Source organism: Corylus avellana, chromosome 7 (genome assembly GCF_965113065.1).
Source record: "Corylus avellana chromosome 7, dhCorAvel1.hap1.2, whole genome shotgun sequence".
Lineage (NCBI taxonomy): Eukaryota > Viridiplantae > Streptophyta > Magnoliopsida > Fagales > Betulaceae > Corylus > Corylus avellana.
The window spans coordinates 25,714,033-25,835,048 of NC_142496.1; the positions used below are offsets into that span (position 1 = coordinate 25,714,033).

Genomic DNA, 121,016 nt, shown 5'->3' on the forward strand with positions numbered 1-121,016 from the left:
CATTTATTGGAATGATCGGCACTTGTTTGCATTTTCTTAGTCTTTAAGATTGGTCTACTGATGTTTACATGAGTAGACCAATCTTAAAGACTAATCATTTATTGGATTAGCCTTAATCTTAGTCGTTAAAATTGGTCCACAAATGTTCACATTTTCTTCACATTAGTGGGCCACTCCTTGACATTTATAGGCTTCACATATTTTTCAACATAAAAAGCATGGTGATATAATGAGAAAGGTAGTTTGTTTTCTCAATCGGGTCTAGCTTAAAATAACAGCATGTATGTTTTAGTGTAAGCAACGGTTAAGATTGAATCTCAAAGTTGACTTACTTTTATAAGCTTTTAATATAAGAGAGAGAAAATGAGAAAAGATTTTGAAAGATTTAATCTTGACCGTTGCTTTAATAACAGCATGTAAGCTAGATCCTTCTCGGTCTACCATAGTGTTCCTGTTGAAGAAATTTCAGAAGTAAACTCAACAATTGAAGTTAAAAGTCACCTTAAAACATGTGCTTCTCAAGGTTGGATGCAATTAATTAAGTGCAATCAAGTTGTTACATCTAACCGATGCAAATAAAATTTTGGTCATGATTTCAAATACAGGGAATCATGTCTATGTATTCCCATTGGCATTGTTAATGAGGGAATAGGATCCCTTTACACCGTCTTTAGAGCCATAATAATCTCAAGGAATCAAAAGCTTTTTGCAGTTGAGCAAGTGGAACATTTGGTGCACGCGTGGGAGCAGGCATAAAATCAATGATTGAGATTTAATTTCAAATTTTTTTATGTGAAAGATAAAGAATGAGGTTAAATCTGGATGGTTGAAAGTAGGTTTTATTTTTATTTATTTATTTTTTACGGCACCTAAACTAAATCTTTCATTTTATTGCTTTTTTTTAAAAAAAATCAGTCTTCATGGTTGTTTCATTTTACAATAAGCTTCTAAAGCATAAATGATAAATAACTCTTTATTCTAAACTCTTGTTTGAAATTTTGACCGAAAGTGTTGTGTAATCATCCCAAAATTCTTGGAACTGAAAACGGATTGGAGAGTATCCCAGTTCATGACTAAGATTTCTTCTCATAAATTCTAAGGCCACAAATTGGACACTTGTCTTACTAATAAAAATAATAATAAAATGTTATTTAAGATTTTAAAAAATAAAATAAATTAAATTAATAAAAAAATATGGGATGGCCAACCACCCCATTTTGACCAAAAGTAGAACCGTACTTTTAATTTTACTTTAATACGACATGAAACATGCTTCATAGTAACTTAATGAAGCATGCTTCATTAACCTTGCCAAAACGACATAGTATTAAATTTTTCATCCTAGTTAACGGTAATGACTAACGGAGTGACCAAATTATAACTGGTTGGTAGTTTGGGGTGCTACTTTATCACTTTTTGAACATTATAGGTTAAAACGAAAATGGGTAGTAATTTAAGGGGCTAAATTATATTTTTCCTAAAAATATTATATAATTTATATATGTGTTGTAGTTTTTTCAATGCTTAAGATTTAATTTGAAAATTTTTATGTGAAAGAGAAAGAATGAGGTTAAATCTGGATGGTTGGTTTTTTTTTTCAAAAAAAAAATTTATTATTTTTTTTAAAATCAGTCTTCATGGTTGTTTTATTTTACAATAAGCTTCTAAAGCACAAATGAGGAACAACTCTTTATTCTAAACTCTCGTTTGAAATTTTGATAGAAAGTGTTGTGTAATCACTCCATAATTTTCAGAAATCTTATGGCTACAAATGAAACACTTGTCAAACTAATAAAAAAAATAATAAAATATTATTTAAGATTTAAAAAATAAAAAAACAAATTAATACAAAAAAAAAAAAGGGGTGGCTATCCTGGCCATAGAGAGTGGCTGGCCACTTGCATTTAACTAGGGAGTGGCTTGACCAGGGGTGGCCCTATCCCTATGACCTATAGCCGAACCAACCCCATCTTGCAAAAGGAAGGTGGCCGAGCTACGCCCAAGGGCCAACCCATTAATTTTTTTTTTTTTTTTTTTTTTTGACTTGGCCCTTGGGGTAGCCAAACCATCCTCCAAGCCCAAAGGAGGTGTACGAGTCACCCCAAGGCTCTTGGGGGTGGTTTGGCCACCCCCTTTTGCAAGATGGGGGTGGCTGAACCACCCCCTATGGGAGTGGTTCGGCCACCCCTAACTAGCCATTAAGCCACCCCCTAACTAAAATGTGGGTGGCCGGTGGCTAAGATGGGTGCTAGCCACCTTTTTTAAAAAAAATAAAAAATAATGATAATATTTTATTATTATTTTTATTAGTGAGACACGGTCCAATTTGTTGCACTAGAATTTTTAAGAAAAAATTCTAACCATAAATTGGCTACCCCTCCGACCAATTTGGGATAATCCCACTACATACTAGAATTTATTATTATATTTTTTTGACATACAAGGGGAGAGAAATGGATAAGGAAATCCTCCGCTTTATGAAATGTGATTATAAATTAATTGAACTACCATTTTAAAAACCTTTTTATATTTTGTTAGTACAGTGGACGTATCGCATTATTATTCTGGCAAATTTTGGTCAAAAATTTAAATGAAATCTTAAAGTGGGGAGTTAAAATTAACCGCACCAACTTGATTTTACATTTTTTTTTTTGTTTTCCTTAAAATAAAAAACTACCCATAGCCATAGGTTTTCAATCTTCATCACTTTACGTCACGCTGACCCTCCATTCGTCACAAGGCGTGGTCCACAAAAATGGATAGATAGAGTCCACCAATTGGGCCATTTTCATTGTTCAATGCATAATTATTAAAAACATTGCCAGTCAAAATTCTAAAAGTTCCCTTTTTGATCCCCATTTCCATATTATGATTCACGAGTCATGAGTCACGGCCAACTTGCATTGTCTTGTTTAACAAAATTAAAGGCTTTGGTGGGGCTCCAGTAAAGTTAGCTGCTGGGACGAGAGTGACACGGCAAACTGTTGGAATTTAATGGCGGTCTTTCCTAGAAAAAGATAAAGGGTGGCCAATTTGACGTCTTTTGATGGTAAAAGAGTAAACAATTTTGCTTCCTCTTTCATTCATTGGTTCATGTCTAACTGCGAGCAATTAAGAAAATACCATATAAATAAACTATACAGTACAGTAATATATAATATATGATTCTTTCATACTACACTACAGGAAGCGGCTACAGCAAGCCAAAAGAAGATACCTTTGAGTTTTGCCTTTATTGACTGCCCAGTCCAATCCTGTTGGTATCTTCATCAACTTCGGGATACGCCAAATCCATCTCACTAGAGCATGCTACTTCCCAACGTCTCTCTCTCATCCTCTTTTAACAGCCAAGATTTTTCAGATGAGACCGAAAATTACTGCCCCAGCTGTAGCCTGCAGGCTGCAATTCTTTTTCTAGCTCCTTCATTGGGGCTGTCTGCATATATATCATATATGGATTATCCTAAAGTTTGAATTTTTATATATATATATAGATATAGGAGTCCTTTTGTTGAAGGGCAGCCCAAGATTCACGTGCCTTTTGCAACAGATCTTTTCTTTTTGGATAAAGTACAACGAAATTTGAATTTGTTACAGGAAAAAAGATAACACACTTTTCCGGAAACATTCCTTTGGTGTGATATATTTTTATAGAGGGACCATGACATTCTGTGGGGAATGGATAAAGGGGGTGGGTTTTCTGTGAGGATCTTGTGATTTCCTGAGATGGGTAGGGGTTGGTTTGTTGGGATTTTGGTTGTGTGGTTGTTGGGTATTGGTGTGCAAGGTTACCCGGTCGAGGATCTGGTCGTGAGGCTGCCTGGACAGCCTACGGTCCAGTTCAGGCAGTATGCTGGGTATGTTGATGTGGATGTCAAGGCTGGGAGGAGCTTGTTTTACTATTTTGTCGAGGCAGACAAAGAAGCTGACAAGAAGCCCCTCTCCCTCTGGCTCAATGGAGGTTGGTTGGTTCCCACTTCCCATGTTTCTTCGTTGTACCTGCTGAATGCTGATCATATGTGAAAAAGTGGGAATCTTTTTTTTTTTTTTTCAAAAGCATTTTCACGATGTGATGTTATTTAGCTGCATTTTAGTTTTTGTGAGGACGGTTCTGTCTAGAGTCTAGTTTGATTTGGTTCCTTCTACTTTGTTTCTTTTCATAAAACTTGGAGATGTTATTTCATTGTACTTCTTTCTGGATCTTTTGCTTACTTTCTCTTCCTATGTGGAAAGTTGTTTCTCTCTCTCTTTTCCTTTTCAAGTGTTCATTTTGTTCTTCCCTGTGCAATTGTTTTATTTTGTTTTTTTGGCGTTTTGAGGTAATTATAGTGCTGTTCTTTTCATCCGGGGTGCATTTTTTGCTTTATCCAAATAATTAGGTGCGTAACTTTTTGGTCTCCTGTTAGTTTAGTTTGTAGTTTCTTTGAAGTATGAAATAACGTACTGCTGAATTCTTGAGAAGGTGAATCGAAGTATTTTATATAGCTGTACAAAAAGAATAGAAAACTTGGACTCTTACAACATGCACTTTCATCTCTCCAAATACAAAAAAATAAACAATTGAAACTTGTATGAATAATAAAAAAAAAAAACTGTCTTTAGATTTAGGCATTTAGCAACTCTTGATTGTTCCTACATGCTTTATGATCTAGAGGATGACATGAAACTTTACTTCTGAATTACTGTTTCCTGTTTCTTGTGCTAGTTTTAGCAGTGAGAAGGGTGTAAATTTTATAAATACTCAACTAAATTCATGAGTTTACATAACTATCTTCCATTGGTGTGAGGCTCTTAGACACCAAACTGTTGACAAAAACTTTGTGTTTTCAGGTCCAGGTTGTTCCTCTCTTGGTGGAGGTGCCTTTACAGAGTTGGGTCCATTTTATCCTACAGGTGATGGCCGAGGCCTTCGAAGAAATTCAATGTCATGGAATAAAGGTATGCCATTGCCACATCTGATATGGAATTTTGTTTTATTTAGCTTTTTCTTCATTTTAATTTTTAGATTCTCATAATTAATAATGCATATCCCATCGAACACAATCCTATTCTTTTCATTTTGTAGCATCGAATCTCCTCTTTGTTGAGTCTCCTGCTGGAGTAGGATGGTCATACTCAAACACAAGTTCAGATTATACATGTGGAGATGCCTCCACTGGTAAAGAGAATAGCTCACACCATATTCTTTCGACTCCAGAAATGTTGGCTTCTGAAAATCTATTCCACTCTGATTTGTTTCTAATTTTTGGCAGCTAGGGATATGCATGTCTTTTTGTTGAAATGGTACGAGAAGTTTCCAGATTTCAAATCCAGAGAACTTTTTCTCACTGGAGAAAGCTATGCAGGTCTGACAAACTGTAATCAAAGTTTCATGCACGAACCGTATTATGTTCATGTGACTCGAATAGTAGAATACTACAAGATATATATATTGAGTTAAAAAAAAGAAAAGAAAGAACAGGAACCATTATTCCTGGAGCTTCTGATTGTCAGTTTGTAAAATACGTGAGCGCATGGAAAATCAATTGTTTTTGTTCTTGAAGGGACTTGAAGTCTTATTCTGCCTTGTTCAATAGTTTAACTTATTGAACCATTTCTTTATGTTTGGTAAAGTAATTGAAAAGTACGTTTTTGTATTGTGTTTTGAAAAGAGTTTTGAAGAGGTGAAAATTGAGAATTGTTTTCGGTGGGTTCACATTTGAAAAGAGTTGTCTGTGGGGTACATGGAAAATTGTTTGGTATACTTCCTAGACTTTGTGTTTTATCAAACCATTAAAATAAAAAAACCAAAAAAAAAAAATCAAGGGTGGCTGCTCAGCCACTTGTATCTTGCTGCGGTGGCCATATGACCTCCCCCTCTCCTCCGTTGAAGGTGGCTGCGCGGGCACCTCTTTATTTTGGTAATATATATTTTTTAAATGTAACAAGTCAGCTTCCATACCTAAAAAAATAAGCATGTGTTTCTCAAAATATTCCTATAGAAAAGGTGTGAAATTTTCTAAAAAGTGTTTTGTGTTTTGTACTTTGAATAGTGTTTGATTTGATAGCTTATTTTTTTTGAAAAGTGTATTTCAATGTTAAAAAGGAGAAAAGACTCTCCAAACACATTTCAATATTCCCTGTTTTTGCATTCTTTTCCCTTCATGCTTTATTTGTTATCTATGTGGTTCCTTATATGTTTAAATGTCTTTCTGTAGGGCATTACATACCACAACTGGCTATTGCTCTACTGGACCATAATGCACATTCAACTGGTTTCAAGTTCAATATCAAAGGGGTTGCTGTAAGAGAACATTAAGCATTTTAATTGATAGCTCCTGGAAATTCTTCATCACATAATTTCAATTGAAATTTTGTTTGGTATCTTGCTAGTGCTGTACAAATCATCTAATCTGTTCACCTGTTTTTCTGTGTTTAGATTGGGAATCCACTTTTAAGACTTGATCGGGATGTTCCAGCAACCTACGAATTCTTTTGGTCACATGGAATGATTTCTGATGAAATTGGCCTTGCCATCATGAATGAATGTGATTTTAATGACTATACCTTTGCAAGTCCTCACAATGTGACAGAATCATGCGACCATGCCATAAATGAAGCAAACGGCATTGTTGGTAATTACATAAACAATTATGATGTGATCCTTGATGTCTGTTATCCATCTATAGTAGAGCAAGAGCTGAGATTGCGGAAATTGGTACTTATTTATTTACTTCTTTTTCCTTTTTACAATTTTCCTGCTATTGTATCCTTTCATTGTCCAATTCTCCTATTGCAACCTTTTCTGCAGGCTACTAAGATAAGTGTTGGGGTTGATGTGTGTATGAGCCTTGAAAGACGCTTCTATTTCAATCTTCCTGAAGTTCAGAGAGCTCTTCATGCAAATCGTACCAAATTACCTTACAACTGGTCTATGTGCAGTGGGTAAGTAAAGCATGCAGTTTGCTTCATATGAAAAACTTTTGAAAATATTCCCCATAGTGTGGAAAAATCTTCTTGACATCCCAAAAGTTTTGAGAAAAGTCCCCTCTAACCCAATTGCAGTATGTCATGAGTTTTTGCAACTTGCAGACATGGTGGTATAACTGATATTTGCCCTTTTTTTCATTGATGCAGTGTTCTGAATTACAGTGATACTGATGGTAACATTGACATTCTTCCCTTGCTCAAAAGAATAATCCAAAATCATATTCCAGTTTGGGTTTTCAGGTACTTCAGAAAGAAACACCAACAGATAGGCTGATTTTAAGGTAGCACAGTTTGAGTTATGACTTAATTGCTACATCTAACATTATTGTTCAAACCATTGTAGTGGGGATCAAGATTCTGTCGTGCCGCTGCTTGGCACACGGACACTCATCCGAGAACTGGCTCATGATATGAATCTCAAGATTACAGTACCATATGCAGCTTGGTTTCACAAAGGCCAGGTACTTATGCATTGCAATATAGCAAGTTTGTACTTGTGTTTACATCTATGTTGATCACAATTTGCTGATGTATTTTGTTTATATTTTGGAATAGGTGGGTGGTTGGGCGACTGAGTATGGCAATTTGTTAACTTTTGCCACAGTAAGGGGTGCTGCACACATGGTACCCTATGCACAGCCATCAAGAGCATTGCATCTATTCAGTTCTTTTGTCCATGGCAGGAGATTGCCGAACACAACACGACCTTCAATTGATGATTAAGAAGGTTTTACCTTTCATTTACAATGTGATCACTAGTTTCAAATTGTTTCATGATTCAGAAATCTCTCACTCAAAGGCATTAAAATAGAATTGGTCTTTCAGTGGTAATAATGAAAAATAGAAACAATTGCAATTGTATTTGGAGAAAAGGATAGAATCAAAACATCATCAAGAACAGGACTTTTCTGCATTCCCTTTTTCAATGGATGGACTTCCATCCAACACATTTCATTTGCGTTGCAACTCGCATTGATGGAGATGAAAGGAACTTTAACAGTGATTGAGTTGATTCAAATTATTATCAGACAAAATTCAAAGTTCAGCTGAAATTGCATAGCACTAGATCAATTTTTATAAAATAAAAATCAGGGATGATTTCAGGTAGGCATGTTGAACAAGTTGTACTGCAGAATTCACTGGAGAAGCCAATTATGCTTACAAGGCTATTAGGCTGCTTGGATTTCTATGCTGTGGTAGTGAGAGAATTGCATACCCAGATTAGTCTGGATAAACTATTCAAATTTTAAAAATGACTTCAAAACTTCTTCAAGAATCAAGATCAATATAAAATAAGGGCTGAGAGGTGTAAATCTGAGACTTTCGCCTAGGGTTAGTTAATCATTATACTTTGAATTTTTCCTGCAGGAAACATTGCAACTGTTGTTTCCTTTTCTTTGTTTTTATTGTTTGCCCAAAAGCAAAAGATAGGCAACCTCTTGCATGTCTCAACAGACACTGCCACAATAGTAAGTAGAAAATTCGATCATGCCAAGATTCCTGCCTGAATAGTACAAAAATCCAGACAACCTAAATGTTTTGAGGAGACAATAACACACTTCCCTGGCATGAAATATTACAACCCTCAAGAGGTTATGACCCAACACAATCTAAATGCCTACTCCACATTAACAATCTAATACGAAGTATACGTGTTCTCTTACCGAGCGGTCTGTGAATGCTTTTTAGACTATGCATTTTATTTACTATTTGAAAAAAAAAAAAAATTGATGCGACATAAATATAAAAACAGTCTTGAACGTTTTGTCTTTTAAGTTATTTGTTAATAGTTTTGTTTTGAAAAGATAAATTAAAAGGGAGAAGAAAAAAGCTTTAACAAATAAAGCCGAGTTTTTTAACATAAATATCCTAATTTTAATTTTATAAATTTGAGATCCGAGTTTACAATCATTTTAAATTCGACATCTCATTCGATTTTTTTGTTAAATAAATAAAGAAAATGCTAAGAAAAATATAGTTATGTTTCTCCAATAAAAAATTGAAGAAAAAAGAAAAGACAAGAAAGGATGTTGGGTCATTCCTAGCCACCAAGCATAACTCAATTGTAGTGGCTAGGCTCTTATCGAGTTGCTGTAGTTGGGCTCTCACCGTTATGGTTGAGTGAGAGCTCAACCTCAACCACCACTACCACGGTGGTTGGATACCTAGTCACACTCACACTTATTCGGGATAAGCCAACTTCTTTTTTTTTTTTTTTTTTAGGAGAGCATAATTGTATTTTTATATTATTAGTAGTTATTCGAAGAACAAAAAATGAAGGGAGATATTGAATTTAAAATGATTGGAAATTCCCGTCTCAAATTCACAAAATAAAAAACTAAAATCTTAATATCAAAAATATAAAAGGCACAAGAAGTGGTTTGATATTAAGATTTTTTTTTTCTTCTTCTTAATTTTACTGTGGAGACCATTTTACTCCGCCTTGTGTTTGTTGGGGTTTTGCTCAGTGTGGCGTGGTGTTTGACTCTCTTATGATGAAGCTTCTCTATAAAGGTTCCGTTTCAACATTTCTCGGTGTGTGTTCGGTGTTGTGGAGCTATTTTTCACTTTCTCGAGCTATTACTTTGTTGGTAGTTATTTTTAAGAATATTGCATTTGAAAGCAGTCTTGTATAACTGCTTTGGTTCTCTTTATAGACCAAATCATTTATTTGACATATTCCCAATAGTTCTAAGTTTTTATTCCACGGTTGTTCTAAAGATTTTGTAATAAGGGTTGCATACTCTTTGTTTTGATTTTTTTTTTTTTTTTTTTTTTTGTTGTTGTTGTTGTAATTTTCCCTTCTTCATATTGAAAAAAGAAAAGAAAAGAAAAGAAAAGAAAGAGGTTTGTAAGTAAGAAAGACCACGTCTACAAGGCTACAAGCACTACTTAACTAACTTACCCACCCGAGTCATGTCGCAAATGCCTCCGAGTCAATGCGCCTCAGACCTTCTTCCAGATCATTACCCTTCTCAATCACTCGCTCCCTTCTTCGTCACTTATACAAGTTCTCCACGAGTACAAACAAGGCCACTCAACTGGGTCGAAACCCAGAAGCCCTTCTGCCTTCCCATCTCTTGCAAGCTTGCTTACACCAATGCAAACGATTCAAAACCCACAATCTGTTCGACGAAATGCCTCGAATACGGGCTCAAGCTTCAAATACCAGCAAAATTATCCATGCCCAGAGCCTAAAGCTTGGTGTCGGCCCTGTCGGGTCAAAAGGGTCGCTAGGAACCGCTATTGCCAAGTGTGGCAATGTGGACTTTGCTGAGAAGGCGTTTAACGGGCTGGAGAAGAGGGACGTATTGGCTTGGAACTCGGTTCTTTGCTTGTACTCGAGGCGGGGGTGGTTGGAACAGATTGTGAAGTCTTTTGGGTTACTGAGGGAACGTGGGGTATTGCCAAATGAGTTCACGCATGCAATCGTTTTGTCCGCTTGTGCAAGATTGGTGGATGTTGAGTATGGCAGGCAAGTCCATTGTAGTGTTGTTAAGACGGGGCTCGAGTCAAGCTCTTTCTGTGAAGGTGCACTAATTGATATGTATGCCAAGTGCAATCGTGTGAGTGTTGCTCGGAGAATATTTGATGGGGCTGAGGATTTAGGCACAGTTTCTTGGACTGCCATGATTGCTGGTTACGTTCAAGCTGGTTTACCTGAAGAGGGGCTCAAAGTGTTTGAGGAGATGCAGAAAGTTGGCCGTGCTCCAGACCAGGTGGCCTTTGTGACTGTCATAAGTGCGTGTGTAAAAATTGGAAGGCTTGATGATGCACGTCAATTGTTTGCCAAGATGCCCAATCCGAATGTTATTGCATGGAATGTGATGATTTCTGGGCATGCCAAGGAAGGTTATGTTGCGGAAGCTTTTACATTTTTCCTAAAAATGAGGAAAGCTGGAGTAACATCCACAAGATCTACACTTGGGAGTGTTTTAAGTGCAATTGCCAGTTTGGGGGCTCTAGATTATGGTTTGTTAGTTCATGCTCAGGCAATTAAGCAGGGGTTGGATTCTAATGTCTATGTGGGCAGCTCTTTGATTAATATGTACGCCAAGTGTGAGAATCTGGATCCTGCAAAGAAAGTATTTGATGCTTTAGATGAGAAAAATGTTGTCTTGTGGAATGCGATGCTTGCAGGTTATGCACAGAATGGGTGTGCCCATAAAGTCATTGAATTATTCTCTAATATGAAAGGATCTGGCTTTCATCCTGATGACTTTACCTACACTAGCATTCTAAGTGCATGTGCTTGCTTGGAATATCTAGAAACAGGCCGCCAATTGCATTCTTTTATTATCAAGAACAGACTGTCATCAAATTTATTTGTGGGTAATGCATTGGTTGATATGTATGCTAAATCAGGGGATCTGAAAGAGGCGAGGAAGCAGTTTGAGCTCATAAGCAATCAAGACAATGTCTCTTGGAATGCAATTATTGTGGGGTATGTGCAGGAAGAGAAAGAGGATGAGGCTTTCTACATGTTCCGAAGAATGAATTTGTGTGGACTCGTCCCTGATGAGGTGTCCCTGGCCAGTATACTCAGTGCTTGTGCAAGTGTTCAAGCACTTGACCAAGGAAAACAAGTCCATTGTCTTTCTGTTAAATCTGGTCTGGAAACAAGTGTTTATGCTGCGAGCTCCCTTATTGACATGTATGTGAAGTGTGGGGTGATTGGGGCTGCATGCAAAGTTTTCTCTTGCATGCCTGAGCGAAGCGTGGTCTCCATGAATGCTATGATTGCTGGGTATGCTCAAAATAATTTAGAGGAAGCAATAGATTTGTTTTGCAAGATGCAGGCTACAGGAATGAATCCAACTGAAATCACTTTGGTAAGCCTTTTAGATGCGTGTAATGGACCACTTATGCTAACACTAGGAGTCCAAATCCACTGCGTTACAGTAAAGCGGGGCCTTTTGAATCGTGGTGACTTCTTGCGTGTCTCCCTGTTGGGCATGTACTTGAAATCCAAAAGAAAAGCAGATGTGGATATTCTTTTCTCAGAGTTTCCAAATCCAAAAAGCATAGTGTTATGGACTGCTGTCATTTCAGGACTTACTCAAAATGATTGCAGTGAGGAGGCTTTGCAGTTATATCGAGAAATGCGGAGCGAGAATGCCCTACCAGACCAGGCTACTTTTGCTAGTGTCCTTCGTGTTTGTGCTGTCTTATCTTCTTTGATAGATGGTAGGGAGATCCATTCCCTCATCTTCCACACTGGTTTTGACTTAGATGAGTTAACATGTAGCGCCCTTGTAGATATGTATGCTAAATGTGGGGACGTAAAAAGCTCTGTTCAAGTTTTTGAAGAAATGGGTTGTAAAAATGATGTTATTTCTTGGAACTCTATGATAGTGGGGTTAGCAAAAAATGGTTATGCCGAATATGCACTTAAGATATTTAATGAGATGAAGCAAACGTGTGTTATGCCTGATGATGTCACATTCCTTGGTGTTCTCACTGCATGTAGTCATGCAGGGAGAGTATCTGAAGGCCGTCAGATCTTTGACACTATGGTCAATTATTATGGCATCCAGCCCAGAGTAGATCATTGTGCCTGCATGGTTGATCTTTTTGGCCGATGGGGTTTCCTTAAAGAAGCGGAGGAATTCATTGACAAACTAAAATGTAAACCTGATGCTATGATTTGGGCCACCTTACTTGGTGCTTGCAGATTACATGGAGATCACATAAGGGGGCAGCGGGCGGCTGAGGAACTCATTGAGTTAGATCCGCAAAATTCTTCATCCTATGTGCTACTTTCTAATTTATATGCTGCATCAGGAAACTGGGATGGAGTTAATTTTTTGAGGAGGGCAATGAAAGAAAAAGGAGTTAGAAAAGTGCCTGGATGTAGCTGGATTGAAGTGGGACAAAAGAAGAACTTATTTGTTGCCGGGGATACGTCTCATACCAGTGCGGATGAAATCCATGCAACTCTGAAGGATTTGACTGCACTAATGAAAGAATATGGTTATGTTGCTGAGACTGATTCTTTTTTGCATGACGAAGAGTGCTAAAGGCGCTCTTATGTCTATTCTTGCTCTAGCAAACATTGAAAATCCTTTCTGTGCATGCCACAGAGGATAAAGTTGGCTAGACCAATGTTTCATTAGTGCAGTCAAATCCTGAATGGCCATTTGGCTAAGAGCAGGATGAATAAGTTGGCTTGACCAATGTTTTTGGAGGTCTAGATCTGCATAAAGCCTTCATTTCTGATTCTCTGTGTGGGGACTCTGTCACTCAAGCATTTCCAGCGTCCTATCAATTTGGGGAAGTAGAAGTGTCTTGACGGCTCAAATTGATCCATCCAGACTACAGAGTATCAGGACTCAATATTAAATTACAGTGTCTCACCCATGGGCCCGGAAAAAGTGCACACATTTTGAGATGACTATCAAGGAAAGTCAGATTGGATTAAGCTTCTCTGACATGCTCAAAGAAGCACCATAAGTTACATTTTTAATTCTTTTCATGATTGGAATTTTTTGACAAATTTTCCCTGTCTCTGTGGATAGTAAATTCTATTGATAGTTAAGTGCTAAAATATGAAGAAGCTTGATCTGAAACTTTGATGAAAGCTACCTGAGTGATGAGGATGATAGAGAAATTGTTGTAGTTAATATTTTTGTAATTTGACTAAACCCTTATTCGTAAAGCTAAGGATGAAGAACAATCATGCATAAATGATAAAATTATGGAAGTTCAGATTGCTCTCAGAGTTACATAATACTTTCTTATGTATAAAATTAGCATTTAGAAACTTGTGAGAGGATTCATGGTAATGTTCTACTGTTATCTCTTTTCTATTTGCTTCAAGTAATTCATTTAATAATATAATTGTATGGTCATTGTAAGTAAAGAAGATAGAAGAGCTCACTTATGCTGTTATCACTTTCTTTTTGCTTAGATTTTGATTCCTTCTTTTTGTCATAGGAATCATCAACTAGTTCTTGATTTATTTTGAAAAGCTTTATTGCTGAAACAATGAGACTCTTATTCTTTTTGTTCCAGAGAGAGTACCATGCCTAGATTTTGAGTAAAAGGTTCTAGATTTCAACCCCTGATGTCTTATTTGGAGAGATAATGAGTGTATGTTGTGTGCAGACGGCTGGTCGGTACAATCATAAAAGAAAGAAAAGATACCTCTATGTATGGTTAATGAAACTAGAAAAGGAAGGAAATAACTCTTGTAATTCTGAAGTAGAATTCAGACAGAGGAAGAAAAGAAAAGAAAAGAGTTGGCGTATAAGAAGCTTTTGATGGTTCTAAAGCTATTTTTTCCTGGGACCTGTAAATAGCTGATTTTATGAGGGTTTCATTAAGGTTTTTAATGTTTTGTTATGGTGTAAAAACAATTAATTTAACCTGCTTTCGGTTTATTAAATGTTTCTTAACCTTTAATTGTACATAAAACTCAACCACTTTGACTTATATTCCAGTTTAGTAAATGTAATTAATGTTAATCACATTTTTCATTTCTATTAAATGTAACGGGCTTTTGATTACGGAAAAGGATCCTCTTCAGTCCAAAAGGACTGGAGAGGCCTCTAGTTAATGGCCAGGATAGCCTTAGGAGAATCTTAGGGTCATCCTCATGCCACGTGTCCCACCTATTAAAATATTATTTTTTTTTATTTTAAAAATAAATAAAAAGTAAAATTATATATATATATATATATATATATATATATATATATATATATATTCAGTTTTTTTATAAGGCCCTTGCGGGTGGTCCGGCCAACCCCAATGGCCTTATAAAAAAACAGAAAAAAAAAAAAGAAAAAAAAGATATTATCATATTATTTTAGTTTTTATTTATTTTTAAAATTAAAAAAATATATATATTTTAATAAGTGGGACACGTGGCATGAGGATGGCCCTTGGATTCTCCTAGGGCCATCTTGGCCATTAACTGGAGGCCTCTTCAGTCCAAAAGGACTGGAGAGGATCTAGATTCTCTGATTACACACTTTTTCAGTTAATTATAATCAATGTCTTCTAACCGACCCACAAGTATTACAATTAAGAGATTGCATGTGACCTATATAGCTAATTTTATGAGGGTTTCATTTACGTTTTTAATGTTTTCTTATGGTGTATTTAATGCATAAAAGGATACCAGAACTGTAGCAAAAATTGAATCTAATCGATCACTTAATGTGCAAAGGGAAAAAAAAAAAACCAATCTCTTTGATTCTCCAATTACTATTCTTGACCTTTAATTGTAAAATTTAACTTACTTTTAGTTTATTATATGTTTTTTGAGGTTTAATTGTACATAAAACTCATCCAATATGAGTTTATTTCAGTTTATCAAATGTAATTAATGTGAACAAAAATGTAACTTGCTATTTTTTCGGTTTATAATCAATGTCTGTCTTGTAACACCTGCAGGTATTACAACCCATTGATGTATATATATATGTTTGCTCAACCAGCTCCCTACTTCACCACGGTTTTTAAGCCTCTTCCCACTAATTGCTGGAACTTATATAAAACTTGTGTTTATATTTGAATTTATGTGCTTAACTTTAAATCTTTCGTTTTGGATTAATATTGTTGACAATTGCATGCTCTTGTTTGTGGGTTGTTAAAACCATGGAGAAGATGAGTAAGTTGATGTTCAATGGGCCTATTGCATGTGCCTCATTGACATACTTTCTTTTAGCCATGGCATTGGGATATTTGTGTTTGTTTCACAGTTTTCGCCCGGGCATTCATATTTCTGAGATTCCCAAGTACTCTGACGGGTCTAATGGCACATGCAATGTCTTTGAAGGAAGTTGGATGTATGATGAAAGTTACCCTTTATACGATTCCTCAAAATGTCCATTTGCAGAACGTGGATGGAATTGCTGGGCTAATGGGAGGAAAGATAAAGGCTATGCAAAATACAGGTGGAAGCCCAACAACTGTGACCTTCCAAGGTTCAACGCACTTGCAATGCTTGAAATGTTTCGTGGGAAAAGAATTGTTTTTGTGGGTGATTCGTTGGGCAGAGCACAGTGGGAGTCTTTTGTTTGTTTGCTCATGACAGGAGTGGAGGATAAGAAGAGTGTGTATGAAGTGAATGGAAATAAGATCACCAAAACCATCAGGTTTTTAGGCGTGCGGTTCAGTTCCTTCAATCTTAGTGTTGACTTTTATCGATCGGTTTTCCTGGTGCAGCATGGCTCTGTGCCAAGCCATTCACCCGACTGGGTGAGGAAAACTCTTAGACTCGATGAGTTGGATGATATTAGCAACGAGTGGGTTGATTCTGATATTCTCATATTTAATTCAGGCGGCTGGTGGACAGAGAGTAGGTTATTTCGTGAAATGTAAGTCCTTCATTCAAACATCTTTGCCTAGCAAGATTATCTTTTTTTCAGCCCTGTTTCTGGATCTCCATTAAGCTTTTCAATATTGCAGGGGCTGCTTTTTTCAGGTGGGTGATACATTGGATGTCGGGATGCCAGTCACAACAGGCTACAGAAAAGCATTAGACACATGGGCATCTTGGGCTGAGACTGCAATCAACACATCGAGGACAAGAGTGTTCGTCAAGACTTTTGAAGGCGGCCATTGGAGGTGTCTAGCTAGCTAGCTTATTATCCTTCTGTTTATGCTTATTCATCATGATTATCATATCATATTCAATATTCATATAATACAAATGTAAGTGATATATTCTTGTATTAATTTGAGCCATTATGCAGTGGTGAAAATGGGAGTTCTTGCAAAGTGACTCAACGCCCTTCGCTAGACACCAATGGCAGAGACAGAAACGAGGTTTCAGACATCATGATCCAAGTTGTTGGGAAAATGAAAATTCCTGTGACAATTCTGCATGTTACCTCAATGTCTGCATTCCGCAGTGATGGACATGTGGGCAGGTGGAGTGACAATCCATCTGTACCTGATTGTAGCCATTGGTGTCTACCTGGTGTACCTGAAACATGGAATCAACTTCTCTTCTCATTTCTCCTAACCTAGATTGGGCCTCCCTTTCATATTTTTGTGCACAAAGAGGTGTTATTTATCATCATATTATCAATCGAGTTGTGCCTACATCATCAGACAATTAAATTTATTTGTCAAATTTTGTTACTTAATTTTTTTTCGTCAATGTTCTGTCACGCACGTGACGACCATGTCACATAAATTTGTAAAAAAATTATAATAAAAATCATATTCTGCGAGCATTTTCCTTATCAATTTACCTTCATGATCTTAAAGGCATGTAAATATAATTACCACTTTTGTTATTAGCATCTCTAGCAAAGGTCGTTATTTTAGCTATTGAAAATACTATTTTTTTAATTGCAGCTATTAGTTTTTCATCGGTCAAAACGGTTTGGTTTTGGCTTTTATCGGTTATTAACCGATAATTTTCGGTTAAATGATTTATTAACTGATAGCAAATCAATAAGAAATTTAACCGAAATTATCGGTTAAACGGTTCGGCTAAACCGGTTAATCGGTTTAACCGTGGGCTTTATATTGATTTATTTTGTTGGGCCAAAAATGAGTTTTTTTGACTTTTGAGAGCCCAAATACTTTTGTTGGGCTAAAATAACTTATTAAAAATGAGTTGTTTTATGGTCCAAATACTTTTTGTTCGGACCCAAATATTTGTTTTTTGAGCTAAAAATTGATGCTTTTTTATATTGATCCACTACAACTTTTATTTATTTATTTATTTTATATATATTATAAAATACATTTTTCCAAAACAAATTGACAAGTTAACATAATGAATGCTAATTAGACTAACAAAACTAGTTAATGAAAAATGCTTTCACCAAAGGCAAATAAATCTCATCTAATGCCATCACTAAAAAAAAATCAAGCCTACCCAAACTCAAATTAAGATAAGGTTACATAGGTATATAAATAATTCTAAAACTACGTCGTTTTGGCATCCCTACTTAACGGTTTATATCGGTTAACCAATATGAAATTTCTAACCGAACCGAACCAAACCGATAAGCATATCGGTATAAAAAATTTAGTTACGGTTAATATCGATTCAGTCGAAACCAGTACATGGCCAATAATCGATAACCGGTTAATCTGCCCACACCTACTCATTATACACTCCAACAAAATATTTATTTTAACTTTAGTAATGTTTTTATTTTCATCGAGGGAGAGGGAGAGAGAAAAAAGAATAAAAAAATCTTACAGATTGCTATTAATATAAAAGTCAACCGTAGCAAATTTTAGAAAAACTTTTATTTTATAGTGTATGCGGAAGCTCGGAAGAGAGTAATAAAAGCTAAATTTTAACAAAATTTATATTTTAAAGTGACCGGAGGAGATAATATGATATAACCAATACTAAAAGTAGATGATAAAATTAAATAAATCTCCCGTAGCCAGTAGAATTCGCATAGCATGTTCAATCTCACAGAGGCCGACCACATCTGATTACACCCATCTTTCTGCTTTCTAGAATACCACCGACAAAACAAGTGCTCAACTTGAAGTGAACAGCTACACGTTTTAGTAAACTTTTTATTTCAGTTAGTTAAGAAATCAATGTCTGGTTGAAGGGTTGAAGCAAGATCGTTGCATAAGCCATTGTCAGAAGACTCTTTACGAAATGACCAAAACGTCCTCAACCTATACCTCCTCGCTCATCCAGCTACCCCCCTACGCCTTCAATCTGCACATCACAGTTTCCCTTCGGTTTCTAGTTGCCGAAACTGTAAGATTTCTGTATACTTTTGAGCATTTTATGGTTGTTCCAGATTCTCTGCTTCATGGGTCCTCTGGTGCTTAAGATTTTGTCTTGATTTGATCTTTTTCTGGATAAGTAGGCAGTTAAGTAGGCATTTTGAATTAATGGGGATGTATTTTGATGTGGGTTTGCTTCATTTTTGTAGTTGATTAATGTTGAAAACTTGAGTACTTTGTGCGGGTTGTTCAAAAGATGGTGATGATCAGTGAGTTCGATTGGGCCACATTTGACCATTTCCGGCCTTTCTGCACATGGGTTTTCTGTTTTCGTGAGAGAATGGCAAAGGTTCATTGTAAAATCTTGGTATTTCTATCATTGGATGGACTTGTGGCCATGATCTCATTGATATCCTTCCTTTCAGCCATGGCATTTGGATATATGTATTTATTTCCCACTCATAGCCCAGTCATTCGTAGTTATGGAATTCCTGAGTCCAATGTATCTAATGGTAGATCAAGATGCGATGTTTTTAAAGGAAGGTGGATCCATGATGAAAGTTATCCTTTATATGATTCCTCTAGATGCCCATTTGCAGAACGTGGATTTAATTGCTTGGCTAATGGGCGGAAAGATAGTGATTATACAAAATGGAGGTGGAAGCCGCAGAAGTGCGATATTCCAAGGTTCAGTGCAGGTGCGATTCTGGAGAAGCTTCGTGGGAAAAGAGTCGTTTTTGTAGGTGATTCATTGGGTAGAACACAGTGGGAGTCTTTGATATGTTTGCTTATGACAGGGGTGGAGGATAAGAGGAGTGTATATGAAGTCAATGGGCATAAGATCACTAAACAGATTATGTTTTTAGGTGTACGTTTTAGTTCTTTCAATCTTAGTATTGACTTTTATCGATCAGTTTTCCTGGTACAGCCTGGTCCGGTGCCAAGGCATGCACCGAAGAGGGTGAAGTCAACGCTGAGACTTGATAAGTTGGATGCTCTTAGCAAAGAGTGGATTAATTCTGATGTTCTGATCTTTAATTCAGGACACTGGTGGACAAGGACTAAGCTCTTTGAAATGTAAGTTTCCTAATCCCCTCAGCATTGCTGCCATGAATGATGTTTGTTGAATTACTTGCTAAAAAATATATTGAATTATGACTTTGGTATGCAATCTGATACCAGCAAACTATTAAGCTTCTTATTGCCATCTCAGGAACATGGCAATTCAGCTGCAAAAGAAATGTATCTATGCACGATCTCTTTTGCCATTCTGTGTCTTTTCTGACTACTGTTTTGCTTGACATATAAATTACTTATCTTATTGTTTCTGTAAGTCGTTCATTTTCCTTTTATCTAAAACTTTCCACTTATTTATTTCAGTCGGGGCTATTTGAGTATATTTTTGTTGGGTATTCATTTTATAGGTTTAATGTGTGTATACAAAGAGAGGTTGGGACTTGGTTTTAGGCCTATCTGAAGAAATAGTTCTTGAGATTGGATGGGAAAGGTGCAGGGTGGGAGTGAATTGGAATTGTATTCCTGTAAATAGAGTGATTCTTCATTTTGAATTTAGGCACAACATGAAACCCAATAACATATTTAGACATCTTACAACATCGTCATTATAGGCAGAATAGAAGATTTGCAAGAGCTATTATAGTAAAATTCCAATAGTTTTAAAACTGTGTATTGTGTTGGTGGTAACAAGAGAAAGAACAGGATGTGTTTGTGGTGATTCTGCATAGAGCAACCTCGAAGTATGAAAAGTTTTAGAGGAGGAAATCTTAAAAGGGAGTAAGATATATCTGACTTGGATTTAGCATAAATTTCTTTTGGAAAACAAGCTTATTTTCATAGGGGGCAGTTATTTAAAATATTACTCTAAATATATACTTATCAAAAAAAATTTATTATGCAGAGAATACCCGTGTCTTCAATCTTGGTAATGAAAGTTAGACTCTGTAATAGCCAATAGCCTCTAGTTCAAATGATGTTTCCTCTCCCTATAAGAGTGGAGATGCGGTCCTGAGTTCAAAACTCACGAGTGTTTGTAACTTATCAATGAAAAAAAAGAAAAAAAATAGAAAAAAGAAGAAAAAGAAGTTGGTATTTGTTTCTACTATCTTCTGTATTTCTTTCCTTGCCAACCTGTATATCTGAATATGATATATTATATGCCCCTTGGATTTTTGGAATGATTTTTCTTTGTCAACAATCAACATGGATCTCTATTAAGCTTTTCATAAATTTGTACTTACGGAATTTTCAGCTTTTGCTTTTGCAGTTAAGATTGTGCTTTTAATAATTGCATATGCAGAATGATCCTAATATGTTTCCAAACAGGGGCTGCTATTTTCAGGTAGGTAATTCGCTGAAGCTTGGAATGCCAGTCTCTAAAGCCTTTGGGAGAGCATTAGACACTTGGGCATCTTGGGTAGAGACTATGATCAACAGAAATAGAACAAGTGTATTCTTCCGGACTTTCGAATCATCCCATTGGAGGTGTGTTGTCTAGTTAGTCATTGTGTTTGCTGCCATTTTATGCTCATATTTTTCTTCTTCTTTTTTTGTAGCCAACGTGTTAATAGCTTTTTCAGGTTAACTAAATAATAGGTGAATTTTCAGTTAGATATAGATTTGATGGATCTATTACTTTGCTTTAGTCTTTAACTCAATGTTATAACAGGTTTCTCATACCCATTAACCTTTAAATCTCTCTTTCTTTCTTTTTTTAAACTGGTAAAATGCTGCTTATTGTGGTTTAGATAATCAAAAATTTAAGTAATTAGTTTATAGTGGAACAGAGTTTATCCATATAAGAAAGCTAGCAACTCTATGGTCTTTCCTCCAAGTATGGGGGGTTCGAATGGCTATTGTTTGTGCTTGAAAGGTTATGAAACAAGTCGAATCCCAATCCCTTTACTAAATATGCCTCCATGAAACTTGAGACATGGATGCACATATCCGCACCAGCAGATGGTTTTTCAAAGTGACTTAGTGCCCCCTTACCAGAACTAGGTGAAGGGACTCATGCATAGAACAATATGGCTGGGAGGAATGAATTATGAATGGCTTATGGTGTGGCATGGTGTGAGTTGAGTATGTCCTAGATACCACAAGCACTCTTGAAGGAGGCCCTCCAGAAACCGGTTGCAAGATCTTGTGCCAAATTAATCCATAACCAACAGAAACAATTACAACAGTGATGCATTTATTTATGCACACGTCGACACACATCTTTACATGGACAATTATAGGTGGAGCAAGAGGGATTGGGGGGAGGGGGGGGGTGTCATATTTTACAGTAATTAGGGCTCTAAATGAATAGAGCTGTTTATGAACAGCTCAAGCTTGGCTCGTTAAGCTCGTGTGCGTGTGTATATATTATTAACAATATAGCATACATTACTTATCAAAAAAAAAAATTAACAATATAGCATACATATGTCATTACTAACATCTATTCTAAATGAATAGAGCTATTTATGAACAGCTCAAGCTTGGCTCGTTAAGCTCGTGTGCGTTTGTATATATTATTAACATTATAGCATACATATGTCAATACTAACATCTATTGACATATATATTTGGGTATTTGTATTAGAAATTTGATGGCGTAGGATTAACTTAGTAAAAGGAATTTGGAATATAACTCGAGCTTGAGCTTGGCTTGTTTAATTAAATGAGTCAAGTTAAAGTCGAGCTCAAACTTGATTGATTTCTGTCGAGTTGAGTTTGAACATGTTCTTAAAGTTTGATTCAAGCTTGAACTCATATATCTTTTTCGAGCCGAATTTGAATAGCCAATACTTGGTCTGTAGTGCAAACTTTTTCCTTTTGATTTGCCCTTCTTTCATCTGGCCCATAAAAAAAAAGCCATCTGGTATAATTACTGTGGATCAGGGTCACTTTACCGATAGGTATAGTGCTCTACTTTTTCAAGCAGAGGAAGAGGAGGCTACTACAGAAAACGAGGCAACTAAGAATTTTGCGTAACGATACAGTTTTGGCTATTTCTACTGCCTTAGTTTAACAATTTCCAAAAACTAAAAAAGCAGAAAAAAGGTTTGCTCAACTGGGGTGCTAGTTTGAAATTGGATACTTTTGTTTATATATATATATATATATATATATAGCTTATTATCTTGAATAGCTTTCAAGGCTTCTTAAGCTGCGAATGAGTACTAATCCCACTTGTATCTTTCCAGAAATTCTGGACTGATAAAAATGTTTTTTTTTTTTATCTTTGCCAGTGGTCGAAACTGGAATATATATATATATATATATATATATATATATATAGCTTATTCTCTTGAATAGCTTTCAAGGCTTCTTAAGCTGCGAATGAGTACCAATCCCACTTGTTTCTTTCCAGAAATTCTAGACAGATAAAAATGTTTTTTTTTTTTTTTCTAATCTTTGCCAGTGGTCGAAACTGGAATATATATATATATAGCTTATTCTCTTGAATAGCTTTCAAGGCTTCTTAAGCTGCGAATGAGTACTAATCCCACTTGTATCTTTCCAGAAATTCTGGACTGATAAAAATGTTTTTTTTTTGGTATCTTTGCCAGTGGTCGAAACCGGAATTCTTGCAAAGTGAGTAAACGCCCATCATTGACATCTCATGGGAGGGACCGAAGCCTATTTTCTGACATGATAATCAAGGTTGTGAAGAAAATGACCACTCGTGTAACAGTTCTGCATGTTACACCAATGGGGGCATTCCGGAGCGACGCGCATTTGGGTATTTGGAGTGACCATCCGTCTGTGCCTGATTGTAGCCATTGGTGTCTACCTGGTGTGCCTGATACATGGAATGAAATTATTTTCTCATATCTCCTGTCCAACAATGGGGTATCCTTCACTGAACAATAGAAGTTGTGCTGACTTTCTTGTTCTTTACCCATTTGCTAGAGAACCAAAGCGAGTTTGGGATGGTGGTTGCTAAATATCTGTGCTTTAGTCCCGCTCATATAAGGGAAGGAGAAGGACCCAAGGATTACCGATTGAACCAAAAAAATAGAGGGAAAAAAGCAGAGTTTGAGATGAACTGCAAATTGCATGTCAGTAGACAGTAGCTATGGCTGCTAGAAATTAAATTTGTATAATAACACGTATTTGTGAAGATCTGAAGCATTATTTTCAAATGAAAGCTTCCATATATTTGTAAAGGTATCTAGCCCGTTGGTTTGATAATTAATTTTACCATGACCAAAAAAAAAAAAAAGTTTTGTTCTAGTTGCTTGTCAATGTGACAATGTCTCTTTCTTTCCTTTTTTAGGCCTAATTACAATACCTTATTGATTTCTTTACAACTAAGACTGATCAAGAACTTCATATTGATTAGGGGAAGAAGTAACACTTGATTTTGGTACTTTTCAATGTCTAATTAGTGGATTTGTGATTATACTTGTATAAAGAAGGAAGAGTGAACATAAAAGATAAAATAGAAATAAATCAAAAATTCCTTTGGGTTTTTTATATTCTCCAATATTGTGAATATGACTAGCAGTGGGAAGGTAGGATTGCGGCTCAGTTGCTTCCTTTCTCATCTGTAGTGGAAAGGACTCCTCTTTCTCCTTTTCTGATGGATTTTTGTAGTTTAAAAATAAATAAATTCATAGGTACTCTTGTTTAATGCGCCATCATTTCACTAAATGACTGTAACATGTAATCCAACCTAATTTTCTTCTTTGTTATCGTGTAATTAAAGGAATTCATTCCAATAATCTCAAGGCCATTGTAATGTGGTACAGATTCATTTATATATTTATAAACTAATATATTTTGAATTTTATTTTAATTTTCTTTCTAAACAGTAAACAGAGTTGGAATAAAGAAATGAGTTCCCATTTGGGTTTTGCTCCCAAATTGGCTGAAACACAGGTTAAACCACTATATTTATGGATTATGGTCCGTTTGTTTCGTCTTACAGCTAATATTGATATTATAGGGTTACCGGATCCCTATCAAATCTCAGTATCTTGCGCCTAAGAAACAAGTTTCAGAGAAAAAAATAAAGAAACTTTGAGAAGTGTTTTCCAATGCAAACAAACCATCCCAAATCTTAGAATGGCAGTCAAGTCACTAAAAACTTGCAATCCATTATCACAGAAATATGAAACCAAATACTCCCTACAAATAGGCTCTCGATGCTACCCCTTTCTCCACAACTCAATCTATCAACTTCATATTATCTGCATTGACATCAAGATGGTCTCTCCCCAGTCCAATGACTTCAACTTCCCATACTTCCCTCCACCACCCCACACTTTCCAACCACCACCTCCCCATCCTTTTCACCCACCACCTCCGGCCGCAAAGCCGCCCAGACCCTCAAAATCACCGCCACCGCCAACCCCATCTCACCATTTTCCTCCACCTCCGGCCGCAAAGCCACCCAGTCCCTCAAAATCACCACCACCGCCAACCCCATCTCACCATTTTCCTCCACCTCCTCCCCATGTGCGCCCTCCGCCGCCTCATGTACTCCCTCCGCCGCCTGCACCATCACCGAACAACAATCCCACAGTAATAGTCATTGTGTTCATATCATTCGGAGGTCTTTTCTTCCTTGCATTCCTTGCAGCTGCTGTCTTCTGCTTCATTAAGAGGAGAAAGAAGAAGGAAGTTCAAGAAACCGACATGATTCACTTCGACGAACACAGGAAGGTGAACGAGATAATCGTACCAGGGCCCCATGGACCTCAGGCTGTGATATTGTCAGTTGAGGATGATGTGCATATTGATGAAGTGATTAGGAAGGATGAGAAGTTTGGTGAAGGCTTGCATGCCAATTCTGCAGAGGGCAAACCTGGCACATCTTCTTCAGGTTTTGATCATCACCACCTTGAACACAAGGCTTGATCACGAGTCATGATCAAATATTACTTGGACAATATCCCTCATCATTCTAAGGATTGCAAATAATTATGTAAAAAGCTCGTGATTATTCATTTTTTTTCTTCTTGCTTTTAATAATAAAAGTTGCAGCCCTGCAGCAATTGAAAAAGTAAGACTAGCAACTAAACAGTCTTACATCTGTATAAATAATGATATAGTAAAAGGGAAAAATGATATGTACACAATTGTCTCCCTCTCTCCCTTAGTCTCCAATTTCCATCTACAAGAGGCTACAAGGTGAAAGCTCTTCACTTGTTTCTGCAAAACAGAAAATTAGAGCTTTCACTTTTATGCTTTTATATTACATGTTGATGTTGTCACATGAAATCCGAAGGGTGAAATTGATGTCCAGTATTGATGTTGAAATTTGATGAATTTGATACGAGAATAATGGATTTGGCACAAGTCAAGTCTTTTGTACTCTCTAATAAGAAGATGACACATCAACGTAAAATACCAAACATAATAATAAATTCAAAAGTACTGGACTTTTCTTCTACTCATCCTCAAAAAAACCCCATATTTTTCTTCTATTATATATATATCTTTGTTGCACCCAACAAAGACTGGTGCGACCCAAATTCGCGTTGACTAACCTGACAAAATCTCAACGACCCTTATTATGTGTAAGATATATGGTCTCTTATATATATGGTGAAAGTTAATTGGGACGCTGCTATTGATCAAAAAAACGATTGTGTGGGGCTGGGATTAGTAGCAAGGGACGAGCATGGAAAATTTCTGGTTGCATGTGGTATAAATCAACGGATTACAGTGGACCCGGCAAGGGCTGAAGCACTAGCTGCCCTTCATGCAGTGATTTTTGCAAAAGAGCTTGGATTCTCAAATGTTATTTTTGAAGGAGACGCTCTAACAATTGTGAAGGCAATAAATTCTACCGGATCATGTGTGAGCAGCTATGGTCATTTTGTGGAAGATGTAAAACGGTATATGTGCGAGCTCGCAACGTCAAAGTTCATTCATGTTGTTAGGGGAGCAAATTCTGCTGCCCATAGCTTAGCAAAAGAGGCTTGTATCCATGTCACTGATAAATATTGGTGGCATTCTATTCCATCATGTATTGGTGGTATTATTAGGAAGGAGGAAATTTTTCCCCTTTCTTGATTTGCTCGGGTTTTGAGCTTGAATAAGATTTCCAAAATTTCTCAAAATAGTTAAACGCTGTAAAATACCATTATACCATTATGATTATATTTTCATAATCAAGACAAAATTTTCTTTAAGCGATAAATGTCATTTAATACAATTGAATTTTTCAAAAATTAATATTTAAAAATCCAGAAATGAGGTGTACCAAAAGAAATGAGGTGTCAATTAGCAAGCGAGAAACACGCCCGCCAAGTAGCGGAAAACCCACAGAATCACACACTAATATCTTCTCGCTCCACCCTCTCAAAAACCACTGCACTGCACCCCTTGTTTTCAAATCCCACTGCTTCCATTTTCCTTCCACGTTCCAACTTTTGCTCACTTTTACTCCCACTAAGTGACGGTATTGCCCTTTGCTTCCTTTGCCGTACCAACTACCCATGTCAGTATTTTCCACCCTTTTAGAGAACAAGAGACTTGGAAAGGTGAACTAAATGACTAAGGCATTAAATTCCAGGTACTAAAAATAAAATTCTCTCCGAAATGGCATATGAGCAATTACGTAAAGAAGAAAGCCCAAATTATTACTCCCCCTCCATATAAATACACTACAGAGGGCTTGTGAGTTTGACAGCCAAAATAGATCAAAACAATGCAGGCCTCACTGTGCTTCAACTTGTGCTCCCAAAGTCAGGCATGGAACCCACGTGGCCAAAGTCCGACCCTCCACCGCGTCAGGCCACCCACCACCACCACCACCACCGTCAGAATCCCACCACCAATCTCCGCCGTGGCAACACCTCTAAGGCACCAAAAGACCCACTCAATGCCACCTGAAAAGGCGGAAGTGTTCAAGTCACTGGAGGGCTGGGCCTCCCAGTGTGTCCTTCCGCTCCTGAGGCCCGTGGAACAATGCTGGCAACCCCAGAGCCTGCTGCCTGACCCCTCACTCCCATCCCAAGATTTCTTCGATCAGGTGCGGGCCCTACGCGATCGGACGGCTGACCTGCCCGACGAGTACTTTGTGGTGCTGGTCGGTGATATGATCACGGAGGAGGCGCTGCCCACGTACCAGACCATGATCAACACGCTTGATGGGGTCAGGGATGAGACCGGGGCCAGCACCAGCCCATGGGCCGTGTGGACACGGGCCTGGACTGCTGAGGAGAACAGGCACGGGGATTTGCTTAAGACGTTTTTGTACCTATCGGGTCGGGTTGATATGCTCATGATTGAGAAGACCGTCCAGTATTTGATTGGAGCGGGCATGGTGAATATATATATATATAATTGATTGAATATTTTTGCTTAAAGAAAAGTTTTTGGTATAACAGGCATTGACGTTGTGGTGTTGACAGGATCCAGGGACGGAAAACAACCCGTACTTGGGGTACGTGTACACGTCGTTCCAGGAGCGAGCCACGTTCGTGTCGCACGGCAACACGGCTCGGTTGGCGAAGGAGGGCGGGGATCCCGTGCTGGCGCGGATGTGCGGCACCATTGCATCGGACGAGAAGCGCCACGAGAACGCCTACGTCAAGATCGTGGAGAAGCTACTGGAGGTGGACCCCACGGGGGCCATGGTGTCCATAGAGGACATGATGCGCAAGAAGATCACCATGCCGGCCCACCTGATGTTCGACGGGCAGGACCCACGCCTCTTCGAGCACTTCTCGGCAGTGGCCCAGCGCCTGGGCGTGTATACGGCCCACGACTACGCCGATATTTTGGAGTTTCTGGTCGGACGCTGGGGATTGGAGAAGCTGGAGGGGTTGTCCGGCGAGGGAAACCGCGCGCAGGACTATGTGTGCGGGTTAGCGCCGAGGATTAGGCGGCTGCAAGAGCGAGCCGATGAAGTGGCAAGGAAGATGGAGCCGCGTGGCGTCAAGTTTAGCTGGATTTTCAATAAAGAGGTCAAATTGTAAAGAGGTCACTTATTAGTTAATGAAATTTCATTTTCTCCAAAAGGTGCGTCCGGATTTCGCATAATTGACGTGTCTTTACTCAAATAATTTTATTATTCGTTTTATGGGCCCATCGAATCTGTATAATGGGCACAACAAATAGGATGCAGATTAGAATGGACCTGGCTACAGGGGCTCATCAAATTTACACCCATCTTGAGTGTAGTGTATAATTTCCTAGCAGCATTATCTCGCTTTCTATGAGAATATGGCATATCAAGAAATGTGTGATACTACTCTTTCACACTTGTTTATCACACATATTTTACTTTTAAGTGATTTCTCAATCAGTGTAAAAAATGAGTGCAGTGCTCGTTCAAGAAATAAAGAAATATGGGTGTATGAAAGATAAATTCAAATATGAAATTGGATTTATAAGATGAATAAAATCAAAGCAACAAGATAAATTTCTTGCTAATTTGAGGTAAGCTGAGGCCTCCCAAATGAAACAAAATTTATCCAAGATAGAAAATCCCCAAAACCCTTCCCTTGTTTAAAGTCCTACAAAAATTCTAAACCCTACAATTCAAGCCCAAATTTGACTTAATACACAATTGTAGCCTTAAAAACCTCATGTTAAACATAATAAAATTAATACCGGTAAGAAAGAGGTGGTAATTTGGGCTTAAGAAGGGTTAATTTCTTAAAAACTTATTATTTCCAAATCACAGTCATTATTTGCTAACCAATTCGAGGCTCTTAAGAGTCTGTTTGGAATTGGGTTTGAGAAATAAAACTTTTAAGTCAAAAAGAGCTTTTGAACAAAAGCTTCATTTTTAAGTTTTTGCCAAAAGTGCTTTTTAGTCATTTTTACGCCTTTTTGGACCGTTAAAAACCCTTTTAATTTTGTTACCAAACGAGTACGTTTTTCTTCAAACAAGCTTTTTTAACATTGAGTGTTAAAAGTACTTTTAGGCCTCTCAAACGCAATCCCAAACAGGTCCTAAGTCTTTTGATGCCCGCCAAGATTAATTAGTGAAAGAAGTGAGTTGGAGTTTTTTTTTTTTTTAATAATATTTTTACAACTTATATATATATATATATATATATATATATATATATATATTATGCCATTGTAAGGATTTAGGAAGAGTTTGGGGGGGAGAATAAGGAATAAAGGAGAAAAGAGGTACCCTGAGGATACATGGACAGAAACAAGCTTCATAATCACAAAAACAACAAAATAATAAAAGAGGCAAAGGGAAACATAGGTGAAATTTCATTTATAGGTAATATAAGTCAAAGTCAACATAAACTGCTTGTTCTCTCTGCAACACTCAAAAACCACAATGCAAAACCTTATTAACTAGAAAGAAAAGCCCTCTGCCCAACACTCCACAATCTCCCTTATTAATGTCTTAAGCACCCATGGTGATAATGCAACGGATAGACTTCCCCTGCAGCATGAAATCAAAGGCTTTGTTGATCTCCGAGAAAGGGACTGAGTGAGTGATAAATTTCTCCAGTTCTAGCTCCTGCAACATCAACAGATTAGCCCTAATAATACACAATAGCTTTCCTCAAAGTAATGACATTTTTCCCAAAACAATTAAACTCTGTATAATATCCTAGAAACCTATGACTAGTCCATTCCAGTTGCTTATGAAAAAAGATGTATGTAAATGAGAATCTTTAAATCAATTAGTATGGTTATTCAACAAAGTCACCACAAAAGTTCTTAAACAGAATAAAAAGCTTACCTTGTTCATGTACTTTTCCACGACCCCAGGAATATCAGTGCGGGGCTTGTAGTTGCCAAAGAAGGTACCCTTCAGAGTCCTCTCGTTCAACAAGTTCATAGGATGAGTCTTGAATGCATCATCTTTATTTGGTACTCCAACAAGTACTGCAACACCCCAACCCTGACAAGAAGAAGCAAATTTTAGTGTCAGAGGAAAGGTCATTGGATAATTGGAACTATTTCTCTATTCTCTTATAGGAGAACAGGCAAAGAACTTTTGTGTAGTGATTACATCATGAACGCATTCAAATGCTGAGATCATGGCCTGGATGCTTCCAGTACATTCAACAGCCCGATCCACTCCTCCATCGGTCATATCAGCAAGCACCTGTCAATTGAAATTCAAATGTTAAACAGAGACAAGTTGCCAGGAATCAGAAGTTAGATATAATTGAGAAGTCAAAAGAAATGTAATTTCAAGCACCAAAACAAGTTTTTGTATGCTAGTATTGGCTTTGATTTCAGTGAAGGAGAAAACAAATTGAAAAAGAAAAGAAGCTAATGAGAAAACCCCCAGAATTCATGCTTGCCACGCCAACTAATTGATTACAGAATAGCAACGCTCATGATGTGTTGAACTAACCTGTTGAACAGGCTTGTCATGATCTTTTGGATTCACAAATTCAGTGACACCAAACTTCTTGGCTGTCAAAGGGATTAAGATACCATCGTCAATACATAAAATAGTAACTTAATAAGATTATGAAAACAAAACAAAGTATCTATCCTTAAATGTGTGTGCGCACACGCTTGCATATTGACTCACCTTCCTCGAAACGATCAGGGTTCAGATCAACACCAATGATTCTTGAAGCCCCAGCAATTCTTGCCCCTTCAGCAGCCTAAGTATCAGCACAAGAGAAAAATTAAATCATTAAAATCCTTCTGCAGTTGACAAAAGCAATAAAACATACAAACAAGAAGAAAAACTCACAGCTAGGCCAACAGCACCCAATCCAAAGACGGCTACAGACTGACCCTTTTTGGGTTTTGCAACATTCAAAGTGGCACCAAGACCTTTCAAGCAAAAAACCAAACACATCAATGGAAACTAAAAATTAGTGAGAATAAATCACTGTATCATTACTATTCTTCAAATGCAGAGAACTCCTCCGAACCTGTGGATATTCCGCAACTGAGAACACAAACTTTGTCTAATGGGGCTGCAGGGTTGATCTTCGCAAGGCAGCCGACATGGACAACAGTGTATTCACTAAATGTGGAGGTGCCAACAAAGTGGTAAATAGGCTTTCCATTTATGGTGAATCTCGTCTTGCCGTCATTAAGCATAACACCCCTGTCAGTATTAATCCTGAGGAGGTCACACATGTTGCTCTCCTCCGACTTACAGTGGCGACACTCCTTGCACTCCCCAGTGAAGACAGGGAGAACATGGTCTCCTGGTTTGAGCTCAGTTACACCCTCGCCTACACTCTCCACAATTCTAAGCCACAAAAAAGCACATAGTAAGTACTAAGACTAGTTTTTCTAAAATTCTTAGGCATTTTAGTTGTAGTCTGCAGGCAAAGGAATTCAACAACTGATCAAGTTTACTATTGGAATGCATTATATTTAACTACTCAACGACTCGTACTGAATAGAATACTCTTCAAAATTGAAGGTATACATACCCTCCAGCTTCATGACCAAATATGCGAGGAAACAATGGTGTCTGCCCCTGCAACACAAAGGAACGTTTGAGTTTGAGTTTCAACTACAAAGTGATCCAAACGTAATTGTTTTCTATTTTCCTTTTAAAACTTTTGAAAACAAGTTTTCAAAATTTCCAAAACGAAAACAGCATAAAACGTTTCCAAACGAGTATTTTCAATATCCCCTTGCCTTGGCTTCCCAGAAGTAAACATCAGTGTGGCAAAGGGAGGTGAAGAGGATCTTCACGCGGACTTCATTTGCCTGAGGTGGTGCCACCTCCACTTCTTCAATCACCAATGGCTTACCAGCCTCCCATGCTACCGCGGCTACAGGAAACGCATACCCAGTTAGGCGATTAATCGAAACAAAATACTAAAATTCCAAGAATGATACAAGGAAGAGGCATCAACTTATGTAAATCAAGAATTGAAAAAGCGAAATGCGTTTTCTAACCAAGAGCAGAGAGAGAAACATATGGAAGAGGTTTTCTAGAAGTTTCAGTGTGCAGTGTTAATAACAGAGAGATTTTTTTTTCCAATAGTAACATCTTTCAACAATCACAAAGCAAATCACAACCCAAAAACACCATATCCTCGATAATCGGAAAAAAAAAAAAAAGAAAAAAGAAAAAAGATTATTCTGAAAACGTTCAACAGAGACCAGAAACGCCTAAGTTCAATTTTTTATTTTTTATTTATTTATTTTTAAAAAAAAAAGAAAAAAAGAAAAAGAAAAAAGGAAAAAACAAGGCCATGCATCTGAAACAATCTGGATATTTACAAAATGACACCCACGAAAAGAATCAAACCAGGAAAATTCAAACACTAAACCCAGTGACAAAAAAAAAAAAAAAAAATTTCAGAAAATAAGTGACAACTGATCACCAAAACCGCCATGCAACAGTACAGAGCCAAACCCAAATTGGAAACAAAGAACCCAGTAAAACCAAGATCGTATAGCAGAAAAGATCTGATGGGGACGGCGGCTCACCTTTGCACTTAATAACCTGACCTACTGTGCTCGACATGGCTATCTCGGACGATGATGATGATGATGACGATGATCGGTTTCTTTGTCTTGATTGTGAAAGACTCGTGTCTGTGTCTGTGTCTCTCCCTGTGGTGGTATATATAGTGTCAGTGAGAGACGCAAAAGTAATCGCCAAGACTTTTCAACTTGCTAAACAAGCATATAATTAATTCCAAGTTGCAAGGTTTTTTTTTATTCAAAAACCACTGTGTGGTTTATCAGGGGCGCCTCCGGATTCAACGCCGCGTGGTAACGCTGTTTTACAAAGATTCGTTTCAAAATCCTTGATTTGGTATTATTCTTCGTATAAAAAGGAAATAATAGAGGTATACCTTAAATTTACCTTAAATTTAACTAAAAAAAATTCTGTGGAGGAGAGAACCTTAAATTGAGTCCCTGCTATGCGGCTGCCTAGCGTAGGACATATGTTAAAATAATAATAATAATAATAAATTTTATCATTTTTTTTTAATTAAATTTTTATAAATTAATATTTAATTTTTAATACTTTAAAACTTATTTTTAGATTTAAAACTAAAATTTCGGTGTAAAAGGTTAACCCTTTAGAGATTATATTACTCAAAAGAAATTTAATCATTCTAAATTTAGTGTTAATATCTCAAATTTGGTGCTAATATCTCAAATTTAGTGCTAATACTTTAAATTTAAATTTTCCTTTAATATCTCTCTTCTTCAATTTAAAAAAAAAAAAAAAATGGTCACGTCAGACTTTGACAGACGCTAGAATGACCCCAAGCTGCCAAAAATCTCAACTCCCTTAAATTAGAGAAAAAAAATAATTTAAAAATTATACTAAAATTAAATTTAAATTGTGATTGTATCAAACTTCGTTAAAAATTGACCAAACAAATACTACGTACTTAAAGCACAAGGTTTTGGTTTGGGTGGATGCGGTTTTGGTTTGGAACCAGGGGAAGAAATTCTAGAATTTATTTTTTTATTTTAATATAAGGTAATTTTTAAAATTATTATTTAATTAAAATTTAAAAAGTCACATTTTTTTAAAAAATATATAAAAATAATTTTTAACATTACTCTACCACCATCACTTTACCCAGTAAATAAATAAAACAAAAGTCAACCGTATTATCTTGTCACCTTTGTTATCAATTGACAATTATTACGATTGAGATGGTATAATAATATTTGGTTTATCACCAAACGGTCCTATCCTCATCAAAATTAAATAAACATTTCTGAACCTTCTACTACAAATTAACGAGTTTTAATTAAGAGAAACATATATTGCCGTGTATAAATAATGTGTGCATGTAGTAAAAAAAATAAAAATAAAAATAATATATGCATATTGTTTATGCAAAGCCAGTATTTTGTTAATCATTACTCCAAATTAACATTAGAATAATCAAGAGGAATAAATAATAATTAAACATTGGAATAATCTGAATCTATTTTTAGATCATACCGACAGGGGAGAACAGGACATTCGACAAGGAGAGTCAGAAATTGCAGAGGCTTGGTTGGATCAAGCAGCTGAGTTTCTTCTTTTTCCATGGAAAACAAAAAAAAAGTCAGTATATATATATATACCTTGGAAATCAGACTTTGTGGAGAGAACGGGGAAGCAAAAACGCCCGGTTTGGGTGTGAATCCTTCTTCTGTGAATTGGGTTTGGGTTTGCTAGCTCTCTTCTCCTTTGGAAACCTTGATGATGGGTTGCAGAGATTATTTGCCTTAGAGAAACTGATTCCATGGCTGCACCGTACGGTATTGGATGGGAAAAACAGCTTACTGGGTATTTCGGAGATCTTAAGATTTTTTTGTCCTGTTGAGAGAGAGAATTGATTGGTGATTAGTGATACTTTTCTTCTTTTCAAAGTGCAAAAGCAGGGTAGTGGAGGTGGGCTTACTGTGAGTGTGGCTCATTTTGGCATCTTGTCCCGTGCATAACTGCAGATATTTAAAGGAACAGGACTACAGGAGAGTGTAGCACCACAAAAGTATCCTCAAACACTGTTTTAATATCATGACTCAAATACTCAAAAGTCCTCTCGATCTGCCAAGAAGATCTTTATTTTCTATTTCTGTTTTTTTTGGGCATCCAAAACAAAAACCCAGAGTTGTCTCTTGGGTGCAGCCAGCAGTGGCGGACCAACGGCACCGTTTGGTAAACGGTTTAGCAAAGGCAAAGGTTAAAATATCACACTTTTTTATTTTTTTTAACATTTTTTTACTTTTTACATCACACCAATCATTTTTTTATTATTATTCTAATTAAAAAATTTCTACAAAACAATTTTTCTTTTTTAATACAAAATATTCTTACTTTTTCACTTAAAAAAAAAACATTCTTACTTTTTTTTCACATCAATCAATTTTACCTACAATATCGAACCAAAATTAAAACAAAATCGTTTATCAAACGAACCCTACATGTGTAGGTGGGGGGACATTATTTTTTCTTTTAATACCAAATATTCTTACTTTTTCACTTCAAAAAAAAAAAAAAAAATTCTTACTTTTTTTTCACATCAATCAATTTTACCTACAATATCAAATTAAAACTGAAACAAAATGGTTTATCAAACGAACCCTATATGTGTAGGTGGGGGACGAATGTACCCCCAAAACTTTCGAAAATTTTGCTACAGTATATATTATATATATAAGGGTCGCACGACAGAAGAACGCCCAACATACAGATGCACACTCCTCCATGTGAAATATTCATCTTCATTGGAGCTTTTTGGTAGTAGTCTTGACAAACAGCCATCAGCTTTTATATATATATATATTTCGAATCACTGAAAAATGTCCCCCCAAATTATTTTTTTTATTATTTTATCTTCAGCCCACTCTCTCTCACCAAATATTCTCCAGCAGTTGTTCCCACAAAAAAAAAAATTTATTCATTTAATCTTCAACTCTTTCTCTCTCTCACCAAAAAATTCTTCAGTATTGTTACACCAAAAATATTTTTTATTCCTTTTACCATTTATCTTTGAGGAGAAGTTACCCTGCCCTGTGTCATTCCCTCTCATTTCAGTTTCTCTCCGTCCAAACACCTCCTCCACAACTCTCAACCCATCCCTCGTTTCATAGGCCAGGCAAAACCCAAGCCTCAGGACCCTAACGTACGACTACAAAACGACATTCACGTATTTGGTGGCTTTGATCATTCGGCTCCCCATAGGGACACCATCGCAAACCCAAGAGAATCCCTTAGCTCTCTAAGTCTAACCGGAAATTTGTTCTTCCACATTCAAAATCTTGGTTCCGCCCCTGTCAATATGCCTCCTAATACACACGTTTTCTAATAACATTTCTTCTAACTTTACCTTTGTTGTTAAAAAAACATGTATATATCATGTGCAAAAGATTAAATGTCATTTTTATAGACTTAATTAGAAGAAGTTTTGGTCCTAATGGAAAACACATTAGAATGGAGAATGAAACATCCTTTGTGGAAGTTGCCACGAGTGTCCCAAGTGCTATTTAGTATTTACATAGCAGCTGCATTGCATATTGTCTACTGCTTCTTAAGGTTTTTATGCAATTGCAAGGATTTAGGAAGAGTTCGGGGAGAGAAGGGAATAAAGGAGAAAAAAGGTACCATGTGGGTACATATATAGGTGAAATTATTTTATTTATATGTAATATTGGTCATGTTGATAATGGCTCAAATTGTCAACAAGTGTGAAGATAATTGCTGAAAAATATCAATATTCAAGTTGGTGGACTCAAGTCCTATTTATCTATAAGAAGATAAAATTAGTTTTAAAAGGAGTCAAAGAACAACTTGGAATTGAATTTTTTGGAGAAAACGTGTGTGGATAAACATGTAGGCTGCAATGCTTATCTCCATCATGGTAAAGATTTTGTATTCATGAATCATGATGGTTTCGTTTTCCCAGCAACAATTGAATTAGAATTGTTTTTCCCCTTTTTTTCGTGATTAAGTCATTCAAATTAGTGAGAGCACTTTGTAACATTTACAAAATGTAGAGAGTTTTTCTTTACTGGGTATTTGAAATGGACAATTGAGTGGGATGTACAAGGGGTTAAGAACTTGGGTTTGTGATATTAAACTTGAGTGGTTCAGGCTTGTACCATTGTACTCAATATTTCTCAATAGTAAAGAAAGAGACCAGATCACGCCCCGTAAACTTAGGTATATTGCCGAACCACGTAAACTCTTTGTGTACATGTGTGATTGGTGTGTGTTCTCATATATTTTCTTTTCAAATTTGTCTTTTGCATAAAGAACTGGTGAGAAATTGGTTGCCAATAAATTATCAATTTTCCTAACAGGTCACAGCCAACATAAACAGCTGATAATGCACGACTCATAAACCAAAGTGCAACATCTTATTAAATGGGTAGAAAAGCCCTCTTTCCATCACTACACAATCTCCCAAGTGTTTTAAGCATCCATGGCCATAATGCATCGGATAGACTTCCCGTGCAGCATTAGGTCAAAGGATTTGTTGATCTCCGCAAAAGGGATTGAGTGAGTGATAAATTTCTCCACTTCCACTTCCAGCTCCTGCAACATCAACAGATTAGCACTTCCTCAGTATGTCATCTTTTTCCCCAAAACAATTTAACTCCGTATAATATCTTAGAAACCTCTTACTACTCCATTCCAGTTGCTTATGAAAAAAGGTGTAAATGAGAATAGTTAATCAATTAGTACGGTTGTTCATCGAAGTCAGCGCCAAAGTTCTTAAACAGAAACAAAAGCTTACCTTGTTCATGTACTTTTCCACGACGCAGGGAATATCAGTGCGGGGCATGAAGTTGCCAAAGAATGTACCCTTCAGAGTCCTCTCACTCAAGAAGTTAAAAGGATGAGTCTTGAATGCATCATCTTTATTTGGTACCCCAACAAGTACTGCAACACCCCAACCCTGACAAGAAGCAAATTTTATTTTCAGAGGAAACATCATTGGATAATTGGAACTATTTCTCTATTCTCTTATAAGAACAAACATTCATGAACGTCATTGGCTAAGAAATTTGTTTAGTGATTACATCGTGAACGCATTCAAATGCTGAGATCATGGCCTGGACGCTTCCAGTACATTCAACAGCCCGATCCACTCCTCCGTCGGTCATATTGGCAATCACCTGTAGATCGAAATTCAAATGTTAAATAGAGACAAGGTGTCTGGAATCAGAACTTAGATAAAATTCAGAAGTCATAACCCAGTTTAGCTTCAACAGAATAAAATGTCTAATTACATGCACCAAAACAAGTTTATGCATGCTAGTCTTGGCTTTGAGAAGACAAATTGAAAAGGAAAAGAAGCTAATGAGAAAACCCCCACAAGCATGCTTGCCATACCAACTGATTGATTACAGAATAGAAACACTCATGATGTGTTGAGCTAACCTGTTGAACAGGCTTGTCATGATCTTTTGGATTCACAAATTCAGTGACACCAAACTTCTTGGCTGTCAAAGATATTAAGAATATACCATCGTCAATACATAAAATAGCTACTTAATAAGATTATGAAAACAAAAGAGTATCTATCCTTGAATGTAACCTATATATATATATATGCTTGCATATTGACTCACCATCCTTGAAACGATCAGGGTTCAGATCAACACCAATGATTCTTGAAGCCCCAGCAATTCTTGCCCCTTCAGCTGCCTAAATATCAGCGCAAGAGAAAAATTAAATCATTACAATCCTTTGCAGTTGACAAAAGCAATAAAACATAGAAACAAGAAGAAAAACTCACAGCAAGGCCAACAGCACCCAATCCAAAGACCGCTACAGATTGGCCCTTTTTGGGTTTTGCAACATTCAAAGTGGCACCAAGACCTTCCAAGCATAAAACAAAATATATCAATGGAAACTAAAAATTAGTGGGAATACATCACTGTACGTATCATTACTATTCTTCAAATGCAGAGAACTCCTCCGAACCTGTGGATATTCCGCAACTAAGAACACAAACTTTGTCTAGTGGGGCTGCAGGGTTGATCAGCGCAAGGCAGCCGACATGGATAACAGTGTATTCACTAAATGTGGAAGTGCCAAGAAAGTGGTAAATAGGCTTTCCATTTATGGTGAATCTCGTCTTGCCGTCATTAAGCATAACACCCATGTCAGTATTAATCCTGAGGAGGTCATACAAGTTGCTCTCCTCTGACTTACAATGGTGACACTCCTTGCACTCCCCAGTGAAGATACGGAGAACATGGTCTCCTGGTTTGAGGTCAGTTACGCCCTCGCCTACACTCTCCACAATTCTAAGCCACAAAGAAGCATATAGTAAGTACTTAGACTAATTTTTCTAAAATTGTAAGGCATTTTAATTGTAGACCACAGAGAATGCATTAAATTCAATTACTCAAAGACTCGTACCGAATAGAATACTCTTCAAAGTTTAGAGGTTAGAGATAAACATATCCTCCGGCTTCATGACCAAATATGCGAGGAAACAATGGTGTCTGCCCCTGCAACAAGTAAACAAGTTTATTACATGAAGTCCACATTTGTTGAAGTATGCAACAAGTAAATGTTGTTTCAAACTCTCGCAAGCTAGCATATATAATTAATTACTTTTTTTTTTTTTCCAGACGGCGTTAATTATTCACATATTATTAAACGCCTCGTTTTGGTTGAGCTCAGCCTCAAAAATTAATTTCTGTCTCAATTTACATTTATTATTTAATGCATAGTATAGAGAATGCTATGGACCATTTTTTTTATTATCTTAAAGTTGATGTGACTTTCAAAATCACCATTGGATCAAAATTCAAGTATGATTCATCTAAAATTTAATAGTAATTTTAAAAACCATATCAACTTTATAATGATAAAAAGAGGATAAAAAGATGGTTCCTACCATTACTCTTTTGTCAATGGCAATTCCAAAAAATGCACGTTTATGTAAAAAAAAAATCATAAGAACATTTGAAAAATGGAGAGACATTATGCAGCAATGAAAGCTTTTTAGTTAGCGAAATCTCATTTTGAAGGTAACTAAAAAAAAATGGTTAACAACAAGAAATAAATAAATAATTAAACATTGTAATAATCTGAATATCCCTTTTGGAGCATTCTAATTCAACTCAACATATATATATATATATATATATATATATATATATATATATATATATATTAGCTAAAACATTATAGGGAAAACTTCACTTATTCTTCTTAAATTGTCATCATTTTTGCAATGTTCTCTATAAAGTTCAAAACCTCTCAATTTAGTGTATCGAACTTTTAATTTTTTTTCAATGTTCCTCATCCATTAGGATTTTCTGTTAAATCTCAACAAAATTCCTAACATGCCTATTTTTTAAGAAAAAATATTTTAATATTTTTTTAGTTGCAAATACCGTTAAATTTGGACCAATGCCTTAACATTTGCAATTTTTTTTTCCTAAAACAAATGGAGGTATTTTGGGAAATATTAACGGAAAAGTTAACTGAGGAGTGAGATTGCAAACAATGATTGCAAACAATTAAAAGATGAATACACTAAATTGAAAAGAATTGAACTTTAGGAAAAATATTGCAAGAGTGATGACAATTCAAAGAGATTTAAGTAAAGTTTTTAGAAAATTATATTTTTCTACTACTACACTTGTGATTGTGGTAATAATTTATAGAAGCCTCTCTTACAATGATTCCTCTATATGATCTATTAAAATAATTATTAGGGTTAGTAAGTCATTAGGGTTTTAGGGTAGTTTAGTCATTGTAATATTTTCATAATCCTATATATTAGGATGTTTGTATTAGGTTAAACATAAGCTGAAATACAACAGCCTCCTTCTCTTCTCCCTCTAAACTTATTACTACAAAATTATTAACGTGGTATCAAAGCCTTAGGGTTTAGATCATTGTTCCTTTGTTTGTAGTCTTGGTTTATTTTACTGTTTTTTGCTTTGTTTTGGTGAGTGTTCATCTGGTGGCAACACCCGCCCATGTGGGTTTAGTGCCCACACGAGCAGTGCCTTGAAAGATGTAGTCCGTGGTTGAGTATGAAAAGAAAAAAAGAAAAGAAAAAAAAGTGTGTTGTGTGCTTTCACGGTGGTTCTTGTGGTGTTTCCTACTAGTTTTTTTTTTTTTTTTTTTTTTTTTGAAGTTTCTAGTATTTTTTGTGATGTTTGGTGCCGTCTGTGGTGGTTAGTGCAAGGTAGCGGGTGTGTTGCAGTGGCCATTGAAAAAAAAAAAAAAAAAAAAGTGCGAGGTTACTGTTTTCTTTTTTAGCAGTATTCAAACTTATTACTACAAAACTTTTGACAAGATCAAAAATGGGATTGTGCTACACACTTCTCCTGAGGCTGAGGCGGGTCTTTTAACAGCATGAGATGAGCCATATATGTCGATTCCAATGCTAACCCTTTTCTGTTCGAGGCCCTCAAGTCTTATATAAAGAAAATGGTAGAACGGTTTCATTGTCTATCAAATCAAAAGAAAAAAGGCTATTGCCTGCTGGATGTCAATTTGTAAGATTTTATTCACACTAAATCCCTTATCTTCATTATCGTTTAGCACAAACAACTGAGATGTCGGTTAGGGTTGGCTCGTTGCCTAGGCCAATTAGATAGTCTTTTAACGCTTTCAATGAAAGAATAACACTATATACCACACAAATATCTTACAAATCTGATGTGACAATGGCTGATCCAAGGGCTTAGACATTGTCATATTACTTTTATAAAATATTTGTGAGATGTTTGTGTGGTATGTAATATTACGGATAGCTAATTGAATATTCAAAAAGGGTAAGGGTGCTGAATAATTTTCAGTGAGGTAAGTTTGGATGGAAGATAATTGTTATGCATTTATCTAATTAAAGCATTAGTTTGAAAAATAATAATAAATAAAGGACTTGGCCTAGCAAAGAAAAGAGGTGCCCTGTGTATACATGTGCAGAAACAAGCTTCATAATCACAAAAACAACAAAATAGTTAAAGAGGCAAGGGAAACATAGGTGAAATTATTTTATTTCTATGTAATATTGGTCAAAGCCAACATAAACAGCTGATAATGCAAAATCTTATCAAATAGATAGAAAAGCCATCTTCCCATCACTGCACAATCTCCTTAATTAGTGTCTTGAGCACCCATGGTAATAACGCACCGGAGAGACTTCCCCTGCAGCATGTAGTCAAAGGATTTGTTGATCTCCGCGAAAGGGACTGAGTGATCAGTGATAAACTTCTCCAGTTCCAGCTCCTGAAACCATCAACAGATTACCACTTCAAGTTCTCAAAGTATGGTTGTTCATCAAAGTCACCGCACAAAGTTGTTAAACAGAAACAAAATTAAGATTACCTTGTTCATGTACTTTTCCACGACGCCAGAAATATCAGTGCGGGGCTTGAAGTTGCCAAAGAAGGAACCCTTCAGAGTCCTCTCACTCAAAAAGTTAAAAGGATGAGTCTTGAATGCATCATCTAGTTTTGGTACTCCAACAAGTACTGCAACACCCCAACCCTGACAATTAAGAAGCAAATTTTAGTTTCAGCGGAAATTTCATTCGATAATTGGAACAATTTCTCTATTTTCTTATAAAGAGAACAGGCTAATTAAGAACTTTGTGTAGTGATTACATCATGAACGCATTCAAATGCTGAGATCATGGCCTCCGTCTTTCATATCAACAATCACCTGCCGATCGAAATTCAAATGTTAAACAGAGACAATTAAGAGCTTCAATGGAATGAGATGTGTAGTTTCATGCACCAAAACAAGTTTATGCACGCTAGTCTTGGCTTTGATCTCAGCAAAGGAAAAAACAAATTGAAAAAGAAAAGAAGGTAATGAGAAAACCCCCACAAGTCATTTGCCTATAAAGAAAACACTTAACATGATGTGACGAACTAACCTGTTGAACAGGCTTGTCACGATCTTTTGGATTCACAAATTCAGTGACACCAAACTTCTTGGCTGTCAAAGAGATTAAGAATACACCATCGTCAATACATAAAATAGCAACTTCTTGAATGTGTTTGTATATATATATATGCTTGCATATAGACTCACCTTCCTTGAAACGCTCAGGCTTCAGATCAACACCAATGATTCTTGAAGCCCCAGACATTCTTGCCCCTTCAGCTGCCTAAATATCAGCAAAAGAGATATATTAAATCATTACAATCCTTTGCAGTTGACAAAAGCAATAAAGCATGGAAACAAGAGTAAAAACTCACAGCAAGGCCAACAGCACCCATTCCAAAGACGGCTACAGATTGACCCTTTTTGGGTTTTGCAACTTTCAAAGTGGCACCAAGACCTTTCAAGCATAAAACCAAACACATCAATGGAAACTAAAAAATAAGTGAGAATAAATCACTGTATCATTACTGTATCTTCTTCAAATGCAGAGAACTCCTCCGAAGCTGTGGGTACTCCGCAACTAAGAAGACAAACTTTGTCTAATGGGGCTGCAGGGTTGATCTTCGCAAGGCAGCCGACATGGACAACAGTGTAATCACTAAATGTGGAGGTGCCAAGAAAGTGGTAAATAGGCTTTCCATTTATGGTGAATCTCGTCTTGCCGTCACTAAGCATAACACCCCTGTCAGTATTGTTCCTGAGGAGGTCACACATGTTGCTCCCCTCCGACTTACAATGGCGACACTCCTTGCACTCCCCAGTGAAGACAGGGAGAACATGGTCTCCTGGTTTGAGCTCACTTACGCCCTCGCCTACACTCTCCACAATTCTAAGCCACAAAAAAAGCATATATTAATTAAGTGCTAAGACTAGTTTTTCTAAAATTCTCTTCGAAGTTTAAAGGTTGGAGGTATGTATATATACCCTCCAGCTTCATGGCCAAATATGCGAGGAAACAATGGTGTCTGAGGTACGGTGCCACCTCCACTTCTTCCATCACTAATGGCTTCCCAGCCTCCCATGCCACCGCGGCTACAATTTAGCATTATTAAGTAAAAAAAATAAATAAATGGAAAGTTTAGTTTGCGTGGTGAAGGGCGTAAGTAAAAAAAAAAAAAAAAAAAAAAAGAAAAGAGGGAAGGAAAAAGAAAAGGGGAGAGAAAACTGAGAATATAGGCTGTGTTTGCCAACAGCCCGAGGCTGGCACTGTAGCTAGAATGGTACTGTTCCAGCTACAGTGCCATCTGATATGTGCAGGGGCAGTCAAAAATCGCACACAATTTTCAATAACAAAACTTAAATTATTCATATTTTTCCCACACCCCAACCAACAACCGGATAATGACAACTTAAATTATATTTTTTTTTAAAAAAAAAAGCGGAGAAACAGATCGGGGTGGCTCCTTGGCCAAAATGAGGTGGCCGAACCACCCCATGGCCAGTAAGGGGGTGGTTCGACCACCCCCAGATCGGCCAAGGGGTGGCTGGAACCACCCCGATCTTTCTCCGCCTTTTTCTTTTTGTTAATATTTTGCTTTAAAAAAAATAAAAAAATTTAATGCCCAAAACGACATTGTTTTGTGTGGGAAAAGTATGAATAATTTAAGTTTTGTTATTGAAAATTGTGTGCGGTTTTTGACTGCCCCTGCACATATTAGATGGCACTGTAGCTGGAACAGTACCGTTCCAGCTACAGTGCCGGCCCCGGGCTATACTGGGTGGCAGAAAGTTTTCCCACATTGTCTATAAAAGACGTGTTATTTTTTATGTAGGGAACAAGTGCTTTTTAAATAGAGAAGTGTTAGAGAACTAAAAAGAATTGTCCAAAATTTTTTCAAAGTTGACGTGGCAGAATTTTAAAATGAAAATTCAATGGGTGGCAAGAATTTTGCCATGTCAATTTGGAAAAAATTATGGACAATTCTCTTTACCTCTCTAACACTTTTCTTTTAAATAATGTGGGAGAAGAACGTGTTTTTTGAATAAAATTTCTTATAACTTTGTCCTTATAAACAAAAAAAAGCATATGTATGTTTTTCACGTGCATAAGACGTGAAATTTTTATAAACTATGGTGAAAGAATTTCTTCAAGGAAAACTTGGTCCAAAAAGTGGAAACCAACCCAAAAAAAAAAACAAAAAAACATATATATATCCACTAAAAAAAAAAGAAAAAAAAAAGACAGAATTAGTTGAAAAAAAAGGTCTCAATTAAATAAACATATATATGTTTGACCCATGTGACCCATATGTAGTGACGGCGGGTCACCTTTGCACTTAATAACCTGACCGGTTGTGCTCAACATGGCTATCTCGGACGATGATGATGATCGGTTTATTTGTCTTGATTTTGAATGGTGTGTGTCTGTGTTTGTGTTTGTGTCTCTATCTGTGTGGTGGTATATATGTATAGTGTCAGGTGAGACGAGGAGCGGAAGAGGTAATCGCCAAGAATTTTTAGTTGTTTTATTTTTTTATTTTTTACATGTCTATATAAGAGAGGAAGAGAAAATTTGACCTAGTGACCTCGACTTCATAGTCCCTAACCGATTGAGCTACCCTTTTAGGACAATAATTTTTAATTGTTGAACATGCATAATTAATTCCATATAAAAAGAAAAAAGAAATAATCCATGTTGACGGTTTCTTTATACAAAAATAACAAAACCACTACTTTTTACAGGGGCACCTCCGGCGGGATTCATGCTACGTGTAAACGTTGTTTTATCATATTTGGTTTCAAACTCCATTTTTGGTATTATATATTCAAGCAGTGCTAGTGACGACTGACGAGCACTATCTTCGGAATATGAAAGTAGTGATTTTCATGGTACATATATAATTTCTAATTACAACTGTAACACATGACATGGAAAATCACTATTTTTGGATGAATCTCCCAAAGAACGCTTCTCCTAAGTACTAGTGGTATTATTTGGATAGAGTTTTTGTTCTATACAAATGTCGGAGAAATTTTAGAAGGGCAGCCTTCAGGTTTACGCCGTGTGACAACGTTGTTTTCCTAGATTTAGTTTTGAACTCCATTTTTGGTATTATTCAAGCAGTACGTACGTGCTACGTACTAGCAATATTTTCGAAATTTGAAAATAGTGATTTTTCATGGTACATGTATAATTTATAATTACAATTGTAACAGGTGACATGGAAAATCACTATTTTTGAATGAATTCCCGAAATAATGTTTCTCCTAAGCATGTATAAGCTGGTATTATTCGGATAGAGTGTTTTTTTTTTCAACCTAATAATTTTAGAAGTTTATCTTCTGTCTTTTTTGTGCCTCCAAAAATGAAATTGTTTTTAAAATTATTATTTGATCGAAATTTAATAGTGATCAATCACAAACGCAATGGTGATTTTAAAAATCACATCATTTTTCGAAGAACACAAAATAAACTTCTAACATTACTCATGGTAGCACATGCTTTTTTTAATTGAGAAAAAAAAAATACCTCATTCAAAAAATATGTGCTTCTCACATTCTATTTAAAAAGCTTATGTTTATCACATGAAAAGTGACATATGGCATTTTTATAGATTAAGTTTGAGAAACTTCTTTCAGCCCAGTTTAAAGAAAAACTCTGTACTTATTATCCTATCAGCAATAAAGTTATTAGCCCCAAAGAATATTATGTAAGCGCAATGTTTTGAGGGTTTCAATAGAATGCGATTTTGGCTTGGGATTGAGGCTGACTGTCACTTTAACCAGAACATCGAACTCAATAGTATATAATTTTGTCGACTTTGTTATCTATCAATTATTAGGATGAAGTATTTCAAATATATATATATATATATATTAGGATTAAGATAGTGTAATATTTTGTTTATCACATAACATCATCAAAATTAAATAAATATTTATAAACTTCAATTTTAAAATTTTAGAATTTGGTTTATCACATAACTAATTGTTTATTACCTTTTACTACCAATTAGATCTAAAGTTAAATTTTAAAATTTTACCATATGATCCCGGTTAGAAGTTAATAAGACCAAAAATAAAATTAAAAATAAAAAGTTTAACATTTAAAACTTGCAATTGGTAACATGTATCTGTCAAATCAAATGAATAATATTAAGATTAATGGACAACCATTTTTCTTTAATTTTTTTTTAAAAAAGTTTTTTATGAAGAGAGTACAATTTAGGTTATAAATAAATAATTATATAATAAGTAAAAACAATTAGTGGCGGAATCAGGATTTTAATATTAGCTCGGTCCATCAAGCTAGCTATGATATATTTGAACACAAATTCATTCCTCTAAGTCAATTATTCTTCATTTATATATATATATATATATATATATATATATATATATATAGATTGCTCTAGGGCATCTAAATTAATCAGAAGTAATATAAGTCCAATTTGGAGGCGTGAGTGCTTGACAAATGGTCTATTTAAAGATACTTTTCAGCAAAAGAAACAAATTATTATGCTTAAGACTTCCGCCGCAAGAAAAGTTTCCCGGCTTTGAAAAAGAGATGTTTTTGTGTCCAAGAGCTTTATGCCCATGCAATCCAAATGCTTTCTTACCTTCTGGACGTATTGCCAACAAGAGAAATACAATTTTAAGCCAAAAATGTTCTCCGTTTCATGCATGAAAGCAAGAACCGCAACCGCAAGTTGAGTAAAGTTGTTCTTCGCATTCATTTCACACCAATTAACGTGACGTAAAGAAAAATCACTTAATATCTGTCATCTCAAACAGTATAAAATAATTATGAATGTGTGATGATTGCTTCAGATATTGCAAGACAAAAACAGAAGCTGAGATGACATTAATTTTCCTTTTTTCCTCTCTAGTCAAACATGCTTGGTTGCCACAACTTTACCCACCCCCAACAAGAAAATAAGGCTCCTACCTTAATCATATGTCATGATACTCCCTTTCCCTTTCGGCTACCACTAATACATGTACTAGGATAGCATGAAACGTAATGAAAACCCTAAATATCATCCTGTCACATTCTAATTTGACCCTAACTTTTTGGCTTTTGATAAATATCATTATCCAACCTAACCAAGTCAACATTCTCAAAGCGTTTACAATAACGGAAGGCTAGCCCTGTGATCAATACCGTTAATGATGATGACATGTCATATATATGTTGGCCAGATCCAACATAATGAGGCCGACCATGGACATAAATGGTCGGCTAGCTAGGACGACATCGTAGGGACATAATAGTTGTCGTTGAACTCCATGCTACTAGCTAGGGGCATTATACTTTGGATGCTCCATGCTTTATTGAAAACGCACCAACTTCTTAATCCTCTTTTTTTCTTTTTTGCTTTCTTTTCATAGGCCTAGAAAGATGTAGTAGAGGAGGGTTACAGGTAATGAAACTAGCATTCCAAAGATAACCCTGCAAAAGGAGAAGGGCATTGTGTTATATTTTCATCGATCTCTTCATTAGAAGTTAACAACAATTCCCAACCATTTGAATTTGAGACATTTCACTTTTAATAATTAGGGTTAATTGGACTGACATTGGAGTTACCGCCAACATAACATCAAGTTTGGAAAATGATAAATTTAACTGGAGAAGAGCCGACCCTTTCACTTAGAATGATAGAATTGTTAAAAAAAAAAAAAAAAAAAAAATTGTAAAATGACAATTCTGCCCTTCACTTAAAAGGAACCGGTTCCTCTCTGGTTGAATTAAACTAGAGAGATACCCTTTCCATCGAGTTTTCAGCTGCAAAGTAATCTTAATGCAGATGACACCTAAGTATATAAGTGATGCTAATTATCACATTAATTTTATATTGGCTAACGTATATAAGTGTGAGGTCACCCAAAGTATATATATAACTTTTCTTTTTTATTTTTTTTTAAGTGACGGTCAAGTTTATTCAAATTCTATACTATATATATTTATAGGAGTAATGCTACTTTTTATATTCATTTCACACTGGTTGACATGACAGATTTTAAGTAGTTTCACATGTCATTTACCTAAAAAAAAACAAACAAAAAAGACAACCACTAATAACACATCATTTCATGATCTTTGTGAGATAATTATAAGATAAAAATGTACTACATAACATCAATGCTCAAATAAAAAATAAAAATGTAGTATATTACTCACTTATCCTTCCTATATAAGTGATCTCCTAGGGCTGCATTATGTTGCGTGGGCAGGTTAAAAGTTCAGTAGATTTCTTATAAATGTGTTCATCAGGAAGGAAAAAAAAAATAGTAGGATTCTTCTGTTTTTGAATTAGTGTGTTTTTAGATGGTTTTAATTTTAATTTTTAAAAAATATTTTAATGTGACATTAAAGTAATAATTGTATTTATATTTTTAAAAGTTCTTTATATTCTTAATTGTTTGTTAATTTTTTTAGTTTAAGAAATAAAATAATAAAAAAGAGAAAGAAAAATAACCAAAATTTTAACAAACAAAGTTCAGGTTTGGTATGAATGTGAAATTAGATTTTATGAATACAAGGGAAATTCTCAAACCCTAGCACTTGGAAAATGGCAGCAGAGCCGACATGATTGACATGAGTGGGGTTTTAGTCTCATGGTCGATAGAAGAAGCATCTGAATGAATAGTTGTGCTACACAAAAAGCATCCCCTAATTTAAATCTAAAATTTCAGGATAATTGAAGTCTACCTAGAGATGCCTAATCTTAGCCCCCACATTATTTAGAAATAAATTAATATACCTTTAAATTCCTCAAGAGAGGCGGGTTTAAAAAACAAAACTCAGCCCGGGTATTAAATACCGCCTCAACCAATTTTTGAATTATTTATTTATTTTTTAAATATTAATTTAATAATTTGTTAAAACCGTCACATTAATATTATTAAATGGTTGTAGAATAAAAATATAATTTTTAATATTATTCTTATTTTGAATATAATACTCAAAATATTATTGTTTTCGTTGTGGTAGTGGATTTGTCAGTGTTATTATTGTTTTTATAGACATAAAAATGCTGCGAAATCAAAGTTAAATCTAACTTACCCTGTACTCAAAATGTCGGGGTGCAATCCATATTCCCTTGCAAAGACAAATGGTACAATCCCTTGTGGAAGAGCTGCCTGTAATTCAGCAACAGTATGGTTTAAGACCCCAAAATAAAGTTTTCCACCCATAAAATGCATATAAATATCCTTAAAATTAACATATGTTATTAAAACATGTATTTTTTATATAATTTGTTTTATTAAAAATGCATATAAAAATCACTTGCAGTAAGGACAAGAACATATGTTAATTTAATAAACTGTGTATATAAATTTGAAAGAAAGCTTTATCTCCCGATGCCAACAAAACAAAAAACACAAATGTAGATCGAAACAAGCATGAATTTTCTTTTTTCCTTTTTCCGCTTTAAATAAAAAAAGAATTAAAAAAAAAAAAAAATAGAATGCATACGTAGGATCACAGTACCTGTACAATGGCAGCATGTAGTTTTTCACCTCTTAATCCAACAGCAACCGATGCAGCTGACATTAATATGGGTCCACAAAGGAACCGGATCACCATCCCCATTGTTGCCCTTTTTGTCCCACAAGCAATAATCCGTGGCTGGAGGGCCATGAACAACCCTGCAATTAACAAAGTACGATTTTAATACTTTTCAGGCAGAACATAGAAGAAACATGTCAATTTCAAAAGTGCCATTCTTGGTCTAAAATCCATGTGACATCAACATTGTAATAATAAATGTACATTTACTACACTGCATGTGATTTGTATATACCCAGTTAGTAAAAACAGATCATGTATATATGAAAATGTCTACATGTGCATTTGTCATGTAATGTACATTAATCACATTTATGATGGTTGGGAGATAATATAAATAATATACCTAAGCTAAACATTGCCATCCCAAGACCAGCATCTGAGATTATTTTTATCGAGTATTTCACCAAACTCGGCATCCCTACATTCCATCTGCGACATCCATGAAACAACAATAATGTTATAATTAATATTCACTCAAAAAATAATTCTATTTATATAATTTTAATAATTTGACAATGAAAGATAGTACAAAAAAAAAAAAAAAAAGTAACCTACTCCTTTTTACAACAATGTTAGACCTACGACTTTTTTATAATTTGCTAACACATATCAACGTGGCTTCAATCATATGCTAATAGTGAAAGGTGTGTTAATAAAGAGCTTCCCTTTTTTTTTTTTTTGGCAAATTTCAAATCTTGGGTCTTTCCGTTCAGAACAAATTCTCTTAATTTCAAATGAAATTAAGTCATTTCATAATTAGATTAGATTTTGTAGTAGTTAATATATCTGAAGTATAAAATAATTAATTTCTTTCAATTTTACTTGAAATTGGGGTCGGGCACATGGGATGAGTATGGCGTTACAATTAAGAAACTCACTTGAACGAGATTAGAGACCACAAAAGGCCTAATACACTTGAGTATGTGTTTGGGTTGCGAGAAAGCTTCCGTCCAACCACGATGAGTATAAGCCTGAGGATGACAAAGGCATGTGGCATTTCCTGACCACCGGCGGCCTCCTCCTCCGGCATTTGAATTTTGGTGCTGTCTCTGAAGCTAATTTCTTTCCCTGAAAGATAATAAAATGATCAACCTTAAAGTTTGATGGCTATATCCACCTGGCAAGATTAGCGAGTGTTGAGACAAACAGACAACATAATTAGTGAATGAAAATATTGGGTTGGTGTTACCCTAATGGATTCTTTATAATAGGTCTACCAATTAGGCAATCATGTAGGCCCCCCCTCTATCATTACACACGTGCCTTCAGCAAATGATGGCACCTATCAAGTAAGATTCTGACTAAGCCAAATGTTTGATGAAAAACAAAAATAAAGATTACTTTTGACCACTTTGGTTGTTTTTTTTTTTTTTTTTTTTTTTTTTAATTTATACATATATAATATATATGTTTTATTTATTACGAGTGAAGCGTGGACAGTGCCACTTTATTCATTCCCTTTCATCATGTCGTGGGCACTTAATTAGGGAATAAGAAAAATAAATAAATGAAAATTATATAAATAGAGAGTGGGAAAAAGTAAAAATATTATTTTGATATTGTACAAAATTAGACCATGATTTTTGTATTTTAAGTGACAAAATAGAGTTCCCTACGTGGGAGAATGAGGTTTACTCTTGTATTCCATTCCTTTATTAATTATAATTTAAATAAATAAAGAACAATTATTTTTTTCAGAGCAAGAAAATGAGTTTTATTAATTAGACTAAAATCCTCGAAATCCTAGCCGTTTCTTTTGCCCATAGGTTTTTTTTACTAGCTAGTGAGCATTACGAGCAGGCATATATACTTGTTATACATGCACAATTTATATTATGATTTCTAATAATAAGTTAATCATTGAACTAAAATTTTCACATTAGAAGACGTTTTTAAATTAAAAACAAAAAAATAAATCTTCCAAACACATATTAACAACAAATCATTTTATGTTCTTTTCTATTTTCAAATCATATTAACAACACACACTGTCACACAGCCTTGTTTTTCAAAATAAAAGCATGAAAAAAAAATACATCCAAACAAACATTAACGAACAATTTTAGAACTATCTAAGATTTATTTTAATCTTGTGTCCTTTGTCATAACCTGAGCAAATTAAGAAGAGAGTTAACATGCCTTCTTTTCTGAGCAGTTCAAAAAACTAAAACACATATACTGATTTTTTATTTTTTTTTAATTCACCTAAACTACATCACTTTTTAGATGGTAAAAGTAAGTAAGTAAATAAACCGGCGACGGTAAAAAATGAAAAAAAAAAAAAAATGAAACGTGACAACAACAACTCTAGATAGAAATAAACATTTGTAGTGTTTTCCTTCCATAATCGTCCAAAAATGGTAGTCAATTTGTTCTTACAGGGATCGATCAGCCTCAGAGGGGAGAGGCGCTTGCTCTGTCAGACTCAGATTTATTCAGAAAACATCAAAGGCCAGTTGAGACAAAACGTGCAGTACACCCACCTGACAAAGGTTTACATGTCTGCTCGATATTTCTCTCGCATTTAAAAACGACACAACGTTTGTCCCCTCAAATACCTATAACATGTTTACAATTACGTTTGAGAAATACAAATTTTATTAATTTTTTTTTTTTTTTTAAATGCGTTTTTTACTATAATTTTTTATTTAACTCAACTTTCTAGTTATTACCCTCTCTAGCTAGCACAATTCCAAACAAAATGGGAGCAAACGACGAAGCAGAAAACAAACAAACAAACACAGTGATACACACACACGGCACCCCCACGTAACGTACTATTACGTACCTGCACCCATGACATCCTTGCACCCTTGTCTCTCTCCCTGAGCAAACTTTCCCGGCGAGTCCCACATCATCTTCACCCCTGAGAAAGCAGGAGACGGCTGCCGAAAAACCCTACCGGCCACTGGGGACCTCGACCATACAGGCGTGTTCGCCGCCGTGGTGGCCGTGGTAGTTTCCAGCTCGTTGAAGTTCGAGGCGCGTGGAGTAGGCTGGAGCGAGTAGGCGTCCGAAGACGCGTACCCAGATTGCCGAGGGCTCGCCGAGCGGTAGCCGAGGGCGAGCTCTGCGTTCCCGAATGCGATGTCATGTGGGAGTAGCGGTGGAGGGGTGTTGACGGAGAAGATTTCGGCGTTGGAGAGGTTGGAGGCTCTCGGGGTGATGATTATGGAAGGGGAGAGCGTTGAGTGATTGTCAGCGGCGGAGGACGTGGACCGTCGGATGCGCACCCTGATGGTCCGGCCGTTGGGGTCGAGCTCGGACTCGGTGCGTAGAGGATCACGTCCGTCGAGGGAGATCACGTCGTCATCGAGCTCGAACTTGGATATGGTGGCAGCGGCGGATCCTGGAAACTGCGTTTGGATTAGGAGGGTGGCGGCTCTGTATTCGAAGAGGAAGAGCAAGAGTGTGTACCTGCGGGTTTAGTTAAAATCAGACCTCTTCTTTTTCTTTTTCTTTTTTTATCAAAAACAACCAGAAAAAAAAATAAAAAATAAAAATAGAAAACCATATTTTGTGGAAAAATATAAGCACTTGATAGAGATCATCATGTCATAGTGAGAAATCACGTTTGAAGAAGAGAATTTTATCTGAACTAAAGTTAGAGCTAAATTCTGCTTTTGACGTATAGGTGGGACTGACACTAATTTGTGTGTTTTTCGAGCTTTTGCGCTTCCTTTCTACAAAAGGTGTAGCTAAGAGAGGAAGAGCAGCAAAAGGAAAAGGACCCATTGATGAAGCTTTCACAGGAATCAAGATGGTGGGAGTAACCAATAAAGGTTTATAATTAACATTATTCAAAATTTGAAAAAAGGAAAAAAGAGAAAATGTTTGCAATATACCAAATGATGCATTGAAGCACAACCAGTTGCACCATGAGGCTCTGAGTGAAATCCCCATACATGGCTTGAAGCAAAGGAATGCCCATGACAAGCGTGTTGGGCAAGGTGGCAACCGAGAAAAGAGTGATCAGCCAATCCAACCCACCTCTAAAGAAGATAGCCCACACCGACAGCGAAACAAGGACTAGAACCTTAGAAAACGTGTCGGCCAGTATGAACTTGGTGTCCATTTGGTACGGATTGTTCTGAGATATGAAGTGGAACGACAGCACCGGAACCGCGAACACGGCGACGAACCGGTTTATACCGGAGCACTGCTCCGGCGTGAATATCTTCCACCATTTCACTGAGCTGTATGCTACCAGCATTGCAAAATATAGAGGAACCATCGCACACATGACATTGTAGAAATCATTTCCACTTATCATCTCTCTTCTCTCTGATCTCTCACAGAGTTTTGTGTTTATGGAGATCAGTCATATGAAAGTGATGAGGAAGAGAATTGTCTGTGTTTATATAGGAGTTCATGGACGGAAATGCCCTTCAACCAATTGTTTTTTCACTTTGGAGTCACTTTAATTAATACCGGAAATCACGGTTGGTAAGCTTGATGATATATAATTTTGTAATATCGCTCACCAAAATAATTAAAAGAAGTTTCTTTTTAGGAAAAATTATAGTTTATTCTTTAAAGTTCACAGCATTTTTTAATTTGAACATCAAAGTTTTAATTTTTGCAATTCATCTCTCAAATTTTCAATTTTTTACAATTTGACCAATTGTATCCAAAACTTTTCATATTACCCCTAATATTTTATTTTTTATTTTTTATAAAAAAATTTTAAAAAAAATTCAGGGTGGCTACGACCATCTGGCCATTTTTGCACCCCCAAATTTTATTTTATTTTTTATTTTTATAAAAAAATAAAAATTAGAGGCAATGTGAGAATTTTGGGATAATATTGGTTAAATTGAAAAAATTTAAACTTTGTAGGGGTAGATTGCAAAAATTAAAATTTTGGTGTTCAAATTGAAAAATACTGTCAACATTAAAAAGTTAAACTATAATTTTTCCTTCTTTTTATTTTAATTTTTCAGTCTTTTTTAAGAATATTTCAATGGCCTCACTATTTTAATAATATATTTTTATTATTTCATTTAAATATTTTTTTTCAAAAATTTATTTATTATTTCTTTAACTATTAAAATAGGAGATAGAAAAAAAAAAATGTAAAAAGAGAAATTATTTTTTTATTCATTTGGTGAATTAATAGTATTCGCTCACCATTTTTTTGGGGGGGTCAAATTGGTAAGGTTGAAAATGAAGGTTCTCAGGCTCTTTTACCAAATTAACTCATTAAAATAACCAAAAAAAATATTAGTGTTCTGACAAGTTAAAATAAAAAAATATATATTTATATAAAACAATTAATGTTAATTAATTTACACGTGGCAAATAGGGGGATCCATTAATCTATGTGTATGTTCCTCTCTCGGTAGTTGGAGTGATGGGATTCAATTGGCATTTCCAAGTATATGGTTTGCTCTATCTCACAGCTGCAATAGTTGAACGTTGTGCTTGGTGCCTCACTGATCATTACGTCATTCATTACGGAACACCGTTGTGGTCCATGACGGAGGGTTAATTAGCCATGATGATGATGATTTTTTATTTATTTTTTTTCTTTTTCTCTTTATCATCTTTAATTTGCTGTGTATATATAACATTAATACTCAATCATTCCCAAAGAGGATTACTGATGGATTCCTCTTAATCAAAGAAATATTGAATACATGCATCTTGTACGTGTCAAGGAAAAAAATGGCATATTGATAAGAGTAATGCTACATGATCATCTCACTATCATCCTATTTTATCCTATTATATCCAATTTACAGGTAGATCAATCCATACTTACAAAAAAAAAAACAATCAAAGGGTTAATTAATAGTTAGTACTGTCACATAATAAGCATAGTGAAAATAGATCATGTGGAATGAGATCGAGTATACAATGTAAAAAGCATTACTCTATTAATAATCGATCAAGAGAAATGTTATATATTATTCCCTATTCCACTTTATTGTACTGGGCTAATGTGGCAATACACATCAATTCTTGGATTAATCATTGTTAAAATAAATAAATAAATAAATTACTGATAAACACAGCTACATCAGTCTAATGAAATAAGAATAAGATATATAGAGATGTAATATATAGCATTGTTAATTGATCAAACATGCATTATTATTACCCAAAAAATAATAATAATAGATAAATTAATTAAAAAAAAAAAAAAAAAAAAAAAACCCTCGACTGTGTTAAGTTCTAGCTGATATAGTCAGAAAGGACCACAAAAATGTGACCCTTGGTGTTTTGGACAATAAGAATCTTTCAGGTACATGAAATTAATTACGTACATGTATAACATTAGTAGAAACAGTATAACACAGCAAAAGAGGAAGCTAGCTAGGTTTAGTGCTCAAATATCATGGGAGATGATTAATTTAGGGTAGGAAATGAACACAAATAACACAGATCAATAAGTCGTCAGAGTATATATCACGAATCAATGAAATTGCTGCATAGTACTGCAGTAGTTGATGGACCAATAGAGTGTTAAGTTTGTTTAAGGAAGGATTCTTTCCTAAAGGGTGGAAATTCACATGAATGGCCCTTTGTCCCTAGCTATATATAACCTATTTAAAGGCTTGCATGCAGCTCTTCACAAACAGTTACAACCCATGAAATGGAATTCTCACCTTGTAAGTTGTAAGCCTCCATAAAAGTTACCGTCTTTCTATAGATATTACAGAGTGGTAATATTTGGGGGGAAAAGATTACAGGTTTTCTTGTTTAATTGAGAGAAACAGTAAAGAGGAGACACAAAGTAATGAAAGTGACAAGCCACCGGCCCATTTCCAAAGTTGTTACCATTCGAAAGAAAAGGGTTAATTTCTCTGTTGCTTAGGAGCTGGCCGGTGATCAGGAGCCAAGTAAAGAGACCCTGCTAATTCACAATGTCCCACCTACAAAAAAACCTCTTCTGCTCTCACACAATGGAGTTCAGAGATTATGACTTCTTTCCATATGGTAAGTGAGATCATTGAGAATCTAGAAAGAAAACTTCAAATCCAATGTTAATGATCGCCCAATGGCCCCATGCCTTGTTTACTTCTATGCAACAATGGGCTTTTGCTCCAACCTTTTCATATATAAAAAAAATTCTATCTTTTTTTCTTCTTTTTCTTCTTCCTTTTTGCCAAAAGTTTATTGTTTAAAGCTTCAGAAAAAAGTAAACTTGGATACACCGTAAAAGTGAGGAACAAAGGTTAACCAACCTTTTCGGTTCTCATTAAAATGGCACTTGCTTTCCATAAAGTTTGCTTACTTTAAACCTAGCTAGCTACCTCGGGATATATTGAACCTCATGATCAGCTGTGGTTATACCTAATATATTTCCCTTAAACTTTCTTTGGATACACTTTATATTTTTCAAAAGATCTGTTGTTCATTAGTTAAAAAGAAGAAGAAAAAAAAAAAAGATCTGGCCCCTCAACATGAATTTGCAGTAGGTTGAAAACCCAGTTCTTCAACAGTAGTTGCTGACGTCAAATTACAACATGATTGGGCGGACAGAAGGAAGGAGTAATGGAAGGAGAATTGGATGCTCTTACTAGAAAGAGACACAAGAGAGAGGGAGCTAGGGGCCAGTTTTACATTTGGGTAATAAAAAGTGGATGGATTTGGAATAAGAGGAAACTTCTCCCCATTTCCTGAAATATTTTTTACCCCCACCCATCCTTAATCCTTCATCGATGGGGACTTTAGGCTTTAGACAGAAGAGGGAGAGAGACTTATCATCATAGGCATTAAGGCAGCGGAAGTGCAAAGCAGATGGGACAAGAGGGAGTAGGGACCTGAGAAAGAGCCACTGTCTGCGACCATCCAACAATGTTTGTCCTCTTTCTTCTGTGTTTCATTTGATAACGATATGACATGTGGCGTGGGTGGGTCCCTTTCCCCTCCTCATTAGGTGGCAGCGCATGCCCCGTCTGCAACGGCCGGCCCAATCAGTCTCTATCTGAAACTGCTGGGCTGGGCTCCACCACAATCTTTTACTACTTCTTCTGTCCTTTGACTCTCCTGTGGATTCTGCACCTTTGCTTTGGGTCACTGTTCACAAATTACACGAGGCCCATTCAACCTTATTCTTTTATTTATTATTATTATTTATTTTTTATTTTTTGTGGCCAAGCACAAAAATATTTTCAAACTTTAATTTGGTCATTTCTTTTTTGCCAAAATATTTTTGGATATATATATAGACCGAGAGAGTCACTCTTTCTTAAAGGTATTATAGTTTTTACTACACTTTTCTTATAAAATAACGTGATAATCTATAATTGGACTGGTGTTTTTTTTTTTTTTTTTAGTGCTACGTTAGGGAATATGCACTTGAGAGCTTAGAAGTGGAAGTGTATATAACATTTCTCTCGGTAAAATGATTACTACATGTTCTTAAACTTAAAGATTAGCTCCGTTTGTTAAAAAAAAAAATCTAATAGAACATGGACAGAATGATCAATTTGATAATCGCAAAAGAAACTAAAGGAGCTAAAAGATAAATTGGAAACTTTGAAAACAATTCTAAATTATAGGGACAAATTCAATAATATTAGCCCAGCCCATAAAAGATAAAACTATAAAATTGAACACAAGCTTGGTTATTTTGGGAACACACTTCAAAAGAAGAGCTCCTTCCAATTTCTGAAAGCACTTTGCCTGAACGACCAAATTAAACAAGAGCACACAAGGCCCAAGAAGCAATAGCACAAGAAATAAGCTGGAAATGGGCCATGGCCTGCAGGCCAAGAAAAGGGAAGCCTGAAAGAATAACATTTTTCTTTGGAGCAAGAACCAGACAGCCTGGGTGGTTGGTAGAGCTGCTTGAGGAACCCATCTATGGAGTAATGGAGGAGTAAATGGGAAAGGAATAATAAACAAGCTTAGCCTTGGGTGGGTTTCATATGGTTTTGTAGTGAGAGAATTCGGGCTTTGCTCCATTGATGACTACCTCAAGAGAGGAGCAAAGAGTAAAATTTACGTCATTTTGTAAGAGTTTCTTTTATAAAATATTTTGTAAGCTTAGCATTTTTCTTTTTTATTTGTTCTTTTCTCTAAGTTTAAGGATTCAAAAAGAATGACGTTAGAGCTCTAATTGTTAATTTGGTAGTCGATGTGACATAAACGTGAACAAAAATGCTACATGCACTTCTAAGTACATACTCTTTAACATTTATTTGGAAATATGCAAGCAAAAATATCAGGGTGGTGTTGTTTTTTCTGGGGCAAATTGTCCAAAGGTGTTAATGGTTAGGTCAAAAACAAGATATCCGATGCAGCCTACAAATGCCCCAAACTATGCTAGACTGGACAATCGAATCATATAATCCGTCTCTTCAAAACAATGTATCAGAAAAACTGATTTGGGAAGGAAAAAAGAAAAAAGAAATGCAGTGGAATTGAATCAAACAAGCTGTCAATGTCATGATCAAAAGGGGGCTACATAATTATTTAGTTTATTTTCTTTTGGATGTGGATCAATTCCTGTTGGTACTCCTGTGGTGTTAACATCAACCAGAACAGGAAAGAAGCCTTTGGAAGGATTAGGAAGTGGAGTTTTTAAAGTGATCGATGCAGACAAACCACAATCAAATCGAAGAAGAAAGGAGGGGACAAAGTTCAAAAAGTTTTGGCTTTAGTCAGTTGGAGAGCTTTATGGTTTAATAGTGATTGGTTCTCAAGCCAACTTGTTAATTTTGATACCCAGGTCCCCATTAAATTGCCTAGTTTTTTTACCATCTTAAAAATAAAGCGAGTATTTTCATAACAGACTAAGCTTGATACGCCAATATGAATTGCTACCCTATATATGAATTGCCTAATTTTTTCAGTTTCTTAAAAAAATTTTTTACCCAAAGTTCCAAATCTTTCAAACAAGTTGCAATTTGGAGCTTTTGGTGAAAATTTTGTAATTACAAAATCTAGTTATTGATTGAGCAAGGAAAGAAAAAGGGGTAATTACATTTTCTTTCCAGGAACTACAACGCATTGTCACTTTGCCCCCATGAACTGACAACCCTACTGTCCGACCCCATCAAACTATCATTTTGTGCCCAAAACTCCACTTCCATCAGTTAAAGACGTTAACTAAAACGGTCAATCCGTCACTTTGCCTCATAAACTATAATGCTTTGTCCCATGAACAACAACGCATTGTCACTTTAACCATCTGAGTTAACGCATTTGACTGATAAAAGTGGAGTTTTTGACACAAAATGGTAGTTTGATGGGGTCGAACAGTAGAATTGTTAATTCATGGGGACAAAGTGACAATGCATTGTAGTTCATGACAAAAAAAAGAAAAAAAGAAAGAAAGAGGTAATTACCCCAAAGAAAAAACAAAAGGAGGGAGAAAAATGTACATTTTGGGGTCCAACCCCACTAGACGCATGCTTACGAATGAGAGTGATATTTTATCTTACGAGGACAAAATTCTTTGAAATGACAACTGTGACAAGGAACAGTACCATAGTCACCATTGATAAAGCTTCATAGTTTCACAACTCAATCAGACTTCTATCTCCTTCCTTCCTTCAATTCTCTACAACTAGGCAATATTTCCCAGCAAGAAGAAAACTCATCGACTGCCAAAACATTTTTTGATATTTTAGATTGTCGGTGAGACTAAAAAGAAAGGATGTCAAGCACTGCTGGGCAGGTCATACGTTGTAAAGGTGAAAATCACTGGGATTTTCTATTTAATTTAATGACAGTTCCTCAACATGGTTGATAAATTTAGAAAAATATGCTCGATCTCTGTTTAAATTTCCCTTCTGTTATTGGGTTGTGAAGTTTGATCAATTCTTTTCACAAAGTGATCATGAGGCCTTTTATCTTTGTGTAGCTGCTGTTGCATGGGAAGCAGAGAAGCCGCTTGTGATTGAAGAAGTGGAGGTGGCACCGCCACAAGTAGATGAAGTTCGTATAAGGATTCTCTATACCGCTCTGTGCCATACCGATGTTTTCTTCTGGGAAGCCAAGGTAGCACATTTATCATTGCTTCTCAAAAAGCAGCAACACCCACCTTAAAATAGTGAGAAAAACGATGATGTTCAAGGAAAAGAGTTTCTGATTCATGTTTGATGGATTTGTATCCTGCAGGGACAGAACCCTTTGTTTCCAAGAATCTTTGGCCATGAGGCAGGAGGGTGTGTAAATTTCTTTCAAAGTGGATTATAATTCCCTATACTTGCTTCTTGTCGATCGTTAGTATTTTCAATGGAATCATGTTTATCTTTTTATTTTCTTTCTAAAATGCATAAAAAGGATCGTGGAGAGTGTTGGTGAGGGCGTGAAGGATCTGAAACCAGGCGATCATGTCCTCCCAGTGTTCACTGGGGAATGCAAAGAATGTGCACACTGTAAATCAGAAGAAAGCAACCTGTGTGAGCTTCTGAGGATAAATACTGACAGGGGGGTGATGCTGAGTGATGGAAAATCTAGATTTTCAATCAATGGAAAACCCATTTACCATTTTCTTGGGACTTCCAGCTTCAGTGAGTACACAGTGGTTCACGTAGGCTGTGTTGTCAAGATCAATCCATTGGCTCCTCTTGACAAAGTTTGTATTCTCAGTTGTGGAATCTCCACAGGTAAGAACCATATATGAGAATTAATTCCCTATACTTGTATAGTTTTCTGTTAATAAATAATTTTATAGAACCCATTTTTTGAGTATATATTTGTTGTATAGGCCTTGGTGCCACTCTGAATGTTGCAAAACCGAAAAAAGGCTCGACAGTGGCTGTCTTTGGATTGGGAGCTGTAGGCCTTGCTGTGAGCTCATGCCCCCCCTCCCTCCCTCTCTCGAATCTTTTTAGCATTTCTTTTGCCTAAATTTTAACCATTAACACTATGGTTCTTCGTTGTGATTAGGCTGCTGAGGGGGCCAGGATTTCTGGGGCTTCAAGAATTATTGGTATTGATCTACATCCGGATAGAATTGAAGAAGGTAAGCATACAAGAAAATTCACACAGATTTTGGTTGAAAACTTTTGAAGAATACAAGTATTCTTCAATCAGGTTGGAACAAATCCCAAAACTCCAGGAATTGTTGTTGCCTGCTAATTAAACATTTGGATTAGAAGAAGAAAGCTCTTCTTATATTCGATCTTGCTAAGAAAAATTCACTTTGCTTGTACACAGCAAAAAAGTTTGGTGTGACTGAGTTTGTGAACCCAAAAGACCACAAGAAACCAATTCAAGAGGTTTGTATAAGTCCAAGGACTTTTGTTCACCATTTTCTGCCTTTTGTATTTGAAGTTGTTACAGAGCACCTGGCTTGTGAATTGGTAATTAGGTGATAGCAGAGATGACAGACGGAGGAGTGGACAGAAGCGTGGAGTGCACAGGAAATGTTGAGGCCATGATTTCTGCATTTGAATGTGTTCATGATGTATGCATGTTTTTCCTATATTTCTATTCTCTTCTGTTATATGTTGGTTTGGTCCTTTTCATGTTGAGTCGAAACTGTTACGGCAGGGTTGGGGGCTCGCCGTTATTGTGGGTGTGCCTCGCAAAGATGCTGTCTTTAAGACAAACCCCGTAAACTTTTTGAATGGGAGGACTCTCAAGGGTACCTTTTTTGGTAACTACAAGCCTCGCTCTGATCTTCCCTCGGTGGTGGAGAAATACATGAACAAGGTAATCTTCAATCTCTCAACCACTTATTTTGATTATCTCAACCAAATTGATGACCCAATTATTGTCCCAGGAACTTGAAGTGGAGAAGTTCATCACCCATCATGTCTCTTTTGCGGATATAAACAAGGCCTTTGAGTACATGCTGAATGGACAAGGCCTTCGGTGCATCATCCGTTTGGACGAATAGGAAAGCTTTCATGTTGTGCCTCTTAATAAGTGAAGCCCGATCAAGTTGCCCCCAAAATGCTCTGTTCAAGAAGTCATCCATGCAGGCTAAATCACAATTTTGCATCCCCTTTTGATCTTGGTAGCTGCTGCCAGTTCATGCATGTAAACTGTGCAAATGACCATCTCATCTGGAAAGATTTTAATACGAGGCACTAATTATCAAACTCTTGTGCTGTTTTTGTACATTGTCCTTCGTAAGGAATGTAATCATATTTTCACCTATCTCCATCTCTCCGATTCAATTCAATTATGCTATTAAGCTTGACATGCAAGAAACAAATCCAAATCCTTTAGGTTTCTTGCCATGCCTAATACTATAAAGTGATGTCTTGGACTATAATAATGGTACCCAGAAAACTCTAATCTTCTCCAATTCCACCATTCCACCTTATGCGTTTGATGAGCACTACCCAAATGAATTTGTTCAGGGTTTCTAAATAACATTGAGTTAAGTTAGAATTTTTTAAACCCTGTTAAATTAGGGTGTATCAAATCAACTCAACTACCATATAATCATTAATAACCCTTCTTCTGTGTAAATGGAGTGAAATTTCTTTGCAAATAAATAATACTCTCATCTCTGCTTTCTCTCCAAAGTGTGTGATGTCACCACCTCAATCTGTTCTTGTGCGAGTAACCACCAGTGATCCATCTCAATAACGCCTGTAGCCCTAAATCCAATTCACCCACCGTTTTAATTTTTGAATCCCTTTCTTGCATTAAATGAAACTGATATCAAAGCAAACCCAGAGGTCTGATCTCAATTAATTTTGTATGAGCTAACAGAGTTAAAAAATCCGAAATATATATATATATATATATATGAAATCAACTCAATGACATTCTCTTTTAATGGAAGGCCTGTATAGTAATAGATTCAGGTTCAATTTCATATTCTACTATATAAAATATTGTAATAAGTGTACCAAATGACATCTTTATCTACCCTACTTAGTGTACTACAATGCTAGAAGAAAGACTATGTCCTCCTTGTATCCTCCCAATCTAAAATTGATGTCTTTCAAAATTACCATTAAATTTGTAAATCATGATTATTGATTTTTGATATAATGATATTTTAAAAAGCACATTAATTTTGGGATAATACAAAAATGATACAAGTTTTTCTTCTAGCATTACTCTAGTACATGGCAGTACTTACATTAACTCATTCGGATCCATAATTCTTCCCTCCCAATTTAAAGCAAAATAACCACTCTGTTCATTTTCTATTGGGTCACAAGTCCTCAAAACTTCAATGAGAAGTTTGATGTACTAGTCCAGTATACCAAGGGTGATATCTAATATTTAAAAAAAAAAAAAAAAAATTAGCAGGCCACATCCCATCACTTCAACATATTGCAAGCGCACACAGATTTTCAGATTAATGAGTCCCTCTAAAGCTTTTTCCATATAACTAACAATGACAATACATTTTCTTTTCCTCACTACCATGTCAATCATGGTTGTGCTAATTTTGCCAAAAGAACCAAGTCCAAAATCTTAACATCAAGAGTGTCATCTACCTTTACAATTCCATCACTGCCGTCCACACCAATCAACTTGCCAGTGGCACCACGTAGCACACCTGCCATGATCTTGATCTTGTCATTTTTCCTTGGTCCCACGATCTCCATCTCATTAGGAAGGGCTGTAATTGTGTCACCATTCCCACTTGACCCAAGAACTACCCGACAGGAACCATCCTGGAAGATGTAACATCAACATTATTAACACATTATTACCCCTATTTACACTAACAAATTTCAACTTTTTGGCTACATCGATCACCAAAATCAAACGCAGAAAATTGTAAAACCCCTTGTGATGGCAATTCAGTTAACATGTTAAAAACGAAAAGTATTTAGTTTGTTCTTGAATCACACCAAAAAGTTGCTTTACCCCTGAAACCCCAAGATTGCCAGACTTCCATACGAGAAATAATTACAAGTATCTAAGAAGACATACCGGAAGCACCTCCCGAACAATTCCGACAACAGATTCCTCTCCAGACCTGCGCACATTAACCAATATGTCTGGCACGAAATATGGTCCTTCACTGTCCCCACCTGCAAAAAGTCCAATGAAAAGTTACGTGGACATTCACCAAAATAAAACTAAAAACTGTTGGCTAATTCTACTTGAGACATTTTGGAGTTCATTGGCCAAAAAGAAAGGATCAATCTTGCAGCCAACTCCTAGTACTTTGGCAGTGTTTTTCTCTAAGAATTTTATTCTGGGAGAACTTTCCTGCTTGGTAACTGTCCTTGAGAACAGTTTTTATCCTTCACAAAAATTATTTTACCAGCAAAAAGCATGTTTGACAACATCAACAGTTCTTGAGAGCAAAAAATTATTCCCAAACAGTTCTTGAGAACAAATTAGCACAGCAATAAAAACACACCACCATTTTGATGTTACTGAGAACAGAGAACAGGGATAACACAGAAATTTGAAAAAAAAAAAAAAAAAAAAAATTGCTGTAGACTAGTTTAAGTGCACAGTGTTGCACAGTATCCAGTCTGAACATGAAATCCTACCAACAGCATGCATTGGGTTTTCTGTTCATTCACAGCTGCCACCTCTCTCTCTCTCGACCAACCACATTGGCAATTGAGTAAAGCATCATGAGGCAGGCAATTCTTGGGCCACGCCACCCCTAGGGGTGGCCCCAAGAGGGATCACTACACAAGTGAGGTTTTGAACTTTCAATTTACACTGAAGTGCTTATTGTGGCTTGACTTGCCACTTGAACTCTCCGTCATTGGGGATGCAAAGGTGTTTCTTTACGTTTGGGAATGTAACAATGCAACCACTTATTTCAGAGAAATTTTACAGGTATTAATAGTAATTTATGTATATGAAGAAATAAATAAATAAAATAGCATCTTAACTAACACAAATTTTCTATTTTTTCTGCTCTGAAAATAGTTTTTAGTTAGTTTATCGAACACATCTTCAAGAAAAGAAAACCAGTTTTTGCTTTTGCTTTTTTCAAAATATATTTCCAAATGAGCCCTTAAATTGTGCTTGATTGTTTTAAGAACTTTTCAACATCTCAGAAAATATATTCCTCTAAAATAGGACAAAAATCCTTGGTTTTATTCCAGAAAACATTTTTCTAGAAGCACAAATGCATACTTTTGGTGATTGATGTGCTTTGAAATATTCAGGAAGCAAAAATGTTAGAAATGGACGGTATTAATGCTTTCATGCCTTTCTAAATGATAGTTTCCAGTAGGTGCTACCAAACCCCTCTTACCTTTTGTTACTTGGCCAACCAAAAAAAATCCAACTATCAATATGATTCTAAGCTAGCAAAGGGAAAAATCTGCAAATCATCAAACCTATAACAGGAGACATAGCATCCAGACCACCAGTTCCTGGCGTCATGGGCTGCCCTCCAGGAGTGCCAGGAAGATAGGAAACAGAATTTGGTGTCATGGGCTGTCCACCGGGAGTTGAAGGCAAGTAAGGGCTAGGAGCATTGGCTGCAACAGGGACATAAATTGCGTTACTCTAAGCAAGATTACAGCAAATCAAACACTACAATATTTCTGCACATGTGGCACTGTGTTTAAATAACGCAAAGGAGTACCATAGGCAGAACTACTATCCCTTGGCGTTCCAGCTTCACTATAATTGCCACCGGGAGTATTTGCCCAACCAGAACCAGGAGTTGGAGCTTCATAAGCACGGGAAGGAGGACTTCCTGCCTGGAGGAAAGAAAAAAGACAACATAATTACTTTCAATAAAAAGAATGAAAAAAAAAAAAAAAAAAAAAATTCTCAACAGTCGGACTGAATTTATTGACCTGATACTGTGGGCTGGTTCCCCAAGAGCCAGGGTTTCCATCTTCCCAATTATCCCTAATTTGTCAACATCACAATTTCAAAGATCAGTCATCACTCATAATACACAGTGTTCTCTTGAACGTCCAAATCTAACTAGATAAAATCATTCTTATACAGTCAAAGAAGAAAGGCAGCTTCCACCCAAAAGAAAGAAGAGAGAAAAGGGGGAGCAACAAATAATTGAGAGCCACTTATAAGTGGGGAGATTTAAGTTTATGTCATTTCTTAAGTACTTTTGGATATTTAAACCATAAAATCTTAAAAGCTCACTTGTCAATTCTAATACAAGCTCATGACGATTCAAACTTCCACCCTCAATAGAGAAAAAAAAAAAAAAAAAAGGAAAAGAACTAATGCAAATTACGATCCTAAAAACCCAAGACTCTATTCTTCAAGGTTCTTATTGCATGTTGATGCCCTCTCAACTCTCTAATTCAAAGAAGCAACTTCGTGACAAACCTTGGTGGACTCATTGGTGTATAAGGATTCCACGCTCGATCACGCATAGGTGTCCTCATGCCATCATGAATGGGTGTTGCTGCAGAAATTGGCAGAAAAAATGAATTCTTAAAAATTAAAATTAAAAAAAAGAGTTCATATGACCTTGGCCAGAAAGGGGAAAGGAAATTCAAATAGCAAACTGCATTTAATTTGTTAAAGCATAGCTGAGTTGCTAACTTGTCCATGTTTCTAGAAGAAGCAATACCACAAGACTGAAAATAACAAACCTCCAGGATCTCTCATAGGCGTCATATATGGATGAAGCGGAGTTCGAGAAGGATGCATGGGAGTCTCACTCCCAATACCATACCGAGGCGCATCACTGCTAAAACATACATATAGTTCAAATTTGTGAATTATGAAACAACTGAAGCAGTTAAAAGCAAAAATGATATTTACCGATATGGGGTAGAAACAACCACGTTATCAGAAATAGAATTGCGATCAACTGCACAAACAACAGCAGTTATAACCCGCAGGGAACTAGAGTAGCCAATAATGCAAAAGATTTTCCCAGAACAGACTTGCCTGTAACAACCTTCATCTGTGACTCTAGCTCAACACGAACTGTTGCGCCTTTAACTTCAATAACACGTCCACGATAACCTTTGTAGGGACCGAGGCGGATTTTAACTGTGGTACCAACTAAGCCATCATGCCCCCTTCCACCTCTATGCCTTCCACCAGCTGAATAGAAGTAAGAGGTTTATAACAAAACTATTTGTAGTTCAAGAATAATTTTTAGAAAGCCCAATGACCATGCAAAAGAGAGCCTTGAACATTAGAAACATACAGTCAATTGGAGGGCCTCCTCGAGAAAATCTCTTCGGAGACTGCGGAATACGAGGTGGAGTTTTAAGATTGGCAAGTCTTGAGTACGAATCACCCTAAAAATGATACAAGAGAAACAAAGAGGATGCTTTATTGATAAGTCAAAATTAAAACAAAAAAAATAGGATGCTTTCTATTCTTTTTTCTTTACTTATCAAAAAAACAAAAAAAAAAAAAACTGACCAAAAAAGTGATAGAGGAAAATAGAAGAGAATGCAATAAAAATTACTATATCTATCAACAAAAAAATAAATCTACAAATAGGAAAACAAACTACTCACATTTCTATCACCATTGGCACGCGATCCTCCCACAATAATGCAACAATGGGCTTTAGCACAAATAAAGCCTGCATGCTCAAGGTGATGGCGATCATAGATGAACAAGACTCCTCTGTATATATGTTCTACAGGGCCTTGTTTCCCCTAACATGACAGGAGTAATTAGATAAGTATTACAAACCCTACTAACAACATTAATCAAAGCTATAATATGGTCTCACCTTGCACGGACCCTCAATGATCCTCACAACGTCTTTTGCTGACACCGTGTTCTTATACCGATCTTGCACACTGATTTTCTTGTCAATCTTGCATTTGATTTCTCTCAACTTAACGAGAGCAATCTCAGGTCTGTCAGGAACTCCCTTAAGAACCTAAATAACAAAGTCATAAACATGAGCATCCTAAAGTGCGTGTTGAACATTTGAACATTCTATCAAAGATTACTCACCTGAAATGCTTCACTTTCTACTCGAATAACTACACCAAAACTCAAATTACTGCACCAAAATTAATAAACAAGTTTTAAGTGATTCCTGAACAGATGAGGACATCTACTCATGTGTAACAAGATCAATTAAATGAAAAGAAAACATTTAAATGATTCCTGAACAGATGAAAATTCTTACTCCAGTAGCACAAGATCATGAAGCTCATAATCTCCAATTCTGGTAACGCCAGAAGTTACCTCGGAGCTCTCCACGACATCATCAGCAAATACACGGATCTGAACACAAATGGATAGTTCTATTATATTTGCAAGACAGATCCAACTAAAAGGCTAATCATGAAGAAGTCCAGAATGTTGCCCTCATGGTACCTCGAAAGAGTATCACTTACATGTTCTTTGGTTGTATCAGATAATATTATGAGCACATGCTGCTCGACCTTAACAACCATACCAGTTGCACCTTCCTGTGTACCAGACACAACCTTCACATGATTCCCAGGCTCAAAGTACTTGCAAAGCTCTTTTTCATTTACAGCAAGAGTTGCCTGCACAACATACCATCCATTAAAAGGTAAAGAGATTGATAATGAGCATATATTAGCAGGCACATTTTGTACAACTTCTTTGGATGGGAAATCAGAAAAGAATTTGTAGCAATTGAGTTATTTCTTACAGGAAGGTCCTTCATTTCTGGTCTGATGTGAACATTCTCTTCCTCAACTTTCTCAACCCATCCTTTCAAGTTTTTGAGGTCTCCCTTCACAACAATTACTGCATCGCCCTTCAAAAAATGCCCTTTCTTTCTATTCGCAAATAATGTAGACAAACTGGCCATATCGCTATCTCCATTCTCACCAGGTTGCCGAAATTTTTCAAGTTCATCAAAAGTAGGTTTTATATTCTGAGAGCTAATTGATTTCATTGATACTGTTTTGTACAAGAAACCATCTTTAAACAACATGCCACCAATATTCTCAAAGTAATCGCCGGTCATTGGATCTCGTCTGCGCTCTACACGAATGTGCAGTTCTCTGAGAACATAAAGCATATCGTAATGAGCCCAATTGAACGAGATGTTATACCATAACATACATTATGTACAGACTACATTGCAACAGAAACAATAAAATCATTACCTAGCTTCATCAACATTCATAAAACGTGGAGGAGGAACAAATGCTTTCTTCTTCACAACTTCTCTACCCTCCTGTATTATAAATAAATTATCCAGTTAGTACCAGGATACATCAACAACCTAATGCAGTCCCTATAAAAACAATTAATTAATCAAAGGTTGATATTCGTACTGATCAAATGGCAAAACAATCTCAGAAAGATGTGAATTACCAATTTGTTTGCAAGAGCCTGTAAGTCAATTCTTGGAATTAATTTCACTGTAACCCTCTGCCTCACATTATCTACATCCACCACCTATGGAAAAGAAAGCTTGAAGGTCAGACAAAAGATCCAGAGAAAAATATATCATTGGGTGAAACGTTATAATCCATACCTTTGCAAGGTCCCCTTTATAAGTCCCAATCTTCATTCTGACCCAAGTGTCCCTAGAAAGGTCAATTGCTTTGCTTTCAACTGAAAGAACATCAGTCATTTCTCTAATAGGGACAAGCATTACTTTCTGTGAGAATATACTGCGTAGTCCTTTGCAAGCCTGAAGTATAAGCAAAGAAATATCACTTCAAATCTCAATCATTAAATAAATAGGTTAAACCAATTAAAGCATAATGCTATTCAGTCTCACATGTTAACACAAATTATCCATACATCAAACATAAACTACCTCCTTCACATGGGCTTCTTTGTCTGCTTCAACGTATATGTAGTTTTTAAGATGATCAAGTGCAACAGCCGACCTGATTTGTAACTCAGGTCCTTTATCAATATACTTCTGCATTAGGCAGACGACCGCTTCTCGCTCGCGACCAATCTAATGTACATAAATACAGGAATTTAATAAGCATTTTCTCCCCCAAAGAATAGGGGAACAAATAGGAAAGTAATTTTTTTTCTTTCTGAAAAACAAAAACCAAGTGCTTGTGGAAAAGACATGATCATACCGCACATTTGACCATCCATAACTTTGGATCCCTAACAGACGGCAAAAGAGCTTGCTGCTCCACATCCGTGGTCTCGTCATCAAATTCTGGCTGAGCACTCCTTGCATATCTAGCCTGAATCCTCCTCTCCAGAGCCTCAACATCTTCTTGTTCATCCTCTCGCGGCAGCAGTGGGCGACGATGAATCCTTCTACCAACATCGTCATCAGGCAGATCCGCTCCACCATCAACAATAAAATCTGCATGTTCAACTTGTTGTTCATTACTGCAAAAAAATTTTAAAAGGAAGTTTCGGGGGCCATTGCTTCCCAAGCATGTATGTAGTTCGGTCTCTTGTTATGTATCCCATTCACTGGTCTATACTAAATCCCGCATTTTATTTTAATCTTGCACTAAGTATATAGCTGCACCCACCCACCCCACCCCTACAAAAAACTACACTTATTCCCAATATAGCTCTCCTACGTTTGCTTCTTTTCATTATTACTAAACTTTATAACCCCCACCCCCCCCCCCCCCCCCAAAAAAAAAAAAAAAGGAAAGAACTGAGATTCTAGTTCCAACCCTGTACATAACACATCCACTATGAATAATATAAATGTCATTCAAATCAGAGCATTGATTTTGCTTGCCATTCATTTCACCTAAAAACAGATCATTGGGTTTTTTTTTTTTTTTTTTTTTTTAATTTAGCTGTTCATTAGTTTAGCAACTAAGTTACACTAAATATTTTGCAGTTAAGTATTGTAGTTCTCATTATTTAACAATTTATATTTTGCAGTTTAGTAGTGTAGTTCTCATTAATTAACATTTTAGTTATAAGGTATTATGGTCGTCAAATATTCAAAAATAAAGATCTTGCATGGTAGGATGCCCATGTAGCATTATGATTCTGAGAGTGCAATTGGCATTGGGATTTTAAACCAAATTGCAAAAAAATGGATCCTTTGGGATTGCCTTTTTAAAAAATACCGATTCGAAATTGTAGAAAATTTGCATTTTCTAATCGCATGCAAGGGGGTGCTTTTTTGAAAACACACAATTTTAAAGGCAAACTGGGATTTTAAAGGTCAAGCTGCAATTTTGTCAAACGCTAAACTCCAAACGGACCCTGAGTTTAAATGCATTTAGCACTATTAACAACACTAGTCTTTAGACAGAAAAAATGTTGGGGAACTTCAATTCCAGCAGGAATCCACAAACGTTAACATTAAAATAGAAGAAAATCCTAGGATATTTTGCCAAAAGAGAAAGCACAAGAAAACTAAGTTCTAGATTCCGCTGTCAAATTAGGCTATTCATACAGTTCTATATTGACAAAAAGTCATCCTCAACACCTTTGAGTTTAATACAGCAAGAAAGGTGGTTGGTGATGAATCTAAGGGCCCCTAAAAGGGTCTTATAGGTGTTAGGTTTGGGGGAATTATAAATATAAGATGCTGGAAAAGTTGGTAAGACAACATACAATTCTTGGAATCAGGGTCTTATAGGTGCTAGGTTAGGTGAGTATTGCAATCAGAAGCTTTGGTTTGAAACCACAGTAAGACGACATACCATTTTTCGAACAGTTTGGTTTTAAAACCAACAAGTTTGATTCAATAGGATCCTAGAAATGATGCTAACCTCAGACAGCCTTATCAACCTTGAATCAACTGTCTTATGTAAGAAAGTTTATCAGCCACTTGCTGGGGGTTTTGAAAGGGCTACATGTGTTTGACCGTGGGGATTATGAAAATGAGATGTTGTAAGTCCTTACCGAAGAAAAATAAGGGTTTTAAACTGCATGCAGTTTTATATATATAATTAACTGCATCTACTAGTATTTACATAAAAAAATCAAAAACTACCTGATAGATCAACTAACTTAAAGATCAGGAGAAGATATCTAGGGCTACTAGATCCTCGGGACATTGTACAAAGTGCGCCCCCCCCCCCCCCCCCCCCCCCCAAACACACACACACTAGAAATATCTAGCACTTTAAAAGTAAAAAAATACAAACTTTGGGACCAGCTTGACTAATGCACATGAACCCACATGTTAAGAACCCCAATTTGTCAAAACAGAAAATCACATAAAGACCTTTCACCCTCTTGTCCATGGCTGCATTCACATTCAGGAAGGAAAAAACAACTATAACCTCTTCATTTGTAGGAGAGGACAATTTGGTAGTCCTCAAATGGATGGAAGATGATTCCGCCCTGCTAGATGTGGTGTATCTAGAGCGACAGAAATGAGCAAAATTTTGAAGATAGTGAGAGGACAATGGTGGAATTAAAAGCCTTTGTCTTCAATACCCTATACCAATGGATGGCTGCCTATGATTTTTGTTATAAGTAATAACCGGTCTTATTAAAAGATGGATGCCTATGATGGTTTTCATATTTCTAGTTTTCATGACTTTTTTTTTAATCTTTTATCTTTTTTCTGGTTAGGTGTTTTTTTGTTATACTTCTTGTCTACTTGGGTACGCCCTTTTGTGTTTTAATGAATTTTGATTACTTATAAAAAAAAAATAAAAAAAAAACTAAAACGAAAATTGTTACTTCCTAAAATTGTGGAAGCACCTTATTCATCAAAAGGGGAAAAAAAATGCAGAAGCACCTTGATAATGTTTTACCTAACCCCAATGAAGCAACTGCTTGGGACCCAAAACATTCAAGTTCAGCATGCACGGGTGGTAAAAGCAATTATATTATAGATAAGCAGTACATTATTTCCTTCTCTTATGGAATTACAGTAGATATGCTCTTTTGAAATTTTATCGAAGTTGTTTAACATCAGTGTGAAAAGACCACTAAAACCAGAAAAAGATAGGCATCTCCATATGAAAAGAATATGTATGCATGTGTTTTTGTGCATACATATTCAATTAAAACTAAAACCTAAACTAGCATATGCAATATTCTATGCACTCTTTATATTGGCATGATTGAAATCCAGTATATGCAAACAATATTTATGTCTCAGGACTGAAACTAAACCAACTATGGAGACATTTGAAATTAGAATAGTGGTCAATCACACAATTCAATGACAACCTACAGATGTTAAGTCACCACAATTTTCCAACATAATTTGACAACCCATAGTCAGTTGATTGGCATATCAAACATTTAAAATGTAATAATACTCTATGTTTTGACCAAATTTGGGAACCTTTAAATACCTATTGTCATTGACTGGCTACATTGTTGACCACCAAGTGTTCAGAACAACATGATCAATTATAGAAGATTACGAGCTAGGAACTTGATGGTTTCCGTATGTTGCAATGGCCACATTCCTGGTGACCATTTCTTGTGCAGACCACTTCCTTAGAGCTTTACCATATATCTTGAAATTAAATTCCAACAACTATGTTCAAAGAAAAACATGAACGTGACATTTAAGAGCACCTCTCATCTAACCCCAATTTCATCCACAAAGAATCAAATTCCGAGTCACAACCTGACAAGTCCCAAATCCCAATATTTCATCAACACACGCACTCCCATTCAAGAAACTCTCCAAGATTCAGCTCCCTCAAGTCAATTAACTCATCCACCGTCATATTCCCCCAATCAATTACAATTTACCAGGAACATCCTCATCCCCAAATCAAAGAAAACCTAATCCAATTACTAAAAAACCTTGATGCTATCAATTCGAAATCCTAATTTAAAGCCAAACAACTAGAGAAAAGAGAAATTAGATATGAAACGTACCGTCCTCAGCATCCTCCTCTTCCTCATCCTCATCACTGTCCACCTGCGCCTCGATATCCAAGAACTGGGACCCGAGGCGCCTCTTAGGCCGGTGCTTCCTGCCCCCGCCTCCGCCACCGTAATCATCATCGTCGTCGTCCTCCTCTTCCTCCTCCTCGTCGTCCTCCTCCGCCAAGTCATCGATGAAGTTCGATCGCCGCCGCTTCCGGCTTGCCATTCCTCTCTCTTCCTCTTCCTCCTCCTCCTCCTCCTCTTCTTCATCGTAGGCCTGCTCCTGGTCCTCCTCGGGCTCCAGGTCCTCGTCCTCCTCGTCTCCTCGACGTCGCGGCATCGCTCTCTCTGTCCCTCGCTCACACTGTGTGGGTTCTGAGAGTGGAAACCCTAGGAAATAATAATGGTCAATAAGGGTTAAGGAGGAGTGTGAGAGTTTTTTTGATCTGTGACACAGGGTGGGCGTTTGAGAACCGCGATGATATACATTGGGGCTGGGTATATATTGGTTTTTGTGGGGGTAGTACTGGTATTTGAATTCTAGTATTCTGATTTAACCGCCTTTCAGAGTTTTTTTTTACGATGTGCGACAAAGACAAGAAGGCGGGCGGGATCACGACGGGTTTCAACGCTGTCGTTTAATCCTGTCACTATGAAACGGCAGGACGTTGCACACATATGAAATTCATATTGTTTGAAAGATAAACATTTTGATCAAGAAAGCCCATACAACCGATCAAGAAGCTACTGAGTACCCTTTTGTAATATTGAGTATTTGTTTGGCAACATTTTTAAATACTCATTTCGTTTTTCGAATACTCAACAGATTTTTAAGAAAATCTACACTAAATATAAGAAAGAGAATTAATGATAAACATACAAGAAACTAAATATATTATAATACAGAAAATATTATAAAACAAATGCATTTTGAAAGTTGTTTATTATTATTATTATTGTTTAATCAATGATTGTGGAGTAATGGTATGAACCATCTTGTTATCCTCTTTTTATCTTCTTAAAGCTGATGTAGCATTTAAAAGTACAATTAAATTTTAGATAAATCATACTTAAATGTTGATTAAATTGTAATTTTAAATCATATATTAGCTTTAAGAGAATAAAAATATAGTCCTTAACATTACTCAAGATTGTGCGGTCCAAGGCGAAGTCGGCGACCCAGGTGCAACATGGGAGGAAATTGAGGAATAGTCCCCAAACTGTTAAAATATTCCCAACAAATATTTTGTTCTTTTGTTTTTAAATATTTTCAATATATATATATATATATATATATATATATTCCCTCCAATTTTTTTTTGGTGTTTTGCCCACCTCAAACCTGAAATTAAAATTTCAGTAAACCAAAAGCACGATTTCTATTAATTGACAGACCTATCTTCCTATTAAATTGTTAAACTTCAAACCCAAATATATATATATATATTTTGTTAGAAGATACAGAAAATATATTATATTTTTTGTATATTCCATAACTAAGTTGATATTAAATATTTTTTATTTATGAGTTGATTGTAATCATATATTGAGATTGTAATCAAATCAATGAGATTTTATTACTATACTTGTATTTAGACATTACCCTATAAATATAAACTTTTGTATTGTAAACAAATAAAGTTAATAAGCACAATGTAGCCCTTAAGGGTATTTCGAGTGGTAGATGTAGATGTGTTAACACTGAACCACCCGTAAGATCCTTGTATTATTTTTTCTATATTGCTTCCGCTATTATTTCCGCATCATCAATATTTCCACACACACACACATCAACTCCGACCCTTTAATTTTGTATTGGAGTTCATAGTTCATGTCAAAAATTGCGTGTCATGTTCGGATCATGTCGAAACTTTAAATATGAATATAAAACTATATAGGTCAACTTTAACCCGACTTATTTCATTAAACGGGTTAGACTCCTCAATCCTAACCCTTTAATTTTATGTTGGTTTTGTGGGTGGTGTCAAAAATTGTCAATCATAAATTATTATCACTTTCTTTTCTTTTCTTTTCTTTTTTTAAACATTATTTATGTGAGAAAAAAAAAGGTTGAGGATGCACATAGAAAACAGCTATATATAATATCACATTTTACTCCTCTGTCCCTTCCACCTGTTATCCACTCTTCTTCTTTCTCCTAATGGGCCTACATTAACCACGCAAGTGTTAAATCTCTACCATCTTTTAGCGCAGATTTTGCTAAAGCAATGGTGAAAACGGGTAACATTGGCGTCAAGACAGGAACAAAAGGAGAGATTAGGCGAGTTTGCAGCACTGTTAATTAAGTTAATTAATCTCTCCTTTCGTTCCTTTCTTGTCGACGCCGCCAAAGCCAATGTTACCCATTTTCACTATTTCTCTAGCAAAATTTGCCTTAAATGAGGATGAAGATGTGTATTAAAGTCTAATTCTCTGCATTACCTTTATCATGTATCTATTTTTTACTTTCCAAAAATCTTTGCTTTTTTTTTTAAAGAAATTTTTTGCTTCCCACCTAAAATTTTAATTTTGCCATGTGGGTATCCGTGACTATATGTCGATTAACAAGGAACAGGATTCTCCAATCAAAAAATGGACTGGAGAATATCCAGTTTGGACATCTGTTAAAAAGATTTTGAGGCCATAAAGGGAAATGTTATGTGTTTTTTCTAGTGTTTTATTAATGTCCTCCCAACTATAATGTGTCTTTTAAAATTATTGTTAAATTTAACATTATCATTATTGACCTTTAATCTATTGGTGATTTTAAAAGTCACATCACAGTTGAGAGGACATTATGAGAACATTAGAAGAACACCTACCATTTTCTGGCCATAAATATGATATATGTCCCATTAATAAAAAAATAAAAATAAATTATAAAAAATGTTGGATTCAGCCACCCCAGACCTGGCCAAAGTCACCCCATAGCCCTTGGGGTGGCCCAAACGATTTATTTATTTAGTTTTTAGTTTGGGTTTAGGGGGTGGCCGGCCATTGGGGTTGCTCTCAAGCCAGTCCCAGCTAAAATGGGGTGGTCCGGCCACCCTCTATGGGCAAGATGGGGTGGTCAGCCACTCCTTATCATTTTATTATTATTATTATTATTTTGTTGTGGAACAAGTGTCCTTTAGGATTTTTAAGAAAAAATTTCAACCATAAATTAGATATTCTCCGATCCATAATAGACTGAAAATGATCCTATTCCGATTAAAAGCCTGCCACAATTAAAAACTAGCCAAGGAAAAATTAATGAAAAAAAAAAGATACATCATACATGGACGGGAACAACATGTTTTCCCCGCCACTGGAACTGAAGGCTATTTTGACAACTAATGGCGTGTAAAAGGACAACCGTTCACTTGAATTTCGTATGTTTTGCATGCTCTTGTTCATCATAATCATTACTATTATTTGAAGACAGTACTACTGTGAGGTTTATGGGTGACTCCAACTGGTTCAATCGCCGATTTGAACGGTTGATAATATAACATTTATTATAATTAGATCAAATAAGAACACAATATATATATATATATATATATATATATATATATAATTCTTTTAATATTTTTTAATTAATATTAAAAAATATTTTTAATATTAATTTAATTAATAATTTTTAAAATATTTTGTTAATTTAATTTAATTTAATTAATATTTTTTAAAAAACTTATTCTTTTTGGAAACGACGTCGTTCCTTGTGTCAGTTCATCCACCTTCACTCATCAGCTTCATATAGCGCGCACAAAGCCTCGCCAGTAAATTAAGAGACACCACAGGAATGGGAAGCATAGGCAACAAAGGCAGACCATTGGCGTCGCACCAGGCCCCTCTCTGCACACGCACCCATCAGATCGGATCCCTCCTCCTAGTCGTTACCACCTTCTTCATCACACGCCTCCTCGACGGCTCCTCCCCCCCCTGCCCTTACATCTCCGCCAATCTCATCCCGACACCGCAGAGCCACGTCGGTCTCACCCCCGGTGGTTCCCTCTCATGGCCCGAGCGAGGCTACGGGTCCCACCTCTCCCTCAAAATCTACGTCTACGACGAGGACGAGATCGACGGTCTCAAGCCGCTTATGTACGGCCGGGACGGCCGGATCACCGCCGAGGCTTGCTCGAAGGGCCAATGGGGCACTCAGGTAATTAGTCGAAGTGTTAATTGGCTTCTGGGTTTGGTTTAGTTGCTGAGACAAGTACACTGAGAAAATTAAATTTAATTAAATTCAAATAATTGAAACTCAGATGAGTAATTTCCTTTGGAAATGTTAATTATGTAGGTTAAAATACACAAGCTGCTTCTGAAGTCGAGGTACAGGACGAGAAAGAAAGAGGAAGCGGACCTGTTCTTTGTGCCGGCGTACGTTAAATGTGTTCGGATGATGGGTGGTCTTAATGATGAAGAGATTAACCAGACCTATGTGAAGGTAGAATCTTACACTTGCATTTCTTGTTTCGTTGCTTCTATATTTTCTATAAGCATACCTATTTTATGGTCGGTTTTGTTTTCAGGTCATAAGTCAAATGCCGTATTTCAGGCGGTCTGGAGGCCGTGATCACATTTTTGTTTTTCCGAGGTAAAATTGTTTGGTTCCAAGTTTTTTCTTTCTTTGTGAAAAGGTATGTCGTTGTAAGCTATATTGATAAAATGGTTGAATGGAAAAAGAGTCATTGTAGATTTGTTGTATATTCTGTATTTCCTTTTAGTTAGAATTACCAATTGAAGTATTTATTTCAACCCTTTTGTTGCATTTTTAATTCTTTAATTGCTTTGTTTTGTTTCTTGTTTTCATTTTCTTAGCCAGCAAGCTGGGTGAATAATGAAACTGAATCTATAAAACAATTATTATGCGGAAGAGATATATTTTTGAGTTTGCACAGATGTTTCATTTGTACTATTGAAAATATACTTTAGATTCTTTTTTCTTTTAGTGCATACAAAAAAATGATAAATATTTTAAAAATAAAGTCTGAGAGAAAAATAACCGAGTGCTGGAAAATTAGGTACTTCTCAATTTGATATCTGAAATTAATCTTGCATGGTTATATTCTAAAGGATTTTTTTCCCCTTTGCTGCTTCTTATCACTGGTGTCGGTTGAGTGGAAAATTTTTTGGAACCAGCACAATGGTAGATTTTGGTAGAGGATCTGCAAGAACTTAATATAATAGGTGGATTGTTGTTGTAATTTGCCTTGTGACTGAATGAACTCTATTCGCATGAGTGCATGATGGTTTACTTATTTATTTATCCACAGCGACTTATGTTTGTTTTTCTCTATTTGATTTTTACGTATTTGGGAAAAGTTTCCTGTAACTAATGTTAATGAGCTTGCTTTCACTCAATCGCAGTGGTATTGGAGCTCACTTATTTAGATCATGGGCAACTTTCATAAATCGTTCCATTATTTTGACCCCCGAGGTACCACGCTTACTTCCCATGTGAGATTCATTTAACATATGCATTTAGTACTTTTGAATGGTTAAAAAATACCCAAGTATTGCAAAGCATTTAGTGCTCTTGTATAGCAGCACATAAAGTGTATGTAGTATGATCCTCAAATCACAAACAACTCAGAAAAAGAGAAATGTATAAGATGGATAATAAGAGCAAAATTTTGTGCTAGAATTATTCATATGTTCTTGGTCTAGAATCAATGTTAGTGTCAATAAGAGTTATATGTTTAAAATCATGTTACTGATTTTATTTTGCCATAACTGAAATTTAAAGTTTCAGAATTTTTTTGTTAGCAAATGTCTTTCAGTTATTTCTCTATATTTTTTAAAGTTGAGTTAGCTCTGGGACTTCTGTTCGTGCTTAACCGATAGACTATGTAATCTTCAACCATCCTTTGTGCTGGACCAGGGGGGAAAAAAAGTATCCTTTGTGCTGTGTGATAGTAGACTATAGTTAAATGCCTTCTATAGATTTTTATTGCATTTTAACTGAATTATAATTTTCATAATTATCCTACAGCAAATATCTTTGGACATTTTCTCTTAATTTTCAAACACGTGTCAGCTCTGGATTTAGAGTGGATGATTTGTATTAGAACCCTGTTAGTGCTGGAGGCGATGAGCTGATTGGGAGGCCCTTTAAGCAAGTTCGGGTTTGGCATTTGAGCCATCCTTATAATTGTATGAATACCATTGGTATGACAGAAGAGCCTATGGAGTTACTGCTCTGTCAAAGTTCTGATCTATTAGGCTGTTTAAAACAGCAGACTGAAGTCCTGGCATGAAATTTTTATGATTGGTTTTTTTTTTTCTTTGTATGGTAAGCTTCCATGATGGGTATAGTTGTCAAGGTTTTCTTGGAAAGTACCTTAGTGTGTCAGATTTCAACCAAATTTTGAGTGCTTTTATTCACTCGTACTATTTAGTAGGTGGTACGTAAGACATTGGCTGGCCCATGTCCATAAATTATGAACCTGCGTCTTGGATGCCTTGGGAGGTTCTGCTACCAGATTTGGTGGTTTTTGGAATGAGTTCTCTTTATGGCTATTGGGGTATTGGCTCCAATTCTATTCTATTACAACCTTTTTGTTTGACTTGAAGAATGTTTATTAATGTGCTAGTGCAGGGGGATCGGACTGATAAGAAAGACACAAGTTCTTTTAATACGTGGAAAGATATTATAATTCCTGGCAATGTTGATGATAGAATGACTAAAACTGGGGCTACCCTCGTCCAGCCTTTGCCTCTATCAAAGCGGAGGTATTTGGCAAACTACTTAGGTCGTGCGCAAGGAAAGGTTGGCCGTCTTCAGTTGATAAAGCTTTCCAAGCAATTTCCAGACAAGGTATGCATCTTCTTTGAGTTCTTGATCACTCTAAATAAAGTTATCTGGTTCGTTCAATTTTATGGTGGTAACCTAGATTTGGCTGTGGTCCTGTGGATAGGGTATGGTATAGGGTTCTGCATCTTTGGTTGTTTGCTTCATGAATTTTTTTTGCCAAACAAAGCTGGGGAAAACCTATTTGTAGCATTGCCTAATAATCGTTGCTCTTGAGTAGTTGGAAGTTCAAAAAGGCATAGAGATTATACCTACTGCAATATAAGTGGTCCTTGGATATGTGTCTAGTGTTTAGATTTAAGATTTTCAGTTTAATTCATTATATTGGATGATGTCATCGACTTTAATTTGTAATTGAATTGCCTATAATGTGTAATGAGCTTTACATATTTTTTGGTTGGGCAACATATCCTTTTTGTGTCTTTCTCTCATCTTGTTAATATATTCTACTGTCAAGCAGAGTTACTCTCTGGTATTGGATTCATTTGCTTGATATATAATCTTAAAAATGTAGTATCAGCCGTGGGGAGTATTCTCTCTGAAATGCTAAATTATGAATACTTTTAATATTTGCTTTTTTTTTTTTTTATTTTAAGATATATAGAAAGTATGCATATTGATTCTGTAAACAGTTGGAATCTCCAGATCTGAAGTTCAGTGGCCCTGACAAATTGGGAAGGATAGAGTATTTCGAACACCTTCGCAATGCCAAGTTCTGCCTTGCTCCTCGTGGGGAGTCATCTTGGTCTCTTCGATCTTACGAGTCTTACTTTGTGGTCTCTTTCTCTCACTCTCTCTCTGTTTGTACACACACTTACAGTGGGCCAGTTTAAATAATGTGTTTGTTATGCTAAACAGGAGTGTGTCCCAGTGATATTATCGGATCAAGTAGAATTGCCTTTCCAGAATGTCATTGACTACAGCCAGATATCAATAAAATGGCCATCCACTCAGATTGGTCCCCAACTTTTGGACTACCTAGAATCTATACCAGGTCAAATTCAACACTCTTATACATCTTGCTTTGCTTACCCTTAAACATGTAATAGCCAAGTTTTGGGTTTCTTTTCAGATGAAGATATAGAAAGGATGATTGCCCGTGGTAGACAACTGAGATGCCTATTGGTTTATGCCCCTGAAGGAGAGTCATGTTCAGCACTGCATGGAATTATGTGGGAACTTCAGAGGAAAGTTAGGGAATTTCACCAGTCAGCCGAGACGTTTTGGCTGCACAATGGATCTATTGTAAATAGAAACTTGGTTGAATTTTCCAACTGGAAACTTCCCATGCTTTTGCCTTGATCATGGTTGGAGATCCCTTTGCTTGCCTGTATCATTTCTTTTCACAAAGCTATACCTCATTTTATTCATTGTAGTAGTTATAGTTTTATGCCTTTCTCCAAGTGCCCATGATTTTCTCATGTTGAGCAATTCCTCTCTCTCTCTCTCTCTCTCTCTCCACCCCCCCCCCCCCCCCCCCCCAAAAAAAAAAAAAAAAAAAAAATTTCCCCTTCTTCTTCAATCTGTTTCACAGGTGGATTATCTAACCTCTAAAGAAAGAAATTGTCAATGATAAGTGCTGTAGCCCACGTTCAATTCTTTACTGTTTCTTGTCCCCCCACACATGGTTACTCACTAATATTCGAAAACGGGCAAGCCTCCTCAAGAGCATGTTGTGGCTATGTTAGACATCTTGCAAATTGTTTTTTTAATTTGTGGGTTGTTTTCGGGGTTTGGGCATTTTTAATAAACTCTCGCACAAACATCTCAAAATACCTATAACATTTTCAAGGGAAGAAAACAAAAATTACAGAGAGATAAAAACCGGGAAAAATCTCTCAGAACCATATATAGTAAAACCCACAATTCAAGAGCCAAAAAAGGAAACGATTTTTTTTTTTTTTTTTTTTAATATGAAAAACATCAGACCACTGTACTCCAAGAGCTCACATAAAATGCCAGAAGGACATCTCCCAGAAATCTGCCACGCGTCAGGCTAAAAATGATGATCTTTTCATCAGAAGAATCCAGGTTGTGAACAATTTCGATACCACGTCCACACAACCAACCCCAGACACCGTGAGAACCTCAACTTCTTCCCACCAAGTTTCAATTTACTAAGTACTTGAATTTTCCAACTGAAGGTCTTCAACTAAGGTTTGGAGAATATGGGAACAACCTTATTTACTAGTTGTAGCTTTTCTTGGAGATTCCACCGGCAGATAATTCCTTCTAATCATTTGCTTGCTCAGTCTTCACTGGAAAGTGGGATTTCTAGAGCAAAAGTTACGGCTGATTCAGGAGAGAGCGGATTGGTTGGTGGAGAAATTGAGAAATGCTCTGGGTTGATGAAGAGGAGGTCAATTCTGGTTTCTGGGGTTTCTTTGATCTCGTCAGCAGTTTTGGGTTCTCCAAGAGAGGGGTTGGCTGTGGTAAAACAAGGTCTTCTAGCTGGGAGGATACCTGGTCTATCTGAACCAGATGAACAAGGTTGGTTTTCGTAGTTTTTCATATTGTTTCTCTTCACTTGCATTCTAATTGCCCTGTCTTTGTAATAATTGTCTAGTTTCTGCATTATGGAAGATTTTCTGATGAGTGTTAAAATAATTGCTCCTTTATAGTTATGTCTTACATCCATGGAAAAAAAACACTTTCTTTTTGCCCTTCAATACACAACTTGGAAGAGAGGCTAGACATTATTTTGTGTTTCCATTTTCTGGGAGTATCTTGATATAGCCACAGATTATTGCTGTGACTACTTATCAGAAAAAGGGAAAAGAAATTAAAAATAAAATATAAAACTAAACAATTACCCAGTATAACCTGATCGTTTAGACATTAATATATTGTACATTAAGCTTCGATTCTGTCTAGGATCATGCAATCACACACTCCCCACATAGATTTCATTTTCTGAGACTTTCGCATAGAGCCCAAAATCGTGTATGGAAGGCTGTATAGAATGCCTCTCCTGGAACTTCAAATTTCACACGTTTTTGTTTTTGCTTTTTGGTTTTTGTTTATTGGTATGGTCGATTTCAATAGGAAAACATATGCTCAGACAGGTTGGAGGACATACCGCAGGCCAGATGAGAAGTCTGGAGGGCATGGTGTTGGATGGAGTCCTATCATCCCCTACGCATTTTCTGTCCCTCAGGACTGGGAAGAGGTGATAATATACAACCCAAACATGTTTGAACTGCATATTGAAGTTGTTTTATTTCAAACAACTCTCCCTCTCATTACATCTGTCTACCAGGTTCCAGTATCAATAGCAGATCTAGGTGGCACAGAAATTGATTTGAGATTTGGTAGCTCTAAGGAAGGACGTCTATCTGTAATTGTCGCACCGGTTCTCAGATTTGCAGATGGTTAGTTCCCCAAAAATTTCTTGTTTTCTAGTAGGCATTCTGCAGGTGGATGAGTGCCCTGTGTTGCTTGTGTGCTTTATGAACTCTGACTAATTGTGCAATCTTCACATGATCTTAGCTCTCCGGCAACAATTTCAATGTTCTCTCTTGGTTAAAGAAGTTTGATATTTACATCTTTGTCATTTTTTTTTTGTAAAATATGTATAGATCTTGGTGATAATGCTACAATTGAACGAATTGGACCTCCAGAAAAAGTGATTAATGCATTTGGACCAGAAGTGATTGGGGAAAATGTAGAAGGGAAGGTTATAAGTATGAATGTAGCAGAACACTTGGGGAGAACGTATTACCAGTTTGAATTAGAGCCACCTCACGCTCTTATCACAGCAACTGCAGCCGGAAATCGCCTCTACTTGTTTAATGTAACTGCAAGTGGTATGGATATTTTGATCCTACTTTGACATGCTTCACAATAAGCTAAAGCAAAGTATTCATATGTTCTTTTACTTTTGCAGGTCTTCAGTGGAAAAGGCACTACAACGATTTGAAAAGGATAGCAGAGTCCTTTCGTGTTATATAATTGAAATATTTCATGAGATGAAATGCAATAAAACCATTGTTCAAGTTTCTGCAGTGTGGTTTACAACAATATAGGAAAAAGAAAAAGGTCAAAATCAACAGAGAGCCAAGTGTTTTGGTGGAAACTCTCGAGTTCAACTTGATATTGTATATCTTTGGTACATGTGGAATTGCTATTAAAAGCTCTCTTGCAGTAACCTGGCAGTGTTTTGAAGTATAAAAGTATGTTTTGAAAGGCCAGCCTTCTAGCTCTGAATATGACCAAATCTTCAAGGCTCACCTCCTTTGCAATTAAACTTTTTGATGATCATTAAACTTGACAGACAGCTAGTGAAAACCTCTCTGCATGGCGAATCTTGGTTCGCGGGGGGAGATCTCCCCGATGAGACCTAAAGTAGTACGTGTAAATGACCAAAGTTTCTTCTTCCAGTGGCAAATTGGCCTTGGCTTAATGCTCAACAGGTCATTTACCCATTCTTGTGGGTGCAAGTTCACTTAAAGGCCCTGATATAACATGTGGTTAACAATCTAGTGTCGACACAACGCTTTATCTAGTCATTACGGAACTGCAGCCCGGTACCTTTTGTAACCCTTGATTAACCATGAACATCCTCATCCTTTCAGCCTTCTCCCAGCTGTCTGAAGCAGCATAAATATGTGACAGAAGAACGTAGAGCGAATCGTTAGCAGTGACCATGTTCAAATTTCGTGTGCCCTCTTTCACAATCTCTTCTGTCATCTCCATGTCCAGATGAACCCGACAGGCTCCCAGCATAGCTGTCCAAACTGTGTCATTGGGTTTCATTGGCATTCTCTTGATCAAATCATAAGCTTCTTTCAATCTCCCCACTCGCCCCAAAAGGTCAACTAAGCACCCATAGTGCTTGATACTTGCTTGCAACCCATACTTCTCCATCTTGGAGAATATTTCTATACCTTCATTCACAAACCCTCCATGTGCACATGCTGAGAGAACAGAAAGAAAGGTTATATCATCAGGCACTTTGTTTGAATTTTCCATTCTGCCAAAAAACTCAAGAGCCTCTTTGCATTGTCCATGAGTAGCATAACCTGAGATCATAGCATTCCAACAGGTAGTGCTCTTGTCAGAAATCCTTTCAAATACCAACCTCGCAACGGCTAAATCCCCACATTTTGCATACATGTCGACCAATCCATTTAAAACGAACACATTGAACCTTAACCCCTTGCGATGTATCATACAGTGTATTTCTTTACCAGCATCCAATAGCCCCACCTGAGAACAAGCAGATAGAACACTCACACTAGAGACTTCATCAGGCTCAAATCCTTCAGCTAGCATTTCACGAAATGCTTCCAGGGCTTCCTCACAAAATCCATTCTGCGCATACCCGGATATCAATGAATTCCAATTCACGAGATTCCGGACTGGAATTTGGTCAAAAATGGCCTTGGCCTCCTTGACATCACCCTTCTTGCAGTACCCAGAAATCATCGATGACCAAGCAAAGAAATTCCGCTGTGGCATCTCTTCAAAAAACTCCCTTGCAGCCTCCATCTCCCCATTGCCGGTGTACCCATCAACCATCACAGTCCAAGTGACCACATTCCTCAACTCTAGAGGAACCCTGTTGAACAATTGCCTGGCAGTAATGGTATCTCCACCCTTTGCAAACCCACCAATCATTTCAATCCAAGTCACCCCATTTCGTACCGACATCTTTTCAAACAAAATAGACGCGGATCTTGTATCTTTATTCCTCAAGTACCCCCCGATCATAGCATTCAATGTCACAACATTTCTCTCAGGCATATAATCAAACAATTTACGCGAATCAACGACATTGCCACACTTAGCATACATATCAACCAATGAGGTCCCAACCATTACCTCACAATCCACCCCGCCCTTAATCGACTCGGCGTGCACTGCTTGTCCGAAATTGATGAAGGAAAGAGAAGCACAAGCCTTAAAAACCAAAGGGCCTACTACAGCCAAACAGTAAAGTCCTTTACGACGAACTTGGGTGTAGAGAAGAAGGGCTTCTTTTGGAGATCCTTGAGAGATGTGATTCCTAATGAGGTAATACCAATTTGAGAGATTCTGATGCTTGTTTATTTGGGGTTTTGATTGAGGGTTTTGGAACGAAGTTATTATCATTTCAATTCAAAGTCTCATTTGCTTTGCACTTCCAACTGTTCATTCGAACGAACCCTTTAACTTTAAGCTGTAAATATTTAACAAATTAATTATAAAAAAAAAAGAAAAATTACACTTTAACCTTTTTGGTGCGATTTTCAATTCGATCATTTTAATTTTTGCAATGCACACTCCAAACTTGCAAATTTTTTTTCAATTCGACCAATATCATCACAAAATTTTCACATTACCCATAATTTTTTTACTTTTTTTATTTTTTATAAAAAAATTTTGAGAGTGCAAAAATAACCAGATGGCCCAAAGGGTAGCTACAGCCAACCCGAATATTTTTTTTATAAAAAATAAAAATAATAAATTATGTGCAATATGAAAATTTTGGAAAGAATTGAAAAAGAAGCTAAAGACCGAATATTTAAATATATTAACCCTATGAAGTAACTAGAATAACGGTCTTTTTGAATGGCCGATACCCAGAAAGCAATGGACCTGAGAATGCTGAGACTCTTGCAAAACTGTAAAACTATGAGAGAACTGAAGCAAACCCACCTTCAGGTTCTCATGAATGGCCTTAGCGGTAGCGATTTGGTACTACCTAAGCTTATTGCTCTTGCCTCGGAGCTTGTTTCCCTTGACTACGCGGTTCGTGTATTTCGAAATTCTCAGCACCCAAATGTGATTTCCTATAATACTATGATCAAATGCTTTATTCGAAAGACCCATCAAGGCGCATTGCGTATTTACCATCAAATGAAGGCGTTCACGATTGCACCGAATAGTTTCACCTTTACGTTTCTTTTGAGGTGTTTGGAGCCGTTTGAAGCTCTAGAAGATGGTAGAGCGGTTCATGGTGATATTGTGAAGCTAGGATTTGGTTCAAGTGTCTTTGTTCAGAATACCCTTTTGGATTTCTATGCCAAATGTGGTCGGAATTTGGATTTGGCTCGTCGGGTGTTTGAGGAAATGCATGAGAGAGATGTTGTTTCATGGAATTCAATGATTGGTGCGTTCTTGGCTCATGGGGCGATAGAATATGCTATTGGATTGTTTGATTCAATGCCTGAGAGGAACATTGTGACATGGAATTCTGTTGTTTCTGGGCTTTCTAAGGCCAGAAGTATGGAATTGGCTCATTCAGTCTTTGATAGGATGCCTGAAAAAAATGAGGTTTCCTGGAATTTGATGATTTCCGGCTATGTACGGTTGGGTGATGTCGAATCTGCACAGTGTATTTTTGATCAGATGTCAGAAAGAACTGTAGTTTCTTGGACGGCTATGATATCCGGGTACACTATGAATGGTGATCTAGAATCTGCAAGAAACATTTTTTGTCAGATGCCAGTTAAGAATACTGTCTCTTGGAACGCTATGATTGCTGGTTATGTACATAATCATGATTTTGATCAAGCTCTTAATGTGTTTCATCAGATGTTAATTGATGGTAAGTGCAGGCCTGATCAGACAACTTTGGTCAGTATACTCTCGGCCTGTTCTCACTTGGGGTCTCTTGAACATGGGAAATGGATTGATTCTTATATTAAGAGAAACAAGTTTGAATTGTCTCTTTCTTTAGGAAATGCTCTGATAGACGTCTTTGCAAAGTGTGGAGATGTACAAAACGCAAAAGCAGTTTTTGATAAGATGGCTAAAAGATGTGTTATTACATGGACAACAATGATTTCAGGTCTAGCTGTTAATGGTCAGTGTAAAGAAGCACTAGCTCTCTTCGATAGGATGCATGAAGAAAGAATTAAGCCAGATGATGTCCTTTTCATTGCTGTTCTGTCAGCTTGCACTCATGGAGGGTTGGTGGAAGAAGGAAGAAGGGTATTTGACCGGATGGTTCAGGAGTTTGACATGGTACCCCGAATTGAGCATTATGGTTGCGTGGTTGATCTTCTGGGCCGTGCAGGGAGGTTGGAAGAAGCAGTAAGATTCATTGAAGGCATGCATTTGGAGCCAAATGCTGTCATTTGGGCCACTCTACTAGGTTCGTGTAAGATTCATGGGAACAGGGGTATGTTAGAGTCTGTAACCAGAAAGATTATGGAGCTGGAACCTTCAAATCCTAGCTATCTAATGCTAATTTCGAATTTGAGCGCATCAATTGGACAGTGGAGAGATGCTTTGATCTCTCGGGTAGCAATGAGACAGCAAGGCATGGAAAAAGTTCCTGGTTGTAGCTCAATCCAAGTAGGGGATAAGGTCCATGAGTTTCTAGCCAAGGATACAAGCCATGAGCAAAGAAAGGAAATCTATTGGGTTTTAAATTGTTTAAATGGACACTTGAAAGCAGTACTTGATGGATCACAGGAAAATCTCATGGTTCATTGCACTAAGAACAGTCGCTTCCCTGTGGATGGTTTGGATAGTATGCGCTATGAGAAAGCTGAGAATTAAGCATGTTATCTTCCGCTAGAATAAAATCAACAAAGTGGAAATCTAAAGTCACCCAAAGACCATACAAGATTCACTGAAATATCCTACGTTTTGTTTGTATACAATCTACCTTCTAACATGGCGATGTCATTCATTACAGGAGCAAAGCTACAACATATACAAGTGAAGATCGAGACCAAAGGTGCACGAAAGACGGGGTGATTGAAATTGAGGGGGGTGGTCTAGTCGTGGCCTTGCAAAGCTCCATTTGCGGTGGATTGCTTCTCTTGGTGATGAGGTTTAGGAAGGCCCATCTCCACAGATTCTTCAGGAGTGGGTTTCTTGGTGTCACGGTAGATGAAGTACAACATCAGTTACATGGCCCCCAGGCCGCAGCCGAAGCCGTTGGCCACCTGCAACAGCACAACACATTTCCTTCAAATCAGGACACTTGAACTTTAGCGATCAATTTCATTTCATAAACTTACAGCAACAAAAGGGTCACGACCGAGCAGACCAAAGATAAGCCAGGAAGTGCCGGACAAGAACACAAACAGGGACAGGAAGAATGGCATGAATTCCACACTCTTGGTTCTAATCACGGTCCTCTGCATGTACATTTTGAATCCAAGTAGATATATATATCATACATCTTCTCAATAAACTATAGGAGTTTTTAAACTTCAATTCCCTCTCTAATGATATGCATGATTTAATAGTTTAATTCATAGCAAATCCATTGGGATCCACTCAAAGAATTAACAAGTAAATCTAAAAGCATGAAATAACTTACTATAATTGACAGAGGTGAGGCATACATGATGATGCAGAAGGTTGTAGATACAAAGCCACAGAAGAGTTTTCTGGTGTTGTCACGCAGGGCAAAGAGGGACACTAAGGCCATGGCTGAGAAGACAGTGACCACAAACGTCAGGAGCCCCAAAATCTTAGCCTTCTGTTTCTTGGGTGCATGCATGATGAAGATCACCACGTATATGAACTCGATTACTCCACCGGTGCCACTGATTGTTGATAATAAAAGGTTGTGAGGGGATACAAATGGAAGCCCATACCCGTTCAAGTGAAAGTTCAGTAATTAGACTTCAAAAATTAATTACTATAATTTCAACTACAAAATGTTAGGAAGTTCCAAAAAATTAATAAAAAAATTATATATATACTCGCCTGAATTCAACTTAATGGTGATAATTTTGGTTTAATTTCAATTACAACATATACATTGTCACCAAACTGAGGAATAAGAATAGTTGTTCTATTCCACTTTTTTTTTTATACCTAGTAATAGCTATTCATTTTTCTAATATAATAGTCATTTTACGTATCAAGCGTGCCATTAAGAGCAACTTTTGAATTTGCAACATCAAAGTATGTATGTGTTATTAACATTATTCTTCTACTTTATTGAAGAATTTGTGGTTAATGCAAAACAAGAAGTTAAACCTTGTTTTGTATTAAATAGATATCTTTGGTTTCCCAACGAGGGCAAAAAGAAGCAGTTGAAAAAAGGAGGAGGTTACCATCCGAAGAGAAGGCAGCTGAGTGAGGACATGAGGTATGGAATCCCAGAAAACTCTTCTGTCGACTTGTGCCCTATGATCCTCTTAAAAGTAATCCTACCATCAGTAACAAAAACTTTTCACCATTCCTTTTCAAAAAAGAAAAAAATAATAATAATAATAAAAATAATAATAATAATGCTGCAATATATTACATTTTTTCCATTATTAGCTCATAATTTTTAATAATGATCAATTTAAGAATGGATTGAAACTGCTACTTAGTATTGTGAAATAGATAGGATAAAAATATGATTTTTAGCATTAATTTAAGAATAACATGTAGGCTCCAATGCGTCTCGATATCCTTTGGACCATTTGGGTGAGATATGACATAAGAGAAATGTTACATATATTTCTCAAGTATTCAAGTTTCATTCACCAATGTTACATATATTTCTCAAGTATTCAAGTTTCATTCACCAAAGTTGATGTAACATGGTCCTTCTCATAACATTTGGTAGATGAAAATAAGTTTGAGTAATGCTAAATACTATTTTTTTTATTCTTTCAAAATTGATGTGGCTTTTAAAATTATCATTAGATTAATCAAAATTTAATAATAATCGATTTCAAATTCAATGATGATCAATTTTAAAACTCACGTATCTTTTGTTTGGATAATCACTTTACATAGGCTTTATTTATTTAGGGCGGAAAGGTTTCGATGCTTAGAAAGTGGATTGCATTTCTCATGATATATAAGCAGACAAAACTGGAAAATTTGTAAGACTTGAAGGAATTCCGTAAGAGATGGTTCTCCGTGATACATACGTTGGGGCCAAGAAGAGAAGCAGAGCAGTAGCGTTTCCTTGTAGCCAAACATAAAGAAACCGAGGAACCATTAGTCCAACAGCTTCAACAGATAAAATGAAGGCAAAAGCACAAAAAAACAAAAAAAAAGAAAGAAGAAAACCATTTACGGAGACCCGCCAAAGATTCCGAAAAAGAAATGCGCATTAATATCCATTGTCTTGAGTCTATTTGCCACCAAATCTTGAACCAAGACAGAGATATAGTAGAACCGGATAAAATTCCTTACTTTTGGTTAAGCAAAGAGAGATATGGTAGAACCAGATATGCAGGCGCAAGCTTCTTAATTTGCAAATGGCAATGGGTAATTGAGCGGTGAAACAGCAGAAGCCAATTGTGGGTTTATAAATTATACAGAAAAAAGAATCACAAGTATGTTCGCTGCAGGTATCAAAACATGAATGCTCAAGAGTCAAGACGTTAGTGCGCACGTTTGCCTTCTCTGATTTGTGTCTCTCTTGCTGTAATGGTTGAATTTCCTTTGTGTAATCAATGGGATTTGATTTCTTTTATGTGGGTTTGAGTTATATCACCATGAGACACTGATGTTAAGGTAGCAGTTGATGAAGGAGACTGTTACAGATGGGCTTAAAAGTTAAAATCACCCAAAAAAAACCATAAAAGATTCACGGAAATATCTTATTTTTTGTTCGTACACAATCCACCATCTCTCATGGCGTTGTCATATAACTTATACAAAGGGAAATTTGATACCAAAAACAGGATTAGTGAAAATGATATGAACAGTGTGTGTGTGTGTCATATGGCTAGTCGTGCCTCTCTTGGTGTACGTGATGAGGCTTAGGAAGACCCATCTCCACAGATTCTTCAGGAGTAGTGGATTTCTTGTTGTCACGGTAGATGAAATACAACATCAGTTGCATGGCCACCAGGCCGCACCCGAATCCATTGGACACCTGCAGCAGTAGCAGCATTACACATTTCCATCAAATTAGGACACCTAGACACTTGCTTTAATTAATTGGAACAGATATTGGAACTTTAGCGATCAATTTCATTTCATAAACTTACAGCAACAAAAGGGTCATGACCGAGGAGACCAAAGATAAGCCAGGAAGTGCCGGACAAGAACACAAACAGGGACAGGAAGAATGGCATGAATTCCACACTCTTGGTTCTAGTCACTGTCCCCTGCATATGTACATTTGGAACCCAAATAGATATAAAACTAATTAATTAAATTGAGATATCATTCAGAGAGAAAGATATGAAGTTCATGAAATAACTTACCACAATTAATAGAGGTGAGGCATACATGATGATGGTGAATATGGTAGCAGCAATGCCACAAAAGAGTTTCCTAGTGTCGCCATGTAGGGCAAAGAGAGACACTAAGGCCACGATGGAGAACACAGTGAGCACAAACGTCAGGATCCCCAAAATCTTAGCCTTCTCTTTCTTTGGCGTATATATGATGAATATCACGACGTATGTGAACTCGATTGCTGCTCCAGTACTGCCACTGATTGTTGATACTAAACGGTTGTGTGGGGACACAAATGGAAGCCCATACCTGTTATTTGTAATAAGCCCGGAAAACGAATGACACAAACACCAACAACAATATATATATATAAATTGAAATCATTTGTAGTAAGAAGCTTAGGTCACCATCCGAAAAGGAGGCAGCTGAGCAAGGTCATCAGGTATGGAACGCCGGAAAACTGTTCTGTGGACTTGTGCCATATGAACCTCTTAAAAGTAATCCTACGATAAGTGCCAAAAGTTTTCAGGATTTTGTTTTTCAAAAAAAATAAAATAAAATAAAATTATTGTTCTGGAATTGTATGTCAGATTGAGCAGATAATTGAAAATATAGTGCCAACTGGTTACAAGGAAAGAGAGTGGAAAAAATTGTACAACATTTAATCAAATAAACCAGAATAGCGTAATGTTATATACCCCATTTTTATCTTATAGTTAGTTGTTAGATTTTTAGTGTTCGCCTACTCAAAGAAAGTAATACAACATATTTACGCATCTCTTATTTTACTCCCATATATGCTCATCAGCCACTGAATCAGCCTTTATTAAAAATGAAAAACTTCAATGGTTGATGGGTACTACCACATCATCCTAGTGATATGAGGTTGGGATGAGAGATAAGTATGAGAGGTTTGGTAGATCGATGTACTTTAGAGATATTTTTGTTTGTTTTACATCCTGACACCTTTGGAAAATTGATGCTAAGACATGCACTTACAATCTTAGAGATGTCTTGACGGAACTATTTACGCGTACATTTTGACATGCTTGAAGACTAGCTTGGTTTTGAAGGTTTTTCACATGGAGTGCTAGGGTTTTTCATCCTAGCTTGCTCTTTAGAAAGATGTCTAGGCACGATTAGAAGATGGCTCAAGTTTTTTCAAGCCATAAGAGACAGTGCTTAATTAATTAGCTGTTGTTCTTTGTCAGTGGCAAGAGAAATTTTGTTGAGACATTATGTACTTTGTCAAATTCTCTTGGAGTTTGTCATTCAAACTGCACTTTCGTCGTCATCAACCAATTGAAGTCTACCGGTAGGTAAGTAAGGAGATCAAGAAGAAAGATTGCCCAGTAAAAAGCTCGCTAGATCGAGCAGTTTGTTGTGCAGGAGGCAAGTGGGGGGGTGCTTGTCTGTTTGCATATGTTTAAGTCATTAATTACATGGGTTATAAGTGTACTTTTCCTATACAACATACGAATTTTTTTTTAGTCAATTGGTTTCATGGGTTGGTTACTCCGGGGTGACTGTCACGCCAACCTTATGAAATAATTATGTGACCAAAATGTAATTTAAAGAAAAATTTATAAGACTTAAAAGAAATTCAGAGAGAGAGAGAGAGGGGTGATTCTCAGACGTTATTCATACATTGGGGCCAGGAAGAGGAACATGGCAGTAGCGTTTCCTTGTGGCCAAAGAGAAAGAAACAGAGGAACCATTAGTCCAACAACTTCAACAGATAAAATGAAGCAAGAGAACAAAAAAAAAAAAAAAAAACATTTCGGAGAAACTGAAAACCAACCAAAGATTCCGAACAAGAAATGCGCAATATACATTGTCTTCATTATACTTTCCACCGACTCTCGAAACAAGATCACAGAGAACCCAGATGAGGAACGTTTCTCTGCCAATGGCAATGGCCGGGAAGCAGGTGGGTTTATATGGAAAGAGAATCACAAAGTAACACTTGAAGCGCGCAGATGTTTTCTGGTAACAAAATAATTAAGGTGACTTAATGTGGTATTAGGGATAGAGCCTAGAGGTCACCATATTTTAACCCATTATTATGAGAGAAAGGACGTGTTCCATGGTTGAGGCGAGGGGTTAAGTTATTTATGGGAATAAAACAAAGCGTTTAATCAATGAAAAGTACAGAGAAGAAAAAAATTCTTTAGAGAAGCTGTTTGTCAAAGGACGTGTTCCGTGGTTGGGACGAGGGGTTATTTATGAGGATTAAACAATGCGTTTAATCATTAAAAATAGAGAAGAAAAAAAAAAAAAAAAAAGTTAAAACAACAACTCGTAGTACCTTGATGGCAACTGGCAAGTACTTTTATATGTTTGTGTTCTTTAATGATTAGTAAAGATGAATGTACTTTCACCAATTTTTTTACTAGTTGATTAAGATTTTTTTTTTTTTTTTAAAAAAAAAATTACCTTGTAAAATAGAAGGCAATAAAACATGATTGTGATGCTAGATTTAGATTGCCCATGTACCTGTAAAAAAAAAAAAAAAAAAAACCCAAAAAAAAAGAAAAAGAAAAAAGAAAAAAAGAATGCCAAACTCAGCAAAAATAAAAACAAAAAATGTCCATATAATTGAAAGTATAATGAAAATGATAGGATTATAAATCAAAAGTAAAGGGATAATTGGCCACTTCAAGGGAATCGAATTTCCAATTAACTACTTTGAGTCGAGACAGGAAAATCTTGACAAGGGAGAGTCTTTCGAACCAACCCCTGCAGAGTAAACTTCGAAACTCGTGCATTACACTCTCGAAAGTTTCTCTACACGAATTATAATAAATCGTTGACTTTTTACACCAAAGAGTATGGTTCTAAGGGAAAGTTTGCACTTAGCAAGTCTCAAACTTTGACTGTAATGGTTGATACTTCTAAATACCACAAGCCTCGACCACTATGTCAACTCATAAGGTAAAACCTAAAGACTTTATTCTTGAAATTGAAAACCTAATTTAGTCACATAAAAACCTGACTAAATATGATTTTTCCCTTAAATAAAATAACTACAAATTAGGAGCTTTTATTCCCTAAGGAGCTTTGAACGACCCATGCCCTGAGTGTCACTGTCACCCCATTTAAACCATTAAACCATGTATTGCATTAAAAATTAAAATTTTTATAAACGTATTTATGGCTTTTGATCCATTTTCTAATATAAGTAAAGCCCAACTAACAAGCATTCTCATTCTAAGCCCATTACTTTGGGCTTGCCTATGGACTTTCTTATGCTTGAGGTAGGGGTGCTACAGTTGCCTCTCTATAGTCTCTCTCATGGAAATTCTTTCCTCAATAGCCTTACATAGAGGTAAGGTAAAACTAATTGAGTACTAGATTTCAAGACTTTTGTTGATAGCCCGTTAATTTTGACGTACTAAACATCGAAAAGTTAAAGCTCTCTTAGCTTTCTTTCATATGATGTCTGAGTTGAAATATATGGTCGTTGTACTCTAACTAGCCTATGTTAAACTGCATTTATAACTTAAATTCTTTATGTTTTAGACCGACTTTTAAACCAACTTAATCTTAACTCAACACTAAATCCAAATACCATGTTTTGACACATAAAACCTAACAACAAGTAATATTTCTTCTTCTTTTTCCTTTTTACTGCCCTTATTTTAGGGCTAGAGTACGTTAGATTAATGGGTGGGTTCAATGTCTTCCGATGTTGTCTACCTTCAGTACGTACCAGGAATACTCTAAAATAGAGTTCTTTAGAGTTTAATTTAATCAATCAATCAAACCGAAAGCATATACAAAGACATGCAGTTACTTGTATACGATGTTATGGTTCTTCCGATTACTTGTATCTAATGCTTGTTAGGAAATTAATCCTATTTCCCAAGACTCGTGAGATGCGAAAAATAAGAAGAATGCGGAATAACAAAGATTAGGCAATCAAATCACACACGACACAAAGATTTAAGTGGTTCGGCTTAACAAGCCTACATCCACTGGCGGAGACGACCCGGAGAAAATCCACTATCAAAAGATGAGTACAAAAATAGTAGAAAGAAAAATCACTCAGATCCCAAAGCCCCAATACACCCAAATCTCACTATCACACAAGAAAGATTATTCCCAAAATAGAATACAAAAGACAGATGTACAAACTCTTCTTTTGCTGGAACGGATGGCGACTGATCTCTATTTTCTTCTCTCACTCTGCAGCACCCTTTTTCTTCTAATCACTTGTTTTTGGCTCCTCCAAAAACCACCAAGAAGAAAACACCCTTGCTGCCCTTGTACCTCCTTCTCTCAAATTCTATCTTTTTTCTCCTCCCTTTGGTACTTCACGTTTTTTGCACACACAAATTCACCTTGTGCTTTGTTCCTTATATAGAAGCTTTAACTCTCCTTTTACATGTTGGTCTAGGACTCTTACTATAAATCAAACAAGGAGTCCAATTACACATAGGAGAAGGACTCCAAATCAAACTTGGACAAAAGTCTCCTAAACCCAAAAGGAGTAAACCGGTTGAACCAAAAAACCTCTCCTACTTGAAGAAGGAGACAAAATATTGGGTCCCACCATGACTTTTAATTCAAGTCATACTTAACAATCTCCACCTTGACTTGAATCCCATCAAGTCTACCAAAACGTGTCTCGTCCGATTGTCTCCGCCTCAGCCCCTAAGGGCAATCACACTCCACAAGTGTCACTCAAGTCCAAGTGCCTCTTGAACTTGAGCATAGGACTTGGTTTAGACATAACACCATGCCTCCCTATCAGCCCCGTCGACCGTACAGCTTTCTCCGATGACTTTTTCTTCCTGTAGACCCATCTGCACCCTTTAGCCTTCTTTCTCTTGAGTAATTCTGCCGATTCACAAGCTTTACCATTCCGTAGTGACTCTACCTCTTTCAGCGTACCATTCTGAACAGACGATGGATCTCCACTACTAGCTGCTCGAGCAAAAGAAATCATATCCTCAAAGCCATACCTCTTTGTTGCTTTTCGATCCTGTTTCTCTTTGCCTCTTGCTAAAGAAAAAGACTCTTCCCGGTGCTGTAAGTTTCTTGAAGATTTTCTGTCATCACATTCATCCGTGAGTGAACACTGTTTATCAAGCTCCACCTCCACGAATTGTTTCTCTTTCTGCACTGTACTTTCAGAAAGATCATCTAAGTTAACAAACTCAGACTTCTTCGGTTCCTGCTCTGTAACTTCAGGTTCTGCACTTGACCCATCCTTGTACATAGCACACTCGTTAAAAGTCACATTCCGACTTCTAATGATCTTCCGATTTTGATCATCCCAAAATCGATAACCGAATGTCTCATCTCCATATCCAATGAAGAAACACTTACTAGATTTACCATCTAATTTACTCATAGCATCAGACTCAACATGGACATACGAAGCACAACCAAAAACTTTCAGATGTGAAAGATTTACCTCTTTTCCACTCCAGACTTCTTCCGGTAGTCTATGGCTCAGGGGAACGGAAGACCCCCTATTTATCAGGTATGCAGCAGTGCTCACTGCATCAGCCCAGAAAGTCTTTGGTAACCCAGCATGCAACCTCATACTCCTAGCACGCTCATTGAGAGTTCTATTCATGCACTCAGCCACGCCATTCTGCTGCGGCATTCCTGGGATAGTTTTCTCCATTCTAATCTCATTCACTGCACAAAACTGTTTAAACCCCCTGTCTTCGTATTCTCCTCCATTGTCTGATCTCAAACGCTTGAGCTTCAAGCCCGTTTCAGTCTCAACCATGGCCTTCCATTTCTTAAAAGTCTCAAATACATCAGATTTACTTTTCAAGAAATAAACCCATACCTTCCTGCTTGAGTCATCAATAAATGTGATGTAATACCGCGAGCCTCCAAGAGATGCCACTGGTGCGGGACCCCACAAATCCGTGTGTACCAGCTCCAGCTTTCCAAGATTAGGTGCTTTGCCAACTTCCGCGAAACTCACCTTCTTCTGCTTCCCTAGGATGCAGCCTTTACACAAATCAGAATCAACTGACTTCAACCCCAGTAGTTTCCCTTTTGACATAAGTACCTTAATCTCTTTCTCGCTCATGTGCCCAAGCCTTAGGTGCCATAGTTTTGAGTCAGCAGTCGTATCTACAACAGCATCTGTATCCTTGCTGTTCGTGGTCATATAGAGAGTATTTGTTTTATGACCACGAGCCAAAATCCTAGCTCCCTTGCTGACCTTCCACTTTCCACCGTGGAAATAAATAGAATGCCCTTCCTCATCAAGCTGTCCCACTGAAATCAGATTCTTTTTCAGCTCCGGAACATGCCTGACCTTTTGCAGCTTCCATACCGAGTCACTGTGAACTCTAATGCGAACATCGCCTAGGCCCACAACATCCAGCGCCGTTCCGTCAGCCAAATACACCTTCCCGAAATCTCCAGCAACATAGTTCTCGAGAATTTCACGGATCGCTGTCGTATGAAAAGATACTCCTGAGTCTAAGACCCAAGAATCAAGGGGACTGTCAACAGAAAGAAGTAGGGCATCATATACTTCTTCTGTCACTATGTTTGCATAATCATTCTCAGTCTCCTTTCGCAGTTCCCTGCAATTCTTCTTGTAGTGGCCAGTCTTGCCACAGTTCCAACACTCAGGTTGTCGGTCGAATCTAAATTTGCTTCTCCCTTTTCTGGAATTTGATCTGCCTTGACCAGAGTTTCTATCTTGTCCTCTGCCCCAAGTCTCGAGGTTTAAAGCAGCACCAGAACAAGAGGCTTCACCCGCATCTCTTCTGCGAACCTCTTCACTGAGAATCAAATCTCTGACGTCTTCATAGCTCAGTTTACTCTTTCCTACAGAGTTACTCACAGCCATCCTCACTGCTTCCCAGCTATTTGGCAAAGTTGCCAAGACGATCAACGCGCGAACCTCATCATCAAAATTAATTTCCACCGAGGATAATTGATTTGTGATGGTGTTGAACTCATTGAGATGATGTGCCACCGAAGCTCCTTCCGCCATCTTTAGGTTGAACAATTTCTTCATCAGATGCACCTTGTTGTTAGCCGACGGCTTCTCATACATGCTTGACAAAGCCGCCATTAGACCTGCTGTGGTCTTCTCCTTTACAACGTTGTGTGCAACTGATTTTGACAGTGATAACCTGATAACTGCTAGGGCTTTACGATCAAGCAGAGCCCACTCGCTATCATCCATGTCGTCGGGTTGTTCTTCCAAAAGAGGTTGATGAAGATCCTTCCCATAAAGAATATCTTCAATCTGTACCTTCCAAAACCCAAAATCTTTGCCGTCGAATTTCTCGATTCCCATCTTTCCTTCTTCACCTGCCATCGCTCCCACTCGAACCAACAGCTCTGATACCAGTTGTTAGGAAATTAATCCTATTTCCCAAGACTCGTGAGATGCGAAAAATAAGAAGAATGCGGAATAACAAAGATTAGGCAATCAAATCACACACGACACAAAGATTTAAGTGGTTCGGCTTAACAAGCCTACATCCACTGGCGGAGACGACCCGGAGAAAATCCACTATCAAAAGATGAGTACAAAAATAGTAGAAAGAAAAATCACTCAGATCCCAAAGCCCCAATACACCCAAATCTCACTATCACACAAGAAAGATTATTCCCAAAATAGAATACAAAAGACAGATGTACAAACTCTTCTTTTGCTGGAACGGATGGCGACTGATCTCTATTTTCTTCTCTCACTCTGCAGCACCCTTTTTCTTCTAATCACTTGTTTTTGGCTCCTCCAAAAACCACCAAGAAGAAAACACCCTTGCTGCCCTTGTACCTCCTTCTCTCAAATTCTATCTTTTTTCTCCTCCCTTTGGTACTTCACGTTTTTTGCACACACAAATTCACCTTGTGCTTTGTTCCTTATATAGAAGCTTTAACTCTCCTTTTACATGTTGGTCTAGGACTCCTACTATAAATCAAACAAGGAGTCCAATTACACATAGGAGAAGGACTCCAAATCAAACTTGGACAAAAGTCTCCTAAACCCAAAAGGAGTAAACCGGTTGAACCAAAAAACCTCTCCTACTTGAAGAAGGAGACAAAATATTGGGTCCCACCATGACTTTTAATTCAAGTCATACTTAACAATGCTCATTATTTTGGTGCCGATAAAGCAATATGTTTGACCAAATTCAGCTACGGAATTTATTGTACATATGAGCTGGGAAAGGATCAAATGTACAGATCTCCTTCAAATGCATTTATTCCTTTCCTCAATTCATCAAACACATGCATTAATATTGGGAACTTCCAAAGCTTTGAAAAGGGAAAGAGGAGGGTCTATTTTTTTTTTTTTTTTTTAAAGATCTTTTAACAAAAAATAAAAGAAGAAGGATAAGGAGGAGATCGAAGAAGGAAGAAATAAATAAATTTTGACTACCCTTGTTTTAATCTTCAATGCAGAGTTACCCTGGTCATAGGACACTTCAAAATGGACCAAATGAAAAGAATCAATGATAAATAGAGCAGCCTGATCATTTATGATATATAGGTGAAGTTGAGTCCACAATTAATTTTATTATTTTATCCAGCTAAATGAATGTACAATTTGCATTATAAATGCTTGGTCCTGTTCTATATATATGTGGCCAAACGTTGGCTTGGATATAGTCCACTTTCAGCCAGTAGCATCTCGATCACCAGGAGTCCTCCCCTCGAGGGCAACGTTGCCTTGAAGAACTTTAGCACCTCTCCCTCAATTATTCTTTGATTTTGATATGTCTTTATGTAAGTCGATATTGATGTTAAAATGGCCCACATGACATCACGATCAAATACTTCCTCTTCTACTTTTACCTCCTCCTTTATTTTTATTTTTCCCTTTGCAGAAATAATAATTATATCATTTATCATTTATCTACATTTAATTGCTTGGCCATGTGCGTTGATGTGGGTTTAATTTAGAAAAATTGTGAGACATTAATTATAAAACGTGTCAATATGAACAAATTAAGTGGGAATGATTATAAAGTATAATATTAATCCTAAGGGATCTCGTGGAACCCACTCTTACGCGTACAACCCTTTGTTTTGGACTAGCTAATTGTGAAAGATCGATGCTTCTAGCTAGGCATGCATGGGTGATGGGTCCCCCCAAATAACCCTACATGACAAGATGATTCTGCTTCATGGCCTCACAAAATTATCTAATTTATTCCAAAAGTCTCTATAATCAATTGGCATATTGTTAGGTGATGGGATTTGGAAAGGTGGATTAAGGCATTAAACTAATTTAACGTACACTAAACATTCTAGAAAGTTGACATGATTTTCATTCAAGTGATTACACAGCACTTGCTTTCGGTAGCTTCGATCTTCAAGTGAGATTCTTTGAAAAAAATTAAAGATATGTAATTAAGCAAAGTTTAAAACTAATTTGGCTCCTTCTGAATTTTCAAAAAGAAGGTGCATGGCAAATCTCCCCAGCCGGATACTTGAGTAGTCCTACCAATTATTCCTTAACTTTTGACTATCCAAAATATCACTCCACTTGTTGTTCCATGCTTCTATGTGTCTCTTCCTCTCGAGCTAGCTAGAGAGGGGTTTATATATGAGAAATGCTATAATACAATAAAAAGATAATTTTTTGCCCATAAAAGTCCAAGGTGACAAGAGGTTATAGATTTCATACGTAGTTGCTGTAGCCCCACCCACTGATGGGCATATGGCCTCTTACCACCTAAGACTTTTATGAGCAAAAAATAGTCTTTTTATTGCACTATAGCATATCTCTTATATATCTTCTCTGAATTTTCAAAAAGAAGGTGCATGGCAAATCTCCCCGGCTGGATACTTGAGTAGTCCTACCAATTATTCCTTAACTTTTGACTATCCAAAATATCACTCCACTTGTTGTTCCATGCCTCTATGTGTCTCTTCCTCTCGAGCTAGCTAGAGAGGGGTTTATATATGAGAAATGCTATAATACAATAAAAAAATAATTTTTTGCTCATAAAAGTCCAAGGTGACAAAAGGTTATAGGTTTCATACGTAGTTGATGTAGCCCCACCCACTGATGAGCATGTGGCCTCTTGCTACCTAAGACTTTTATGAGCTAAAATTGTCTTTTTATTGCACTATAGCATATCTCTTATATATCCTCTCTCAACGCAATTTGTGATCTCTATTAATGGTTCAAAATTAAAATCAATTAATGACAATTCAGCCACATGCAGATCTAAAACCCAGTAAATTATTAAATTAATGGTTCGATCCTTACCTTAAAAAAAAAAATGTAAAAAAAAAAACATGTTGTCAAACCATCTTCCTTAAACCAAGAAATACAAGTCTTAGCTTACTTACATTTTAAATCGGATTAAATGTCAACTTTCTCTCATCTTTCGGGAAAGAGGTCATCATCATATAATTTTTTCTTTTTTCTTTTTCTAAAAATACAAAAGGATCTCATTTTCCTCAGCAAATTGTTTGTCTAAATCGTCAAACAATTTGTTTCCTCAGCAAATTTTCAAAGTTAATGACATTCTAAATCAAATCTAAGCCGCGTTGCCCCATCCTTAATTAATGTGTGTTTAAACTTCAATATCAATATATATATATGGAACAAACATAAGTATAAACCCTTACAGCTTGGTTACAGTTATTTAAGTAAAGAGAATCTAAATACCGGCCTGTGAATTCCCTCTCAACTGTCTTTTGTCGGAAATGCGAATTCCCTATATAGAGATCGAGATGGGAATCCGGGAATCCGCATTTCCTTAGTCATGGAAAAGTTTTCTTTTTCTTATAAAACAACAAAATTTCCTTATCCATACTTCTTTATCGATTTCCAAATCTTACAAAGACTCTCCCTTGCGCTGACTAAAAAACTCTCTCTCTCTCTCTCTCTCTAGATCTCTCTCAAACCAAGAGAATTACGTACTTGCTGATCAATTTAGTTTTGTCTACATATATGTAGATAAAAGAACATGTGTTCATACATAACGTGACATTCACCCCCAACATAAACCCTATTTAGCTCACATTTGTCGTTCACATTGTGCCTATGAACCATATCTAGTGTTCCACATGAGTAGGTGTGATAAGTCCAATTCTTGCATGCGAAGCATGCATGTGAAGCTTGTGAATCAAGGGATGTCATTCAAACTTACATGAGACGGGACAACCTTTTTTAGGTTTGGGATATTTACGAGAAAGAGAGACAACTGATAATCTCCCCCATCCCACTCTTAAACCATATATCAGAATCAATCTTATCATTTTTTTATTATTATTTTTTTAATATTTTTAAGAATCTTACTTTTAATTTTCCATGTTCATGATGGGATTAGGAGTCCTTATTCCTTGGCCCAAGTTAATTTACTCAGTATGATTGGAAATTAACTCCCTTTTCCACAGAATTTTCTACTTCCTTCTTTTCCGATCGATATTCCATTTTCTTTTGTTAGCTAGATTCATTGTTTCTCTAGCTCCTTTATGAAAGTCCCAAACTGCAAAGACCTCTATCTTGGCTTGTTATGAAAATTGAATATATGAATATATCAATTTGAATGAAGCAATCGAAAAATGCAGAATTAATTAATTGGTATACAGAAATATCATTTGCATGATGATATTAAATACTATTATTAATTTCAAGTTCTTGTTGCAATATATTTATACAAGACTATATTTTAAAATCAAATTCTATGCTCGATAAAATAATTAGACTAAGATCTTAAATCACTGCCACCAGCATACTTCTTCCCCCCTTTTCCCTCCTCGATCTCAATCCAGCTAAATCTGGCCAGGTATCTCACGTTTTAAATCTGTCGCTTTCTCAACTCGTGGCTTTGGTGTTAATTATTGTTTTTTATATAGAATTTTCAATAAACAATTACTAAAAAAATCAAGATGTCTAACGCTTGAATCCTGCAAAAATTTTGTCACTGGATTTTAGAAGAATACAAAGAAAACAAAATATATATATATATATATATATATATTGGTAACATGCTTTTATAAAAATAAAATAAAAGAAAAGAAAAACATGCTTGTTTAGTACGGAACTGTGCCAGTAGTAGCAGTAGTAGCATGTTTATTTTTTATAAGCAGTAGCATGTTTATTTCACATTCAAGGTTCCCCTTAATTACTGTTCTCGTGACTTCAGGTCCCACTACATTCTATTGCTGCATAAATTGAAATTGCACCATTATTCAGGGAGTAAATTTATATTAACCTTAAGAAATTGGAGGAAGTTGGTGAAATGTCAAATTATATCTTAAAAAGTAATTCAAAGTGGTTTTAACAAAGAATATGGCATGTATGATCAGGTGCTTGCACCTAATTACCTCATTGTATGCTTTTGCAGTTTGCTCTATTCAATTAATCAATTCATATAAAGTAAGTAAAAAGAAACTTGTTTTGGATAAATAAGACTGTAAATGATGTCAATTCAAAAAAAATTAATAAATAAATGGATTAGTTCAACGTCTTTCTCAAGTTTGCCAGTTTAGCAAGCTAATTGTTTAACAATTCTTTGAATGGCTCAATAAGGTCAATTATGAGCACTAAAAATGGCTCGAGATCAATGACTTTAAAGAAACTTGTTTCTACATTTATTGGCTATTGGTGTTTGGTGAGGATCCGGGATCATGATAGTGGGGCAGTGTTGAGTTAGTACTTATTAGGGTTTAGCAATTATTGATTGTTTGGAATTACATTTTTTAAAAAATTGTGATTCGAAAGACGCAAATTTTTTTATATTTTCAAATCGCAAGTAAGAGCGTATTTTTTTGAAAACACACAATTTTAGAGGCTAAAATGCAATTTTAAAGGTCGAACCACAATTTTGCCAGATTCTTAACTGTATTTTTTAAAATTACTTTTTCAAATCACATATTTTAAAATCACATTTTTTAAAATTGCAGACCCAAATGAACCATTAGTATGCTTCATTGGGTCCCCAAGAAGTAGCTCAATCAACTAGGACCACGCATAATGAAATTGAGGTCACTAGTTCGAATCTCCTTTCCTCCTCTTGTCTCCTCTTGTGCGGATATGTCAAAAAAAAAAAAATATGCTCCATTGGCTTTTAAATTTAGTTTTGTTGTACAAGTGTTCAATTATGTATAAAACTGATTAGAAAATATATATATATATATATATAGAGAGAGAGAGAGAGAGAGAGAGAGAGAGCAAATAGAAGGATCTTAAATTGGAGTTAAGTCAGTCCTTAATTAGAGTTATAGACTTACCATACTTGAACAATTTAATATTGAACCCAGTTAAAATCCTACTCAGTAAATAATGGTTTAATGTTGTGCCTCGATTGGTATTATGGAAATTACAATATTACCGCTTTAAACTTTATCAAGCTCTATTTTTCACTACAACCTCAAATATATTCTGAACCTTTTTAAAAAAATGAATAAATAAATAAATTATCCGTGAATCCCACATTGGAACCTGAACCAGCTCCTTAAAGCCAGGTGAGTTGGAATTGAATAAAATAACAATTTTTCATTATACTTTTTTTAAAAAAAATTAAAGTATTATATCCATTTTCTGTTTTTATCTTTCTGAGTTTGGCATTATGTTTTTTTTTTAATGTTTTTTTCTCCTGGTACTTGGCCAAATCTAAAATCTAACATCACTTATTCACAAGCCTGACATTATGTTTTATTGCCAAGGTAATTTTTTTTTAGAAAAAAAAAAATATTAATAAAATCTTAGTACTTTCATATTTGCTAATCATTCACAGTACTGCGTCTTAACTTCAAAGTACTATAAGTTGTTTTAACTGTTTTCGAACAGAGTGAACTACACGTTTTTTGAGGCATTTTAAATCTTTAATCACGTTCTTCAATGCATTCTTAATGTTTTCACAATCACTACAAAATAGCAACACGTTCTGCAATGCATTCTTCCCATGATGTCAAAAAACACACCGGTATCTATACCTAGTTAGGTCTCCTACTTAAATGCACCAAGATTTAAGTATGTTTGAGTATGAGGTTTATACATGGTGTAGGGGTCGATTTATAGGTAGAGAAGTATGACACCACCTGAATTAAGTCTTCTACTTTAACTTGGCTTGAGAGTACTGAGAGTTAGATTTGGACTCGAATTCCCACTCCAATTCAACTTGGAGTATGACTATTAGATCAAATTTGAAGTAGTGTTATTCCCAACATTTACCCCAAATTTCCTTACCCAATGCATACTTCGATAATGGGAATTTAATTAAAGTTTCGGGATGATCCGAGGCTTGGTTCCGTCCGAAATTCTTGTCTTCTTCACATCGGCTCTTACTTCTCTTCTTTGACTGAAAGATAAATCCGACCATTTCTTCAAGAGATGTTTCTTCCGTAGATAGCCACAACTCTCTTCTTTGACCAAGGGATAAATCCAACCATCCATTTAAGACTTGGTTGAAGAACCAAGTATTAATCTTCTATCTTCGACCCGAGGGTTAAATCCAACCCCCTTTGAGGACTTGTTTGAAAAACTAAGTATTCATCTTCTTGCATTCCAAGATTTTCTTCTTGCATTTTTTTATTTTTTTATTTTTTTTTTTTTAGGGTTGTTCTTCCTTGTTTTATCAAGGGTTGTCTCCCTACCTTGTTTTTCTCAAAGATTTTCCTCCCTGCCTTGTTTTTAACCCTCTTCGCCTTGTTTTTAACCTTTTTGGCCTTATTTTTATCCATGATTTTTCTCCATGCTTTGTTTTTAACCTTCTCTGCCTTGTTTTTATCCAGAATTTTCCTCTGTGCCTTGTTTTAAACCCTCCCTACCTTGTTTTTAACCTTCCATGCCTTGTTTTTAACCCTCCCACACTGTAAGGGACGCACAAGGCGGTGACAGAAATACCCTCAAATAAAAAATATCAATATTGAAAACTTAAAAAAATAAATAAATAAATTAAAAATAAATAAAAACTAAAAAAAACTTAAACTAAAAAAAATATAAATATAAAAATATTTTTTTTAATTTATTTAATTTTAAAGGTATTGCGTTATTTCAAGTAAATTTTGTTTATAAGTTAGGGTATTGCGTTATTTCAAGTATTTTAATGAGATTGACTGACGAAGAGGGGATTTTGATAAGTAAATTATAGTTTGATGTGGTCGGGTGGTGAGCGTGGTATTTCATGGGAGCATATTAATGTACCGTGGTAGTTGGGTAAAAGGTAATCCCATAAAGTATTATTGCCATTTTTGTTTTTATCTTTCTGAGTTTGGCATTATGTTTTTTTTCCCTGGTAGATGGGCAAATATAAAATATATCATCTACATCCGCATTTTTACACCTAAATTGAAAAAGAAAGACCATTGTAGTTAACAATAGTTGATCAAGAGTGGAATAAGAGCTCCGCAAGAAACGGCTTGAGCATCGGTATTAATTTGTAGCCAGCGCACATCTGCGTCAAGTGTGTGATACATTTTCAGTTTTCACAAATTCCACCACTAAGCTCACGCTTTTTATTTTCAAATTAATTTACAGAAAGAAAGCCCTCAAGCAATTGAAATACTGCACCAACATTTCTCTCATCCTTAGAATTTTGTAAATCATCATCATTATTATTATTATTATTTCTATTCTAAAAGGTTGGAGGAGAGATCAATTGTAGTTATTTTACCTGGACGTGAACGTGACCATGGTAGCACCAATCCACTAGGGAATGCTCAGGAGGAACTTAGACAGTGAAAATCGCAGGCCCAGCCTTAAGACCAGCCGAGCCATAGCTTAACCGTCCGCCCCACCAAGGTATCGATGAGAGCCAAAAGAATAATACAAATAGGCATGAGAATTTTCATATTCGAGAGTCGAACCTATGTCCTTGCATTATCCAAACCCAATGAAAATGTCCATGAGACCATCTAACCACCGCCTTTGGTGGTAGGCCTATAAATGAGTTGAGTCGAGCCGAGCATTGGTAAACTCGAACCAGCTCATTTAGAAAGACAGCTAAACGAGCCGAGCTCGAACTCGAGTCGAGCTTGAAACCCCTGACTCAAGATCGACTCATTGACGATTTTGACACACTCGGGATCGCAAAAGGGCATTTTTCAGCCGAGTCAAGCCCTCGATTGGCTCGACTCGGTTCGAGTCAGAAACAAAAGTTTCAAAAGCGTGAAATCGAGCCCGAGCTCGGTTAGAAAGCCTTTTGAGCCTTAAACGGGTAACTTGGCCCGATTAAGGCTCGTTAACATTAATAGGTAAGAAGAGTATTCTAAAACATTTAAAATTCAACAATGAATCAGGTTTATTCCAAATGCCAATTACAAATTAGGTAAGATTCACTAGATCAAGTAAAATTCAGAACAAATATAACAGGACCATAACCCATTATTCATGGGAAAACCTACAACTCAATAACTTACAAATTACAATTGCAGAAATTATAAACACCTAAAATTACATGCTTAGACAACAAGTATATTAGGGCCTTACAAATTACAAGCAACTTCAAATTAAAGAAAACAAACAGGAGAATTACAAATCAAATTGAAGAAATTATAAATGACTGAAATGAGTCAAATGACCAAAAGGCAAAATTCATCTAAATAAACTACTCTTCGACCTAGCCACCAACTGTCCACACCAGTTCACACTGCATTCAATGAAAAAATAAAGGTGTTAAATGTTTTTAACTCCCTTGCAAGATGTCAAGAGAGCTTTATCATTTAAGATTGAGTAATTAACAAGTATTCAAAAAACAGATGAGTAAATGCACATAAAATTAAACATTGCAAAATGTTAAGGATATCAAGATATGTGTAATGTGTTCCACTTGCCAATTGACACTGACAAGTCTGATCGTGACCCACACTGCAATCCATGTAAAAAAAAAAAGGTGTTAGCCGTTTTTAACTCCCTTGCAAGATGGCAAGGGAGTTTTATCACTTAAGAGTTAAGATTTAGAAATAAAACAAAGTTGGTAAGGACCTTTTATAGCCAAACAGCCTAAACCCACACATAACAAAGGTCAATATGTACATCAAATTATAGTAATTAGTAAAACATGCAGTGAAGTGAAGTGTGATGTACATGAAAGCAATAGGTGGTATAATAGAATAATAGATTATGTACTCAAATAGTTAAATGTACAAAACTCAAAAAATAATAGAATCAAGTTAATCAACCAAAACTATTAATTATAAACAACCTATAAAGTATAAACAAGAACAGTAGGGTAAAAAAAATAGAAGTAATCTTAACAGATAGCAGCCGAAGAAGCATAAGCATAATTGCATAAACCAGTGTATCACAAGTAATCTCAAATCAGTAGCACAAAGAAATAAATATGATATTTATGAGCACAGTTTTTAGAGATTTTCAGGCAATATAAAATGCAGAAACTTAAAAATACCAAACTAGCAACTAGCATGTGAAAATATGTGGCAACTTTTAATGAAGTTTCTTAAAAGTGGAGACAAGGACCCAAGGAATGAATATGTACTGAATACACAAACAAACCAAAAAAAATTGTTAGCAAATTTTTGCTCCCTTGCATTTAGATAGTCAAAGACTCAAAAGGTCTTTGACCTTTAATAAACGAGTCAAAGAAGGTTCAAATAATCAAATTTTTACTGCAAAATGAAAACAAATAAATGAACAAGGAAGAAAGTTATTACTTCAACAAGCTCAAATGATCAAGAGAGCTTCCAACAAAAGTACAATATAGCACTTAAACACTTCAAAATAAAACGTAGTTATCAAATTACAGATTTAATAAGCAAAAGAAGACTGAATCCAAAAATGTAGTAATCAAATTACAAACTTAAACAAGGAAAAGACTGAAACAGTTTGTAATACACTCCCTGTCTAAAATTCTGCATCACATTCAGGTAGTTGTTGTACTTGTAGTTGTAGTTGTAGGCAACTCTACTTCAACCATTTTCTACAAAAACAAACATCAAGTTAATAAGGCCAGTTCATACATAAATAAAATTTAGTAAAACACTAAATAGTCTAAATATATAAATTATAAACAAAACTTACTTCACCAGCAGATTTTCTCTTGATGCCATGAAGTGCTCTCACCCAATCTGAACCACATAAGAGCATCTGAACAGTTTCAGGGGATAATGATGCTTTATAGGGTTCAATAACCCTACTCCCAGCACTGAAGGAGGATTATGAAGCAACTATACTCATGGGAACAGCCAAGATATCATTTGCCATTTTAGACAAGATACGGTACTTCAAGGCATTGCATTTCCACCAGTCAAATCATCAAAATCTGTTTTCATATTTACTTCATTCTCATTCTTATCACTAATGTAGACATCATCTTCAAGATAAATATCCAAATCTGTTCTAATGGGCCGGATGATATCACTACTTCTTATATGGTCAGCATACCTTGATCGACCTTGGGAAATTTTGGGCACTACATCTCTAACAATTGCACTTGAGGAAGAAGAAGAAGAAGAAGTATTTACTTAGGCAGTTTCTTACAATATACAAGCTGTATGGGCAGAAACATATGACTCAAATAACTCTTTTAGAACTGCCAACACATTGTCAATATTATTACGAGCTGGGGACAAATGATAAATGATAGGAAAATAGAAATTGATCAACTTCATCTTGTATCTGGGATCCAAGACAGCAGCTACGAACATCAACAAATTACTATCGCCCCAATACTTATCAAATTTATTAGTCATCTTAGTTGTCATTGACCTTATGTATCCATTCCTATTTTCACACTTAATCATCAAAACTTCTTTCATCATCCAAACCTTAGGTAAATACAAATTTGCAGTAGGGTACTCACTACCAGATACAACATTGGTTACATCATTGAAAACTGACAAAACCTGGTTCACATTATTCACCATTTCCCACTATTTTGGATTACAACCCACTGAAATGCTTGCTCAACTCTATGGTACCTAGGGAACACTTATTTGAACTTAATTGCAATGTCCAACATCATATAGGTGATGTTCCAATGTGTGGCGACATCTAAAATCGGCTTCTTACAGGGTAAATGCAATCTCTTTACTATCTCACTAAAGACATTCAACCTACTTTCAGAAGCCACTATATATTTTATGCCCTACCCAACATCATCTATAATATCCCTAATTTCTGCAAGCCCAGCTTGCACCAACAAGTTTGTAATGTGTGCACAACACCTAACATGAAGCAACCTACCCCCAACCAACAAAGCATTCTTTAACTCAAAGTCATCTTTTATAAGTCTAATTGCAAAATCATTAGCTGAAACATTATCAACAGTGATGGTATGAATTTTATTCTCAACTCCCCAATCTAAAAAACAATCCCTTAATGCATCAGCAATCACAACACTAGAATATGGAGGAGGTACATTGCAAAAATTTAAAATTCTTTTTTGGAGGCACCAAGTTGAATCCACAAAGTGGCAAATTACCACCATATATGACACTCTTTGACAAGAGGTCCACATATCGATGGTGATGTTCACCTTGTCAACCAATTTCAAATGTGTTCTCAGCTTCCTTTTTTCATTTTGGTAAGTGGTAATGCAGTCATTTCTAATAGTTGCACAGCTTATTTTTTTTCAATGGGGTGTGCAAGCCCTCATGAACTTATTAAAAATTTCATGCTCCATCATATTAAAAGGGTACTAGTGAAATAGCACCATACGGGCAGCAAGTTCCCTAACCATACTCTCTTTCTAACTAAAAGTTGTCAAACTTCCCATACGTCACTGCTAGGCTCAAATGACAAAGTTTTTTGCTTTTTAATGCTATTAGACTCCACAAATCTAACACATGAAGTCAAATGTCTATTTAGGGTTGAGGTAGTACTAGATTTGCCAATAGCAAACAATCTCTTACACCAATTGCACTGTGATTTTTTAACTCCTCTTATTGTAACTGAAACAAAATCATTCTAGACTTTGGAAGTCTTTTGCCTTTACTTCTTTTGATATTGTCCATTCTCACTCAGGCCACTTCCATCCCAAGCCCTAGCCCCATCCCCATCCCCAGCCTCACCAACAGCAAGAGAAACAGTGTTAACAGGTTGGTTCGGTGTATTTTCAGTGCTACCAGACTCAACAGATCTAGGTGTAAGGATGACAGTAAGTGTATCATCATCTACATCAACTTCAATATCTTCCAATTCCATAGACTGACTCGTATTCTCCATAACTGTTAATTACAAAATTTAATTGATGATTAACTTCTAGCTTTCTATTTTCTAACATGGCAGATTTTTAACTAACATAAATAATTTTTAACTAATGCAAATAATTTTAATCAATTCATTTTATAGAATCAAAATCATAGATAGACATATCAAAAATTTTAACAGAACAGAATCATAGTTCTAACATAGCAATTCATGTCAACAGAATCAAAATCATAGTTGTAACATAGCAATTCATGCTAACAGAATCAGAATCATAGTTCTAACATAGCAATTCATGTTAACAGAATCAAAATCATAGTTCTAACATAGCAATTCTATCTATATTTCCTATTCATTAATGAAAACAGACGGAACAAGTTTTTTTAAAAAAAAACCTCAAACTTCAAACAATCAGACTGTTGTAGCTTGCAAATTCAGTACTACCAAACTCCCTGAAATGATGAAAAGTAGCAACATTAGTTAGTGCATTTTCGAATAACCAAAACATAATGGAATAAATTAAGAATACTCTAAAGATAGAAATAGTTCGGAATTAGGGTTCAAGAAAAAAAAACTTAACTTAAAGGCAGAAGAGGCTCTTCAAAACATTTTCTGATTCTCTCTCATTAGGCAAACAAGTTCAAACAATTAACAATTGAACAACTCGAGTAACTTGCAAGCAAGTCTTGCATACATCATAGGTTCATACACTCGAGTATATAAGGGGGATGGGGGGATTTGGAAATGAATAAACAAATGGCAATCAAGTACTTGAAAGCCTAGTACTCGATTGCAATTTTCGTCACAGTCAGATCAAGAGCAATCATCTTTGTCTCTGCCACACCACAACCAAAAATGTCACAGAAGATTAGAAGAATAGTTGAAAAAACACAAATAAACAAATAAACAAAGTAAAGAAGATAAGAAAAGGGGGATTAGGCTGCGAGATTGGATGGGCTAGGAGAACTCTTCTGGTTCGAAATAGCAGCGAGTCACGCGATAGATCAAGAGAGTTTCTCTCACAAAACTTGTACGAATGATTAGAAAGCCATTGGAGGAATATCAGATGATCCATCAATGGTTCGATTGAGGATCTGAAATGAATGGGTTGTTGGGAGGGGGTTGAGAAAGATTTATTGCGTGCATTCAACTCATCAACCACGATGGGAGATGCATTGAATGCTCACTTCGCAGTTCCCATTGTAAATCTGAAAGAAACTAGATCGTTTCATTTCATTTCCCTCTCCCTCTCCCTCTCGGTCTCGCAGGCACTGCCACTCATCCTTTTGCCATCCCTTCTCTCTTTGTTTCTGGTTAGCCTGGTTAGGCTCTAACTAGAATGGAGAGAACAAAGAGAGAGGATAGCCTTTCTTTAGGTTACTTTTCTCTCAAACGAGCCCCCAGCCGTTGGATCTTATATGAATTGAAAAAAACATTACTAATGAACGGTTGGATTTGATCCAATATTTGTAATTTTTTCCTACGTGCCGTAAGTCCCACTTATGCGTTTAAAAGTTTTTGATCCAATACAACCGTGTCTAATGAAATCTTGTGTAATCCTGTAAGATAGTCTGTAGATTATATAGATTAATTTATTGATTTGATTTCAATCGTTCGATCAGGTAATTCTAGCAAGCTTACTATGTTCCACGGAACACCAGATCACTCTCAGGTTGGGCGTGGTTTATAGCTGTCATCCACTAGATTGATCCAACGGTTGAAGTTTAATTGCAAAAAAATGGACGGCTGAAATGAGAGTCAGACCTATCAATCTCGTTTGTTGTGTTTGCGTGAAGAAACGAGACTAGATAATTAATCCACCGCTTGCGTGAGTTGGTGAATCCGGTGCAATGTATGCACAAGATTTCATCTTGACCGTTTATTCTGAGATTGATTTTAAAAATTATTTCAGAACGTTGGATTAGTGAGCTCATGTGGTATTTTGGAACACCTGATAACTATCAAGCGGTGATTGCTTTACAGCTGTTGTCCATTTTCTCAATCCAGTGGCTGCAGTTTAATCAACAAACAACGGATGACTGGGAGCGATTGTTGAATTACCAAGATGCGTCAATCTCGTTTTACGTGCGCTGCATGCAAAAAGGTGAAACCGAAATGGTTCTCCGGGGCATGACTTACTAAATCCGGTTCCATCTCTGCACATGATTTGTTTTTTATTCTAATCTTATTAATTTTATTCAAGTTGGGACCGAGCGATTAACAAGCTCATGGTGTAATGCGGAGCACCGAATAAATATCTTTGTGGGGGGTGGTTTACAGCTGTCATCCACTTTCACGATCGAACGGCTACGGATTAATGCAAATTAATCGGATGGATATAATCAATCTAGATAAACATTCTGATTTTTTCAAAATTCAAAAAAAAAGGTATACCGTGTGCACAATTTTAGATGAGCTCGCCTCTCTGTTTTCCGATAAATATCTAAACCGTTGATCTTTAATAAAATTTCACTCAATTCAATCACTACCGTTTATTTAAGTTAACAAGTTGTTAGTTAATATTAACCTAAAAAAATCTAAACGTGTGTTTGGTTGTTTATAGCAATATTAGCATTTATTTTGCAATCCCATTAGTTAACAAATTTAAACAATACTTAAAAACTTAAATACTACTTAATACAATTTTTTTAAAATTAGCACCATATAATTTAATGTTTTTAAATAGCTTATTAATTAGACATTGGACCTTTTTTTTTTTTTTTTTTTTTGAAAAGGAAGCATTCTATACTAATTATTGATAGAAGGTCGCGAGCGAAAAGCTCTTACAAACAGAGCAAAAGCTCTTAAGCAAATTATAGCCGAAGCTAAAGTTACAGTCGTCAACAACAGACCAAATCAACCATTACAAAAACGTCCGCTAACCCATGACTATTCATCAGGCTTAATATCATATCTGCACCAAACAGGCACACAATTCAATGCATAGGTAACGTTTATTCCTTGACCCTAAAGGCAAAGAAACCCCAAGCTGAAACTCATCATCTTTGACCCTGAAAGCCAGGATATCGATCACATCCACAACCCAAAGGTCTGGACCAAAAGTAGATACCCCACATAACATCAAAATACAAACGGGCATAACAAAGAGAGAGGACAAAGCCTTATTACAAGCAAAAAACAGGAAAGAAAAACGTACTAGGAAATAAAAGGACAAAACGGAAATACAACCAAATAAAAAGGAACAAACAAAAAAATGTACAGGGAAAAACACCAATGGAAATACAAGCAAATACAGGTAAAAATGGATATACAACCAAAGGAAACAACAGGAAAAGCACACTATGCGAATGACGACAGCCGGGAGGAAGCCAATCGCGTGCTGACCAGAAACCGATGCAGAAGGTGGCATTGAAACCTCATCGCGGGGGGGACGCGTGAAAAGACCGGCAACGGACGGTGGGCGGCAAAGCGGACGCAGAGGAAATTGGCGGCCCATTCAGAACTGAAGGGGAGAGTTTGAGTGAAACCCCCAGGGCAGCACGCCGGCACCCACACAGAGTGCCAAACAAGCAAAAAACCAAACAAATAAATAGGAAATAAAAACACCTAAACCCAAACAAACAAACAGAAAAAACAAGAAGCAAAAAAACGTAGGAAATAGAACCAGGAAAATAAAAAGCAGAAAACACCCAATCCCCCAAAACAGAAGCCTCGACGGAAGGAAAAACTGACCGAAACAAGATAAAACCGCGGCAGGGGAGATGGACCCAGAGAGCCAGGAGGTGGTATTTGCGTTGATCCAAGAGCCCAGTCAAATCCGGCGGAAAAACGGAGGAGATGGCAAGGCGACAAGATGACAGGGCTGAGCTTTGAGATGAAAAGAGGGACTGGGCAAATCGGATGAGAGGGGCTGAAAAAATGGGACACAGGAGGGGAAAATGGCAGAAGAGAAGAGGGAAGCACTGCACAAAAGCTAGAGAGCATGAAGTAAATAGCCTAGCAAAAAAGGGTTGAGGACAAGGGGATGAGGAGAGGTAGCGAAGGCCACCCCTCCTCCCCATCTGTGCGGCACTCACACAACGCAGGGGCTAGGGTTTTTTGGGAGAGACAAGAGGTAACCACACATCTAGAGAGAGAGAAAACATTTTTAATTTGACATTGGACATTAAACCTATAATTAATAACATAGTCCATATAATGTTAGTTATACCCTTAATTAGTTTTTTTTTTTTTTTTTGACATGTCCGCACAAGAGGGGGGAAGAAAATTCAAACTAGTGACCTCCACTATATTAGGTGTGGTCTCAACCGATTGATCCATCTCTTGGGGACTATACCCTTAATTAGTTAATTGTATACAGATTGAACATATAATTATTACTTGGGAAAAATGCAGTTTACCCCTCTGAAGTTTCAGAAGTTTTTCAATTTTAACCTCAAAGTTCAAAAATTGGAAATCTACCCCCCTGAAGTTTCAAAAATTGACAATTTAAACCCTCAGTTTAATTTTTCCATTAAAATGGACGGAAATCTACGAAATTACATCATTATCCTCAGGCTTTTTTAAAAAAATTTCCGTCCAATTTAACAGAAAAATTAAACGGAAGGTTTAAATTGTCAATTTTTGAAACTTCGGGGGGGTAGATTGCCAATTTTTGAACTTTGAGGTTAAAATTGAAAAACTCCTAAAACTTCAGGGAGGTAAACTGCATTTTCCCCTTATTACTTTTTGTTTTTTTGAATTGGATATTGGACATTAAACATATAATTAATAACATAGTCCATATAATGTTAGTTATACCCTTAGATCTTAATTAATTAATTGTATACACATTGAACCTATAATTATTATTATTATTTTTTTTGAATTGGACATTGGACATTAAACCTATAATTAATAACATAGTCCATATAATGTTAGTTATATTCTTAATTAGTTAATTGTATACACATTGAACTTATAACTATTATTATTTTTTTGAATTGGACATTAAACCTATAATTAATAACATAATTCATATAATGTTAGTTATACCCTTAGATCTTAATTAGTTAATTATATACAAATTGAACATATAATTATTATTATTTTTTTGAATTGGACATTGAACATTAAACCTATAATTAATAACATAGTCTATATAATGTTAGTTGGATCTGATTTGCATGCAGTAGTGAAAACTACCGCATGCATGCGGTACCGTTTTCCACTAAATGGTACCGTTTTGCCAAGTTAAAACTAGGTTTAAAAAATTAATAATAAAAAATTTATTAAAACTTAAAAATTATAAAATAATAATAATTAAAAAGGTAAAAATATTAAAAAGATAAAAATATTAAAAATAAAAATAAAACAAAATTGGGTGGCCGGTTCGCCAAAGGGGTGGCGATTCCAACCCCCTTGGTGGCGAACGATGCCGGTGGCGAAGAAGAGGTTGCTGTCAGTACGGAGGAAGTGGCAGTTCTTTTCGACGAGGGGGGTGACGATTCCAACAACTCTAGTGATGGCAACGAGTTTGGTGATTCGAACAAGATCATTTTGGACTCCAAGGATCGAATTTGGATCTTATGCATCATGTTTTTCCATAAAATCTGAAGGATAGTGGCACTGACACTAGTGGTATTGCTGTCCCTGCCCATGCCTTTGATCCTGAATTCCAGCACCCAGGTGAAGAAAATTTTCATATCGAACAAGATAATATACACAAAGAAATTCCTTATCTTTATGCAGAGAATCGACCTTTTACTGGGAATAGCTCAGCAGTTGAGGATTTGGGTCAACCAAAAAAGTTACCTGCACATAACCTGTTCAAATCTGATGATTTAGGTGCAGAACCCTCATCTACATTTGATCGGATTGATACCGATCCGGGAAATATCTGCTCTAATTTTGAAGGTAATCAGGTGTACAATTCACCTATGTCGGAGTATGGTGCATCATTTCACAACTTGGAGTTTTCATCTCCACTTGATGGAATTCCTATATGGAGAACAATTGAAGGCATTGCAGGGCCATCAGCAATCTCTCTCTCTCTCTCTCTCTCTCTCTCTCTCCGACGCGATGGTGACGAGTTTGGCGATGAAAATGGAACCTCATCCCGGTAGCGAACCAGTTGCCTCCGCCCACGATCCAGTGGTTTCTGCCAGCAACCGCGCAGTCCCACGAGCAGCGAGCTCCAATCTCCACCGGCAAGTGATGAACTCCACAGTGAGCATCGTCTAGCCGTGCCACGGCCTCAGCTCAAGTTCATCCTCCTCGCCATTCCCCTCTTCAGACAGAACCGCCACTTCCTCCGTACTGACAGCAACCTCTTCTTTGCCCCTGGCATCATTCACCGCCAAAGGGGTTGGAATCACCACCCCCTTGGCCAACCGGCCACCCCATTTTGTTTTAGTTTTTTTTTGTTTTGTTTTGTTTTAATTTTTTAATATTTATACTTTTTTTAATTATTATTATTTTATAATTTTTAAGTTTTAATAAATTTTTATTATTAATTTTTTAAACCTAGTTTTTACCGGGTGTACTGTTTTACACTACCGCATGAAACAAGCCGGATCCATGTTAGTTATACCCTTAGATCTTAATTAGTTAATTGTATACACATTGAACCTATAATTTTTTTGTTTTATTATTATTTTTTTTTTTTGAATTGAACATTTGACATTAAACATATAATCAATAACATAGTCCAAATAATGTTAATTATATCCTTAGATCTTAATTAGTTAATTGCATACACACTAAACTTGTAATTATTATTATTATTATTATTTTGAATTGGACATTGAACATTAAACTTATAATTAATATTATAGTCCATATAATGTTAGTTATACCCTTAATTATTATTTTTTTAATTTTTATTTTTAAAAGAAAGCAATGACTTCTCATTGAAAATCAAACATCCTGAGCTGATTGCTCAAGATAAGTAGTCTCCCTGATACAATCTGACGTAACATGACGCCAAGTGTTAACTAAAGCATTATGAGCAGCAAATTGTGAAATACAATGGGCTGCATGATTCACGTCTCTCTTGACAAATGTCAACTTCCATTGAGCTAAATTCTGCACCTCTGCCCGCACATCTGCCACAATATGTCCCATCCTTCGATCAAGCTCCAAAAAATTAGTCAATTGTATACCAATT

The 121,016-nt window shown here is 36.3% G+C and overlaps 17 protein-coding genes and 3 pseudogenes across 19 annotated transcripts; 11 read left to right on the forward strand and 9 right to left on the reverse strand.

Moving 5' to 3' along the window:
- The first annotated feature begins 3,177 nt into the window (after positions 1–3,177).
- Positions 3,178–7,882, forward strand: LOC132184947 (serine carboxypeptidase-like 42). Its single transcript, XM_059598742.2, has 10 exons — positions 3,178–3,961; positions 4,831–4,938; positions 5,066–5,158; positions 5,253–5,345; positions 6,198–6,283; positions 6,419–6,697; positions 6,791–6,924; positions 7,117–7,209; positions 7,313–7,430; positions 7,525–7,882. Exons 1-10 carry the CDS (start codon positions 3,727–3,729, stop codon positions 7,690–7,692), a joined length of 1,407 nt encoding a protein of 468 aa, XP_059454725.2. The 5' UTR covers positions 3,178–3,726; the 3' UTR covers positions 7,693–7,882.
- A 2,001-nt stretch (positions 7,883–9,883) lies between these two features.
- Positions 9,884–13,330, forward strand: LOC132183619 (Pentatricopeptide repeat (PPR) superfamily protein). The gene has a single exon (XM_059596978.1). It carries the CDS (start codon positions 9,909–9,911, stop codon positions 12,987–12,989), a length of 3,081 nt encoding a protein of 1,026 aa, XP_059452961.1. The 5' UTR covers positions 9,884–9,908; the 3' UTR covers positions 12,990–13,330.
- Positions 13,331–15,343: 2,013 nt separating this feature from the next.
- Positions 15,344–17,016, forward strand: LOC132185662 (protein trichome berefringence-like 7). The gene is made up of 3 exons (XM_059599427.2): positions 15,344–16,295; positions 16,387–16,545; positions 16,674–17,016. Exons 1-3 carry the CDS (start codon positions 15,574–15,576, stop codon positions 16,948–16,950), a joined length of 1,158 nt encoding a protein of 385 aa, XP_059455410.2. The 5' UTR covers positions 15,344–15,573; the 3' UTR covers positions 16,951–17,016.
- Positions 17,017–18,433: 1,417 nt separating this feature from the next.
- Positions 18,434–23,839, forward strand: LOC132184385 (protein trichome berefringence-like 7). Its single transcript, XM_059598005.2, has 3 exons — positions 18,434–19,713; positions 20,980–21,138; positions 23,211–23,839. The coding sequence occupies exons 1-3, from the start codon at positions 18,893–18,895 to the stop codon at positions 23,512–23,514; spliced, it is 1,284 nt and encodes a 427-aa protein (XP_059453988.2). The 5' UTR covers positions 18,434–18,892; the 3' UTR covers positions 23,515–23,839.
- An 890-nt stretch (positions 23,840–24,729) lies between these two features.
- Positions 24,730–25,705, forward strand: LOC132185727 (protein TRACHEARY ELEMENT DIFFERENTIATION-RELATED 7A-like). Its single transcript, XM_059599498.2, has one exon. The coding sequence runs from the start codon at positions 24,853–24,855 to the stop codon at positions 25,504–25,506; it is 654 nt and encodes a 217-aa protein (XP_059455481.1). The 5' UTR covers positions 24,730–24,852; the 3' UTR covers positions 25,507–25,705.
- A 488-nt stretch (positions 25,706–26,193) lies between these two features.
- LOC148584721 (uncharacterized) lies at positions 26,194–26,667 on the forward strand. Its single transcript, XM_088518595.1, has one exon. The coding sequence runs from the start codon at positions 26,194–26,196 to the stop codon at positions 26,665–26,667; it is 474 nt and encodes a 157-aa protein (XP_088374721.1).
- Positions 26,668–27,269: 602 nt separating this feature from the next.
- Positions 27,270–28,870, forward strand: FTM1 (Plant stearoyl-acyl-carrier-protein desaturase family protein). Its single transcript, XM_059598033.2, has 2 exons — positions 27,270–27,922; positions 28,011–28,870. The coding sequence occupies exons 1-2, from the start codon at positions 27,305–27,307 to the stop codon at positions 28,575–28,577; spliced, it is 1,185 nt and encodes a 394-aa protein (XP_059454016.2). The 5' UTR covers positions 27,270–27,304; the 3' UTR covers positions 28,578–28,870.
- A 933-nt stretch (positions 28,871–29,803) lies between these two features.
- Positions 29,804–34,987, reverse strand: LOC132183965 (alcohol dehydrogenase class-P). Of its 2 annotated transcripts, none has more exons than XM_088518261.1 (11): positions 34,612–34,987; positions 33,001–33,126; positions 32,200–32,336; positions 31,989–32,035; positions 31,476–31,801; positions 31,292–31,374; positions 31,124–31,199; positions 30,941–31,002; positions 30,590–30,685; positions 30,317–30,478; positions 29,804–30,091 (listed from the first exon to the last, which is right to left on the reverse strand). In XM_088518261.1, exons 1-11 carry the CDS (start codon positions 34,772–34,774, stop codon positions 29,975–29,977), a joined length of 1,395 nt encoding a protein of 464 aa, XP_088374387.1. In that variant the 5' UTR covers positions 34,775–34,987; the 3' UTR covers positions 29,804–29,974. The 2 variants fall into 2 exon arrangements, with proteins under 2 accessions (XP_088374387.1, XP_088374388.1); XM_088518262.1 differs by lacking the exon at positions 34,612–34,987 and adding an exon at positions 34,487–34,552.
- A 2,457-nt stretch (positions 34,988–37,444) lies between these two features.
- On the reverse strand, positions 37,445–41,701 carry LOC148584722 (alcohol dehydrogenase 1-like). The gene is made up of 9 exons (XM_088518596.1): positions 41,646–41,701; positions 39,450–39,580; positions 38,963–39,289; positions 38,775–38,857; positions 38,608–38,683; positions 38,417–38,478; positions 38,056–38,151; positions 37,770–37,931; positions 37,445–37,567 (listed from the first exon to the last, which is right to left on the reverse strand). The coding sequence occupies exons 1-9, from the start codon at positions 41,699–41,701 to the stop codon at positions 37,445–37,447; spliced, it is 1,116 nt and encodes a 371-aa protein (XP_088374722.1).
- A 349-nt stretch (positions 41,702–42,050) lies between these two features.
- Positions 42,051–42,499, reverse strand: LOC148584723 (alcohol dehydrogenase class-P-like). The gene is made up of 2 exons (XM_088518263.1): positions 42,338–42,499; positions 42,051–42,238 (listed from the first exon to the last, which is right to left on the reverse strand). The coding sequence occupies exons 1-2, from the start codon at positions 42,344–42,346 to the stop codon at positions 42,107–42,109; spliced, it is 141 nt and encodes a 46-aa protein (XP_088374389.1). The 5' UTR covers positions 42,347–42,499; the 3' UTR covers positions 42,051–42,106.
- On the reverse strand, positions 42,410–45,206 carry LOC132183643 (alcohol dehydrogenase-like; annotated as a pseudogene). Its single transcript, XR_015912841.1, has 8 exons — positions 45,170–45,206; positions 43,826–43,933; positions 43,415–43,730; positions 43,216–43,332; positions 43,049–43,124; positions 42,891–42,952; positions 42,616–42,673; positions 42,410–42,499 (listed from the first exon to the last, which is right to left on the reverse strand). The product of XR_015912841.1 is annotated as an alcohol dehydrogenase-like (transcript).
- A 2,475-nt stretch (positions 45,207–47,681) lies between these two features.
- PIN6 (Auxin efflux carrier family protein) lies at positions 47,682–54,750 on the reverse strand. Its single transcript, XM_059597003.2, has 7 exons — positions 54,263–54,750; positions 53,206–53,834; positions 51,296–51,485; positions 50,761–50,846; positions 50,337–50,494; positions 49,908–49,984; positions 47,682–48,293 (listed from the first exon to the last, which is right to left on the reverse strand). Exons 1-7 carry the CDS (start codon positions 54,688–54,690, stop codon positions 48,227–48,229), a joined length of 1,635 nt encoding a protein of 544 aa, XP_059452986.1. The 5' UTR covers positions 54,691–54,750; the 3' UTR covers positions 47,682–48,226.
- A 6,103-nt stretch (positions 54,751–60,853) lies between these two features.
- On the forward strand, positions 60,854–63,485 carry LOC132183771 (alcohol dehydrogenase). Its single transcript, XM_059597185.2, has 10 exons — positions 60,854–61,066; positions 61,237–61,373; positions 61,494–61,540; positions 61,659–61,984; positions 62,086–62,168; positions 62,268–62,343; positions 62,538–62,599; positions 62,692–62,787; positions 62,874–63,035; positions 63,106–63,485. Exons 1-10 carry the CDS (start codon positions 61,030–61,032, stop codon positions 63,220–63,222), a joined length of 1,143 nt encoding a protein of 380 aa, XP_059453168.1. The 5' UTR covers positions 60,854–61,029; the 3' UTR covers positions 63,223–63,485.
- A 1,135-nt stretch (positions 63,486–64,620) lies between these two features.
- GTA2 (global transcription factor group A2) lies at positions 64,621–75,417 on the reverse strand. Its single transcript, XM_059597229.2, has 22 exons — positions 74,964–75,417; positions 71,258–71,496; positions 70,981–71,127; positions 70,693–70,851; positions 70,530–70,613; positions 70,319–70,389; positions 69,856–70,213; positions 69,572–69,727; positions 69,361–69,458; positions 69,183–69,231; positions 68,953–69,105; positions 68,732–68,875; positions 68,413–68,506; positions 68,148–68,306; positions 68,019–68,067; positions 67,847–67,941; positions 67,578–67,656; positions 67,079–67,133; positions 66,862–66,979; positions 66,611–66,754; positions 65,232–65,332; positions 64,621–64,969 (listed from the first exon to the last, which is right to left on the reverse strand). The coding sequence occupies exons 1-22, from the start codon at positions 75,292–75,294 to the stop codon at positions 64,724–64,726; spliced, it is 3,129 nt and encodes a 1,042-aa protein (XP_059453212.2). The 5' UTR covers positions 75,295–75,417; the 3' UTR covers positions 64,621–64,723.
- Positions 75,418–78,720: 3,303 nt separating this feature from the next.
- Positions 78,721–83,143, forward strand: LOC132185802 (Exostosin family protein). The gene is made up of 8 exons (XM_059599595.2): positions 78,721–79,101; positions 79,240–79,386; positions 79,472–79,536; positions 80,310–80,379; positions 81,541–81,759; positions 82,386–82,529; positions 82,612–82,747; positions 82,826–83,143. Exons 1-8 carry the CDS (start codon positions 78,739–78,741, stop codon positions 83,053–83,055), a joined length of 1,374 nt encoding a protein of 457 aa, XP_059455578.2. The 5' UTR covers positions 78,721–78,738; the 3' UTR covers positions 83,056–83,143.
- Positions 83,144–83,731: 588 nt separating this feature from the next.
- On the forward strand, positions 83,732–85,946 carry LOC132185837 (thylakoid lumenal protein (Mog1/PsbP/DUF1795-like photosystem II reaction center PsbP family protein)). Its single transcript, XM_059599633.2, has 5 exons — positions 83,732–84,243; positions 84,819–84,922; positions 85,013–85,124; positions 85,332–85,559; positions 85,640–85,946. Exons 1-5 carry the CDS (start codon positions 83,922–83,924, stop codon positions 85,702–85,704), a joined length of 831 nt encoding a protein of 276 aa, XP_059455616.1. The 5' UTR covers positions 83,732–83,921; the 3' UTR covers positions 85,705–85,946.
- Positions 85,947–86,034: 88 nt separating this feature from the next.
- On the reverse strand, positions 86,035–87,781 carry LOC132185836 (Pentatricopeptide repeat (PPR-like) superfamily protein). The gene has a single exon (XM_059599632.2). It carries the CDS (start codon positions 87,571–87,573, stop codon positions 86,251–86,253), a length of 1,323 nt encoding a protein of 440 aa, XP_059455615.2. The 5' UTR covers positions 87,574–87,781; the 3' UTR covers positions 86,035–86,250.
- A 524-nt stretch (positions 87,782–88,305) lies between these two features.
- Positions 88,306–90,257, forward strand: LOC132184561 (pentatricopeptide repeat-containing protein At3g29230 pseudogene; annotated as a pseudogene).
- Positions 90,258–90,464: 207 nt separating this feature from the next.
- LOC132184562 (bidirectional sugar transporter SWEET1-like) lies at positions 90,465–92,769 on the reverse strand (annotated as a pseudogene).
- Positions 92,770–93,379: 610 nt separating this feature from the next.
- On the reverse strand, positions 93,380–95,672 carry LOC132183964 (bidirectional sugar transporter SWEET1-like). Its single transcript, XM_088518597.1, has 6 exons — positions 95,639–95,672; positions 95,485–95,521; positions 94,245–94,340; positions 93,864–94,146; positions 93,645–93,764; positions 93,380–93,529 (listed from the first exon to the last, which is right to left on the reverse strand). The coding sequence occupies exons 1-6, from the start codon at positions 95,670–95,672 to the stop codon at positions 93,380–93,382; spliced, it is 720 nt and encodes a 239-aa protein (XP_088374723.1).
- Between the last annotated feature and the right edge of the window lie 25,344 nt (positions 95,673–121,016).

Coding starts and splice junctions, on each gene's coding strand:
- LOC132184947 (XM_059598742.2), top strand. CDS start 3,727: ATGGGTAGGGGTTGGTTTGTTGGGATTTTGGTTGTGTGGTTGTTGGGT. Junction 5,346..6,197: donor CACTGGAGAAAGCTATGCAG/GTCTGACAAACT, acceptor GTCTTTCTGTAG/GGCATTACATACCACAACTG. Junction 6,284..6,418: donor TCAATATCAAAGGGGTTGCT/GTAAGAGAACAT, acceptor TTCTGTGTTTAG/ATTGGGAATCCACTTTTAAG.
- LOC132183619 (XM_059596978.1), top strand. CDS start 9,909: ATGCGCCTCAGACCTTCTTCCAGATCATTACCCTTCTCAATCACTCGC.
- LOC132185662 (XM_059599427.2), top strand. CDS start 15,574: ATGGAGAAGATGAGTAAGTTGATGTTCAATGGGCCTATTGCATGTGCC. Junction 16,296..16,386: donor AGTAGGTTATTTCGTGAAAT/GTAAGTCCTTCA, acceptor TCAATATTGCAG/GGGCTGCTTTTTTCAGGTGG. Junction 16,546..16,673: donor TTTGAAGGCGGCCATTGGAG/GTGTCTAGCTAG, acceptor GCCATTATGCAG/TGGTGAAAATGGGAGTTCTT.
- LOC132184385 (XM_059598005.2), top strand. CDS start 18,893: ATGGTGATGATCAGTGAGTTCGATTGGGCCACATTTGACCATTTCCGG. Junction 19,714..20,979: donor AGGACTAAGCTCTTTGAAAT/GTAAGTTTCCTA, acceptor GTTTCCAAACAG/GGGCTGCTATTTTCAGGTAG. Junction 21,139..23,210: donor TTCGAATCATCCCATTGGAG/GTGTGTTGTCTA, acceptor TATCTTTGCCAG/TGGTCGAAACCGGAATTCTT.
- LOC132185727 (XM_059599498.2), top strand. CDS start 24,853: ATGGTCTCTCCCCAGTCCAATGACTTCAACTTCCCATACTTCCCTCCA.
- LOC148584721 (XM_088518595.1), top strand. CDS start 26,194: ATGGTGAAAGTTAATTGGGACGCTGCTATTGATCAAAAAAACGATTGT.
- FTM1 (XM_059598033.2), top strand. CDS start 27,305: ATGCAGGCCTCACTGTGCTTCAACTTGTGCTCCCAAAGTCAGGCATGG. Junction 27,923..28,010: donor ATTTGATTGGAGCGGGCATG/GTGAATATATAT, acceptor TGGTGTTGACAG/GATCCAGGGACGGAAAACAA.
- LOC132183965 (XM_088518261.1), bottom strand. CDS start 34,774: ATGGAATCAGTTTCTCTAAGGCAAATAATCTCTGCAACCCATCATCAA. Junction 32,036..32,199: donor TTTACTTCTGGGAAGCCAAG/GCAAGGGGATAT, acceptor TTTGTGTTGCAG/GGGCAGACACCATTGTTTCC. Junction 30,479..30,589: donor CATTTGAATGCGTTCATGAT/GTAATCACTACA, acceptor TCTTCTTGTCAG/GGTTGGGGTGTTGCAGTACT.
- LOC148584722 (XM_088518596.1), bottom strand. CDS start 41,701: ATGTCTAAGCCCTTGGATCAGCCATTGTCACATCAGATTTGTAAGATA. Junction 38,152..38,416: donor ATGACAAGCCTGTTCAACAG/GTTAGCTCAACA, acceptor TTCGATCTACAG/GTGATTGCCAATATGACCGA. Junction 37,932..38,055: donor CATTTGAATGCGTTCACGAT/GTAATCACTAAA, acceptor GCTTCTTGTCAG/GGTTGGGGTGTTGCAGTACT.
- PIN6 (XM_059597003.2), bottom strand. CDS start 54,690: ATGATAAGTGGAAATGATTTCTACAATGTCATGTGTGCGATGGTTCCT. Junction 49,985..50,336: donor TACATGCTGCCATTGTACAG/GTACTGTGATCC, acceptor GCTGAATTACAG/GCAGCTCTTCCACAAGGGAT. Junction 48,294..49,907: donor CCCGACATTTTGAGTACAGG/GTAAGTTAGATT, acceptor CTCCTTTTGCAG/GGTTATCTTTGGAATGCTAG.
- LOC132183771 (XM_059597185.2), top strand. CDS start 61,030: ATGTCAAGCACTGCTGGGCAGGTCATACGTTGTAAAG. Junction 62,344..62,537: donor TCCGGATAGAATTGAAGAAG/GTAAGCATACAA, acceptor GCTTGTACACAG/CAAAAAAGTTTGGTGTGACT. Junction 62,788..62,873: donor CATTTGAATGTGTTCATGAT/GTATGCATGTTT, acceptor CTGTTACGGCAG/GGTTGGGGGCTCGCCGTTAT.
- GTA2 (XM_059597229.2), bottom strand. CDS start 75,294: ATGCCGCGACGTCGAGGAGACGAGGAGGACGAGGACCTGGAGCCCGAG. Junction 68,307..68,412: donor AGGAGGCCCTCCAATTGACT/GTATGTTTCTAA, acceptor ACTTCTATTCAG/CTGGTGGAAGGCATAGAGGT. Junction 66,980..67,078: donor GAACCAGCCCACAGTATCAG/GTCAATAAATTC, acceptor TCTTTCCTCCAG/GCAGGAAGTCCTCCTTCCCG.
- LOC132185802 (XM_059599595.2), top strand. CDS start 78,739: ATGGGAAGCATAGGCAACAAAGGCAGACCATTGGCGTCGCACCAGGCC. Junction 79,537..80,309: donor CACATTTTTGTTTTTCCGAG/GTAAAATTGTTT, acceptor ACTCAATCGCAG/TGGTATTGGAGCTCACTTAT. Junction 80,380..81,540: donor CCATTATTTTGACCCCCGAG/GTACCACGCTTA, acceptor GTGCTAGTGCAG/GGGGATCGGACTGATAAGAA.
- LOC132185837 (XM_059599633.2), top strand. CDS start 83,922: ATGGGAACAACCTTATTTACTAGTTGTAGCTTTTCTTGGAGATTCCAC. Junction 84,923..85,012: donor TCCCTCAGGACTGGGAAGAG/GTGATAATATAC, acceptor TCTGTCTACCAG/GTTCCAGTATCAATAGCAGA. Junction 85,560..85,639: donor GTTTAATGTAACTGCAAGTG/GTATGGATATTT, acceptor TTACTTTTGCAG/GTCTTCAGTGGAAAAGGCAC.
- LOC132185836 (XM_059599632.2), bottom strand. CDS start 87,573: ATGGTTGGGACCTCATTGGTTGATATGTATGCTAAGTGTGGCAATGTC.
- LOC132183964 (XM_088518597.1), bottom strand. CDS start 95,672: ATGTATATTGCGCATTTCTTGTTCGGAATCTTTG. Junction 95,522..95,638: donor TTTCTTGTTCGGAATCTTTG/GTTGGTTTTCAG, acceptor TTTGGCCACAAG/GAAACGCTACTGCCATGTTC. Junction 94,147..94,244: donor AGCTGCCTCCTTTTCGGATG/GTGACCTAAGCT, acceptor TACAAATAACAG/GTATGGGCTTCCATTTGTGT.